Source organism: Myotis myotis, unplaced genomic scaffold (assembly GCF_014108235.1).
Source record: "Myotis myotis isolate mMyoMyo1 unplaced genomic scaffold, mMyoMyo1.p scaffold_m19_p_20, whole genome shotgun sequence".
Lineage (NCBI taxonomy): Eukaryota > Metazoa > Chordata > Mammalia > Chiroptera > Vespertilionidae > Myotis > Myotis myotis.
The window spans coordinates 21,733,820-21,853,037 of record NW_023416325.1 but is presented as its reverse complement, the minus strand read 5'-3'; the positions used below and the strand labels follow the sequence as shown (position 1 = coordinate 21,853,037).

The window sequence follows — 119,218 nt, the reverse complement described above, 5'->3', positions numbered from 1 at the left end:
ACCGGGGGAAGAGCTTTCCTGGCAGAGAAGAGACAGTTCAGAGGAGGGAACCTCTCGGCATATTCGAGGAGAAGCAGAGACAATGAGGCTGGACTGAGCAAGGGGGGAGGGGTGGGAGAGATGAAACTGGAGAGGAAAGCAAGGGCCAGAGCGCCAAGGGCTTTGTCCCCCCACCCCACCCCCCACCCCCCACCCCCGAGTCTGAAGGGAAGCCACTAGCAGGTGTGTGGCAGAGGAGTGGCATATGGTTGTTTACATTGTTAAAGGATCATTGGCTGCTTCACAGCAAGTCTGCTGCTGGATAGCAGGGTGGCAATACGGAGCCAGTCAGGTGCTGTCACATGGAACAGGTGAGAGAGTGACAGCTTGGACTAGAATGGCCGTGAGGGGGGTGGGAAGAACTGACCAGATTCAGGAGCTATGTAAAGAATTACAGTAAGACTTAGTCCCTGCTCTCAAGGAATTTGCAACAGCAACAACAAATAACAAAACCCACCATAACATAATGGGAATGACATGCTAGGTCACATGGAATCACCAATGCAGAACCTTTAGGGAAGTTGGAGAAGGCTTAGAGAAGGTGACATTTGAGCTGCATTTTGAAGAAGTGAAAGTCCGCCAGGTGAATAGGGAAGGTAAGAGGAAGGTCACTTCAGGCAGAGGGAACAGCTTAAGTGGAGGCTTGGGAGTGTGACACTGCATAATGGCCTGGGGAGGAGGGTAATAAGGGCTGAAAGTCAAGCCTAGAAAGATGGTTGGAACCAGACTGTGAAGGATCCTGAAGGTGATATTCAGGAGTTTATCCTTTTTTCTATAAACAATAGAGAGTCCTTGAAGGCTTTATGCGTATATACAGGACGTTAGCAGAACTGTGTTGTTGAAGATAATGCTGACTCATTGTGGAGTAGACTAGAAGGACGCTAAAGACAAAACCAATTAGGAAATTAGGTTCATTCATTTAACAAAACTGACTGAATACCCACCATGTGGTAGGCATTGGGAACAGGGCAGTAAATAAGTAAACACAGTGCCTTTCTTTATGGATTTTAAGTCTGGTGCAGAGGTAAGGACAATGTAGAGGCTGGCTCAGACTCAGGAAATAGTTCAGAAATACCATCATTACGACATAGAAAGTCTTGGGTATGGAAATGCAAACGGCCTCTCTGTGAGATATAATGGGAATATAGTAACTGCAAAGTGTCCTGCCACATAGAAACAATTTTTAAATAATGTTTTTGGGTTGTATATACCTTTATAGCTTTAAAAGCATTTTCACATAAAGCCTCTCACTTGCTCTAACTGGTTTGGCTCAGTGGATAGAGCGTCGGCCTGCAGACTGAAGGGTCCCAGATTCGATTCCGATCAAGGGCATGTACCTTGGTTGTGGGCACATCCCCAGTAGGGGGTGTGCAGGAGGCAGCTGATCGGTGTTTCTCTCTCATCGAGGTTTCTAACTCTCTATCCTTCTCCCTACCTCTCTGTAAAAAATCAATAAAATATATATTTATATACACACACACATATATATATAAAAGCCTCTCGCTTGCCTTTAAATGTTATACAAATTGTAATTATTAAATAATTGTCATTATTTGACTGTATAACCTTGGGTGAAAGAAGCGCTATTTTGCAGATGTTGGAAAGACATCCCATAGACAAGGGCAATAAAAGAGAGAAGATGGGCCTGGGACCACAACATCAGTCTAGAGCAGTGGTTCTCAACCTTCTGGCCCTTTAAATACAGTTCCTCATGTGACCCAACCATAAAATTGTTTTCGTTGCTACTTCATAACTGTAATGTTGCTACTGTTATGAATTGTCATGTAAATATCTGATATGCAGGATGGTCTTAGGCGACCCCTGTGAAAGGGTCGTTCTACTGCCAAAGGGGTCGCGACCCACAGGTTGAGAACCGCTGGTCTAGAGAGATCAGTGTGTTTAGCTGTCTTCATGTCTCATTTCTAAGAGAATCCATTCAGAAGGAGGAAGACAGGGTTAAGGACAAAATTCCTAAAATGTACAGGGGTCTCTCATTGAACAGGTCGCAGTTTAATAATGTCACAGCCCTGTAGCAAACTCCTTTAAAAACCGACCTTTCCTGACCAGGACTGTCTTACTCCTTCTGAATGGAAGGAGTTTAGTCTTGAAAAAGGTTGTGGAGCATTTGCACGGTGGTACTTGAATTAATTCTCTGTGACGTTTCTGGTCTAGCTGGTTCCTTTCTGCTGTTGTCAGAACCAAATTCTGCACTAATCTTTCCCTTGTTTTCAGATGACAAAATCTCTGTTAGGTTTCAGAAAGCTGGGATTACAAAATGTTCTTATGGCTTTAAGTCCTCTGTGGTGATTGGGGAACCCAGGAAAAGATTGGATAAAAATAATTTGGGGGGGGGGGCAGTCAGTAGACTGAATAGGGGATTCCTTTCCAGAAATCTGCCTTTGGGCCCAAATGTTCACCATTTAAGAGGATTCGAAGATTTTTTAAAATAAAATGCAAAGGGATGTGGATTACAAGAATATATGCATGTGTCAAAACTGAACGCTAGCCCAGCCAGTGTTGCTCAGTGGTTGAGTGTTGACCTATGAACCAGGAGGTCACGGTTTGATTCCCAGTCAGGGCACATACCCAGGTTGCATGCTAAATCCCCAGTGTGGGGCGTCGGAAGGCAGCTGATCAATGATTCTCTCTCATCATTGATGTTTCTCTTTCTCTATCCCTCTCCCTTCCTCTCTGAAATCTATATTTTTTTAAAAAACTGAACTCTACACTGAAGACTGTACATCTCAGTGTGTATAATTATAATTCAATAAAAGGAAAAATCAAGCAAGAGGACAAATAGAGCAAAAATAATTAATACTGACAATAGAGCCAACTACTCTGGACTGTCTTAGAGATATGAATTATAATTTTCAAAACAGGGTGGCCGGACTCCATGGGTAAGAAACTCTGACAGTGAGGCCAGGGTTGTCGGCAGCTGATTTCCTATGTAGGCCGTTAGCTATCCACGGTTTTGTGGGTACAGTTCATACCCCTCATCTGAGCTAGCAAGTTGTGTATTTGTTTCCTGGTTTCAAGGACAAAGGAGAGAAAAGGCATAAATGAAGGAAATTCTACTTCCTACAGATAACTGATTGGTCAGAATTTACCATCTTTCAGAACAGCATTATCTGGCCTCCAAATGTTAGAATATATAGTCGCCATGGTTCTCATTCAGAATATTTCTCCCTTTCTTTCCCTAACCCAGAGCAGTCTCAGCCTCTCTGAGATCTTGACTGGAGGTAGGACGTGATCACCCCGCCATTCCATTACTGCTTTAACACAGATGCCACACCCCTGAACTCAAACAATGTAGACACATAGGATTAGCATGCTACCCACCGGAAGTCACCATTACACCCATGCAGTTTCCATTAGTTGAAATGCAACCCTCCTTTATTATCTGTCCCCCCCACTGGACTGTACATTCCATGAAAGCAGAGGCAGGGTCTGTTTTGTTCACTCCTGGATATCCAACACCTAACACGGTGACTGACGCATAATAACATAGTAAGTGCTCAACTAATATTTGTGACGGAGTGACAAATTAAAAGGAGCAAAAGGTTACTGTTTTTATGAGATTAGTCCCCTCTGCTGAGACTCAGTGGGGGGAAATGAAACTGAAAGAAGGTTCACCCTGGTTTAGTTTGTTTTTCTCCTTCAGACAGATCGCTTCTGTTGTACAATCCGGGTGCTGAGTGGCCAGCAGCATAAAGGCACAGGTGACCTTTAAGGACCAGGCTTGTTTTTGCCACGGCAGGAAGGTTCTATGTGTTAATTGCCTGGGGGTTCCATCAAAAAACGGAGTCAGCCAGCAGTGCAGTCTGTGAGCAGGGCGGTTACATCTGTGGCACTTGGCATCGTGCCTGGCCCTACACCAAGCAGACCTCCTGGTACCACATGGCTGGAGACAAAATGGGTTCAGCAAAGGAAGCTCATGTTGCTGCCCGGAAAGGTACAACTATATTAATGAAATTACCTAAAATAAGACCCTCTCAACAGACAAATATTAGCAGAGGGATGCGAGGCACGTGGGAGCTCAAAGAAATAACTATTTTCCCACTGATGTGAAAGTATTTCAATATTTTAACAACTGAAAGGCAACACTGGAACATGTCAGCTGATTTCCGGTCCAAAGTATCAGTAGAAATATACCCACTACAGAATGTCCATGAAGCTTCAGCTTCCTTGGAAGTTGACATTTCTGGGTTTTTACTTTTTTATTTTTAAAAATATGTTTTTATTGATTTCAGAGAGGAAGAGAGAGACAGAAACATCAATGATGAGAGAGAACCATCGATTGGCTGCCTCCTGCATGCCCTGTACTAGGGATTGAGCCCACAACCCGGGCATGTGCCGGACTGGGAATGGAACTGTGACCTCCTGGTTCATAGACTGATGCCCAACCACTGAGCAACACCAGCCGGGCCATTTCTGGGTTTTTAGATGAGACATACAAGCAATGTCTTTGCCTGGACATCTAAACATTATGGTTTTGGCTGACGGCTCCTCACCGTACAGAGTTCTGAGATAACTTCCCTTTAGCAAGGGTGGCATCTCTGACCTGAAGGTGGATTCTAGACAGCCGCCCTATCTGGGGACAATCAGGTACACGTACGCAGGTATGGGATGCACTGTGGGGGAGCGGAGCTCAGAGCCCTGATCAAGCAGATCTCCAGTCTTCCAGCTCTGTCCCTGGACTGCGTGTAACCCGGCAACAGGATGTACAGGAGGGACCAGGCAGGGTGAGGAAGTCGGAGGTCTGGAGCTAAAATCTCAGAGACGCCCAGCTTTTCACGGAGGAAAAGATCTGGCTTTTAGGAAAGATCTGGCAAATTCTCTGCCCTTTCAACTTCACTGTCTGTTCTCTTCTTATCTGCGTTCAGTATTTCCAATTAATTCCGATTGAGAGCCCAAGGCAAGAAGCCAGTGGTGCCCGAGGAATGCTAAAGAGCAGACGGATCCAGGGAAACAAATGCCAGCAAGGGACCCCACAGCAGAGACAGACACTGTGAGCAACTCCCCTGCTGCCATGAGGCTTGCGAGGCGTGTGCGCGGGTCTCCGCATTGGCACCATCTGCCGATTCCTCGGGAGGACGGAACAAACTAGCGAGGCATGAAGATTAGATTATGTAACGCTCGAGGATTGCTGTTTTCAAAGAGGAAACAAATGGAACGAATTGATTTGCTTGTCAGAGTCATGTCACTAAAGGCGACTCGTTCCCCCCTCTTCCAAGAGGACCTCATTAAAAAGAATGGTCTCCCAGATTCAGAATCTGGGAGACCACCGACTCCATTCGTAAGAAAGTGAGTCCAATTTCCAGAACTGCACTGATAAATCCTATTTTGATCCTCTTGCCTCAAAAATGACTATTTAACTACTACCTAAAAGGTACCAACATGGCAAGGAACATAACTGTCAGTTGTCAGCCATAAACAAGACTCAGAACCTGGGTGTTTTACCTGAACTGAACTCTCCTGCTTTGGGGGGAAAAGCACCTGATTTTGAGACCAGTGGGATCATATTTACTAAAGGGGTGCTTTGATAGAGTGAGGATATGTTCTTTAAAAATACATCCATCAGGAAAGAGATTCATTGCATTTCTGGGAACCTTTTCTCAAAATGCCCAGCACAATACTTTTTATAGTATGTTCAGTAGATCTGAAGAGTGAACCAGTGATGACCCTGAACCTGCTGCCATAACGCCATTCCTGAAGGTTTCATTGTCTCACTAAGATAAGAAGATTTAAATGTCAAGTCTTCATTCAACATGGAAATGAAGCCTACTGTACCAGACTTTCCCCACTTGCTCCTCCAGACCCAGTGTCCACCCATCCTGCTCTCTACCCTGGGGTGCTAACCCGTCTGGACTACACCGGCCACTCCTTTGCCCTCTAGCTTCCCACTGGGCACAGCCAAGAACTGGAGGGCAGAAGGAGAATGCGGTGGAAGGATTTATTCTTCCCCAGTTCTCTCCCTGCCAGATCGCCTCAGGTTGGTTGTGTCTTTTAATAAAAGGTCACAGCTCCTTCTCAAGGAAGCCCTGTCCACACACAGCTCTCTTTCTGGGTTCTGCTATTTCTTAACCTTCAACGTTCAGATCTAGGAGTAGTGAAGACTCTGGCTGTTACCAGCCCCCGGGTCCTGTACTATCCTTATGGTTCCCCTACACCCTACCCGAATCTTTATAAACCTTTCTCTGCGATCCAACTTGAGCGTGCCATCTGTTTCCTTATGCAAACCCTGACTGATACACCTACCACATGTGTCAGTCTGTTCTCAGCCCTGCACTGCAGTTTAAAAAAAAGCAGCGAAATTAATAATACAATATGCTACTACTTTATAGTTATTCTTAATGTTCACCTTTTCCCAAGGCTATAACAACTTAAAGATAAAACCTAATCCTCTTTACAACATAATTGTGCGGTAGAGTTTGTATGAGCTAAATATAATTTGGAGAACAAGCTTTTCCATGCCATCAAAATTCATGTTAACTATAAAGAGAGAACTACAGAACTGATGCCCCTAGCTTAAGATTTTGCAGAAAACATATTCCATTATTTAAATCAATCCCACAAATATTCAAAAGCCTCCTCTGTGGCCAAAAAGAGATGATCTTACAGTGAGGGTTAACATAGAAATAGGCTTGTGGGCAAAGGACCTAAATAGACACTTTTCAAAAGAGGACATTCAGAAAGCCAAGAGACATATGAAAACATGCTCAAAGTCACTAATCATCCGAGAGATGCAAATCAAAACAACAATGAGGTACCATCTCACACCTGTCAGACTGGCTATCATCAACAAATCAACAAATGACAAGTGCTGGAGAGGATGCGGAGAAAAAGGAACACTCGTGCACTGCTGGTAGGAATGCAGACTAGTGCAGTCACTATGGAAGACAGTATGAAGTTTCCTCAAAAAGTTAAAAATGGAACTGCCATTTGACCCAGTGATCCCACTTCTAGGAATATATCCCAAGAAAACAGAAACACCAATCAGAAAGGATATATGCACCTCTATGTTCATAGCAGCACATTTTACCATAACTAAGATTTGGAAACAGCCTAAGTGCCCATCAACAGATGAATGGATTAGAAAACTGTGGTACATCTACACGATGGAATACTATGCTGCTCTAAAAAGGAAGGAACTCTTACCATTTGCCACGGCATGGATGGAACTGGAGAGCATTATGCTAAGTGAAATAAGCCAGTCAATGAAACAAAAACACCACATGATCTCACTCATTTATGGATAATAAAGACCATTATAAACTGATGAACAAAAATATATACAGAGGCAGAGCAGCATTGGACAGACTGTCAAACTACAGCAGGAAGGCCAGGGAGGGTTGGGGGGTGTGATAAGAGATCAACCGAAGGACTTGTATGCATGCATATAAGCATAACCAATGGACACAAGGCACTGGGGGGTCAGGGAGGCTGGGGGAAGGTCAAGGGGAAAAAAAAAGGAGACATATGTACTGCTCTTTGTAATACTTTAAGCAATAAAACAAAATTTTTTTAAAAATGGGCTTGTACTTTGTGAACCTTGGTCTTGTTTTATGCAATAAATGTGCTCTTTAACAGTTGAATACAGCCCTAGTGTCGGCCCTCAGACTGGAGGGTCTCAGGTTCGTTTCTGGTCAAAGACATATACCCCAGCTGACCACGGTCAGGATGCATGTGGGAAGCAACCAAACGATGTGTCTCTCTCACATCGATGTTTCTCTCTATCTCTACCCCTCCCTTCCACTTTCTCTAAAAATCAGTGAGAAAAATATCCTCAGGTGAGGATTAACAACAACAAAAAAGATGACTACAAATTGTATGTCTATATATCAATTATGTCGTATAATCGTGGGGAGCTCACTACTTGAATAATAATTATGTAAAATAATCACCATCTGATCTTTGAACCAATGCAGAGTTTTCATCCACCCAGTGCTCTTCACATGAAATGCATCCTCAGTCTGTAGGGAAGATTGGTCTCCTCCGTTGCTCCTGGAATAGCAGAAATTATGGAATTCAGAGGAAAGATAAGGGAATTACTATTTATAGGCCCCATACAGAAGCCTAGGCAATTTGCATCTGCTAGCACATTTCATCCTGGAGTAACTACATATTCTACCATTCCCTTAGTTTCTACTTATGAAAAAATTAAACAATAAAAATTAGTGAGGCAGGTGTGGAATTCAAATCCTTTTTTTTTTTTTCTTTTTTTTTTTACGAGCAAGCCAGGCAAAAATATTATTCCGTACAGGACTGTAAGGATCACAGTAGCCCGGCTTGGCTCAGTGGCTGAAGGTTGACCTATGAATCAGGGGCTTGGGGTTCGATCCCAGGTACCGGGTTGGGTTGCGGGCTCGGTCCCCAGTGGGGGGGCGTGCAGAAGGCCGCCGAGCAATGATTCTCTCTCATCATTGATGTTTCTCTCTCTCTCTCGCCCTCTCCCTTCCTCTCTGAAATCAATAAAAATGTATTTATATATATACCCCACATTATTCCCCGGCTTCAACGGCTTCCCACTGCTCTTAGGCTCAAGTCCAAGATGCTTCCCCGGCCGGTTCCGCCCGAGCGCCCTCCACATCCAGGCCTCCTCCCACCTGCGCCCTGTTCCCAGGTCCCCGCGCGCTTCCTCCCCTCGTCCCCAGAGCTCAGCTCAGCCTCCCTTCTCCTCGCTTGCACTCCGGGAAAGGCCCGGTGTCCCCGCCGAACACCTCCTGAACCAACGGGAAGGGCGGCCCAGGAGGCTGTCCTGCCGGATGGCGGCCATGTTTACCGATTCCTTGGTTGGGGTTCCTTCGCTTCCGGGGCCCAGCCAAGCCTCCCGGCAGCGGAAACGCGGAAGGAACCTGGGTGGGGATTCCAGAAGGTGTCGCATTCTCGCTCCACCTCAGGCGCATATGCAGGCGCCCCGGAGCCTGGAGCCGGAGCTCCCGGTCTCGGTGACGGGCCCACGGGTCACAGAGCGAGCGGACGGTCCTCCCACCTCGCACCTGCCGGCTGTGGCACCGGCCACGTGACTTGCAGAGGCTGCGCATGCGCGGAGGGTCACTTATCACGTGATCTCCCCACTGTAGCCTGGCTCTTGCAGCTGCTTGAGGGCCGGAGGTGGTATGGGGGTAGGAGAAGGATTCAGGAGGCCACGGGCTGGCCTGGGATATATTGAGCACCGCCTAGAGCCAGTCATTGGAATGAATTATCTCCAGAACACTCTCAACGGCTTAGTGTAGTAGGGATTGATGTGCCCATCTTACAGATGGGAAAACTGAGGCTCCTGTGGTTTTTAGGACTTGTCCGAAGGTACAGCCCTCCTCCCCCAGATGGCTCAGTGGTTGAGCGTAGACCTAGGTTAAGGCTTGATTCCAGGTCAGGGCACATGCCCAGGTTGTGAGCTTGATCCCCAGTGTGGGGCGTGCAGGAGGCAGCCAATCAATGATTCTCTCTTATCATTGATGTTTCTCTCTCTCTCTTTCCCACTCCCTTCCTCTCTGAAATCAATAAAAATATATTTTAAAAAACAACAACAAACAACAAAAATACACAAAGGTACAGGTACTGATAGCCCTGGGATTAAACCCAAGTTTCTCTGGCTCCCAAATGCCCAAGCTCTATTAGGGCCACACTCACCCTTCAAAAGTCTGTTTCCCCAAATGTGGCTGCCACTGGGAGGAGGTTCCCTCTCTCCTTCCCCAGTAGTTCCAAGCCATCTGCCTGCCCAGGTTCATGTCCTCGCTGTTTAAGTCATGTCCCCACTGAGTCTCAATTTCATCTTCTATAGAATGACAGTATTGCCTGCTGCCCATTTCTTATGAAAATTAACTCTCCTAACAAAATGTAGTGATGCCTACCAGATGCCAGGAGTAAGCGAGGTAAGCCGGGATATGCCAAAACAGAAGAGATCATGTAATTAAATTGGATAGTGTGTGAACATGATAAAAATTCCAAAAACCCAGTAATAACATATGTAATATGTTAGATGGTGGTAAGAGTCATAGAGAAAATTAAGCAGGGAAAGGAAATAAGGAGTGTATTGTATGGGTGTAAGTTTTAAGTAGAATGGCCAGGGAATGCCTCACTGAGTAGTTTGCATTTGAGCCTGGCTGGCGTGGCTCAGTGGGTGTTGACCTATGAACCAGGAGGTCACGGTTTGATTCCCAGTCAGGGTACATGCCCGGGTTTCGGGCTCGATCCCCAGTGTGGGGTGGGCAGGAGGCAGCCCATCAATGATTCTCTCTCATCAGTGATGTTTCTATGTCTCTCTACTTCTCCCTTCCTCTCTGAAATCAATAAAAAATATACATATTTTTTAAAAGAAGTTTGCATTTGAGCAATGACCTGAAGGAAGTGCTAGAGGAAGGCATGCCAGGGATTGCTATAAAACCTGGACAAGTTTGGACCGACTTCCCACTAAGAACAGATGAGATCTAAAAATGGCCCTGGCATCCCCACGGAAGCCTGCAGGTCTCCTGTGGGCTTCCCTCCTTGAAAGGTAGGCAGCTCCGCTGCGGCTTTCTCACAGCTGGCTCCTGCGGAGTGGAAACAGCCTGTTACAGGTGTGAGGACTCACAGCCAACAGGATCTCCCTTGCCTCTCCAGAGCAGTGGGTGTTCCCATCAGTTAGAGGAGGGTCTGCCCTGCCCTTGGAAATGTCTGCTTCCTGCTCCATTGCAAACAAAAAGAAGCAGGAGGACAGAAATAGAACCAGGGCTAACGTTTTGCTGAAAGTCCCATCTCAGCCAGGTTCCCACACACATGTAGAGGCTCGTTCACACAAATGCATCTGCTCACAGCCCCTGACATAGATGCAAGAGGTGGAATAGCAGCTCACAGCCCCTGACATAGATGCAAGAGGGTGGAATAGCTGCTCACAGCCCCTAACATAGATGCAAGAGGGTGGAATAGCTGCTCACAGCCCCTAACATAGATGCAAGAGTGGTGGAATAGCTGCTCACAGGCTGGAACACTCACAGAGAAGCTGAATCTGGCAGAACCATCCCAAGCCAGGCCTTGGCCAGCTCTCCCATCAGCAAATGTGGAAAAAATCCTAAAAGTTAGGCTGAAGGGAGAGAGCCCTAGGGCTGTCTGCACAGGGAGGTGGCTGAGTCTCATAGACTAGGGTCGGGAGAGGTGAAGTGAGCTGTCCAAGGTTCCGCAGCAGGTCCGTGACAATCCCAGTGAGTGCATGCAGCCCTGGTGTGTTCACTGAGCACGATCTGTGTGCCAGGCACTGTTCTAGGCACCAGGAACACAGCAGAGACCAAACCAGACAAAATGTTCTGTCCTCCCGGAGCTGGCATTCTAATAGGAGCAGACAGACATTACCGTAGTCTCCCTTTATCCACGGTTTGCTTTCCACGGTTTCAGTTACCTGTGGTCCACTGGGGTCTGAGACTATTAAGTGGAAAATTCCAGAAAAAACTCATATGTTTTAAATATATTTCTTTATTGATTTCAGAGAGGAAGGGAGAGGGAGAGAGAGACAGGAACATCAATGATGAGAATCATTGATTGGCTGCCTCCTGCACGCCCCCCACTGGGGATGGAGCCTGCAACCGGGGCATGTGCCCTTGGCCGGAATTGAACCTGGGACCCTTCAGTCTGCAGTGCTCTATCCACTGAGCCAAGCCGACTAGGGCCATATGTTTTAAATTGCTCGCTGTTCTGAGTAGTGTGATGATCTCGCCGCCCCGCTCTGGCCCGCCCCCAGGACGGGAACCATCCCCTTGTCCAGCGTGTCCATGCTCTGGCTGTTCCCCACCCATCAGTCCCGTAGTAGCCATCGCAGTGATCGGGTAGACTGTTGTGGTCCGCGATGCTTGTGTTCAGCAACCCTTATCTTACTTCACAATGGCCCCAAAGCACGAGTGGTGATGCTGACAATTCAGATATGCCGAAGAGAAGCTGTGAGCTTTCTCATAGTTCGGTGTGTGTGGGAAAAGCACAGCGTAGAGGGTTTGGTGCTATTTGTGGATTTAAGGATCCACAGGGGGCTCTTGGGATGTATCCCCTCTAGATGAAGGGGGGACTACTGTGATATGTACTATGTTAGATGATGGCAAGTGCCATGGAGAAAAATTAAGGCGGGAAAGGGTATAAGGAGTATAATGCATGAGTATAACTAGAATGGCCAGGGAAGGCCTCCTGACAAGTTGGCATTTAAGCAAAGACTGGAAGGAGGTGAGGGAGGAAGACATACCAGTATCCGGGTGGAAAGAGTCTCCCGGAGGTGGGAACGGCCCTAAGGCAGGAACATACCCTGTATGTTCCCAGAAGCAACAAGAGGCCACTGAGGTGAACAAGGAGGGGAGGGCAGAAGGGCCTGTGCGGGCTTTGTAGCCACCGTAAGGACCTTCCCTTTGACTTGCAATGAGATGGGGGATCACTGGAGAGTTTGAGGCAGAGATATGACATGATCTGGCCCAATTAAAAAACCTGACGCTACTGCCATTCATTCATTCACTCACTCATTCATGCCTCGCCGGTGCAAGGCACTGCTGACAAGCTGGACCCCTCCACCGTGAGCCACAGGGCAGTGAATTTGGTGCTGATCGGAGAGTCCAGAGCAAGGTGAAAGGGGGCTCAGGCACGGCCTTCCCCACCGCCCACCTTCCCCTCGGCGCCCAGGGAGAAGGGCCCAGGTGTCTGCGGCTTCTGGCTCAGAGGCTGCAAGAACCTGCAGGTTATAAATAGCATCTCCTGTGGCTGCTGCGTCTGAATGAGTCAGAGGCTCAGAGCCGCAGGCCCCCACCCCGCGGCTTCACTCCCCCACACACCACTCTACCCCGGACTCCCTTAATGATCTCTTTTTATTTTTTTAAATATATTTTTATTGATTTCAGAGAGGCAGGGAGAGGGAGAGATAGAAACATCAATGGTGAGAGAGAATCATTGCTCAGCTGCCTCCTGCACGCCCCCTACTGGAGATCCAGCCCGCAGTCCCGGCATGTGACCTCTGGGTTCATAGGTCAACTCTCAACCACTGAGCCACACTAGCCAGGCTCTTGCTGACTTCCTGATAGAGGCTGGGCCTCTGCTTCTCACCAGGACCCTCGCTGGCCCTGTCGCTTCCTCCTTATCCCAGGTCTACCTCCTAGAGCACAGCACGCCCTCGGCTCATGCGTTCAGAGAGGCAGGATTGTGAATATTTAAAAGCCCACGATCTGCACCTGGGCCTACCTGGACTTCGGTCCAGCTTTGTTACTTCCTGGTTGGGTGGCCTTGGACAAGTCACTTCACTCCTGGGAGCCCCATTTTCCTCATTCAGAATCATGGGGATGATGGTAATAACAGCACCTACTTCGTGTAGCATTCATACGGGGAGTCAGCGAGGTACCCCACACAGAGTGCTGGGCCCAGAGCCTGGCATACAGTAACTGTTCAGTTAACAGAGAGACAGTCCCTGTGCTCAATTCGATTACAGTCAGAGACGTGTAATATAAATAAGAAAATGACAGTGCTCACGCATTCTACTGAGTAACTACCATGTGCTCGGAGTATGGGTTCCTGACATGTAGCGCAGTACCTCTGATCTTCAGAGACCAGCAAATTTCACTGTCTCCTTTCATTTTTTCATATTTTTATTGATTTCGGAGGGGAAGGGAGAGGGAGAGAGAGATAGAAACATCAATGATGAGAATCATGGGTCAGCTGCCTCCTGCACGCCCCCTACTGGGGATTGAGCCCGCAACCTGGTCATGTGCCCGTGACCAGCATCAAAGCCGGGACCCTTCCACCCGGAGGCTGACGCTCTGTTCACTGAGCCAGACCAGCCAGGGCTGTCTCCGTCTTATGCAGGAAGAAACGGCGGAGACTTGAAGAGACCAGGCGACGTGTGCAAGGCCACACACTGCCCCGGAGGCAGGACCTCATGGCAGCAGAGAGGATCGCCGCATCCCCTGAGCCCTGGGGGAGGCACAGCCACTGCTCCTCACTCGCTCCATGCCCAACATGCCGCTGTGAGTGGACGCGAAAAACTAGAGATGGAATTGGGGAGGAGGAAATAGGGGGGCCAGGCAGGCGGGGGCACAAGGTTCCTAGAGCCACCCCCTCCAGCTCCTAAAGTGACCCCTTTGTCACCTCCCCAAAGCCTCCTTGGGTGACACTGAGTAACACTCTCACTACAGAATGGCTCCCCGAGAGAGGCTGTTTAATAAGTTTTATACAGTCCACACGTTAAGGATGAAGGTGATGGTGACAGGTTGGCTTCCTTGACCCCCTTTGGTCCTCGGGATTGTGTCTGGTCACCCCCCAGAGACCCCAGGTTCCAGAGAGACCCCCTTAGTCCCCCTCCTCCACAGGCTAGGCTGCCTCCTGGCTCATTACCAGCTGTGTGGCCTCGGGCAAGTCATGCAGTTCTCTGAGTCCCATTCGCTTCTCCGTTTGTTTAGAGCGGCAGTCGCCAACCTTTCGGACCTCCCGGACCACCAGCAGTCCGTGGACCACCCGCTGGCGACTGCCGGTTTGGGGAGTGCATATTCGGCAATGCCTGCCCTGTGCCGGCTCTGAGGCAGCCCCTGGTGCTATTGCAGTGGGTGCGAGACAAACCTCTGCCTTCGTGGGGCTTTCATTTTGGTGGAGGGAGAGGAGAGGCCTTCTAGGCAAGCAAATCATCTCAGAAGTGGTATGTCCATGAGAAGATGAAGCCAGGTGGGTGGTCATCACTAGGGTAGGATGGGGTGGGGTGGAGTGAGTTCTTCTAGAAGCAGTGGTCGGGGAGAAAGGGACGGTGACTCTGAGACCTGAATGATAAGCCTGCATATAGGCCTTGGGGAGAGAATGAGTTTGCTGGTTTGGCTCCGTGGCTAGAGCGTTGGCCTGGGGACCGAAGGGTCCGGAGTTCGATTCCAGTCAAGGGCACGTACCTCGGTTGCAGGCTCCTCCCTGGTCCGGGCCCTGGTCGGGGCTCGTGCAGGAGGCAACCAATGGATGTGTTTCTCTCACATCGATGTTTCTCTCTGTCTTTCCCTCTCTCTCCCGCTCTCTAAAAATCGATGGAAAATATCCTCGGGTGAGGATTTAAAAAAAGAAAGAGAGAGTGAGTTGGGAGTAGGGTTGGCGTGGTGGGAGTGGAGCGAGCGGAGGGAGGGAAGGAGGGGATGAGGTGAGAGAGGGAGGCAGGGGCTACCTCAGAGCACTAGTGACTGGAATCCCTACCTCATACGCTGTGGGCATTTGGTGAGAGGCATAAATCTAGCACAGGGCCTGGCATATAGAAAGTGCTCAATGCTCAGAAACTGTATGACGCTGATGAGCCTTCCTGCCCACCCCCCAGGCGCCCCCATGCCCTGCCTGCCTCTTCGCCCCTCTCTGCCCAGCGCTCTCTGGTCCCAGGAAGAAGACAGGACACCCGCAGTGTCACAGCAGGCGGAGGAGGCACGCTCCTCCCTCCCCTCCCTCCTCCACACCTTCCGCCACAGCCCATGGTTTTCCTGCCTTTAACAGGCGATTTTATTAAACATCTCAAAAAAATAGTCTCACTCCCTCTCTCTTTATTTATAAAAATCAACTTAGCACCCTGCTCCTTTGTTCTGTTTGGAAACTGGAACAGCCTGGTTTATATTTAGCCGAAATCCTGCTCCTTTCCCCGCGGATCCGGCACAGCCCAAGGCCCGGAGGGGCGAGGGGGCCGGAGGAGGGAAGGGTGTTCTGAAGGTGCTGCCTCCGGAGGCCCAGGTCTCCGCTAGGCTGAAAGGACCCAGAAGGGTAAGAGCTGAAGAGTCCTTCTCAACACTCGGTGTGTCCCGAGCCAGGGCCTGGCCCATCCTTCTGTCCCTCTCTCGTCCTGTTCAGATGTTCCCAGAAGACGGAAGACAGAATACGGAGAAGACGGAGCCCACTGGAACTAGACTTGGAAAGGCAGTGGACGGCCATCGTTAACGGTGTGGGTCTGCATTCCAATCCAAACCCCCCGCTGCCTCTCACGACTGGCTGCCCTGGGGAACGCAGTGTGCTCATTGCAGTGTATGGCTCATAGTAGGTGCTTAATGGCTGTTGCTATTAGTCACTGTGGGCTGAAGGAAACCATGCAACTTCTCAAATCCTAAGTCTCTACTCAAAAGCTGCTCCTAGGAAGACTTCTCAGGCTAAAGCTCATCTAGTCAGCTGAGAGCACTGGGCTAGACGCTGGCGCAATGGAGACAAATTAGCAGGAATACACAGGGCCCCTGGGTCAGAACTGGACAAACATAGTTGCCACAGAAGCTCCTGAGTTCAGAGGAGACTTAAGCTCCACTTGGGCAAGGGAACTTGTCCTTTGTTCCCTGCTGTATCTGTAGAGCTAAAGAGCACCCAGTACATGGGGAGATGGCATAGAATAGTGGTTATGAAGATATCTGCCTAAAAATGTGGTATGTCCACACAATGGAATATTATACAGCCATTAAAAGGAATGAAGTATTGACACGGGCTACAATGTGATCAACCTCAAAAACGTTATGCTAAGTGAAAGAAGCCAGATAGAAAAGGTCACATGTTGTATGATTCTATTTCTATGAAGTGTGCAGAATAGGCAACTCCATAGAAACAACACAAAGTGAGGGTTGCCAGGGACTATGAAGAGGGGGAATGGAAGTAACTGTTTTATGGATGAAGAGTTTCCTTTTGGGGGTGATGCCGATGTTCTGGGACAGGATAGAGGTGGTAGTTGTGCAATACCACTGACTTGTTCACTTTAAAATGAGTTAACTGTATGTTATGTGAATCTCACCTCAATTTTTTTTTAAATAATATATCTGGGTTCACTTCATAGTCATGTCATGTCAATTGATGCGGAAAAAAACATTTAATAAAATTAACACCTATTCATGATTTTTTAAAAAATTTGTTGGTACCTATTCATGGTTTTAAAAGAAAAAACCAACTCGAGCAGTGTGAAAACAGAAGGGAACGTCCTCAACATAAAATGTCATTCCCCGGCCTGGCCGGTGTGGCTCGGTGGACGGAGCGCCGGCCCGCAGACTGCAGGGTCCCGGCTCGATTCCGGCCGAGGGCATGTGCCTGGGTTGCGGGCACGTCCCCAGAAGGAGGTGTGCAGGAGGCGGCTGATCAATGTTTCTCTCCCATCAATGTTTCTAACTCTCTATCCCTCTCCCTTCCTCGCTGTAAAAAATCAATACAATATATATATATTTTTTAAAATGTCATTCCCCCCCCCCCCCCCCCCGCCATGATCTATAGATTCAGCACTATCCTGATGAAAATTCCAGGAGGTTTTTATTTTCTTTTGTAGAAATGATCAGGTAGATTCTAAAATGTATATGGAAATACAATTTTTAAAAAAACAACTAGAACAGCGAAAGCAATTTTGAAAAATAGGAACAAAGTTACAGCACTAAATCCTATTTGATTTCAAGACTTACTATAAATCTGCAGGAACCAAAACAGTGTGGTATTAGCATCCGGATAGACACGTAGGTCAATGAAACAGAGTCAAGTCCAAAAATAGATCACATACATACAATCAATTTTTCTTGCCACGGCGCCAATATGCTTCAATGAAGAAAGGAAGCTGGCACTGGAACATATCTGCACAGACAAAAAAATGAACTGTGATCCCTATCTCACACCATACACAAAAACTAACTCTGAAACTTCTAGAAAACAAGAGAACATCTTTGTGGCCCAGGGATAGGCAAAGATTTCTTAGGATACCAAAAAAAAAAAAAAAAAAAGCATGTGTATTCAAAACAATTTATAAATACAATTTCATCAAATGTTTAAACTTCTGTTCTTCAAAAGACACTGTTAAAAAATGAAACTGCAAGCCACAGACTGTCGAGTAAGACTCCCTCCACGTTCCGCGTGGAGTAGGGTTCAGTATCTGAAAGAGGAGCCGCACAAAAAATGAGAGAAAAAGACACGAGATAATTTTGCAATATTGGGGGACCAGGCGGCAAGTCCCAAAGGACTTCCTCCTTGCTCAGGCCTCACCAAGCTTTTATTGATCTGGGATGCACCCATAGCATAGCCCTTAGGCAGGTGACCCCCTAGTAACAAGCAGACTAGCCCATCAGCAAGGATTTACATAATAATAAATGGGGGAGTCGTTTCAGCTACCACTGTCTGGACAAACAGAGGTGGCGCCTAGCTCCGAGCTTTGCTAGGGCTTCAAAGGCACCCAGCCTTGCGGGGGGGGGGGGGGGGGGGGGGGGGGGGGGCGGGGCGGGTTCTCTGTCTACGCTTATCTGATAGTGAAGGCAATAAACAGTTTCCCACAACAGACTGAGAGAAAACATTCATTTTATGGGTGTATGTATGACACAGGACTTGTATTCAGAATATGTAAAGAACTCTTACAAGTTCATGGGAAGATAATAAAAACATTTTAAAAAAATAGACAAAATAATTGAACAAATACTTCCCAAAAGAAGACAGGTAAATGCTCAATATGCGTACGAAAAGATTTTTAGCTGACAGGGAGGTGCACATGGAAACCACGAGCTCCCCCTGCACACAGGTCAGAGTGGCTGAAACAACAAAATGTCAGTGAGGATGTGGAGCAACTGGAACTCGCATCCTCTCCTCGGGGACTGTCAAAGGTACAATTACGCTGAAAAAGTTTGGCAGTTTCTTATTAAGTTAAATATACACTTACTGTATGATTTAGAAATTCCACTCCTCGCTATTTACCTGAAGTAAATGAAAACATATAACCATACAACGACTTGTACATGAGGCTCAGAGCAGCTTTACTCATAACAGCCCCAACTGGAAACAACCAAATGTCACTAACGGAGAATGACATCACGGAATTGTGCTATGTCTACGCAGCAGAATACGACTAAGCAATAAAAATGAAAGAAGAGTTGCCAATCCATCTAACAATGTAGATGAACCTTGCAAACATTTTTGTTCAGCAAAAGCAGCCAGTCACAAATGCAGCATTCCGTATGGTTTCATTTCTATGAAGGTCTAGAACAGACAAAACAATCATGGCAGGAAGCAGCTCAGGAATTCCCTGGAGAGTTCTGATGGCAGAGGGGCACGAGGGGACTGGGGACGGATAAATAATGTCCTATGTCTCCACTGGAGTGGGGTTTTTCCATCTTTGTTGTTGAAAGTATTACAAATGTCCCCCCTCCCCGCCCCCAATGGCCTCTTCTCGCTCGCCTCCACCCCCTGCCCCAGGCCTTCGCCATGGAGCGGGTTTTTTTTATTGTATGTATATTATAGCCCAATAAAATTGATTTTAAAAAAAAGACCACCTGGGTTCAAAGTCTGGCTTTGCCCCTTACTAACTGTAATATTGAGTAAGTTATTTCACTTTTCTGCACCCATATTTCCTCACAGAAAAGTGAGAAGAATAATAATGCTTCCTTTAAAATTTTAAAAATAAATAAATACACAACTGTGGGGAAAATAATAACAATAATTAATAATGCTTGCCTCATTGTTTTGGTATTTTTGTTTGTTGCTGTTTTTAGATAATCTCGTAGGATTTTTTAAAGGATCAAATGAGCAAGTGTATTATTACAAAGCGCGGTAGCCAGCCTCCAAGGCCTCCTGCCTCGGGGTGTCCTGCCCGTGTGGCCCCTCCACGTGGAAGAGGCGCTCCTGGGTGCCTAGTCTATTGTCGAAGTGACGGTCTGTGGCTTGAGACTAGGCCAGGACACACACTGAGCCTGCGCCTCTTAAATCTCTCTTTCTCGGGGTGCCAGCACCACATCACGAGGACTCGCAGCAGCTGTAGGGAGAGGTCTGGGTGGCAGGGCACCGAGGCCTCCTGCCAGCAGCCAGTGCCAGCTGCCAGCCCTGGGTGAGCCAGGTGGGTCCTTCCTTCAGTCAGGCCTTTAGACGACGGAGTGACAGCCGGACTGTCGCCGCCGCCGGAGACGCGAGCCAGAACCACCTGCTCAGCTGCTCCCAGTTCTTGACCCACAGAAACTGTGGGGTGATAAACGTTCACGTGGGCAGCCGCTAAGTGGCGGGGCAATTTGTTACACAGCAGAAAGTGACGAATACGAGCGGTGAGAGCAGCAACACTCCGTGAGCGCGCTCCCTCCTGTGGCCTGTGCGGGCTGGTGGGTGTAAAGTGGGATAGCTAACCCACTCACCCCCTTTCTAACCTGCTCCGTGCCCTGGAGACTGACCTGTGAGCCTCACAGTCTTCCCTGTTTCCTGGCGCCCAGGAGGGATGGAGGGACAGGAAGAGACAGGGAGAGGGGGGGTCAGGATATTTACTCCTCTCTCCCTCTGGCAGGGCACCTTTGCACCTTTGGCAGCCTGTGTCCCTCCACAGGGCACAGCTGGCTCAGGGGTGCAACTCCTTCCGGCTGTGAAACTGCTCCGTCAGTCCCCCCCCCCCCCCCCCCCCCCGTGATAGCCCGGCTGCACCCTGCGATCTCCCCCCCCAGCCCCCGCCCTGCCCACACCTCAGTAAGTCCCTTTATCGCCCTTTCTCAAGTTACCCAGTTCGAGCAGCCATCTGTCTCCTTCGGGACTGACTGGCCACCCTAATTAACTCCTCTACTTTCCAGAAGGACGCAGAGACGCAGAGGTGACTCGGGAGCTAATGGGAAAGCAGCAGAGGCCGCCCAGAGGTGTCTGCAGGCAAAGGGCAGTAACAGATGCTCATTGGATGAATCCACGAATGAATGAATAATGAACCGGCAAGGGAATGGCTTCGCGGCCATGAACCTTCACCCTGCTTCCCTGAAGGTGGTGGGTGCAGGGAGAGGCTGTCAGTGCCTGAGCTGCTGCACCGGGCCAGCGAGCACCAGCCCCGGCCAGGGAGGACCAGCCCCAGCCAGCGAGCACCAGCCCCAGCCAGCGAGCACCAGCCCCGGCCAGGGAGGACCAGCCCCGGCCAGCGAGCACCAGCCCCGGCCAGGGAGGACCAGCTCCGGCCAGCGAGCACCAGCCCCGGCCAGCGAGCACCAGCCCCGGCCAGCGAGCACCAGCCCCGGCCAGGGAGGACCAGCCCCGGCCAGCGAGCACCAGCCCCGCCTTGGGAGGATTAGCACACAGGCCGGGACACCAGGAAGCAGCCCCCACCAACGTGAGAGATTCAAGAGTTATTTTTGAAAAGCAAGCAAGGCCCGCGGGCGGCCCTGGCAGAGCACAGAGCCGGGAGGGAGAGGAACAGGCAGCTATAGCAGAACCCACGCCCTGTCCTGTGACGTGGGCCCCACACACTGTGATATAACAGCGAGGCAGAGGGGGAGGCATCCTGCGTCCCCTCAAGGACTTTTATTGTGGCAAATATATGTACCATGAAATATCCTCGGGGATTTTTGAGCTGCTCCCAGCCCAGGCCGGATGGCACTGGGGACGAGTCCAACAGGAACAGGGGCTGGGAACACCGGCCAAAAGGATTTGTGTCTAGGGGGGATAAAATGGACACATATGTAATACCCTTTGTAATATTTTAAGCAATTAAAAAAAAAAAAAGTATTTGTGTCTAAATGGTGTGTGAGATTCTACTCAAGTCAGGAAAAATCCTGGAACTGGCAGGAGGTCATTGCTGTGAGGCACAGCTGGGGGTCAAGGGTTAGGAAGCAGTTGCCATCCCCCACTCTTGCAGAATAGGGGGAAGACAGGAGTGGCCTTGGGGCAGGGAGGAGGGGAGCGAAAGCTGGGGTCAGGCGGGGGTCTGAGCTGAGGGCTGCAGGCGCAGAAGTGAGCAGTCGGGCCAGCTGGTGTGGCTCAGTGGTTGAGCATCAACCTCTGAACCAGGAGGTCACGGTTGGATCCAGGTCGGAGCACATGTCGGGGTTGCAGGCTCGATCCCCAGTGTGGGGTGTGCAGGAGGCAGCCGATCCATGATTCTCTTTCATTTTTTTTTTTTTAAATATGTTTTATTGATTTTTTACAGAGAAGAAGGGAGAGAGATAGAGAGTTAGAAACATCGATGAGAAAGAAACATCAATCAGCCGCCTCCTGCACATCTCCCACTGGGGATGTGCCCGCAACCCAGGTACATGCCCCTGACCGGAATCGAACCTGGGACCCCTCAGTCCGCAGGCTGACGCTCTATCCACTGAGCCAAACCGGTTTCGGCTCTTTCATTTTTGATGTTTCTATTTTTCTCTCCCTCTCTCTTCCTCTCTGAAATCAATAAAATATATATTTTTTAAAAAGAGCAGTTGGGAGGCATCTGATGAACCCTGTGGTTGACTAGACAGGTGCTTGCACCTGGTGGGAGGGTCAGAGGCAGCCATTAAATCCCCCAAATAACTCCTGCTCCTGCGGGAAGACGCTGGAACCAGTCAAGGTGGGGATCATCTGAAAGTCCATCAGGGTGGAAGCTGAGAGCCTGGTGTCTCCAAGCAGGGATTGGAGGGAAGGGAAATGAACAAAAGCTGTGGTGTGCAGTGAGGGGCTGCTGTCCTAGAAGCCGGGGCCGTCATGAAGGTGAAGTCTGCCGAGGGCTTCCGTCGGGGGGCAGCAGGCGCTACCCTCTGATGAGTGCCTACTGTGTGCCCAGCCCTGGAGCATAAAATGGCTAAGAATGCGAGCTCTTAAGTCAGCCTGCCTGGATTTAAGTCCCTGCTCTAGTCCTTGCTGGCTGTGTGATCTTGGACAAGTCACTTTTCTGCCACTCTGGGCCTCAGTTTCCTTATCTGGAAAATGGGGATAAAATGCCTACCTGCCCCAGAGGGTAGTTGAAAATAAGTGTTCAGTGCATGAGAACTTTTCATAGGAATGTTCTCAGCAACCCTGAGTGAGGGAAACGTGGGTAGGCTTCCATCTCCCCATCTTCCAGGGGCGTAAACTGAGGCTCAGAAAGTCCAAGACCGCATGGTTAATACGTGGAAATGTCAGGAACCCGATTCAAGTCAGTCTATGTCGGAAGCATGTGCATTCACTAGGTCTGGTGCCCTGGCTCCTCCTCAGTTGAGCAGAATGAAGGGCAGGAGCCCACAGGCAGGGCCCTGCCCCTCACCCACCCCCTCTCTCCAGGCCCCAAGAAGGGAGGCAGATCCGGTATGGACACTGGAAACAGCCTCCAGGTGAGACTGTGGGGCCCAGTGGAGAGAACGTTGCCTGTGACTCCCTGTGTGACCCTGGCCGAGTCCTTTCCCCTCCCTGGGCCTCCGTTTCCCCAGCTGCAGAACAGCGGGGTGGTCACAGTTGGCAGTAGTCCTGGAAAGTCTAAATTCTCGCTCACTGTTCTCTTGTGGGCGCCTGGCAGGGGCGTGAGGACTGGCCGCTGCAAGGCAACCTTACCTTCATTATTCCCCTTCCGTCCTCTGGGGACCGGGTCCAGGCAAAGGGAACAGCACACACAGCGGTCAGCAGTGAGCGAGCGCGGCATGTTTGGGGAGCTGAAAACAGGATAATCTAATAGCCTGGTGTATTCATCCCTTTGATCCGTTTTTTTCTTTTTTAAAACATATTTCTATTGATTTCAGAGAGGAAGGGAGAGGGAGAGAGAGAAACATCAATAATGAGAGAATCATGGACGGCTGCCTCCAGCACACCGCCTACTGGGGATCAAGCTCATAACCCAGGAATCAAGCCGTCGACCTGGTTCATAGGACGATGCTCAACCACCAAGCCACACCAGCCTGGCCATTTGACGACTTAACCGATGTTTTATACTGTGGGCCAGGCACTGTGCTGGGACCGGGGACACAGCAGTGAACAACAGGGACAATACCACCATCTTCAGGGGCTCACGTTCTAACTGGGGAGAGGGAAAAACCAAGGAAACAAACCAACAACCTGGGTAGTTTCAGAACGGGAGGCGCGCTATGTGAATAACAGCAAATATTTATAGAGCATCTACTCTGGGCCAAGCAGCGTTAACAGATGTTCAATCATTTCATCCTTACTCCAACCCTGTGACGGGGTGATTAGCATCACCCCCATTTCACAGCTGAGGAACCTGGCACAGAGGGTTAAATAACTTGCCCGGTGCTACCCAGTTAGGAAGCAGCAGAACTGAAGCCCAGACCAGGCCATCTGGCTCACGGGGCTGCTTGTGGGAAGAGCAGTAAATAGGGCAGTTTGTTCAGGGAAGAGCACTCTCCAGAAGGTGACATTTGAACTGAGACACACAAGATGTCAGCCCGCCATGGGGAGTTCAGGAAGCAAAAGGTTCCAGGTGGAGGGAGCACTGAGTGCAAAGGCCCTGGGGCAGGTAGGAGCTTGAGATGTTGGGAGAAAAGCCAGGAGGCCAGTTCTTCCCGGAGCAGAGGGACAGAAGAGGTCAGATGCTGGAGAGCAGGCGTGGAGGCCGAGAGGAGGCTCAGGAAATGCTTCCAGGACCCTCCCAGGGACTCCCCAGGAGTCCAGTCCTAGTCCCGTGAGGAATTGGGATGTTCTTCAACCTGGTCTAACCCTATAGGCCAGAGTTAGAGTCCAGATTCCAGCCCTGGCCGGTTTGGTTCAGTGGACAGAGCGCTGGCCTGCAGACTGAAGGGTCCGGGTTTGATTCTGGTCAAGGGCACATACCTCGGTTGCAGGCTCAATCCCGGCCCTGGTCGGGGCATGTGTGGGAGGCAACCAATCGATGTGACATCGCTGTTTCTCTCTCTCTGCTTCTCCCCTCCCTTCCATTCTCTCTAAAAAGTCAATGGAAAAATATTCTCAGGTGAGGATTAACAAAAACAAAAAACAATAACGTTGTTTTAAGCCACAAAGTTTGGAGTTATTTATTATGCAACAACACGTAACCCATTCTGCCTCTGCACAAAGCTGCCGTTTCTCTCCAGTACTCTCAGCCGAGTCTTCTTCTGGGCAACAGCCTACTCACGTCACTCTAACCTCCTGAGGTTTAGCCTCCCCGGAACCTTCTAGCCCTGCCCTCATTCTCTCCGCCTTCCAGATAGTACCAAACCCTTGGTGTGGGCATCAGGACCCTGCATGGCCCAGCAGGTGTGTTCTGTGGTTAAGCATTGACCTATGATCCAGGTCAGGACACATGCCGGGATTGTGGGCTCAGTCCCCACTAGGGGGCGTGCAGAGGCAGCTGATCAACGATTCTCATCATTGACGTTTCTCTCTCTCTCCTTCCCCCTTCTTCTCTAAAATCATCAATAAAAAAAAAATGTACATATTTTTAAAGGCCCTGAGTGGCCTGTCCCTGCCTATCTCTGCAGCCCAAGCACTCCTCACCCACACCTCTGGCCCCACCTACTCACAGCTCCTGGAACTCAGCACTTCCTCTCAGCACGAGCTATCCCCCCATCTGCAACACGCTTTCCTGCCACTTCTCTCTCCTGGAAGCCTCAACAGCCATCAGCACCTCCAGGAAGCCTTCCCTGACCTTCCGAGCTGAGTTAGATCCTTCCTCCGGGAACCCTCGTGCCCCCATTTTCCCCTCATCACAGCAGCTGCCCCTAAATTGCTCTGACCACTTTAGAAACCTGTCTCTCCCAACACACTGTGAGCAATTTCAGGGCAGGGATGAAGTCTACTCTGAGTTCGCAGAGCTTAGCACAGCCTGGCACATAGTAGGTACTCAAGGAAACCCAGAGGAATGGAGGTGGGAATTTAGTAGTATGGCCTAGGGACCGCCTCGCATCTGACATGGGACTGTGTGGGGTGCTGGGGCCGTGGAGCCCTCCTCCCTGTGCCCAACACTCCCACCCAACCCCTAGACGGCAGCAAGTGAGCGACTTGTACAACTCCCCAGAAAAATGGGTGTCGTGCGCTGGTGACTTGCATGGGCTGTGCGGCAGGGAAGCCAGGGTTTCAAATCCTGGCTCTGCTACCCCCGGGCTGTGTGACCCTCTGAGCCTCACTCCCCTCATCTGTAAAATAGGCACAATAATGGCTCCCCAGAGGCTGTCATACAGAATACGCGAGATATGCAGATAAACATGCTTAGCACAGTAGCTGGCACAGGGCAGGTCCCCTGCCATGTCTCTGCTTGCCACGCTGTGAGCGACCCTGACCCAGGCCCAGCTCCGTGCCTGGCACATGGCAGGTGTCCAGCCAATGCCTTGGGAATGAATGAGTGAGGAGTCCGATAAGAAAATAATAATAATCATAACAGCACTCAGGTATTAACCCATTCACTCTCATGACTAACTACAGGAGGTGGGTGCTGTTATTGTGCCCATTTTACAGGAGTGAAATTGAGGCCTGGGAGCAGGCAGATCATAAGCAGTGGAGCCTGGATTCGAGCCCAGACAGTCCGAGTCCTGTAACCCGTTACCCACCTCCCTATCCTGCCTCTCAAAGCCCCGAGGCCTGCCCTCCCTGGAAGCGTGGCTTCTAGCGGCTTTGTGATCTCAGGCACATGCGCCTCGCTCTGGGCCTCAGTTTCCTCACCTGCCAAGAGAGGATTGTAGGAGCCAGTGTTGGAAGGCACTTCCAATGGGTCTACGAGCCCAGACCCTGGCTGGCATCTGGCCAGAGCCAGTGACCTGCTGGCCAGTAGCCCCAGCTGGGCCAACACTTTCCATGGGCTGGACTGTCAAGGGTAAGTCCCTGTATACTGATGGCTGCACTATCCGCCCCCCCTCCAACCACACTGGGGGGAGTCTGGCCGCTAGCTATTCCCAGCGCCCCCCCAGAGCCCTGAAGGAAGCTGAGGCGGCCACCCCCAGATGCCTATTCCTGTGCTTGGCCTAGCGCCGTGCTGGGGAAGCAACAGCTATTTTGAGCCCTTCTCCCTCCTAGCATGAGCGGTGGGAAGCGCTGGGAACAGCCCAAAGGGGAGGCCGCCCATCGCAGCCTCCCTCTGGATCTGGGCCACACCAGCCCTGCGGCTCTGCCCGTTTTGTTCCAGCTCTGGCGATGCGATCGGTTCTGATCACACAACCACACTGAGATAACCCAGGAGAACCGCCGCAAAGGGCTTCGCTGGGGGCTGGAGCCGAGGGCAGCCGGGCCTTGCCCTTCGGGGAGAAAATGAGTCGCCAGAGCTGGACCCCCAGCCGGGAGAAGGACCCGCTCTGAGCTTGCAGCGGGGGAAGATAATGTTAGCACAATGCTATAACAATACCTAAAGTTTCGCCCTGGCCAGTGTGGGTCAGTTGCCTGGGTATTGTCCTGTGCACCAAAGGGCTGCCGATTCCATTCTGGGCCAGGGCACATTCCTGGGGGCGTGCGGGAGGCAGTTGGTCAATGTTTTCCTCTCACATCAATGTTTCTCTCTCCCTCTCCCTTCTTCTCTCTAGAAATCAATAAAAATATATATTTTAAAAACACCTGACTTTCATTGAGCACTCAGGGTGAGACGGGCCCTGTTCTAAGCATTTGCCTTGGGGATGAGTCATTTAACCCTCGGAGGGGAGACTGAGGTCCAGAGGGGAGCTGAACCCCGGGTGACACAGCTGGAGAGTGGCTGAGCCAAACCTCGATCCCAGGCAAGCTGGCCCCAAAGTCCATGCTTTCACCGCTTTTCTCTCCTCTGCCCCTTCCCAGCCCAGGAGGCTAATATAAACCAGGGGCATGAACGCTGGCTTGAGAGTCAGCTCCCCTTTGCCGTTCCTAGCCAGCGGCTGCTTAACAACACCTGGGTGAGCTCTGCTTCCTCCCTTAAAATGAAGATGAAAATCGCGCCCACTTCCAGGATAAAGGCCAGGATTCCTAATCACATAATTTGGGGTCTGGGTCTCATATAAAATTAAAGTACACACATGGTAAAACAAAATAACCCAAACAGGACACGGTAAAAAGTGAGTCCCCGCCCTAACTGGTTTGGCTCAGTGGATAGAGCATCGGCCTGCGGACTGAAGGGTCCCAGGTTCGATTCCGGTCAAGGGCATGTACCTTGGTTGTGGGCACATCCCCAGAAGGGGGTGTGCAGGAGGCGGCTGATTGAGGTTTCTCTCTCTTTGACGTTTCTAATTCTCTACCCCTCTTCCTTCCACTCTGTAAAAAAAATCAATAAAGTATATTAAAAAAAAAAAAAAGTGAGTCCCCTCCTACTTCACACCTTGAACTCCTCTCACCAGAGGTAACCATCATCAGCATGCTTGGTATCACCGTTTGGGAATTTTCCACACACAGAGAAGCTGTACAGGAGCCGGTTAAGGACATGGGCTGCCTGTGGCTCTGCAGCTTACTGGCTGTGTGGCGCTGCCTTTTGCTCACAAACAAATGCTGCAAGACACATCCTGTTCACCTGTCATTTGGCACAAGTGCAAGCATCTCTGTGGGATAAATTCCTGGCGGAGAAATTGCTGGGTCAAACAGTAGTGCCCTTGTCATTTCAATTAATTTTTGGGTGAGCAAATCCTCGCAGCAGGTGAGGGGAGGGGAAAGAGGCCCACCTAGCAGTGAGGACGAGCGGGAGCCGACATGTGGTGTTCTGACTCTGAGGTCCAGGGAGGGCCATGTCTGCCCCAGCAACTTGGTGGATGTGGCAGCTCCCCAGGCCCCTGGCCAGGCAGATGGAGGGTTTAATTTTATCCAGATTGTCCCCATAAAGGCTTGACAGGGAATTGGTTGATGGGATAGAGGAGCAGGAGCCCCTAATGAGCAGCGGCTGCTTAACAACATGCCAAAGCAGACACGATGTTCCTTTGCCAACGTCCGCCATGGCAGCCTTGCCCCGGCTCTGATAGGGAACCCCTACGTGCCAATTGGCTTTGCCTTCTTTGAATATCCTTCTAGGCCCCAGCCATCCCAGAAGAGGTAGAGAACAAGGGGTTAAGAGCCCAGGTTTGGAGGCAAGATCAAGGTCTTTTGTCAACTGGAATTGCTGTGTGACTTGGGGCAAGTCCTTTCCCTCTCTGAGCCTCAGAGACTCATGGGACCGGAGGGCTTGGAGGTGCTGAGAGGATTAAATGAAGTCAGACACAGAGAGTGCTTGGTTCCGTGCCTGGCACATGGTCAGAGCCTAAGAAATGGCAGCCCTTTAGATGAAGACCCCACCCCAGAAGGCCCTGGACAAGGTATGTTATACCCTCCCGTTTTACGGAGCATTGCAGCAGTCGCCCCACCACCTCGTGGGATTGTCCCGGATTCCCGGTGCGAGAGATGCACTGTGTGATTTTCGTGTTCAAGTAAGTTTTAAGGCTTTGCCAGGATTAATATTCGGTTTTGTGTCTGATCCAAACGCACAAATGGAGCGTGGGAACCCTCAGATGGGAAGAAGGGGAAGCGCTCAAAGGAAGTTTCCTACGACCTCCTCCTCCCCCGCCTCTCCCCCATCATCCGATGGGGACCTTCCCCCGAGTCCCTGGGGTGGCCACGGGCAGCCCCGGGGCCGCTGGGGCGCGGGCTCGGGGTCGCTGTGGGCCTCTCCGCGCGCGAGCTCTGCCCCTCCCTCCCTCCCTGCAAACTGCGGACAATCGGGAGAGAGTGGGGGGCGCGGAGCACCCGGCCGCGCCCGCCCTGCATTCCGGGGACCCGCCCCGCCCGGGACACACACCGGTCGCCGCCACGCGAACCCCGCGGGCGGGAGGAGGCCGCCGCCCCCCACGCCTCCCGGGCGGGATCCGCGCGGCGGGGACCGGGAGCGCGCGCCGCCGGCGGCCTCCTTGCAGGCGCGTGGGCAGCGCTGGCGGAGCCGGGGCCGCGGGGCTGCCGCCGCGTCCTGGTCCTCGCGGGCGGCGGGAGGCCCGGCCGGGCCCGAGGCGCGGTCCAGGCCCGAGGAGTCTCCCTCCGGGGCTCGCCTGCGGGGCGGGGGAGACGGTTCATTCAAAACCGCGTTTACAGCCCCTCCCCGCGGGCGCTGCACCGCGTCCCCGCGCTGAGCTCTACCCGGCCTCCGGGGGAACCTGGTCGCGTCGCTCAGCCGGGGACTGAGCGCTAGGCGCGGGTCAGCGTCCCCGAGGGGACGTGGCTGGGAAATGGCCAGGAGAGGATTCGAGCCTCGTGGTCGCTCCATTTACACAAAGCGGACCAGCGAGGCCGGCACGGACATCGCCTGAACGTGAGAGCAAGGACCGGGGGTCGGTGGCTTTGGTTCGAATTCCAATCCCGCGTCTTACGGTGTGAGTTTGGTCTGAGCCCCAAGTGCATCCCATAAACTGTTGGATTAATGAGCTGAAGGCCGGACGTGTGAGGGGAGTTGTCCCGCGGGAGGGAGAAGGGGAACTGGAGTCCGTCTTTCTCCCCCACCGCGGGCCTCTGACGCCCCCTGCTGGCGGGGGGCGGGGGGCGCTGGCGAGAGGCCTTTTAGATGCTGAGGCTGCTCTTGGGTGAGGAGGGCGGAGACACCTCAGCAGGGCCACTGCTCTTCTGCCTCTTCACTCCCCACCCCTCCTCCCTCCGCATCCCTCCTTTAAGGTGGTGAAAAGTGAGAGGTGGGAAAATCGAGGACTCATTCCACATCTTGCAAGTAATCAGCTGTGAAACTGGCCTTCCTTTATGGAGCTCCCAGGGCCAGCCAAGCCCTTGACAGTTCTAACAGGAATGGGGGTAAAGAATAAAGACCTAACCACAGGCTGTGCGCTAAACACAGGAGCTGCCAGGACCCGCACTGGCCATTTACAGAGAAACGGCGCCGGGGACCTGGTGTCCACAAAGCAACACTCAGCTTCCCCCAACGGGGACACAGGTCCCACCACCACCCCCGAGTGACAGCCCACCAAATCTCAGCCAACGCTGCCAAGACCTAGTGGGTAATGATGTCACGTAGCAATGCCCAGCTTCCTCTCCCTAGCAACTAGCCTCCTTGGAGTTTCTTCAGCCCAGGAATAGGACTTGCTTTATAGCCAGGTGCAAACATTTCACACTGTAACCAAATGTCTGTGAAGCATTTTCCCGTGCCTCATTTGATCCTCACCGAAGTCCTGGAGTGGGTAGATAGGAGACTCAGTAGAATCCTATTTTCTTTCAGATTTAGAAAGCTTAGAAACTTGACCCGAAAAGAAGTAAGAAATGATGGACCTTGAAAATGACTTCCGGTTTTCTCCCTGTGCAGAATATAGTCAAACACTGCTGCAGTTAAATATTTTACCCTTTGTTCTCCCTGCATGATCTACAATAATAATCTGCTTCGTGCTGATATTTACTGCTGTGTTGCTGACAATTACCTGCAAGAAGTTGGGGTGCCTCACTGGGCCTCTAGTCTTTCATAATAGAAGTCAGAATAGAGGCTGCTTCTGGGAAGGATTTTGACTGGGAAGGGGGCATGGGAACCTTCTTGGGCCCTAGAAATGCTCCCTTAATTTGGGCAGTGGTTTCACAAGTCTATGCATTTGTAAAAACACATTGAGTTGTACACTTATATGCATTGTATGTATGTTATACCTCAATAAGACATTTTTTAAAAAATATATTTTATTGATTTTTTACAGAGAGGAAGGGAGAGAGATAGAGAGTTAGAAACATCGATGGGAGAGAAACATCAATCAGCCGCCTCCTGCACATCTCCCACTGGGGATGTGCCTGCGGCCCAGGTACATGCCCTTGACCGGAATCGAACCTGGGACCCCTCAGTCTGCAGGCCGATGCTCTATCCACTGAGCCAAACCGGTTTCGGCAAGACATTTTTAAGAAGATATTCAAGCAGGAAAAAAGAGTACTAATCAGTATGATCCTCCTCTTAAAAAGAAAATAAAAGAAAAATATAACAACATAGGGCAGCAGTTCTCATCTCAAACTTTTTTCATTGTCTCAGAACCCCTTTACACTCACATTATTGAGGATCCCAAAGAGCTTTTGTTTTTGTGGGCAATATCGATACTTATCATGGATATTAAAATAGAAATATTTAAAACTCAATTGCATTAGCCATCAAAGTGATAACGTCAGCATGTCATGTAACCTCTGGAAAACTTTACTGTCCATTGTGAGAGAGTAAAAAAGACAAATAACATCTTACTGTTATTATGAAAGTAATTTTGAGCTCGGAGCCTTGGAAAACCCTGGGGTCCCTAAATCTCACTTTGAGGACCGCTGACAGGAGGCGGGGGGCGGGGGGGGGGGGTAGGGGAGACACACCACATGATAAATTATTCTCTCTCGGTGATGGATTATAATTTATTTTTATATGCTTCTTCGTGCTTTTCAATTTAAAAAATGGAAAATAGGCCCTGGACGGTTTGGCTCAGTGGATAGAGTGTCAGCCTGGGGACTGAAGGGTCCCAGATTTGATTCCGGTCAGGGATGCAGACTCAATCCCCAGTGTGGGGCGTGCAGGAGGCAGCCAATCCATGATTCTCTCTCATCATTGATGTATCTCTCTCTCCCTCTCCCTTCCTCTCTGAAAACAATAAAAAAAAAATTTTTTTAAGGAAACTATAACGACCACTGATTGGTTTTGCAAACAAAAAACGAGACTCATCTCCGTGAGACTGTTGAAAAGCCCAAACATAGTTGGCGGTAAGGAAAAAGCAAGCCGAGCCCTAACCTGCAAGTAAGGGCCGGATTTCCGGTGTCAGTCCTGGCCTGTAGGTTGAGAGCGCCACCGTCCAGCTTTCAAGAGGGAATATGTACGTGCATGCGCGACTGTGTTGTAATGGAATAGAAAGTAAGCGTCCTGAGGGCCCACGCGCAGCAGCTGCATGCTCCGCAGGACTGCACACCCCGGCGCGGACCATAACTCCCCATCACAGCCACCAGCCGCCCAAACGCCGAGCCCAGCGCCCAAATCAGGCTGAAACTGCAAACGCGAACGGAGGCGGGGCTTGAAGGAGACTGACACTGGGCTCGGCCTCTCAGCATTACAGCTCCGCCTTTCTAGCCTACTTCCCTCTCTGAGTGGTTGAAGACTGCGGAGGTGATTTCCCATTGGCCACCAGCAGACACCAGCTTTGCGCGTCAGGACGCCGGAGCGGAAGTCGCCATGGTGCGGTTCAAACACAGGTAAGCAGCGCGTGGCTCGCCCCTCGTGCCTTTCCCTGCGCGGTGCCCGCAGCCCTGGCCTCTGCTCACCTCCCTCTCGTCCGCCCCAGGTACCTGCTCTGCGAAGTGGTGTCTGACGACCCCCGCTGCCGCCTGAGCCTGGATGACCGAGTGCTGGGCGGCCTTGTACGGGACACGGTCGCCCGCCTGCACGGGACTTTCGGCGCGGCCGCCTGCTCCATCGGCTTCGCGGGTACGAAGATGCTGGGGAACCCAGAGGGCTTGGGGGCCGGAGGAGGGAGAAGGCGCACAAGCGGCCCACGGAGCTGCCAAGTCTGGTGCACCATCCACGAAGTGTTTTTTGTTTTAATATATTTGTTATTCAGAGAGGGAGAGGGAGAAACATCGGTGATGAGAACCGGCTGCGTCCTGCACGCCCCCTACTGGGGACTGACGGGACCTCCCGGTTCGTAGGTCCAGGCTCAACCACTGAGCCAGGCGGCTGGGCCACGAAGTGGTCCTTTTCAGGCGTCTGGGACTCGGAGTCCCAGGTGTGGACAGTCCAAAGTTAGACGGAGAGCTAAGACAGAAGGCAGTGGAACTTTGGGCAAGAATCCCCTGTACCTATTTGACATGTGTATATTGGTGATTGCTACTGAATTTAATAGGATGACTAGAATTAAATGAGGGGAGGTGTGTATAGTTCCTATGAAGTTAGGTGGCTGGTTACATTAATATCACATGGGAAAAAGTCAGAATTAACCCTGAAAAACCCTTACACACAACACACAATTGTGTGTATGAAAATGAGGAAGAAGTGGTGCCTCCCAGGAGCCACACAAATCTATATTCGTTCCCTTTTACTATATGCTTAAAAATGGGATCCTGGGAAATTATATGCACACTAGGGGCCCAGTGCACGAGTTTGTGCACCTTGAAAGGAACTGTGGGCCGCGAGGCTGTGGTGGGCACAGGGGCGGGTCTCGGCCCATCCTCCGCTGCCCCCCCCCCCCCCCCCAGCAGCTGCGCTCCCACCACTGCTGCTGCTCCTACGCACTGACAGCTCCAGCCCCACTCGCACCCGCTGACTGCGTGGAGCAGTTGGGCCAGCACCAGCAGCAGATGCAAGGGGGTGCAAGCAGTGGCTGCTGCTCCAATCACCCCTCAGGAGCAGGGGGAGGTGGAAAAGCCCTCAGAGGTGATTGGGGCCCGCAGCCGCGCACGCACCCACTGATGGCGCCATGCAATTGGGACTGGCACCAGGCTCCAGCAGCGGGTACGAGCGGCAGCTCCGGTACCAGCTGCGGGTGTAAACGAGGCCAGCACCAGCAGTGGGTGCGAGCAGCGGCTGCCAGTGCTGGCAGCAGGTGCAAACACCAGGCAGGACCACAGTGCACGGGAGCGAAGAATTTTCAGTATCACCAGAGGCTCGCCCCAATGACAGCAACCAGCACCCCACCTTGGTCTGGCACCCCCACTCACCTCCTCCACCATCCCACCACGGCCGACACCCACCATGTTCCGCGTGCACCCCCTGGTGGTCAGCGCACATCCCATGCATAGTGACGGGTTATTTGGTTGTTCTGCCGTTGGATCTATTTGCATATTAGAGTTTTATATATGTATAGATAGAAGATAGGCACAATGGTACATCAGTGAAACTCAGCTGGCTACAGAGCCTAGCTGCAGAGCCTTTCTTCAGCCAAGGGTTTGAATCTCCACCTTCCCACCCCGAACTTATTAGCCAGTCAGTGAATTAGAAGAACATTCAGATTTCTAAATTCATCAGTTCTGAGTGGTGTGCAAGGCACTGGCTATTGTCTCTCCCCCTTCCATAAATGACAATCTTTTCCTTCAGGAATCTGTTCTTATTCAGTGATGTGTCCCAAGAGCCACTACTTTGAACAGTTGTTGGCACTTAGTAGACTTAGTTACCCTAAGACCTTTGACCTGCTGCTTAGAATCCAGTTTCCCAAAATTTTTTCGCTGCTGTAGTGCGATACCTCAATGCCTATACTGGAATAGTGCTACTTCGATGCCGAAAGGAATTCTATCAGCTTGTGTGGTCAGCTCTTCCCTTCATCACACACTTGGAGAGCAAAGGACACCGCTACCCGTGTTTTCTCAACACCTTGCACGTGGGAGGTAGGCTGCATGGGGTGTGGCTGATTTTCGGTGGGTGTCAGGCTCAGAGTTCAGTCATGTCTGGTGGGTGGGTCTTCCTATCCTGCCAAGAGCAAGATGCTTTCCCCTAGCTCTGCAAGTCTCTGAGGCAGACACCTGTCGCCACAAAGCTCTCTCATGTGCCAGGTACAATTAGAACATGTCAGAAGTTCCTGATTCAGTACAACAGGAGACAGCTGTTGATCTTGTTGCAGAACTGCACTGATGAAGGTAAGCAACACTAACACACTGCGTACTGAGCAGACTGGCCCCCGGCTGTCAAGAACTTTTCACCCATGCTGCCTGCCTTTCTTCAGGAGAGCGGGAAGCTATCCAGAAGTCCGTCACAAGAAGCTGTTTGCTGGAGGAGGAACCGGGTGAGGAGGAGCTTTCAGATGGTGAGGAGGCTGCTGAAGCAATGGAATGAACCTCTGCGGGCTGCACTGTGCCCAACCCTTGGGGCCCACTTATTGGAACAGGGCATTCTGGGAGGCAGCTGGATCTACATTTCTAGGATCTGCTTTCTCCATCCTAGAATGGATGTCACTCAGAGTCCCGGACACATCTGGTAGATTTGTGACTTCTGCCTCAACCTGCCCTTTCATCTCAGGCTGGAACGCCCCCATCCCCCCAGAGTTCCTGACCCTGGATTTCTGAGCGGCTTTCGGTTAAGAATGACAGGCTAAGCCCAGCTCACACTCATAGTAGTTGATACTTTTACCTATTTATAATAAGTATGTCCAGCTGACCTGACTTGAACTTTAAAAAAAAAAAAAAAGCTGCCCTGTCCAGGCAGCTCAGTTGGTTAGAGCATCGTCCCGATACGCCAAGGTGGCAGGCTCGATCTCCAGTCAAGGAACATACAGAAATCAACCAATGAATGCATAGATAAGGGGAACAAAAATCGATGTTTCTCTATTTTTCCCCTCTCTCTAAAAACTCAATGAATTAAAAAAATAAAACAGAAAGCTCACATTGCTTGTGCAGGTAATTTATTGCAACTGTTTGCCTTCACATTCTGTTAGACCTAGAGGTTACTTTATTAAGCAGCAAAAGAAGTCACATCACTCAAATTTAGCTCAAACCAAGGCATAAGGCTACTCTAGACAACAGAGGCAGTGGGCAGCCCTGCCGCTTTCAGACCTGTCCTGCTCCACCTCCAGGTGTGCTGGACGCCTGCTCCTACAACTCGGGCTACTGTCACTTTAAACAACTTTGATTTAAAGGTTGGAAGGTCCTAAGGCTACCTTTAGTGAGTTATGTCTTTCCTTGCCAAACAGAAGCCATGTGGAAGAGGCAAAACCCTCCATCATACATGCAAGTGCAGCCTAGGTCTAGCCCCAGAGCCTGGCCATGTCAGACGAAAAACTGCAATTCGAGCTGAGTATCCTAAATCCATTTTATTCCATCCCTCTGTTTCTTCAGAGGACTGGACAGACAGAAGAGATTCAACTACTTTTAAGACTCACTGAAAGGTGCTGAAACCAGGATGCCCTGGCACATGACGTCAGAGCACAATAGTGCTATTTAACACTGTTCTGGGCTGCTTTTCCAAGGGATGTTGAAGGGACTTGTTCATTTAAGGTTGAGAAAAACTAATTACACATGGTCAAAAAGACTAACCTATAACAAACTAAAAACCTTGGCAGGAAGAGATCTCATGAGTGTCAATACTTTATTTTGGTGTAAAGACGGGAAGCTGGAAAATACACTGTATTTAAAATCTTGGTTCCCCCTCATATTGTGGAAACCCCCTCCCCCCAGAACTAATCTGTTCAAACTCAGATACTTAAAAATTACAGCAGCAAAACAAAAGCACGGAAAAAAAGAAAACCAGCTGGAGAAGTAGCCTGGGCCGGTAGTGTCACTTGGTGTGGACGACTGAGGTGCTGAACAGGAGCTTCTGTTTCTGTTTTTTTCTTTTCTTTCCTCCTCTCTCTTCTAAATGGAAACAGAAAGAGAACTTAGCTTAGAATGCCACCCCTTGTCCCCTGGCCAGTTTTCATTACTGAGAGTGACAATGGCAGCTAAGTATACAGGTTCTGGAATCAGAATGCCTGTATTCAAATACCAGTCCTTGCATACTCTTTGTTTTTGGACAAGTCTCTTTATCTCCCTAGAACTGTTTGACCTGTAACAGAGTTATACCTATTTAATGTGGCTAACGGGAGAGTAAAATTGGCACAATGCCAGGCGCACACAGGAAGCACACCATAATGTCATTCTCTAATCATGAACGTCAGGGGGTGGGCTTCGAGCCCAGTTTCTGCATCTATGAGCCACCCTTTACCAGCTCAGGATTCCAAAATCTACTCTCCACTGCTGTGTCTTAGAAGCGAAATAACAGTTCCTCATAACGTCATATCCAGGCCTCAAGAATGAATCTGAGGTGGCAAAAGGTGCTATATGACACCTAATGGAATGTTAGCTGCCACGAGGAGGTGAGCCTAAGGGCTCAGGGAAAGGCCCGGCTGGTGAGTGCCATCTGCCACAGGCCCTGGGCGGGAAGGACACCCTGTGCTGAGCACCCCCAGCCTTTACCAGAGAGGGCATCTGAAGTAGCGGGCGTGTCCAGTTTCATGAAGGCTGCTTCGATAGCTTGGCTGAAGGAATTCTGGAAACTGGGCACAGGAACACGGTCCGAGTTATCACTCTCCCCATCACTGTCCACGGTGGCAGGAGGGACTAAGCTATTTTCATCTAAAAAACAACCAGTGTTACAATTCTAGGAACTCTAGAGACTTATATCTTCTGCAAAGGGAAAAACCGCCCTTCACCAGGAGGGCCATCCTCACCTTTCTTTGGAATAGTTTTGGGCCACACATCTGCTTTTGCTTTTCCAACTCTCAGCATCTGCCAAAGTGGGAAAGGGGGGGGGGGGGGGAAGAAATCTAATGATTTGCTGAATAATGAGAACACTGATTCTCCCTCAACTACTCTTAGCCTCTCTCCTTGGTACGTCTACAATAATATCTGAGACTAAATCTATGAACTTCCCTCTTAAAGCCTTCTGTGGACAGAACACAGACTCAGAACCTAGACACAGAACCTAGAGACAGAACATGGCAAAAGATCCTGGACAGAAACTGGCAACAGAACCTAGAGACAGAACCTAGCGAGAGAACCTGGCTGAAGATCCTAGAGACAGAACCTGGATAGAACATGGCAAGAGAACCTGACTAGAACCTGGTGACTGAACCTGGCTGGAGAACCTGGCAAGAGAACATGGCAAGAGAACATGGACACAGAACCTGGCTGGAGATCCTAACCAGAACTTCGCTGGAGATCCTGACTAGAACTTGGCTAGAGATCCTGGCTAGGCTGCTGATCAACCGAACGCTGTCTCCGTGTCATTCCTTCTTCGCCGACTCTGTCTACACCTTTGGGAACCCCTGGACCTGCTGGGGTTGGACCCCAGCATACAGCCAGGGTTTAGATGTGGCAGAGCCAGGTCAAGAAGCAAAACCAGCCTAGTTCCTAGGCCCCGTCTTCCTGACAGGCCCATGAATTATTCATTCTGACTTTGGACTAGAGAAACACTGATACATACATTCACATTCATGTTCAAAAACTGATGTCCTCCAGCCAAAGGCCTATTTGGCTGTTTGCGTGGACAGTTTCCCTTTGCAATGGCTCTGATCTAGAAAGTCTGCGTCAAGTGAACCACTAGGTTAGTGTTTCTGACTTGAGCAATGTGTGAAACTCTGGGATAGAAAATAGAAAATAAAAATGTGCTACTGATTTGAACTACTTTTCAAAGAATGCATCTGTAAAACCTATGAATAGACAATTTTAGTTATAACCTCTTCATACTTATAGTTTTTACATATGCAATGATAGAACCCAGAGCAAATTTTAAAATTATATTAAAACAGAACTATGAAAACCTAAAAAAAAAAAAAAAGAAAGAAAGAAAGCCTTCTGTGATTATCAGAATCAGTGCAACATTAGCCTATGAGCCCCCCCCCGCTCCCCCCAAACAGAGTGGTTTCCAGAAAGAGCAAGCAGTGGAGTTTGTGTTAAATATCCTTGGCTGCTTCCCAAGCACAGGACTTACCTGGGCAAACGAAGGGAAGGGAGAGTCTTCCTCCAGGCTCCCGATGCAGAGTGAAGGACTGCCCTGGCTCGCAGTGGGTGACACAGGGGTCAGCAGAAAGTCTGAAAGGGAACCACACACCTGATTATATGAGTCAAGTTCCAAAGAGCTAGTGTCTTAACAAGAGTGAAGAGATGAACCCTGAATCAGGTATGGATAGTTACCAATCTCAACTCAAAAAGCAAACTTTGACCCAATTTCCACTCTGCCATATTCTCAAAAAGCCAAGAACAAGGCCTTCTATCCATACCAGTGATCAGTAGAGAAATGTTTTGCGTTTACAATAACACTAGAAGGTCTGGCAGAATCTATTCCCACAGTAAAAGACCTTTCCACATCAGCTGACTCTCAAGGACTAGGTTTGGTCTGTCATGACTTGGTTTTATGTAGATGAAAACACTTCAAGGAAAAGCTATAAAATGGAATCAGGTCAGCTTTTATGTTCCAGTCAGCAGATGTCTAAGACTTGGGAATATTCAGTTAGAATCCAAACACACACATCAACAAATCCCGAATAAAGATGCCAGCTTTCTCCTGATACTCCCCCGGGAACAGTCTTCCCCATCCTTTGACCTTAGGTTGAACGTTTCCCACAGATCAGGTCTACCCGCTGCCCTGATCACTACCCGGGGAAGAAGCCTATTCACTCTCCCACTAGCAGGCCCTTCCCCCGCCAGCCAGAGCTGTTCTATTTCTAGGACCATCCAACTGCTCTTGCTCAAATACCTTCAGAAAAACTAGTATGTGAAAACACAATCTTTATATCACATATAACGTGGTTGAAAGTCTGCTGTATTCCTTTGTATAACAGCTCTCTTCTTAAATATGCTCTTCAGAGCATCATGGTCATGTAGCCCTCAAGATCAGCCCAGGTTCTAATCCCAGTCCCAGCCACTAACTAAGGCCCTGCCTTAACCTTAGGCTCCTAATCAATGATAGCCATATCATCAAAGGGTAACCAAGAGTTTTAAATATTATGATCTTGGACATTTTGTTTAAAATACCTGATAGAGAAATAAAATTTAAGTATCACAATATCTGCCAGGTGGATGAAGATCAGAAATGATAGCTCTCTGAAATGATAGCAACTCTTTCTTACGTGTTTAATTTCATAACACAGTAATACATTCTACAGGAGGGAAAAAAATATTTTTTAAAGGCTAAAGGCAATCTCTCAATCCTGGTCTCACTCCCTAGAGTGGAACACGATTACCTGTTTGGAATATAATCACCCCACTATTTTTCTATACACTTAGACATACAAACCCATAACATGTTTTGCGTGTTTTTCTTTAAACCCACAAATGGTATCATGTTCTGTTTGTTCTAAAAGTTCCTTTTATCCTACAGGTCTACCCATTACTTCATGAAGAGAGTTATTTCTTTCTTCCTTAGGTGTAAAGTACAGTGTTTCAAAGTATAAATACTATAATTTAGCCATTTACTTATCAGTACACTTTGTAAACTATTTCACCCCACAAACACACCTGCTATCTATATATATAAAAGGCTAAGATGCTAAATGTGTCTGAATGTCTGACCGGTTGCTATGGTGTGCACTAACTACCCACTAACCACCCACTAACCACCCGGGGCAGACACAGGAGCTGCCATGACCCACACTGGCCATTTACAGAGAAGCGGTACCATGGACCTGGCGCCAACAATGCGACACTTGGCTTCCCCCAAGTGGGACATAGGTCCTGCCACCACCCCAGAGTGACTGCCCATCAAATCGCAGCCAACACTGCCGAGACCCCATGGCACAAAATGAGGCCTACAGCCCAGCCCAGAAATGATTGCTGTGGGTGCCGGGTAATGACGTCACATAGCAACACCCGGCTTCCTCTCCCTAGCAACTAGCCTCCTTGGAGTTTCTTCAGCCCAGAAATAGGACTTGCTCTATAACCAGGTGTAAACATTTCACACTTTAACCAAAAATCTGTGAAGCATTTTCCCCGTATCTCATCTCATTTGATCCTCACAGAAGTCCTGGCGAAGGTAGATAGGAAACTCAGTGGAATTCTATTTTCTTTTCATTAGCCGGAAAACAGATTTAGAAAGCTTAGAAACTTGACCTGTCTGAAGAGAAGTAAGAAATGATGGACCTTGAAATGACTTCAGGTTTTCTCACTGTGCAGAATATAGTCAAACACTGCTACAGTTAAATATTTTACCCTTTGTTCTCCCTGCATGATCTACAATAATAATCTGCTTCGTGCTGATACTGCTGTGTTGCTGACAATTACCTGCAAGAAGTTGAGGTGCTTCACTGGGCTGGAAAAAGTTTAGCTACATCAGAAAGCAGGTCTAATTAAGCAAGTTTATTCTACATCTATAAAAGGCCAAGTTGACTTGCACATGTGCCATATATATAAAGCTCTCGCTGGCGCCAATGGTACACGTGTGTTTCAACCTGACTGTCGATGGTGAATTTGGTTGACACTTCTATTACAGAGAAAGGGCGAATAGCAATATTAAAATATTTCTTCTAATTAATTTCCTTTCAATGTGCACAAATTCATGCACCAGGCCACTAGTTTATTATAAACAATGCTACAGGGAAACACTTGTACCTTCATTCTTTACATCCCAACTTTATTTACCTGCTTGGGAACCTGGACTTCTGCTAAGAGGAGACATGGAGAAAGCCCCATGGCCCTCAGTGCTGGTGGGACCCAAAGCAGAATCAGAGGAGCAAGTATAGGAATTGAAGGCAGGAAACTGCTGTAGATTCTCCAGGGGAATGTGGACTTCTGGGTCTGCAAAGGAAAAGATGAGAAAGGTAGGCCCATTTACAGATTTCCTCAAAAGAATTTTTAAATATTTTTTTTTATTTCAGAGAGGAAGGGGGAGAGACAGAAACATCAATGATGAGAATTGTTGATTGGCTGCCTCCTGCATGCCCCTACTGGGGATCGAGCCCACAACCTGGCTTGTGCCCTGACCGAAATAGAACCATGACCTCCTGATTCATAGGTCAACGCTCAACTACTGAGCCACACTAGCTGGGCATATTTCCTCAAATCTTTTTCAACAGTTGAGGACTCCCCCAGGGGAGCAGGATCTAAGCATGTCAAACTCATAGCCCGCTGGCCACAAGTTTGACATGCTTGATAGATGTTTCAAAACCTACATTTATAACACTCCTTAGCGAGTCAAAGGTGAGGTCAATGATCCACCCAGAGAACACATGGGACAATTAATCCCAGCATTCAGCAGATCTCTAATTCTCTCCCACACCAGGTTTTCTCACCCACTATACCAAGGATGAATTTAATCTTACTCCTTACTATATGCTATGCACTTTGACCCAAATTAACTCATTTAATTCTCAAATAAGCCTATGAAGGAGGTACTCTCACACTTCACACTTAAGAATTGAAGAGAACAAGTGGCAGAGCTGGAATAAGAACCCAAGCAGTCTGGCTCCGGGGCTTGGGCACTGAGCCTCTGGACATGACGCACAGCTGTATTAGTCAATGATGAGAGTCAGTGAACTTACACTTGCCCTGTTTCTTGTTCTCTTCCATCTCAATCCTACGCTCTCGACGGCGCTCCTCCCGAGCCTTCTTCTGGCGTTGACGCTTCCTCTTCTCAATGTCATCTGTGGGTTGGTCAGATTATGAGGCAGATCCAAGACAACCTGGCCATTCCTTCCTCCTAGTTGACTAGTACCTAAGGCCCGACTGGATTGGATGAATAGATGGAGTGTATCAGGAGCTTCTGAGACTCTTGACACCGCTCCTGAAGTCCTCCCACACTGGGTGTCTAGTAACAGGAATCCCTGAACTTCACTATGACGAGAAGCAAAGTTGGGGCACTCTTACCTGAGAATATCTCTAGGGTTTCCTTAGAGACCACAGGGGGCTGCAGAGCCAGTTCACAGATGCTGAACTCACAGGTGAGGGGCAAGTGAGAGAGATATCTATGACGCTGTCGAACATCCTACAGTGGAAAAGGGACCAACACTCAACTAAGACCAGGCCTTACTCTGTAGACAGAAAATCCCATCCTAGACATCCAACAGTCTACACACACTCACAGTCAGCACTGGGGCTCATAGAGTAGTCCTCACAGAAAGTGTCAATTAAGCTACAGTAAGGTAGACTAAGCAACCAAGAACGGTATTTTTGGTTTGTGCTGCAAATGAATAAACGGAGCCTGGCAATAAATTATCTAAAGCTGATCGGCTGTTTCTATTTTCTGGGGTCCATGTCTCAGGGGAGAGAATAAGGAAAATAAAAAGAGTAACTTGTCAAAAATCTGGGAGCCACTGACAGAATTAATGATAAGTAGGTAGATACATAAAGCAGATTGCCCCATGGCATGAAGGTCAGCCTAAAACAGTAAAAATGAAGCCCATCAACTTAAATTTAATTTTGTTTCCTTTTTCTGCAAGTTTTATGGAAAGTTTATAGTACCCCAAGAGTCTAGGCTTATAAAAAAATTTCAGATCAATACAGAAATAACTCTCAATGGGCAAATTTCACATATGTAAATTATCAGGCAATTAACTCATAGATGTATAACCCAAAAATGCATTTTGAATTTGCATAAACTAGCTTTTCAAAAGTCCTAAAGGACTTTTCATTTTCTTGGATATTTCCCCTAAGCAATAAGGAGAAACAAAAAAACAAACTCATCTTGAATGAAAGTAGGAGACAGCTATATTCCCAAACCACAGTAAGTAACCTGTGAAGCAGAGCACTACTTGACTTAACAGAACCTAGCATCTAAATTTTTTTTTAAATAAATTTTTATTGATTTCAGAGATGAAGGGAGAGGAAAAGACAGAAACATCAATAAGAGAGAATCATCGACCGGCTGCCTCCTGCATGCCCCCTACTGGGGATCGAGCCCGCAACCCAGGCATGTGCCCTTGACTGGAATCGAACCAGGGACCCTTCAGTCCGCAGGCCGATGTTCTATCCACTGAGCCAAACCAGCTAGGGCTAGCATTTAACTTTAAAAGGTAGCACCATTGACCTGGCCACATAGCTCAGTTGATTAGAGCATCAATATGGGTTCGATCCCTGGTCAGGGCACATATAAAAATCAACCACTGAACACATAATTAAATGAAACAACAAATAGATATGTGTGTGTGTGTGTCTCTCTCCCTTCCTCTCTTAAAAAAAAAAAAAAGGTAGCACCATTTAACTTTTTAAAGATCCATGGGTACCATCACCAACGAAAACAGACTTAAAAAATACAAAAAAACCCTGGTGGATGTGGCTCAGTGGGTTGGGCATCGTCTCATGCACCAAAAGGTTGCTGGTCTGGTTCTTGTAAGGGCACGTGCCTGGGTTACAGGATTGATCCCCAGTAGGGGGAGTGCAGGAGGCAGCCAATCCATGTTTCACTATCATATTGATGTTTCTCTGTCCCTTCCTCTCTTAAAAAAAAAAAAAAGGAAATCTTGGGGACTCTTTCCTTCTCCCCACGTGGGAGTCTGTACTTGTTCTTTAATAAATTTCCACCTCTGCTATACAAAAGAAAATAAATCTAAAAAAAAAAAAAGAAAGAAAGAAAACTAAAAGGCCTTGAAGATTTGTGAACTTGGGTTGAGTGGGCCCAGCTCAAAGACATGAGGTTACTGATGCTCCCCGACCCTCCACCCCTAAGAAGACCTTACCTCAGACATGGAGTACCCAGCGATCTCCACCACCACTGCTGAGATCTTCTCGGGGCTCTGCTCCAGGCTGCCATACTCCCGCACGAGGCAGCGCACATTCACAGGGTGCAGGAACATGTACTGCCCATCCTCCGCTGAAGACAAGTGGCTCTATCACACAATGGTCTTGGCCAGTCCTCAAGATGGGTCCCTCCTTATAGCTAGGTCTGTCTCTCCCGCCCCAAGCCGGAAGGCCAAAGAGACCTAGTGGCGATGCCTCCTTCTGCTCAGTTAGGTCCTCTCTCTGAAATATGTCTGTTGCAACCCAGCCCTCCTCCTCAGGGCCCCTCACCTTGGTAAAAGTAGTAACAAGGAGAGCTGCTCAGGGGTGTGAAGCCTGAGGTGGGTTCCTGATGGCTGGACTCAGTACTAATGGTACCCTCTCCAAGATTGTCATCTGCTAACTCCAAGTCATCACAAGCCTCTGGACAACCCTTCAGATCAGGCTCCGGTTGATCTGCTTCCTCCTCTTCTACCAGAGGGAGACCAAGAGGACGAGAAGAGCCCAGAGAACAAACTTCGGTGGTTTCTTCATCAAAAGCAGACAGGTACTCTAGCACTCCCTGTTGGGACAAATTCTAGGTCAACAGAAAGTACACCTGGCAAAGGTAGGCATAGGAACCAAGTCCTCTGGATGTTTACCTTAGCTGACACATCACTGATGTAACACCCCTGGGGAAAGAACTAATAAGCATCCAGAAAAGACTCATGGTTTCTTCTTCATCCAAGAAAGCTTGGATCTCACACAGTGCCTACCAGCTCAACAGCAGGACTTGAGGAATGGCAGCCATTTAGTTGGGAGCACGGACACACTAACCTTCCTGGGTGGAAAAATAGACTCCTTCGCCAAGGGAGCCATCAGCACCAGTTGTTCCAGAGCAGCCACCACGCCAGTGACCTCCCCTCTGCTTTCAGCCAATCCTGAAAGAGCCTCTTCCCGAGTCTAGATCACCAGAGAGAAGACAGGAGAAAGCTGTTTCCAGAAACACACTTAAGATGAAGGGCAAGGGCTTTCAATGGCCTCTCTCAATAGGAAGAGAAGTTAAAAGGCAGCCCAGCTGGTTTGGCTCAGTGGATAGAGCGTTGGACTGCAGACTGGAAGGACCCAAGTTTGATTCCAGTCAAGGACACATGCACGGGTTGTGAACGCAATCCCCAATAGGGGGTGTGCAGGAAGTGGCCAATCAATGATTCTCTGTCATCACTGACATTTCTATCTCCCTCTCCCTCTCCCTTCCTCTCTGAAATCAATAAAAATGTATGTATTTTTTAAAAAGGTAACAAGACCCACGCTGGCCAGGTAGCTCAGTTGGTTAGAGTGTAGTCCCGATATGCAAAGGCTGTGGTTTGATCCCCAGTCAGGGCACACACAAGAAGTAACCAATGAATGCATAAATAAGTGGAATAATAAATCAATGTTCCTCTCTCTCTCTAATAAAATAAAATAAAAAGATAAATTAATAGCCCAAGTGTGGCTCAGTGGTTGAATGTCGACCTATGTAAACCAGGAGGTCTCCATTCCAGGTCAGAGCACATGCCAAGGTTGCAGACTCGATCCCCAGTAAGGGGCGTGCAGGAGGCAGCTAATCAATGATTCTCACTCATCACTGATGTTTCTATCTCTCTCTTCTTCCTCTTCCTTCCTCTCTAAAAGCAATAAAAATACATTTTAAAAGTTTTTTAAAAAGTTAATAAAAATCAAGCAATGAATGCATAAATAAGTGGAACAACAAATCAATGTTTCTCTCTCCCCCTTCCTCTCTAAAAATCAATAAGACCCAATGGGTCTTATTGTCTTTAAAATTTTTTTAAATTGATTTTTAGAGAGGAAAGGTTCCTAGATTCTTGGCCTTTAAGGGAAACAAAGCCAAAAGCATCTGGTACTCAAACAGGATGGTATTCTGCTTAGAGTTTCTGACAATGAAAACACTACACAAAAGCTTCCTCAACAGAAATCCAAGAACACAATACTAGTTTTTACAAACATGGCTGAGAGAGCCCCAGCACCCCCAGCACAGGAGGCAAGCAGGGTTTGGCCAACCCCTACCTCCATGTAGACAGCTCTACTTCTATGTACCTTTTCTTTACCTGAAATGCATGTGGACAAATGCTCTGTACTGTAGAAAGTAAAAATTAAGTACATGTAGTAGGATCCTGCCCAAAGACGACTTAGAAGTCAGAGAGACAGGAATTCAAATACCAGATTCACCTCTTATTAGTGAGGTATCTTCAAACAAATTACCTAATCCATGATTCCATTTCATCTGGGAAACAGGATAATTGTGTCTATCATGCCAGAATATGAAGCTTAAGTGAGATAACTTCTTTTTTAATCCTCACCTGAGAATATGTTTTTAATTGATTCTTAGGGAGAAAGAGAAAAAATTAATTGGTTGCTTCCCATATGCCCCCCAACCAGGAATCGAACTCACAACCTAGGTAAGTGCCCTGACCAGGCATTGAACTCGCAACCTTTGTGGTGCACGGGATGATGCTCCAACCAACTGAGCCACCAGGTCAGTGCTGAGATAAATTTAAGTACAGTACCTACTGAATCAGTCTCTCAGGGTATAGTAGCCCAACAACCAGTGATTCTGATGCTTGTTAAAGCTTAAGAATCCCTGTTGCAGCCCTAGCTGGTTTGGCTCAGTGGATAGAGCGTCAGCCTGCGGATGGAAGGGTCTCAGGTTCAACTCATCAAGGGGACATGCCTAGGTTGCTGGCTCGATCCCCAGTAGTGGGAGTTCATGAGGCAGCCAATCAATGGTTCTCATCATTGATGTTTCTCTCTCTCTCCCCCTCTCCCTTCCTCTTTAAAATCAATAAAGGTATTAAAAAAAAAAAAAAAAAGAATCCCTGTTGCAGAGGATACAATACATAGGAAATTCTTTATTTGGGTAATTTTCTTGCTGCTCCAAAATCCTCAGCAGATATTGCTAGGGCCTGCTGGATAGGGCATAATACTTTCTCCATAATGTCCCTCAAATAAAACATCTCTAAAAATAAATCCAAGTGTTTTTCTAGAATACAAAAAGCATACCTTGCTGAACTAAGAACATAGCTAACCTCACAAACTCCAGTGTCTCAATGAGTTATAAGGTCATTATGACAAGTTCCTTTCAGCTGCAGAGAGTGCCTAAAATCCACTTTGCCCTTCCCTTCCAGAGCCAATCAGCCTTTTTAGTCATTTCCTGCTTTATCTTAAATGTGGGGCTGAAGTAACTTACGCCCACCATCCAGTCAGTTTCCAGGGCACCTCTCACCTTGAGCTCCTGGATGGCTGCCTCAATAAAGCAGGACTCGGGACTGTGCTTCTCCTCTGCCAGCTGCTGTTCCAGCGCCACTTTCTCCTCCTGGACCACCCGGCGCAGCACCTGCTCCTTGGAGGCCAGCAGCAACTTGGAGTACTGGCTGTGCTGTTCATCTACAAGAGAGCCAGCAGGTCACAAGCCTGCACCACTCAAGCTCACAACCACACGGCTACACAGAAACTGTCACACACATCTGTCTTCTAAGGTGAAGTAATTTAGCATAATTTCCCCAAAATAATTTAATAATGACCTTAATATAAGGTTTATAACTCTGACCCCATCATATGAGAAATCTTTCCTAAGAAACTCAAAGATGCAGTAAAAATTTAGTCAAAGAGAATTTTGCAGACAGTACATGAGAAAAACGATGATGCCAGACCAGAATAAATCTTTTGGGGGTACCTCTGGGTAAAAGGATTATAAATGATTTATTGCCTTTACTTCTCCATATTTTCAGTACTTTTTTTAAAAATATTTTTTTATTGATTTTACAGAGAGGAAGGGAGATAGAGAGTTGGAAACATCAATCAGCTGCCTCCTGCACACCCCCAAGGGGATCAAGCTTGAAACCAAGGTACATACCCTTTTCCAAAATTGAGCCCAGGACCCTTCAATCCGAGGGGTCCACTGAGCCAAACAGGGTAGGGCTTTATTTTCAGTACTACTGAAAAAGTTTAAAACCATGTTATCTTTTGAGAAACTCTTAAAATGCCCCGTGTTTTCCCCTTTCCATCCTAGTACCTGCCCAGAGAAAACCATTTACAAATTTGTATATGTATCCTTCAAATCTTTTATATACATTTATATACTCATGTTCAGCCCTGGCCAGTGTGGCTCAATTGGTTGAGCGTCATCCCATGCACCGAGAAGTCACCACTTAGATTCCCAGTCATGGCACATGCCTGGGTTGCAGGCTCAATCCCCAGTAGGGGGCATATGGGAGGCAGCCTATGGAGATTTCTCTCTCTCATTGATGTTCCTCTCCTGCACCCTTTCTCCTTCTAAAAAAAAAGAAAATCAATACACACACACACACTCATATTTATAAAAAATAAATATTTTCCAAAAACAATAAATTATACATTTTGTTTTGGTTTTTCATTCAATGTCTTAAAATTTTTCAAAATATTTTCCCCCAAAATATTAACACAGAGATCTATCCCATTTTTACCTCCTGTATAGTGTTCCATAGTATTATATATTCTGACAAGTTCCTTGTGGAACATTTAGGTTATTGCCAATTTCGTGGTTACAAAATAAATTCTTATACACACTCCTTGATACAAATTATTCTTTATTATATTTAAGTATAAATGCTGGATTTGGGATTGTGCATATTTTAAATACTACTGAATCCCTACCCCCAAAGGCTGTTATTAATTTATACTCCTACCAAGAACAAGAATACCCCTGCCAATAACTGGTGTTGCCAATGTCTTTTTTTTTTTTTTTAATCACCCAAATAGGGATTTAGATTTGCATGACTCTTAGCAAAGTTAAATCTGTGTAGATATTTAGACATTACTTAAATAACATTTCCTGGGAAAAGTCTGGTCATATGCCTAGCGCATTCTTCTACCAGGTTGTTAATCTTCTTTATAGAACACCTTTCTGTTCTGGACTTTAATCTCTAGCTTTGAATGTGTAAATTTTCCTCTAGTCTATTTATCACCTGTTGACTTTGAGGAAATCTTTTCAGGTTACAAACTTACTAATCTTTTCTTTTTTATTAACTTTACTTGGGTAACACTGGTTACTAACATTATATAAATTTCAGGCGTACACTATAATTCGACATCTGTGTACTTTATTGTGTGCTCACCGCCTGAAGTCTAGTCTGTCACCATAGCTGACCCTGTTCACCCACCTCCTCCCCACCCCAATCTTTTCTTTTATAGCATCTATGGTTTCAGCCTGATTCAAAAATCCATATATATCTTAGGATTTATAAAGATATTGTCCTATATTTTCTTTTAAAGGTTTTGGATGTTTACATTTAGTTCTTTAATCCATCAGGGATTGATTTTATGAATGGTATGAGATTTACTTTTATCCTTTTTTTCCCCTTAATCCTCACCTGAGGATATTTTTCCATTGATCTGAGTGAGGGGAAAGGAGGGAGGAGAGGAGAGAGAGAAAAAAACATCAATGTGAGAGACACACATCGATTGGTAAGCTCCTACATGCGCCCGACCAGGGCCAAGGATCAAGCGTGCAACTGAGGAACATGCTCTTGACCGTGCATTGAAACCATGACCCCTCGGTCCACGGGCCGACCAGCTAGGGCTACTTTTATCCTTTTTTCCATAAAAGGAGTCAATTGTTTCAATACCATCTATTGAGAAAGCATTTTAGCCCAAAACTGAAATGCCACTTTAATGTTCATTTCTACAGGGAATATAACCCCTTAGACTTTCCCCTCCGTAAGCACTTGTCACACTCTATTATACCCCAATTGCCTGCCTACCAGTCTGTCTCGTCTCTCAGACTGGGTCCCTTGATTAACGGGTACCAAGAATGGCTAATTGGAATCCCCAAGATTGGGCACAGTGCCAGATACTATTCAACAAAGTCTTGTAAAATAAGAATTAAAGTATATATAACTGAACCAAACTTGAAACCAAGTTAAGCCACTCTCTGCAAATGCCACCCTAACCTACTAGAATCCTATGACTAATCTGGAAATGCTAGAAACTGCATACCCAAAGGCTAAATTCTGGACAGTAGAAAGATATTCACTAGCCTTAAAGAATGTACCCAAGTTAATTTGCCCCCAAAATTAACTGAACTCACCTCCTAGATGAATAGGATGGTCTACATTCATCCATTTGGATTTGGGCAAGGCCACCAACACACCTTTCTCCCTCTTCATCAGCTGCATTGTAATGGTATCACCAACAACATACTGACGAGACTCTGTGGCAACAACACTGTAATATGGACATTCAGATGTAGCAGGGCAAGGAGTTAGCAAACTGGGGTCTAATCTAGTAAATATCTCCATCTCACCTCTTGAGATCCTTCTTATGCACAGAACTGTAACAGATGGGACATTTACTCCAGGTCTTCTCGCTCAGTGAAAGATAGTGCAGGATGCATGCCCAGCAGAAGATGTGTCCACAACGGGTTATCTTGGCTGCAGTAGGTGGATATAGGCATATTGGGCAAGATGGCACTTCATGGCTACAAATACGCTGAAACAAAATGCCACAAGTTACACAAGTCGCACTGCTTTCAGAACTGACTAGGGATTATCAAAGTTAAAGCCTCTCCTCTCCCATCCCCATACATCTCTACTCAACACACCTTCATAAAATTGTAACATTTAATATAATAAAACAACTACATAACAGGTTATCTTGAGGGTTCTATAGCAAAGGGGGGGGGGGAAATGACAGAAATCAACATATGATCCCATTTACAAAAAAAGATTTATAGGTACACGTCCATACATAAAGGCACAAAAAGGGCTTAGAAGTAATGTACCAGTAATTTCCAACAGGAGTCAATGAGACTTGCATTTTCTATGAATCTCTATTTTTTAAACCAGTGCATATAAAACATGTTTCACAGGCTTCATGTCATTCTCAGATGACTTTATGAATTTGCACAGTAATGGGAGTCCAGGCTTTGGGACCTACCGTTCTGAAAGGTATTTTACATCATAAAACCTAGGAGCGGCAAGGGGATACCCAGAGCTCATTTCAATGGAAAACATATGTAGCAGCGGCTTGGACAGAAGTACATCTGTGTGGCTCATTCACTGGCCACAAGGCTGAGGCCGGACTTGATATTGGTCACTACAAACGACTACCAATGAAGCCATGTCCATGTAATGAGTCTACTCTGGGTCAGGAGGGTAACCAGAGCTCCTCACGTTAGGTAGTAGATAGGACTGCTTTTATACCTTCAGCTCAGAGCCCTCCAACTCGCCAGTCTTGCAAGTCAGTTCCAATCAGAGAGCCCAAAATGAACTCCAGGAGAAACCAGGCCTGATCTCTGGGCAATGTCTCCGTAATGCCAGAAGAAAAGGCATCAGCAGGGGACCCAGCCAACAGCTGCTATGTCACCACAGACCCAGTCCCTTTCTTTAGTTCTCTCCCCCACTAACAGCTTATAAGCTGAGTTGAGCTACTCACCACTTGTTCCACAAAGTCCCAATTGACTAAGGTATCAGGATCAGCAAAATGAACTGTGTAGTCTTGGTCTTCAGACACCACAAACTGGCAACTAGAAATAGGAAGGAAGACAAGGAAACGCAGACTGTCAGAATTCACCAACAAGCCCTCAGCAGAAATCAAATGCAGCCCATTAGCAGCCATGGTTTCTAAAGCACTGAACTCAGTTCTGAGCCCTGGCTCTGGAGAGAATCCAAAGACTCAGCAGGTAGGAGTCTAAATCCATCAACTGCTTCCAAGCCCAGCCAAGCTGCCTATTAGCCTCCCCGGACTAAAACTAATCCGTACTGTGACTCCATCAACCAGCAGGAAGCCAGAATTGCTCCCTCACCCCGAGAAAGCCGGGAACATAGCTAATCTTCCATGCAGTAGAAAAGGCTGTTCTCACTCAAATCACCTGAGCACTGTTTAGGTAAAGCACTAAATGGTTACTTCGGTCTAGACCAGTGGTTCTCAACCTTGGCTGCACATTAGAATCACCTGGGAATCTTTTTAAAATTCTGATTTCTGGGCCTCATCCTCCGGAAATTCTGCTAAAATTAAATAATGCTTTAGTATCATGATGAGTTTGTAAAAAGATTTGCTTTGGAATTGAACCCAGATTTGAATCTTGTTTTGGCCCTTGGGCTTGGGTAATTTACCTAACTACTTTGAGATTCAGCGTCTCTGTAAAGGAGTAGAGATTACTTAAGGGAGAGTTGAATGACAAGTTTGAGTGGTTGGCATATATTTGCCGATTCCTTTTCTCTTTTTGTGTGGTGTTCTAATGTAAGATTTAACCTTGGATCTAGACCAGTGGTTCTCAACCTTGGCTGCGCATTAGAATCACCTGGTAAATTACCCAAGCCCAAGGGCCAAAACAAGATTCAAATCTGGGTTCAATTCCAAAGCAAATCTTTTTACAAACTCATCATGATACTAAAGCATTATTTAATTTTAGCATTTATTTATTCACTTACTTTTAAGCACCAAGAGCATTCACTTGGAAAATGGGTTTTTTAACACTAGCCAGAAGAAGAAAAAGAAAACAGGAAAAAGAAAAAAGAAAAAAAGAACCAGATCCAGCCCCTCTCTGCCTCTCTCCCGCAAGTTTAAAAGAGGTTTCTTCTCAACACATCTGCCCAAGGCTCAATTTCACTTTCCTCCTAAGGGCAGCCATACTCACTTGGCCTGTAAAAACAGCTCCTTGTTAAAAGGCTTATGCCCCCACTTGTTCCTTCTTCCCCAGCTGCCATGTCCACTGCCTTCAAAGTGACCTGCCTGGCCACGTGGTTCAAAAGTGAAATTCAACAAGTGGTTCAGGTTGATCTTCTTTGGACCAGAGAACTGGGCAGGGCTAAACTCTGCCCGTTGAGCCTCTGCTACCTAAAGAGAATGAAAATGAATCAGAGTATTTTGATTAGAATGACGCCGATTTACAGCAGAAACCAGCACAACACCTCTTTCTATGACTTAAACAAAACATGGGCGTAAAGTACACAATCTTTCTAGGAGGTGGTAATGCAAACGTCTACCCAAAGTCTAAGTGGAGGGGAAAAAGAGCCTTTAACATGCAATTACTTAAACTGTGTAGTCTGTCCTAAGTGGCAATTAACCATTAAATGACAAAATGAATTCCTCTAGTTATCTTGAAGCACAAAGATTACTGGATTAATCTTTTGACAGTCCATAGGACTCCTACACCTTCACTCTTGTTAGTTACTTGTTCTCTGGTGTGTTCCTGGAAAAATCAAGTCTGTGGAACTACACTCTGGAAGCGGCTAGCAGGCAGCTGTTAATTACCATAGGCTTCAGGATCCTGCCAGAGACCTCCTACCTAAGACACACATTGCTATTCATGGTTAATTAAAACTAACAGAATTAGCCCTAACTGGTTTGGCTCAGTGGACAGAGCGTCAGCCTGCGGACTGAAGGGTCCCAGGTTCAATTCCAGTCAAGGTCACATGCCTGTGGTGTGGGCTCGATCCCCCAGTGTGGGGTGTGCAGGAAGCAGCTGATCAATGATTCCCGCTCATCATTGATGTTTCTATCTCTCTCTCCCTCTCCCTTCCTCTCTGAAATCAATAAAAAATAAATTTTAAAAAACCGACAGAATTAGAACATGTAGGCAGACTAGCTGTGTCTAGAAATAAACCCAATCAGCAGACTCAGAAATAGTTTAGAAAGGGGCAAGAAGCAACATAAGAAATACCACTGCACACAAAGATGGAAGAAATCTGCTATACGTCAGCTAGTTCATTTTCTAATCCCACTCTCCCATTTAATGTCATAAGTACTTTACCAGGTCACTAAATGTTACTGTGCAATCACTTTAAAGGGCTATATATCATTACATAAAGGGCTATATAATCCCCCAGTGTAGGACACAGGTTGTACATAGCTTTTCCACTGTGAAAACACAATAATGCAATAAACACACTTATGGATAGACATTCGTGCACAAATATTTGGGCACCTACCATTATTTCTTTTGAATGTATAGTAGGAATTACTGAGTCAAAGAAAATATAATTTAAGATTTTTGCTGCGTAATCATATTCAGAAATTAGTTATCAGCATTTGCACATGTAATAAAGAATCTGAAGAGTATAAAAGGGCAAAAGATACCTTCTATTTCAGAGGCATTCTCTGCATATATTCTATGTATACAGAATCATAATATATGATACAGCGACATACCATACAGTTAGACACTGTTTATGTAACAGCACAGGAAGTCCAAGACTTCCATCATCCCATCTCATCTCTTAGATAAGTGGTTCTCAACCTTCCTAATGCCTCGACCCTTTAATACAGTTCCTCATGTTGTGGTGACCCCCAACCATAAAATTATTTTCATTGCTACTTCATAACTGTAATTTTGCTACTGTTATGAATTGTAATGTAAATATCTGATATGCAGGATGTATTTTCATTGTTACACACTGAACATAATTAAAGCATAGTGATTAAGCACAAAAACAATATGTAATTATATATGTGTTTTCCGATGATCTTAGGCGACCCCTGTGAAAAGGTCGTTCAACCCCCAAAGGGGTCGCGACCCACAGGTTGAGAATCGCTGCCTTAGATGCTTATTTCCACAGGGCTGGGCTCTGCTAACCACTAACCAGGTTTTCTACTTCCAATACCCAAACTTAGGTAAGAGCTATGCTCACTCAACAAAATTCCCCCTATCTCAGCCTCATATCTTCACCTTGTTGTCCTAACTGGCCCACTGTCACTTTCCCCCATACAGCCCATCATAATTCCTGATTATCCTTCCAACATGCTGATTTCTCAGTTCCTTAACCTCTTCCTCTCCTCCAATCAGCTTGTCCTCTAACCCTCCCAAGGGCATACCATCTAGGGCTGTGCTACCCTGGATGTGGCTGCTGAGTATTTCAAATGTGATCAGTGCCATGCCATATTGAGAAATAGCATTTTAGCTGTATTGGGTTAAATATATTCAAATTCATTTCACCAGCGTTTCTTTACTTTTGTAATGTGGCAACTAGAAAATTTTAAATGACACACGTGGCTTGCATTTCTATCGAACAGCACTGCTCTACCGTCTAGATCAGTGGTTCTCAACCTTCCTAATGCCGCGACCCTTTAATACAGTTCCTCATGTTGTGGTGACCCCCAATTTCATTGTTACAAATTGAACATAATTAAACCATAGTGATTAATCACAAAAACAATATGTAATTATATATGTGTTTTCCAATGGTCTTAGGTGACCCCTGTGAAAGGGTCGTTAGACCCCCAAAGGGGTCGCAACCCACAGGTTGAGAACCGCTGGTCTAGATCCTGCGGGTATAAACTACCAGCCTCTTCCACCCTATATCCAACTAGTAACTCATTCCTATCCCGGCCTGTTCTATTCAGTCCTAACTCCAACAATTCTTCACCCCCACTGGGATCTGCAAGCCAGTGATCCAACCCCCAAAAACCTTCTTTCCTGATTTGCCTTAGATCCTACGGTCCAGTGCCTCCTTCTCATCAGTTGCACTCACCCAGCAAAAACCTTCCCCTGATTAACCCAACCCTCCACCTACTCCACACCAGCACCAGAGCAGTTAAACATGGCTACAGCACACAGCCACATCACACTGACCAGCCTCACTGAAGCAGATGCTTCTGCTGCCTGGCAGTCCTGCTACAATTATAGTTCTGTTCTCCATTAATCCCCCCAGTCACCCACACAATTCTACTCCTCTGGCTTCCAAACCTGCTCTCCCAGCTCATCTTTATCTATTTCATGGGGACAATAAGAACAATCAGAACAGAACTCCTGCACCCTCCTACCGGAAGTCTGCCTTCCTCTCTTTACTGTGGATGAACTAGCGAAGCTCCTATCTAAGCCAACGCCTCCGGAACTCAAGGACACTGTTCCAGCAGTTCTCCCCTTCCTGTGCATCAAATTTTCCCCCTCACCAGAACAATCCTGTTAGCGGAGATATGCTTTAATTTCTCCAACCTTAAAGTCTCTCTTGACCTCACATTCCCTTCAAGCTACTGCCTTACCTCTCTGCTCCCTTCAGAGCAAAGCCACTAGAAAGTGCTGTCTGAACCTGCAATGTCTCCTTCCCGTCTCCCATTCTCCCTAAATCGGGTGTTTGTCCTCACCATGCCACCAAAGCAGCTCAAGGCCAACAACCTACCTTCACATTTTCAAATCTAATGGTCAACGTTCAGATTACTCAGCCTGTCCGATCACAGAACAAAACTGATCACTTTCTACAAATAGCTTTCAATTCTCTTCCTTTTTGCTGGTTCCCTATCATTCTGACTTAGGGCTCAGTCCTTGAATCCATTCTTTTTTTTTTCCCAACACTCACTTCCTTTTACCTTACTTCTCTTCTAAAAACCCACAATAGCTCCCCGTTTCTCTGAATAAAAGCCAAAGTCCTCAAAGGCCACATAGTCCAACCCCTCTCTCTCAGTATTTGGCTTCTTTTCCAACTTCCTCCACCCGCAGTAGCTACTTGCTTTACCTCAGACACACCGAAGTCAGTACCGCCTCTGCTCCCTGGCACTAGTCATTACTTCTGGCTGAGACACTCTTCCTCAAATTGTACAGTGTGCCCCCTTGATTCACTCAGGGCTCTAGTCAAAATTCACCTCCGCAGAGAAGCTTTCCTCAGCCACCTTCTAAAACTGTATTCCTTGTTACTCTCTATCCCTTTACCTCTCAGTCTACTTTTATTTTTTAACTAGGGTCCCTAGCAGCTGTGTACTCCCTCCCTTCCCTCAGCTGCCTGCCAGCATGGAGGGCATGCGGGGGGGGGCTCCCTTCTCCTGGCTGGCCCGCCCCCTGGCCGAACTCCTGGAAGAACTCCGTTGGAGGGGACAATTTGCATACTATGCTTTTATTATACAGGATTCAATAAGCACTTACTATACAATGGTTACTTAATGTCTCCCAAACTAGAATATAAGCTCCTGAAGGACAATGTTCTACTAAATGTTGTATTCCAGACTCCTAAATGGTATGTGGTGCACAGCAGGCAAGGAGTAAATTTCTGTGAATGAATGAACTCTTCCGTGAGTGCATCCATTATATCTGTCCTATTCTATAATGGTTGCATTGCATGGGACATTCAAACAGCAGGATAATTTATTTAACCAGTCCCTTGGCGATGACGTTTGTTTCCTAAATTTTGCAACTATAAAAAATGCTGCAGCCCTAACCGGTTTGGCTCAGTGGATAGAGCATCGGCCTGCGGACTCAAGGGTCCCAGGTTTGATTCCAGTCAAGGGCATGTACCTTGGTTGCGGGCACATCCCCAGTAGGAAGTGTGCAGGAGGCAGCTGATGGATGTTTCTCTCTCATCGATGTTTCTAACTCTCTATCTCTCTCCCTTCCTCTCTGTAAAAAATCAATAAAATATATATTAAAAATAAATAAATAAAAAATAAAAAATGCTGCAGTGAACTCCCTTCAACATAAGTCTTTATGCCCTTACAGAAGGATATCTATGAAACTCCTAAAATCAGAGTGCCTATGACTAAAAATATGGAATTTTACATTTTGCTAGACACTACAGGGCAAATGTCATTAATTAATTAATGTCATTTTATCATCAAAGAGAACCCATAACTCAAGAGTGATAATGAAATGACTGTACAAATTAAGGTGCCCCAAATTTGCTATAATTTCTCACATTTCATGATTATGATATATTCTTCCCGCAAGGGAATTTTCATAATCTTCAGGGGGAAAAGGAGGTAAACCTAGTTAATCCCCAACTACTCAAGACTGCTTTGGTTACTTACAATTCCACCCCTTGCTCTACACCCCTGGCCACCTGCTTATAAACTAGAGGGGAGGGCGAAGAATCAGACCTCATGCTCACTCTCTAGAAAAAACATTTCGGAAATCCCATACCTCATCTCGTCTTCCACCATTGAAAGAAGAGCTAAAGAGTTTGCTGCTGCCGCCGCCCTTTTGAGGAGGCATCTTATTAAAAGTTTTGCTTTTCTGTGAATTGGAGCGACGGGACTGGTTGCTAAAATTTTCATTTTTGGGGCAGTAAGGTTCACGTTTTCGATTGTAACGCTTGGATCCACTTGAGTTCTTTCCATCTAAAAGCAAGAGACACAAAAGAATTAGGTGAGAAATTATATATGTACTTGGCCAATTACTCTTCTCCTCCCAACAAAATTGTGTTTAAACAAGGATAAATGGGGGCTCTGTCTATGAAATAGCCACTCTGTCTCATTACTTCACTAATGAACTCGTTCTTTTATATATATATACTAGAGGCCCGGTGCACAAAAATTTGTGCACTCGGGGGGGGAGGGGGGGTTCCTCAGCCCGGCCTGTGCCCTCTAGCAGTCTGGGACCCCTTGGGAGATAACGACCTGCTGACTTAGGCCTGCTCCCGGGTCGCAGAGGGCAGGCCCAATCCCTAGGTGCAGCCCCTGGTCGGGCTCAGAGCAGGGCCGATTGGGGGGTTGGGGCACCACCCCCTGTCACACTCAAGGCAGGGTCGATGGGGAGGTTGCGGCACGACCCCGTCACGCACAGAGCAGGGCCAATCCGGAGGTTGGGGCACTGCCCCCTGTCACACACAGAGTAGGTCTGATAGGGGAGTTGGGGCACTGTCCCCTGTCACACACAGAGCAGGGCCAATCAGGGGATTGGGGAGCTCCCTCCTGTCACCCACAGAGTAGGGCCCATCAGGGGGTTGAGGAGCTCCCCCCTGTCACTCACAGAGTAGGTCCGATAGGGGAGTTGGGGCACCGTCCCCTGTCACACACAGAGCAGGGCGGATCAGTGGGTTGGGGCGCCGCCCTCTATCACCCACAGAGCAGGGCCAATCAGGGGATTGGGGCGCCGCCACTGTCACACTCAGGGCAGGGCTGATGGGGAGGTTATTGCTCTACCCCATCACACACAGAACTGGGCCCGTGGGGGAGCGGGGGGAGGTTGGGGCACCGCCCTCTATCACCCACAGAGCAGGGCCGATCAGGGGGTTGGGGCGCCGCCACTCTCACACTCAGGGCAGGGCCAATGGGGAGGTTATGGCTCTACCCCGTCACACACAGAGCAGGGCCCGGGGGGGAGGGGTTGGGGTGCCGCACCCTGTCACACACAGAGCAGGGCCGATCAGGGTGTTTGGGCGCTGCCCCCTGCCATGCTGATCCCGGTGCCGGGAGGCCTCACGGCTCCGCTGATCCCGGTGCTGGGAGGCATATTACCCTTTTACTATATAGGGTAGAGGCCTGGTGCACGGGTGGGTGCCAGGTCGTTTGCCCTGAAGGGTATCCTGGATCAGGGTGGGGGTCCCCACTGGAGTGCCTGGCCAGCCTGGGTGAGGGGATGATGGCTGTTTGCAGCTGGTCACACACCCTTCAGGGTGGGGGTCCCCACTGGGGTGCCTGGCCAGTCTGGGTGAGGGGCTGAGGGCTGTTTTCAGGCTGGGGGTGACTGAACTCCCAAACGCTCCTTTTTTCCTTTTTTTTTTTTTATTCTGGGCCAGCTTTAGCTTGAGGCTTGGCTCCAGCTCTTAGGCCTCCGCTCCTGAAAGTAGGTTTCTGGCCTTTGCATACAATGTTGCGAATCTGCTGGCTGAAGTCCGGCGGTATTTGTTAAAATGTTTTAAACTGCAGGCTCAGAGGCCTGCAGCCGCAGGCAGGGAACGTTGGTTTCCTCCGTCACTGTGGCAAGCAAGCCTCATGTTAGTTTCAAGCTGCCTGGCTGCTGGCCGCCATCTTGGCTGACAGTTAATTTGCATATCTCGCTGATTAGCCAATGAAAAGGGTAGCGGTCGTACGTCAATTACCATGTTTCTCTTTTATTAGTGTAGATACTAGAGGCCCGATGCACGAAATTTGTGCAAGAGTAGGCCTTCCTTCCCCCGGCTGCCAGCACTGGCTTCCCTCTGGCACCCGGGACCCAGGCTTCCCTCTAGATGCCAGCAGGTACCCGGACCCAGGCTTCCCTCGCAGCCCTGGCTTCGTCCAGAAGGACTTCTGATCTAATTAGCATATTATGCTTTTATTATTATAGACTAGAGGCCCAACACATGGATTCGTGCACAGGTGGTGTCCTTCGGCCTGGCCAGCAGGGATTGGGCCAAAACCGGCTCTCTGACATCCCCCAAGGGTCCCGCATTTCAAGAGGGCGGTTCTCGGGTGACGCACCCCAGAATCGGGCTCCCTCCTCTCTGGTTCCAGGTGTGTCACTCGAGAACTGCAGCTGCCAAGTCACCGCAGCTCGGCAGTTCCTGCAATGAACATCTGCCCCCTGGTGCTCACTACACATCATAGCTACCAGTCAGATGGTCGCTTAGGCTCTTATATAGAGAGACAGTAGCCAGACTACTTTAAACTCTTTTTTTTTAATATATTTTGATTTTTTACAGAGAGGGAGAGAGAGGGATAGAGAGTTAGAAACATCGATGAGAGAGAAACATCAATCAGCTGCTTCCTTCACACCTCCTACTGGGGATGTCCCCGCAACCAAGGTACATGCCCTTGACAGGAATCAAACCTGGGACCTTTCAGTCCACAGGCCAATGCTCTGTCCATTGTGCCAAACCAGTTAGAGCTACTTTAAACTCTTATAAAAAAAAAAAAAAAAAAAAGTTAAATGGGCCCTTCCAGGAGCTCCAAGAATTCTGGGTTTGGACCAGAGCATTAGTGCTTTGGGTAAGATATCACATAGTAAGGTAGTTTTTGTGTGTGTGTGTTTTTTAATGATGAAACTTAAAAGGTCCCTCCCTCAGGATGAACATGATATAGATCAAACCACAGAGAGTCTGTTTACAGAGCTAACCACTGCCCTTGTAAAAGTCCATTCAGGCCGGGCTGGTGTGGCTTAATGGTTAAGCATTGACCCATGAACCAGAAGGTCACCGTTTGATTGCTGATCAGGACACATGCCTGGGTTTTGAGCTTGATCCGCAGTAGTGGGCATGTAGGAGGCAAGTGATCAATGACTCTCTTTCATCATTGATGCTTCTATCTCTCTCCCTCTCCCTTCCTCTCTTTGAATAAAACCATTTTTTTTTTTACGTACATTCAGACAAACTAGTAAGAAAAGGAATAGCCTACCTATGTTAGGGAAAAGTACTTTATCTGGAGGGACGATAGAAGATATTTTCTCCTTAAATTACTACAACAGCTTGGCCTAGCTAGCCCCTAGCAGATATATTCATGAGACACAAAAGCAAAACAGTATTTAAATATGTTCTAAGAGGTCAAACTGAGAATCTATTAAATTGACAAAAGAGGGTGAAATCGAAGACCATATTAGATCAGCTTGAGTTATACCCTTTAATAAAATATTTCTAGCTTTTTTTCTCCAATTGTAAGAATAATGTTCAATTTTGAAATCCCAAAGAATTTACATTTGCCAATACTCACAGAATGCTAACCTATCAACAGTGTTTAATTTCCTTTTACTCTCCATTCTATCCACATGCCACACGTCTTCCACAAAATGACAGATATACAAGATATGCTGTCTTCTACCTATTACTCCATAAGCATGTTCATGCTTCCATATTCTTCAAAAGCATGATGAATGGCTGCATTACTGCGTACCATTTATTTATAGGATATAACCAATCCCCCATTGCTTAATATTTAGGTGGATTCTCATTTTTTTGCTAGTGTAATATAGTATTGGGAGCCACTTTACAGAGAGGCCTGGGTGTATGATTACTTCAAATTCTCAAAGTAGAATAAGCAGATCAATAATAATCATTAAAGCCTTTTTACACATTCACAAGTTGATTTCTAGAACCATTATAACAACAATTTACTTATATTCTAACGATACTGTAAGAATGTCTAATTCACTATATTCTTGATAATACTGGGTTGAATAAACTTTGTTGAACTGAATGGTCAAAATAACTTCTTGTTTTAAATTTGAATTTCTCTGAGTAGCAACACTTTTTCAGTCTGTTGACCATTTGCAGTTTGTGTAAAGAGCTTGTTTGTATTCTCTGCCCCATTTTCTTCTACTGGGGAGCTGAACTGCATACATTATTTTGTCCCAAATTAACAAAGAACCCTCGCCAGATATATTTAACACTAGAGGCCCGGTGCACAAAAACTTGTGCACTGGGGGAGAGGGGTGCCCTCAGCCCGGCCTGTGCCCTCTCACAGTCTGGGACCCCTCAGGGAATGACCACCTGCTGGCTTAGGCCCACTCCCCAGGGGATTGGGCCTAAGCTGGCAGTCAGACATCCCTCTGGCAGCCCGGGAGCCCTCAGGGGATGTCCACTTGCCAGCGGGGAGCAGGTCTAAGCTGCAGTCGAACAACCTTAGCGTTGCTGAGGAGGCCGGAGAGGCTCCCACCACCACCACTATACTGGCAGCGGTCAGCCTGGCTTGTGGCTGAGCAGAGCTACCTCTGTGGGAGTGCACTGACCACCAGGGGGCAGCTCCTGCATTGAGCGTCTGCCCCCTGGTGGTCAGTGTGTGTCATAGTGACCAGTCATTCCGTCTTTCTGCTGTTAGGGTCAGTTTGCATATTACCCTTTTATTATATAGGATAGAGGCCTGGTGCATGGGTGGGGGCTGGCTGGTTTGCCCTGAAGGGTGTCCCGGATCAGGGTGGGGGTCCCACTGGGGTGCCTGGCCAGTCTGGGTGAGGGGCTGAGGGCCGTTTTCAGGCTGGCCAAGCCCCCCCCCCCCGGCGACAGAAGCTCCCAGCCTCTCCTTTTTTATTTATTTTTTTATTCTGGGATTTATTTACCTTCTATAATTGAAACTTTGTTGCTTTGAGTGGAGCTCAGAGCCGGCCACGGCAGGTGGGAAGCTTGGCTTCCTCCATCATTGGGGCAACCAAGCCTCCTGCTTGCTCCAGCTCCGTGGCTGCCGGCCGCCATCTTGGTCGGGTTAATTTGCATATAGTTGCTCTGGTTTGGTTGGTGGGCATGGCTTAAGGTATAGTGAAGGTACGGTCAATTTGCATGTTTGTCTTTTATTAGTGTAGATGTGCCAAAGTTTACCAACTTTGAAAAAAGGGGGGGGGGATAAAATATAGCCTATCTAGACAATCATTCACAACTAAATAACTAAAGGTGATAGAGGTTTCCAAATTAGTCTTTAGACGCAAAAAAACTAATTTATTAACATCCTTGTCCTTCTGCTCATTCCATATTGTCTTATTTCAACATGGAAATCTGACCAAATCAAGTCTGCACACTAATTTAATAACTTTAAAAGCAAAAACTTAAGAATAGAAGTTAAGGGTCTTTTAATGAAGAAATCCATTAGGCTTACCCTCAAACTAGAAGGGAGTGGTGGTTTACCAAGTCAAGAAGATTCTGCATGAACCTCAGAAACTATAAAGGTTTTCCCCAAAAATATATGGCTTAATCCTGTTTATGTTTAAAATATGTAAATACTAGAAATATGTCTGGAAAGGCAACACAGCAGGCTGTTAATGACAATTATCTTTAGAAAACGGAACTATCCACTTTTACCAGTTCATAGGAATCATCCAGATGAACTTTTAAGGGGTTCCTGTGCTCAGACCTCACCCTCTAAGAGTCTGACTTCAGCATATAGAATTATTGTTCTGTATACTTACTATTTGGGTAATTTTAAAAACTATTAAGTACCTAAGAAAAAGTATCTCTAGACAAGTAGGATAATCCAATTATTTTACAGCAGACTAAATAAATACAAGGTGAAGCATATCTTCAGAGAAAAGTAAACCACACTCCAAATTTTGATAGCAATCACCTCACACTCTGTCAACAACATGGGCTAAATGAAGGGTATGCCATCCTCTCTAAATCTAACCAAACTACAACTTAGGAGACAAGCTAACAGTCATGTGAGGTGGCTAAAATGCAAACAGAAAGCACCAGGTCACAGAAACACTACCAGGCTAGGTTCACTCCTACCAGTTACCTTTAAATCTGTTAGGGAAAACAACCAGAGTTTAATCTGAAGTTAGAATTTTGCATTCATTGGTTGATTCTTGTATGTGCCCTGACCAGGGGATCCAACACGCAAACTTGGCATATCAGATGACATTCTAACCAACTAAACTATCCAGCCAGGGCTGAAGTTAGAATTATTGGAACAGACTTTAACCAACTTCTTCAGTTAGCAACCGTTAATGACAAACAAGGCATCAGTGGTAACAATGAGAAAGTGAGGCTTCAGATCTCATACAAATTTTGCCTTGCCTTTTAACTAACCATTTAGTTTATAATAAGACTAGTGCCCCAGTGCACAGATTCGTGCACATTGAAAGGAAATTAATTAGAAGGTGGCTGGCTGGGCAGGACTGGGTGAGAAGGGCCGGACACGCCCTGGAGCCAACCTCCCGCAGTCCCTCCCCAGCCGGCCACACTTACGGAGGCGCTGCAGCTCAAAGGCCGTCTGTGGAGTGAGCAGGGTCCCTCCAGCAGGTGGGGTCCCTCAGCCTGGCCTGCGGGGATGGAGCCAAAACCGGCTCTCTGACATCCTGAGGGGTCCCAGATTGTGAGAAGGCGGTTTTCAGGTGACACACCCCGGAATTGGACTCCCTCCTCTCTGGTTCCGGGTGCACCACCCAAGAACCACTGCTGCCAAGTCACCACAGCTCGGCAGCTCCTGTGTTGAGCGCCTGCCCCCTGGTGGTCAGTGCACATCATAGCACTGGTCGGGTGGTTGGACGATCGCTTAGGCTTTTATATATAGACTGCAGATACATAGAAAATTCAGAGGGATACAGAACTCCAGCTAACATTACCATGAGAACAAATGAGATCTTCTGAAGAGAAGAAAACACATATTCCCCAAACCTCGTTACCCAAGACTATTTCAGATGATCCTATATTTGACCCTGATGCTTTCTAGACAAGCAACTTGCACAGATTCAGGCAAAGCCAGGTTCTATATTTTGAGGGTTCAAGAAAGTAAGCTGGAACTCAGCAAGAGGTTGTTTTCATTTCAGTCACGTATTACCACACTGGCAAGGAAACAGTTTCAAAATGCTTGCAGCACTGCTCTCTGAAGGAAAGAGAAGTGCCATTTCTAAAACAGGTTACAACAACTGACCACATATGGATTAATGATTTTAGTTGCTAAAATCAACTCCTTCATCTTCTCTCCCACTTACCTAAAGGTATGAAGTCAGACATCTAAAGTGAGAAGTTGTCTCTTATCTCTACTCCCCGGCAACAGGCAGCTAAAGACTGAGGTACAGTCAGGCCAGGGATCCCGAGATAAAATTCAGAGGACTGTTTGTGAAATGTTTTATATACAACTTGCCAGGATGCTTGGGACCCAGAGATAAAATTCAGAGTACTGTTTGTGACATGTCTTATATACAACTTGCCAGGATATACATGTGAATAACTTAGGGATAAAACTCTTCCTCTTTTCTCTCATAGGAGATAGCAATAAGATGATCTGATTTAAATTTTGGAAAGCAGACAAAAATGTCAAGTTAAGTTCCTGGGAGAAACATATTCTCTGTTCAACAGAATCTCTTTCAGAGACTTTTGAAGCTATGGATGCCAGGGCCCAAGGGCCCAGCCCAGACTGAAGAATCACTAGGGAAGGGCTCCACACATCCCTGTTTTTATAAAGGTCTTCAGGAGATTCTAATGCAGAGCCAGAGCTGAGAACTAACTGCCAAAAAGTACTGTCAAGACATATTCCAAGAGGGCCAAGACCACTAATTAAATGGCTTAAGTCCAGAAATCAGAATCTCAGAATCAACAAGAGATTTGGGAACTTAATCCAGTGTCTCAGTTATTCCACATTCCCTAACAGAAAGTTCCCTACCAAGTAAAAGTAAGCATATCTCAGTCTCTTTCCCCCATTACCAAATTAAAGGCCACAAATCTTCCATTAAATAATTTGGCATCATCAACATTTCTAGCTCTAGTGCTCACAAGTGGCACAGCATAGAGGTCAGATCAGCCAGGAAGTTTCTGCTGCTGATTCATGCTGTAAACACAAGCAAGTTGCTTACCCATCGTCCAGAGTGGTTGACAAGCACCTCCGGAGAGGCAGTATATGGCTTTACTACAGAATCAACTGACAACAAATTGAATCTAGCTCAAATTACTAATTTGGACTGAAAGGAGGAGAGAGGTAGTATCAGGAACAGTGTATGTGCCAGTAAGCTGCCTGCTTGCTAAGTGAATTTATACAAAGTGTATTTATAAATATTACCTAGGACTTCTTAAGAATTCACTTGGACAAATCACTCTAACCCCTCTAAGCCCCGGTTTTCTTGTCTGTAAAATAGGGCTAATCCTCTACCCTCCCTCCTCACAGGGTCATGAGGATTAAGAGAAAACTTCTGGCCGGGTTGGTATGGTTCAATGGTTGAGCATTGACCTATGAACCAGGTCACGGTTTGATTCCCAGTCAGGGCACCTGGCAGGGGTTGTGGGCTCAATCCCCAGTGTGGGGGCATGCAAGAGGCAGCCAATCGATGATGCTCTATCATCATTGATCTTTCTCTCTCCCTCCCCCCCTTCCTCTCTCAAAAATCAATAAAAATGTATTTTTTAAAAAGGAGAAAACTTCTGTGAAATGCCTACCACAGTGCTTGGCACACAGTTAATATTATTATTTGAAGGCCTATTATTAATAAATCTAAATCATTCCAGTCAAGAGTACCCACTAAACAAAGCCACATAAACCAAGGACTGCAGCCAACAGGCCCAGAAATTCTTATAACTTCTCTAGCTGGTGTTTTATTGAAGGCTTCAAGTCACGTCAATTTTCAAAGCCATCAAAACCCCCAGGTCTATTTGCAACTCAGAGGCATTCTTCAAGGCAGATTAACCACTAGCAACCTGGCTTCTGTTACCGGAATAAGAGGAAGAGTGCAGGACAGTGCTTCATATCACCAACCTCAAAATAACTGCCTCATAATGCCTGACCTTCCCTTAACCTCCATTGCAGTGCAGTACTATCCCTTGCCCAGGGAGATGGGGCAAGAGCCTGCTTCCGGGCTAGGGTCCACTGTTTGCCCATGAACTGCCTAACCTCTCTTCACTTTGCTTTTTCTAAATGACTTTCCCCAAACCTCTAGGATTCCTTGGAACTGCATCTTAACCCTACCAGAACACAGCTGTTGGAATATATCCAAGAAAGGGAATGTTATGTAAAATATTTGAAGCAATTAGCCAACACAGAGAAACTGTGGTATGCCACTCTGACCAGAAAGATCAAATAAATCTCAGTGGCAAGTTTACCTATTTCCTGTGTGCATGAAGGGCAAACTTAAGCCAGCCCCAGGAACAAAGACTCAAGTATATTAATCAGGTAGCTTGGAAGCAAATGCCCACTTATGACACACATGTTTTAGGGAAGAGAAACCAGAGGTTATTTCTTCACATGAGGTAGGGAAAGGAGAGAGGAAAATAAAATCAAATATTTATAAATTGACAAACTTATTTTTTAATATATTTTTATTGATTTCAGAGAGGAAGAGAGAGGGAGAGACAGAAACGATGAGAGAGAATCATTTATCAGCTGCCTCCTGCATGCCCCACATTGGGGATTGAGCCCACAACCCGGGCATATGCCCTGAACGGGAACTGAACCTGTGACCTCCTGGTTCATAGGTCGATGCTCAACCACTGAGCCACAGTGGCTGTGCTAGAAATGGAAAAACTCTTAAAGAAAAAAACAAAAAAGGCAAGTTATGTCTATCCTACCTACCCTTCCTGTTCTTCACTCAGTACTCTGAAACTCAAGAAGTCCTTTCCACAATCTCCAGCAGCATCAAGTACATTGAAAGTGGAGTCAGCTTTTCTGAAACTTTTGTATGGAATTATGCTGAATCTGAGTCTACCTTTTGCTCCAGCAACCATCCAGAAGTCTCTGTACAGGAGGTCCTGAATGCTATCTGTTGTGGCAGCACTGGTCTTAGCTAAATGTTCCGAAGGCAGCATATGTTCCCCTTCACTTCAACCTTAAAAGTTTATTCCTAAATGCAAGCAATGTGGGCTATGGATGAAGAACTGTGTATTTAGCTACAAATCTTCCATTTTGCTAAAGGAAAATACACAGCAGTAGTCAGAAAAGTAGGCCCTGGAAAAGGCAACTATGGCCAAACTTTCTAACACATTGAACAAAAACTAATGATACCAGAGGGCACACTTGTGTATTTCATATAACCTAGGAAAGTCTTTTACATGACTTTCTCAGAAGCTTTTAATTAAGATGAACAATGCCCTGGCTGGTTTGGCTCAGTGGATAGAGTGTCAGCCTGCAGACTGAAGGGTCCTGGGTTCCATTCCGGTCAAGGGCACATGCCAGGGTTGCAGGCTTGATCCCCAGGGATGGGCTTTGCAGGAGGCAGCCAATCAATGATTCTCTCATCATTGACTTTTCTATTTCTCTCTCCCTCTCCCTTCCTCTCTGAAATCAATAAAAAAAAATTTTGATTTCCATCCTTTGCAGCTGGTCACACCTCCTTCAGGGTGGGGGTCCCCACTGTGGTGCCTGGCCAGCCTGGGTGAGGGGCTGATGGCTGTTTGCAGGCTGGTCAAGCTCCCCCCCAAGAGGGGACCCTCACGCCATGGAGGTTTGAAAAAGATGAACAAGTATTTTAAGAGTGCTTCATAGTATTTGTTTAAAAAAAGAAGAAGAAAAATAATAAATCACTTCAGTAAAAATGTACCTAACAATTAATACTTATTCTATGCAAATCTGAAAAGTTGCTGACAAATATTTGCTTTGGTCACCCTACAACAGAATTCTTTATGATCCTGGCATTAGTTCTACTAATCAGCATATTCAAAGTCAGGGACAATATGAGTGAAATGCCTTAAATACCTCAGTTTAACTGTTTTATATTGTTTGAGTTGTTGCAAACTTTCACCTACTGCCTCACTAAAGAATCAACATTAAGGCATTTATTACTGCTGTCTCATTTATGTTAATGGCTTGAAAAGGAGCCCCAGAAAAATTAGTTGAGAATTCAGATAGCTGGAGAATCAAAATCTTTAACTTTATATCTGGGAATAGTGTGCAAAAGTAATCACCTACACTAAGAAATATTCAGACCTCTCTAAACCAGTTCCCAACACTGGCCAGAACTGGCTACCCTCTATCTCTAAAGAGATCTGTGATAAAGCTATACAGGTGCAAAACCCCAATATTAATCTACATAATACTGCCTGATGTGGCCTGAGAGTCTCTAATCCCTGATTAGATATTTAAAACACATTCATTATCTTGTCAACTGCATTCCACTGAGTTCCCTAAGCAGTCCTAGAAGTCCTCAGAACCCCAGGTAAGCAAGTTTACTACATCCAGCAGGTAAACTCAAATCAGCCTTACACTTGTTTTTCCTTTTAGAGTCAGCCTTACAGTTTTTTAATCTTAAAAAGTTTTAAACAACTGCACTCAAAATGTTTCCCTCTCTGACACATTTCCCCACTGAAAACATCTTCCTACCACTGCTAATATGATCATAATACAAAAGAGCAGAGACTACAACTCCAGACCTGCCAACTCCTAACTAAACTCTGGCCTCTCAACTTTTTCCTTCTTTAGATGAAAATTCCACCTTGTTGGACCGGTTAGCAACTGGCGTCTCCACAGCAGAGGTAAAAGCCTAGCCCAGTACCTGGTACCTGCTACCTGGTAAGCTCTTGATAAATGGTGGCTAGTATTATCATCATCATGGTCATAATTTAATACTGAGGCATGACTACAGAAATGACAAAATCTTCCCTGTGAAAGAACACAACCAGAGCCTAACAGAGGGAAATAGGCATGATGTGTATTTGGTGCATAACAGCTGTCAGGTACTTTCCTAAGCCCTTGGTTCATTTGTTTCCTAAGTTAATTTAATTCTCATTATCTCCATCTTTACCGGTAAGGAAAGTCAGACACTCACTCAAGGGCTGGCAAACCTAAGAAGACTGAACCCACAGCCTGTGCTCTTAAACACTGCTCCACACAAAACAAAGCCTTTCACGGATATTAAACCTAAGATCTGAGTTTGAAGAGTCTTTGGGCCGCACCCTCTCCTGTTTAAACTTGAACACTATCCAAAGCCAATTCAACATTGAGTAGAACTTCGTGTTTTTAAGAGCGTGAACTGATGAGTCAGACAACTAGGTATTAAGGCGACCTTAGCTTAGCTGACCTCAGTTTCCTCACCTGCAAAATGGGAATAAGAACAGCACCTACTTCACGAGCTGTTTCGAGTCTCGATGCCAGAATTCACGGAAAGCTCCGGGCTCATTAAGAGTTCATTGCAAGCAAGGGAAACCGGGGAAGTGGAGGGGGCGGGGGCTTAGGAACCAGAGCAGAACGCGGAGCTTGTCCCGGGTGTGACCCGCGCACCGGAGCGAGGGTCCGCCCCGCGCCCACCGTGGCCCGCGCTTACCGCTCTTGGGTTTAGACTCGCCGGCCGGCCCCGCGGACGCGGAGCGGGGCGGCTGTTGCCCTTTGCTGCTGCCCGAAGAGGCGGAGCCGCTGGGGCCGCTGTTCTTGTCCATGTCGGAGGCGGTGGCGGCGGCGCTGGGGGAGCTCTGCGGCATCAACGGGGGCCTCGGCGGCGGCGGCGGTCGGAGCGGAGCGGGCGCGGCAGGGACCCAGGCTCATGGCGTTCGGGGCCGGCGGGGGTCGGCGGCGGCAGCGGTTCTCGGCCTTCATGGCGACATTTTTCCCTGTTTCCTTACTCGGCTTCTCAAATTGGGAGGAGAAGCGGCGGGCGGGGCTGTGGAGCCCGGCGGCGGCAGTGAGCGAGGCGGCGGCGGAGGCCGGGGCTCGGAGGTCCGGGCCGGGCCTGGCGGGGCGGAGGCTGCGGGGCAGGGGGGCGAGGAGCGCGCGCAGGCCCCGCCGGCCGGCCGGAGACGCTCTCCCGCCGCGGGGCAGGGGAGAGGGCTGGCTGTCTTGGTGTCGGGGACGGGTGTCTCCGACACGGCGACCGACACTCGCCGCTGGGCCGAGGCCGAGCTGCTCCTGGAATGGCGACGAGTCGCCAAACAGCATCTCGAAGAACCCGGATGGAGTATATATATAGTGGAGAGGTGGCATGGTGCACTCTGGGAAATGCAGTTTTCAACCTTCATCCGGGTCCAGTGACTTCCGCCTCCCCTCACACCGTTGAGAGCCTACAGGATGATGGAATTTGTAGTCCAGTTTTTAGTATGAGCACGCTAATAGTGTTGCATTACATAATAACAATATACACTACTACTAATAACCCACCCAGACATTGGAATACCTGTGTAATTCCTTTACTGTTTCATTAATTTATACTTACACTAGAATTAATATTAATTTATTCATGGCTTATCCTAGTTCTTAATAATAATAGCAACGATAATGGCAAAATCTTACATTTAATATAACTTTACAGCACTTCCTCATGTAAACTTGATTTCATTGTTAATAAGTCATTTATTAATGTAATTAATTGTTAACATTTCATTTCATTAATAAACGTCGTCATTCAGTGCAATGCTGTGCAGTTTATACAGATTATCGCATTCCTCACAATAACTCAAATTTAAAGACGAGAGAATGGGTTAAAAAAGCTTAGATCAATACCCGGCCCATGTTGCCCAGTGGTTGAGAGTCCACCTATGAACCAGGAGGTCATGATTTGATTCCTGGTCAAGGCACATGCCTGGGATTGCAGGCTTGATCCCCAGGGTGGGTGTGCAGAAGGCAGCAGATCAATCATTCTCTCTCATCATTGATGTTTCTATCTGTCTTCCCCTCTCCTTTCCTCTCTGAAATCAATAAAAATATATTTAAAAATGAAAAATAGTTTAGTGGGAAGCATGTTGTCTTATTGCTCAGAGTTGCCTACGCCTACGTCAACTTGAAAAAGCCTACAAAAATAAGCAAAAGCATCCCATCTCAGGAGGTCCACAAGAATCCTGGTGAAATGGATGGCAGCCAGCTCAGAAAAATTCATTTGGATAAAGCACTACAGAACAATATGGGAGACTAGATCAAAACTTTTTCTGGTGTCTATAAGAAGCTCACAGACAAGGATGTTAATTTTGAATTCCCAGAGTTCCAGTTGGAAACAAAAATGACTAAATACAATATCATTCACATGAAGAAAAGAAAAAAGAAACTACAATGGAAGATTATGATAAGGGCTATAATAAAGTTAACACCAAATGCTGACCAGGGCAGAAGCTCCAAGGAGAGAAGTACAAACAGTTGAGAGGAATAAAAGAGGACTTCCCAGAGGTGGTGTCACTTGAGCTGAGCATAGAAGGTCGAGTGGAATTTCAGCAAATACGAACAAATAAATAGGTAGACAAAATCCTTGGATTCCTGTAATTGGGCCTTTTTTTGGCTTCTTATTAATCATCACATTATACAAAGCATTAATGAGTATATATAAGCTGATCAGTTTCTTAAAATTATCAGTTTTAACTGGGATAAAGAAAAGTAGATACTAATCTTATATATTTTTTATATTTTTATTGATTTCAGAGAGGAAGGGAGAGGGAGAGAGATAGAAACATCAATGATGAGAATCATTGACTGGCTGCCTCCTGCATGCCCCACACTGGGGATGGAGCTGGCAGCCCAGGCATACGTGCCCTTGACTGGAATCAAACCTGAGACCCTTCAGACCGTAGGCCGATGCTCCATCCACTGAGCCAAACCAGTCAGGGCTAATTTTATATTTTAAAATTTCCTTAATGTGCCCTCCACCAGTCCTTATCTTGGTTCACCTTTTCCAGTTTTTTGCCCCCACAGATCATACTGAAATGAGAGAATACCTACATAATGTTGGTCTGGAATTTAATTTAATATTTAGAAGAAACATCTCAAATCCTGAGGTGCATTCTCATGCATGACTAGATTTGGAAGACATACTAAGATTCCTTGATGAATTTTTATATTTCCTTTAACAAAGATATGAGAACTCTGATTACATGGATGAATCATTCCATCTATCACACATAAAGATAAAAGAGAAGGGACGAGAAATCCCCGTGCAGTTCTTCCAAAACAAAGTGGTAGGTGTCCATCTGTCAGGCTACATTACACCAGAAAGAAAATTTTCATTTCCGAAATAGTTTCTTAGGGTCCTTGTGGAATATTTGCAGGAAACATACACTTAAAAAGAGAATCAAACCGCCCCCATCTTCTTTTTCGCAAGACGGACTCTACATTACCCTTTCCATAAAAAGAAAAGAATGGGGAAATCTGGGTGTGAGGTAAAATACCCATGCTGTGCCAGCTGGAGCTGGAACTGTAGCTGTGCCTCAGAGGGGAGGAAGCGTGATGGTGATTTGTTCTGACTTGCTAACTAGATACCAGAGCCATCGTTTCCACTTCTTCCAATGTTTACTTTTCAGCTAGTCTAGCATATGTTTCTCAGGAGTGGTCTGTGAATTCCTTGCGTCAGAATCACGTGAAAAGTTTGGTCAAGTAAAGATTCCCAAAACCCATATCAGATTGGCTGATTCAAAATCTCTGGTACTGGGGTCTGGTACTCTGCATTGTAAACGCTCACACCAGGTGATTCTTATGCATGCCAAAGTTTGCGAGAATTGACCTGGAATCTTAGCCTCTCAGCACACCGTACCTCAGTGCGCCCTCTTCTTCACCAGAAAACAGGAGTTATTGGGTATCTTGCGAGTTGGTACTGGTACCACTGGTTGGCAAGATTCAGAGACGTGGCCGCTGAGAGGTGATGGGGGGGGGGGGGGGTGGTCTCCCTAAGGTCCGCTTAATCCTGGTGAGTTGTGTTCAATTTGGGAAGAGATAAAAAGGACTTCGGGGACTCAATAAGTAAGCAGACTCCGGATTCCAGCAATCAGGCATGACTCCAGAACTTCAGGATGCAGGACGCGTTCGACTAATTCTGACTCTGGCCGGCCGCCGTCAGCCGTCCAGTGACGCAACGTGACGTATGGTCCGGCTGCTGTCAGCCGACTGTCAAGATGGCGGCCCCCAGGAGCTGCGCTCTATGGGGCTACTGCGGCCGCGGGTGGTCGCGCGTGATGCGGGGCTGCCGGCTCCCCGGGCTTCGTAGCTCCTGGCCAGGGAGTCTGCTGAGTGCGCGGCTCTTGTCCCAAGAGAAACGGGCAACGGAAACGCACTTCGGGTTTGAGACTGTGTCGGAGGAGGAGAAGGGGGGCAAAGGTGAAGGGGCGCGGGGGCGGGGAGGGCAATGGCCGTCTGCGGGCCTGTTTCTTCTGCCCGCTAAGGGTTGGCTAAACGTCGTGCTATGTGAGCTCCGGCGCTGTAGCCCCGGGGCGGGCCCGACTCTGCAGAGCTTGAACGCCTCCTCGTTTTAAGCGGAGCAATGATCGGGACACCCCATCAAGTCAGCGTTTACACTGTGCCAGGCGCCGTGCACACATGTCCAGTTTCCATTTCGACCTCTTGGTGGTGGGCGTTGTGTTCCCCGAGTTACCCAGGAGGACACCGAGACTTGAGGTTAATCCGGAACGTGTGCAGTTTAACGCAGGAAGGGGTGGGACCATTACTCCAGTTCAGATGGTCTGACTGCAGAGCCACGTTAACCTCCTGCTAAAAGAATAGGTCACTGTTTTTATAGAAAGGAAAAAGGAAAGTATCTTCTCTGTACTTCAGCTTCCACATTTGCCAAGTGGGAAGAATAGTAGCACTTTTCTTAGAGTTCTATTGAGAATTAGATTACTTGACACATTAAAAGTATTTTGAACAATGCCTGACACTTAGTAATTGTCCAATAAATAGTAGCTATTACTGAGCAGTTTCTTGAAGTCCAGCCCGGTGACACAGGCCTGGGAAAGGACAAGAACAGTTTTTTTGTTGTTGTTGTTTGTTTGTTTTTTTAATATATTTTATTGATTTTTTACAGAGAGGAAGAGAGAGGGATAGAGAGTTAGAAACATCGATGAGAGAGAAACATCGATCAGCTGCCTCCTGCACACCTCCTACTGGGGATGTGCCCACAACAAAGGTACATGCCCTTGACCGGAATCGAACCTGGGACCCTTCAGTCCGCAGGCCGACGCTCTATCCACTGAGCCAAACCGGTCAGGGCTAAAGTTTATCTTTTAGATACAATCAGCAGGGTAAGTAATATTGGGAGGACACATGTGTTTGTAGTGTCTTTTAAGTAAGGGCATCCAGGGATTAAGCATAAGGATTCCAGTAAACACCCAGGGGTCTGCACGTGCACAGACTTGTTTGGAAAGGTCAAGGAATAATTAGGGGCGCTGCCTTCAACACCCCTAACTCTCCCGTAAGTTGGAATTCCAATAAACAGTGCAGGCGGCCTTCCACACACTTCCCTTTTCTCAGAATGTCCTCCTTACAACTTTCCAACCAAGTCTTGTGTGCTCCCCAACCATTAAGTTCTGTTATTTCTTTGTAAAAAATGCACCAATAGTTTGCTACCTTCTCAGCATTTAATTTGCAGTAGGGAGAGGGCATCTTCTCTATGCGTTGGCAAATTGCCATACTCCTTCCTAAGTTTCAGTCAGTTTCTAACATTTTATCCTTTCACTTTCAATGTCATGAAATATCTCCAAGAATTCCTCTAATGTGAATTTTTTTGCTGGCATCGTTTCCTCTGGGGCATCTTTAACGTTTTCCTCACAACCACATCCTCATTTATGTCAGTGAGTTCATCTTACAGAGATCTGGCTGCATCTGGAGTCTCTTGAAGGACGCCAGTGTCAGCATTCCACGGCCAGCCGTTTCTCCGACAACTCCGTTGACATCTATTTAAATTTCACTTCCACCATTATCACTTTTTGTTTTTGTTTTTTAGTATTTCTTACAGAGAGGAAGGGAGAGGGATAGAGAGATAGAAACATTGATCAGCTGCCTCCTGCACACTCCCTACTGGATATGTGCCCGCAACCAAGGTACAAGCCCTTGACCGTAATCGAACCCGGGACCCTTCAGTCCACAGGCCGACGCTCTATCCACTGAGCCAAACGGGTTAGGGCACTTTTTGTTTCTTTGCTGCACTTTCATTTTTGTTGGCCAGTTTCCTCTTAATTACCCAGTTTTGTAAAATGCCACATGTTTTCAACAGAGATAAGGAGATAACACAACTACCTGCTTTGCTGTCTGTGTGTGAACTGAACAACTGGTAGTGACCTACCACTTACAAACTATGAAAGAAGTTACATGACTGGTTATCGATCATGATGCACATCTGTTATTTATATAGTACTTTCTGGACTGAAGAAGTGCGAGTGAAGTTTATATTTTATGCAGTTACAGTTAGTATGCCATTGTATCTTAAATATGTTATTGGGGGACTGGTATTATTTAACTAAACCATAGTAACTGAAATTCATGCATTTTGGAACCATGCAAGGCTAGGGGTGGTTATACACAGTGGTTTGAGCCTGCGTTCCTCGACTCCTCAAAAGATGCTCAGAAAGAAAAAGCAGCCTAGCCAGTTTTGCTCAGTGGATAGAGCCTCGGCCTGAGACTGAAGGGTCCCAGATTCCATTCGAGTCAAGGGCACATACCTTGGTTGCAGGTTCCCTGACCCTGGTCGGGGTGCGTGCAGGAGGCAACCAATCGATGTGTCTCTCACACCTCGATGTTTCTCTCTATCTCTCCTTCTCCCTCCCTTCCACTTTCTCTAATAATCAATGGAAAAATATCCTCAGGTGAGGATTACAAAAAAAAAGGAAAAAGCAACCTTGGAGAGCCCAGGGTGGAGAATAGGCATTCAAGATTGAGTTCAAGGAGTAATTCTGGGGTCCGCAGACTCAGCCGAGGGCAGTCATGTTTTGGATCTGTGTGGTACATTTCATCCGAAAAACGCAAAGCATCTCCCCTCCACTCCCTAGTTCAGCCTTGTGGCAGGGAGGTCGGGAGGGACGGGCACTGACTTTCTCATCTTATGGGCAGAGAAACTGAGGGGCAAAGAAGTTACTAGTAAATGTAGCCTGTGTCTTTTTTTTTAAATATATTTTATTGATTTTTTACAGAGAGGAAGGGAGAGAGATAGAGAGCTAGAAACATCGATGAGAGAGAAACATCGATCAGCTGCCTCCTGCACATCTCCTACTGGGGATATGCCCGCAACCCAGGTACATGCCCTTGACCGGAATCGAACCTGGGACCCTTCAGTCCGCAGGCCAACTCTCTATCCACTGAGCCAAACTGGTTTCGGCTGTAGCCTGTGTCTTAAAGTAAACTCCTCTCTTTCCAGCTAGCCCAGACTCCACATTCTGCCTTGGTCCTATGGAGATGATTCACGAGGACCCTCCACAATGTAACAACCCTGATTCGCATCCTGCCATCCACCTGCCCACCAAATTATACCTGAGGTTTTGCTCGGCGTCACAGGCAGAGATGACCTGAGGCTTTCCCATCCATTAGCCGTGTGTCTTTCTAATGGGTTTTGTTGTCTCATTATAATAACCATTAGAAAAAATTCCACCTTCACCCCTATCCTCTAAGAAACAAATCTGTTTAGTACCAAGTATGTGTATGGCATGATTACAAAGTAATGGTCCTAAGATAACTAAGACAGTAGGAAAGAAGTTGATTTTTTTATATGAAGTAATACAAATCTTTTATAAAGAGGTGATGCTAAGGTGTAGGTTTGGACATGAAGCATTATGGCTTAGGTTCACTTTGGAAAGACGGGCAATTTCAGGGGGGGACGAAGCTTCCTTCTCTTTCATTTAGGACTTTTCCAAGTGAAACTTGTCAGTAGCACAATTACGTTGTATTTCTCCCATGTCAGTCTACCAGGTGTTTGAGAGTGTGGCCAAGAAGTATGATGTGATGAATGATATGATGAGTCTTGGCATCCATCGTGTGTGGAAGGACTTGCTGCTCTGGAGAATGCACCCGTTTCCTGGGACGCAGCTCCTTGATGTCGCTGGAGGCACAGGTAATGTCCACGTTAGCATCCCCAGGTACCACTGAGCACCTTTTACACAGATCGGTGTCTCCTGTTGGAATGAGCCACCTCACCTACCATTAGCCTGAAGATGGTTGTTGAAAATCAACATGCTTCTAAGAAAGGTTCACTCTTTTTTTTTCACTGAATGTCAATCAAAAGCACAGAATGTCAGCTTCGTGCCTGTCACTTTCCTAAAATGCACAGATTACAAAGTTAAAAGACCAGTTTTTTACTCCCGTGACATTTTACCATCTAAACGACTTTTACCTTTTGTTTGACCTTTGACCACCTTTAACATCTTTCCGGGGGCTGGGAGGATACCTTTTATCATATTCTGTAAGCTTTCTAGGTAGCTTCTCCTGCTTAAACCATTGTCACACCAGATATCAGCAGCGCATTTGTATCTGCATGCTCCTTTGGTGTCTGCTAGACATTCGGGAAAGTATCACGGGTTTCTAAAGTGCCTCTTGGTGATATCATTACAGGGCTAATGTACATGTTAAATGTGCATTACAATGTATAATATAATGCAATAGTGTTGTACCAACAGAAAAATGTATAATAAATTATAGTAGAATAATCTCTATGTTTGAAACAAATGTGGCTTTATTGGCACGGTCCTCTCCCCAAATGAATCTTAGAGGGCAGCAAGAAAGTCCTGCTCAGTGGAGGACAGACAATCTAGCAGAATCTATCAAAGTGTAACATGTTTATAGTAGGATCCCACAATTATAACTCTAGATAGCGAATCTAAAAACATGGCACAAAGATAACGTACAGAAGGGGTTCAGTCGGAGCTGCCTCCATCTCCGGTGTACCATGACCAGTAGCATCACTTCATGCTGACAACTGCCCATTTAGAAAATGTAATTAAAAGGTAATCCCATATATTTTAAAAGACATTTTAAGAAGATACAGCTAGCCCTAGCCAGTTTGGATCAACGGATAGAGCATCAGCCCGAGGACTGAAGGGTCCTGGGTTCGATTCCAGTCAAGGGCACGTACCTCAGTTGCAAGCTCAATCCCCAGCCCTGATGAGTCCGTGTGTGGGAGGCAACCCATCAATGTGTCTTTCTCACATCGCTGTTTCTTTCTCTGTCTCCCCGCCTCCCTTCCACTCTCTAAAATCAATAGAAAAATATCCTTGGGTAAGGATTAACAAAAACAACCAACCAAGATATAACTATAAATATGCTCACTGCATCATTTTTAGTAATACTAAAAAAATTAGAAATAACCAATTTATCCTTCAAAAAGCAGTTGCTTTAGCCCTAGCTGGTTTGGCTCAGTGGATAGAGCACCGCCTGTGGACTGAAGGGTCCCAGGTTCGATTCCAGTCAAGGGCATATGCCTGGGTTGCAGGCTTGATCCCCAGTAGGGGGTGTGCGGGAGGCAGCCTATCAGTAATTCTCTCTCATCATTGATGTTTCTCTCTCTCCCTTCCTCTCTGTAATCAATAAAAAAATATTTTAAAAAAATAAAAAAGAAAATGTGATTTCAGCAAGCACTCACTTTGCCGGAACAGTATTTACCTGGTCACATTATTTAAACACTTTGATTTTCAGCTTTTAGACTCAAACCACCAACATAGCGCAGAAAGCTCAATTATAGCTGTAAAACAAACAAAATGTTACCAGTCTTGACAGAGTAGAAGTACATAGGATGGAAGATGGAAGGGAGTCATCTGTGGTTGACGGAATAGGAAATCAAATATTGATTCATTTATTATGCTAGGTTATCCAGGTATTATGAGGAACCGTGAAAAAGGGATATGAATATATTGAGTAGAGGCAAGCAAAGATGGGGGAACAGGATATCATGATTTGCTAAGGAAAGAAACAGCTGTAACTTATAGAAGAAACAGCTAAAAGAGTTGCAAAGATGGTCTCTGGAGAACTGAACTGGGAGAGAGATGTGGGGGTGGGACAGGGAATTATTGCTTGTAACTATGTTATTTCCATAAAAATTATTAGAAAAAGACTAGAAGGCTGTACACTAAACTCTGAATACTTGTAATGTCTGGAGAAGGTATGGACAGAGAATGCAAAATTCATGTTTTATTCTAAAAATTGAGATAGTGAGTCTTTTATAGTAAGAATATGTCCATACATTATTTATGCCATTTTTAAATAAAGTTTTCTAAAGAACCTTAGAAGTTAAAAAATAACAGTTACCGTGGAGATGAGTACAAACTTCATTTTCGTACACTCCGCAACTCCTGTGCCCTGTTGTCCCTTCGGAGCCAGGAGATGCTGGGCTTTGTCTTTATGCTTCCATCTTTCCTCCCTGGCTTCCCACAGGTGACATTGCGTTCCGGTTCCTTAGTTACATTCAGGCACAGCATCGGAGAAAGCAGAAGAGGCAGTTAAGGGCCCAGCAAAATTTATCCTGGGAAGAAATCGCCCAAAAGTACCAGAGTGAAGAGGACTCCTTGAGCGGTTCCCACGTCGTGGTCTGTGACATCAACAAGGAGATGCTGAAGATTGGAAGGAAGAAAGCCTGTGCCCAAGGATACAAAACTGGCAAGTCCCACAGAAAGTGCACAGAGGAAGTGCTGATATGTGTATACAATGAGATGGGAGGGGAATGTTGACGTGCTTTACTTTCCTGCTTTAGAAACTCACCGCCAGGTAGGAGTGGAAGATCATTTGTGGGGGTGGATCCAGTGTGTGCAGTTTCATGCACATCATTTCAGCAGCCTAGAGAGTTCGATGATCAGCCCTTTGTGACCAGGGAGCTGCCCGAAGCCCAAAAGGGTCACATGTCTTCCCCATGAAACACATCTTAGGTGGCAGATCTCCAGTTGGAGCTGAGTCTTCTGATCTCAGCTCCTGGACCCTGAGACAGAAGTTGTGCTTTCGATTCCCGACACCTCCCCATGACCGGCGTCCTGTTCTTGAGCCACTCCACTTCCCTGTTAGCACTAGGATGCTTTGATCGATGTGGAAGCCGAGAAGGGGCACTGCCCTTAAAAAGGGGACTTGCCCTTCAGCCACGGGAGTGTAGTTAGCTGACAGCCCCCAGCTCTTAGCACCTGCAGGCTCCACCTCGGCTTGCCAGCCAGGCAGCACCCAGTGGACGGCTGCGCACGAGGAGGCCGAGCACTAGGAGGCTGAGCACTAGGAGGCTGAGCACGAGGAGGCCGAGCACTAGGAGGCCGAGCACGAGGAGGCCGAGCACTAGGAGGCCGAGCACGAGGAGGCTGAGCACAAGGAGGCTGAGCACTAGGAGGCTGAGCACGAGGAGGCTGGACTCTTCACAGGCAGGCTTTGTTCCAGGGCCCCCTGTCGGTAGGCTGAAGCTTTGGGTCTAACAGGCTTCCCCATTCAGTCTTGTTTCCTCTTCCTTTGATCTCTTTTATCTTTCCTAGGTGCCACCCCCCACCCCCACCCCCAAAGAAACAAAAAACCTTTTCTCATCATCAGTTTCTCAGAAGGCGCAACTGATACAGTGAGGAAGCACCTGTAAACAGTACAGTGGGTCCTAGAATAAAAATTTTTTAAATATATTTTTATTGATTTTAGAGAGGAAGGGAGAGGGAGGGAGAGATAGAAACATCAATGATAAGAATCATTGATCGTCTGCCTCCTGCACGCCTCGCACTGGGATTGAGCCCGCAGCCTGGGCATGTGCCTTCACTGGGAATCGACCTGTGACCTCCTGGTTCATAGGTTGACGCTCACCACTGAGCTATGCTGGCTGGGCTAGAATAAAACTTTTTTTTTTTTTTTTTTTGGCCCTGACCGTTTTGGCTCAGTGGATAGAGCGTCAGCCTGCGGGCTGAAGGGTCCCAGGTTCGATTCCGGTCAAGGGCATGTACCTTGGTTGCGGGCATATCCCCAGTAGGGGGTGCAGGAGGCAGCTGATCGATGTTTCTCTCTCATCGATGTTTCTAACTCTCTATCCCTCTCCCTTCCTCGCTGTAAAAAACCAATAAAATATATTTAAAAAAAACAAACAAACAAAAAAACTTTTTTTTTTTTTTTTTTTTTGGTTCAATGTTGTTTTGTTATAACAATGACGAGAGAAAAAGGTTTGATTCCTGGCCAGGGCCACCGTCTGTGTGGAGTTGGCATGTTCTCCCCATGTCTGTGTTTTCTCCAGGTACTGCAGTTTCCTCCCACATCCCAAAGCTGTGCACGGAGGTGAACTGGCCTGTGATAATTGTCCCAACCTGAGTGAGGGTATGTGATGGAGGGTGTCCTGACCAGGGTTAGTGTCACCTTCCTACCTGAGCTCCCGGGACAGGCTCCGGCCACTTGTGATCCGGAACTGGAATCATTAAATTGGAAAATCATTATCTGATTTGTTTTTAGTAATCTTTCTTAAACTTAGTATCTATGGCTCACATTTATTTCATTGTTCAGTATTAAAATGGTTATGAATCTTTCTTTAGAAGTTGGGTGATGTTTTTGTGGCCAGAAAGATGCTGTAAGGACTTAACTCTTGTTTATATCGGTTAGCCTGTGGTCAGATTGGTTTTCGTTACCCATCATTTCACTTGAAGTCATAGTTTCCAAGAACCTGTCGGTGATGTGAGTGAGCACTGACTGTCCTCCTAAGCCACAGCACTCTGGAGCAGCTAGGGGACTCTTAGCTCCGGGAAGCCACTGCAGCCACAAAATGGACAATTTGTGGCCTCGCTTAAAGATGTACACTTTAGAAGCATTTATCTCAGTCTGTTCAGAAAAAAAACACATACATTTTACATCTGGCTTTCTGTTTGTTTTGCTATTTTGAAGTTCTACTTTCCCCACAATATTTTCTGGTAGAAGTGGTGACCCGGCAGCTGCACCATGTTTGCCGAGTTTTCCAGAGCCGCCGCCTGCCCTCGCCCATGCTGGAAGCCCGGCAGGCAGCCACTGTGAGAGGCAGGCTGTACACAGAGAAAGCCAATCCCTCCGTCATCAGCACTTGTCTCCTTCCCGCCCCACAAGGAGTGTCTGTGGTTATTTTAGCTCAATTCTTTCTCCTCCTCCCCCTCAGAACAGCTGCCTACACAGGGGCAGCCCACGGGGCCCCCAAGATGAAGGGCTCTTTTGTTCACCATCAACACTGACCAGGAGGCAAACAGTCCCTAGTGTTCTTAGACAAAGCCACTATGTTTCCTTACTCCTACTGGAAAACGTGTTTCCTTTCGCTCTGGTACTCAGCCATACAGAATGGCAAACAGAGACAGAAATGATAAGTAACGTTCCATTTCTGGAATCATCTCGTCTGTAACATAGCTTGTCCTTCAGGCTCTCCTAACTGCCAAGACTAATCGACCTGCATAGGAATCATTAAATGCCGGATAGTACAGTTGGCTTGTTGCTATTAATCCTCATCTGAGGATATTTTTTCCATTAATTTTTTTAGAGAAAGTGGAAGGAAGGGGGGAGACAGAGAGAAACATCAATGTGAGAAAGATGTATCAATTGGTTGCCTCCCATACGCACCCCAGCTGGGCTGGGGATTCAGCCTGCAACTAAGGTACCAACCGGAGACCTTTCAGTCCTCAGGCCAGAACTCTATTTACTGAGCCAAACCAACTAGGGCCAGAAAGGCTATTTTCATTTGCCTTCCTGTATAGAGTGTTCCTTTTATGTCATATATTAATGTCTAATTCACTGCATATGGAATAATGTTCAAGCTGAATCAGGATCCTTAGAGGACACAGCCTCTCTGCTATGGGGCTCCCTTAGGTAATTTCTGAATTCATGACCAGACTTAGGGACTCGACACTTTGATTCTCTAAGACTCTGACAGAATCAATATAACAATGCTAAATTCTGTACTTAGAGTACTTCCAGTGACCCTCTGAAGTGGGTGTTATTGTTAACTCCATTTTACAGATGAGGAAACTGAGGCAGAGTAGTTTTTTCAAGATCACACAGCTAATAGTGAAACTTGCCCAGCCAATGTGGCTCAGTGATTGAGCATTAACCTACGAACCAGGTCACGGTTTAATTCCTGGTCAGGACACATGCCTGGGTTTCAGGCTTGAGACCCAGTAGGGGGCGTGCAGGAGGCAGCTGATAAATGATTATCTCTCATCTTTGATGTTTCTATCTCTCTCTCTCCCTCTCTCTTCCTCTCTGAAATCAATAAAAATATATTTAAATAAATGGTGAAGCTGGAATTAGAACCCAGGCAGTCTAACCCCAGGATCTGGGCTCCTAACCACAGAACACTGTACAAAACACTTAGCCACGTAAAAGCTGCTTCAGGGTGTCAGGTTTCACTTAGGGTCTTGGGCGAAGGACTTTCCCTAAACTTCAAGGACACCAGCTTCAACTCCTCAGGATTAGAGGTCACCCATGAAGACAGTAGCCAAGAATCCAAGGGAGAAGTCAGGTGTGTGATGTTTTCTGACACCAAATGTGATGTTTGCCCATCACCAAACAGTTCTTCAATTCTTCCACACCAAGGAGTTGTCTGACAGTTCAGTTCAATTCTGACACATAACTACCAAGAGTTAGCATCAGATTCAACATGTTTAAGGGCTCAGCCTCAAAACTGCCCCCACTTCAGAATCCAGCCACAAATGGGGTGTCCAGGCTGTCCAACTTCTGCCTGGGTGACCACAAATTGGGGGGTTCCCAAGCTTGCCTCCTCAGGTTTGGCAATTTCCTGGGTGCAGGAGAGACAGCTACCAGACTAAGACGAAAACTAATTTTCTCTTTCAGGACTTGCTTGGGTATTGGGAGATGCTGAAGAACTACCCTTTGATGATGACAAGTTTGATGTTTACACCATTGCCTTTGGGATCCGGAATGTCACACACATTGATCGGGTACGAAAGGCTGCATCTCAGGATATTAGTTCTCCTGGTGTGGCTCCACAGAATGAAGAAAGATGGAGAGATTCTTTTCTGGGGTTGGCTCTTGAGTGGAATGACTGTTTCAGAGTCAGGGGCCTCAATCCTTTAAGTTGCCAATATTCCTACTCTCAAAATTGATGAGGACCAAATAGAGCAGATCCCATAGAAGCCTTTGTTGCTTGGGTTGGTATTTATTTCTTTGAGACTGTCCGTCTTGCTCTGATATTTCATCTCTTTCGTTGCACTTGTGAAGCCATCCGACCCTGAGAATTTGCAGAAGCTTCGTGGCATTTCTGAGGTTGACGTAGAAAAAAGCACTCAAACGCTATTTTGGCAGAAGGTAGCTAATAGATTAGTGGTTCCTCTATAGAGAGAAGGGAATGTTCAGTTCTTAATCTGATGCAACACTTTATTTCCACTTTGTCATTTGAAGACAATGTACATGGCCTCAGTTTCGGTTCAGTAATATGGGCTCCGGTTTCCTGATTCTTCTGCTTTGCTGGGCCACCCTTTATGGTGGTCTTTAGCTTTTTAGCTTGGCTGTTGTGATCTGTCCTGTGTCTGTAGTCAGTTTATTATTTCTTTTAATTAAAAAGAAGTGGAAGAGCCCTGGCTGGTTTGGCTCAGTGGATAGGGCGTCAGCCTGCGGAATGAAGGGTCCCGGGTTCGATTCTAATCAAGGGCACATGCCCACGTTGCGGTCTCGACCCCCAGTAGGGGGCGTGTAGGAGGCAGCTGATCGATGATTCTCTCATCATTGATGTTTCTGTCTCTCTTTCCTCTCCCTTCCTCTCTGAAATCAATAAAAATATATTAAAAATATACATATCTTAGAGATTTGCCATGTCAGTGCATAAAGAACATGGCTCTTCCTTTTTTCAGTAGCTGCATGGATTCCATTTGCATAGAAGTTCCATCATTTAACCAGTCTCTCATTAACGGTTAAGATGCTTCTAATCTTGTGCTGTTCAAATAGTGCTGCATGTCATTTCCATAGTAGAAGCATTTCTATAAGATAGATTCATTAATGTAAAATTGCTTGATCAAAGAGACTATGCATTGTGATTTTGATAATCAAAAATTGACCTTGGTGGGGGTTGTACCAATCTGAATCTGTTTATATCAAGTAACCTTCTCTTTTATATGTACACTAGAGGCCTGGTGCACAAATTTGTGAACGAGTGGGGTCCCTTGGCCTGGCTGACAATTGGGACCGATCAGGGGGTGGCGGGGAGGCGCTGGCCAGCCGGGGGGAGGGACCGCGGAGTTTGGCTCACACAGGAGGTTGTTTGTAGGAGCCCACTGACCACCGGGGGGGGGGGGGGGGGGCAACTCCTACATTGAGCGTCAGCCCCCTGGTGGTCAGTGCCCATCATAGGAACCGGTCAACCAGTCATTCAGTTGTTCAGTCACTTAGGATTTTATATATATAGATATATATACACTGAGTGGCCAGATTATTATGACCACCCCATCAGTACTTCATTGACACTTCTAAAAATACTGAATATTGAAAATTTCCTAAGCAAATACTCTCAAGTTTTTATTATTATTACTAGAGGCCCGGTGCACAAAAATTTGTGCACTCGGGGGGGATGGGAGGGGGTCCCTCAGCCCGGCCTGTGCCCTCTTGCAGTCTGGGACCCCTCAGGGGATGACTACCTGCTGGCTTAGGCCCGCTCCCCGGGGATTTGGGCCTAAGATGGCAATCAGACATCCCTCTGGCAGCCCGGCAGCCCTCGGGGGATGTCCACTTGCCAGCGGGGAGCAGGCCTAAACTGCAGTCGAACATCCTTAGTGCTGCTGAGGAGGCAGGAGAGGCTCCCACCACCACCGCTGTACTGGCAGCCATCAGCCTGGCTTGTGGCTGAGCAGAGCTCCTCCCATGTGAGAGCGCCCTGACCACCAGAGGGCAGCTCCTGCATTGAGCGTCTGCCCCCTGGTGGTCAGTGTGTGTCATAGTGACCAGTCATTCCCAGTCCTTCTGCTGTTAGGGTCAGTTTGCATATTACCCTTTTACTATATAGGATAGAGGCCTGGTGCACGGGTGTGGGCTGGCTGGTTTGCCCTGAAGGGTGTCCCGGATCAGGGTGGGGGTCCTGCTTGGATGCCTGGACAGCCTGGATGAGGGGCTGATGGCTGTTTGCAGCTGGTCACACCCCCTTCATGGTGGGGGTCCCCACTGGGGTGCCTGGCCAGTCTGGGTGAGGGGCTGAGGGCCATTTTCAGGCTGGCAGGTGACTGAAGCTCCCAACCTCTTTTTTTTTCTTTCTGTTTTTATTCTGGGATTTATTTACCTTCTATGGCTGTCACTGGAGCTGAGAGCCGGCTTTAGCTCTGAGGCTTGGCTCCAGCTTGAGGCCTCGGCTGCTGAAAGCAGGTATCTGGGTTTGTTTGGCTTCTATAATTGAAACACTGTTGCAGATCCAGCTCTGAGGCCTGGCTGGCTGAAAGCAGGTTTCTGGGGTTTGTTTAGCTTCTATAATTGCAACATTGTTTCTTAGAGTGCAGCTCAGAGGCCGGCAGCGGCAGGCGGGGAACCTTGGCTTCCTCTATCACTGGAGCAAGCAAGCCTCCTGTTCGCTTCCTGGCTGCCAGCTGCCATCTTGGTTGGAAGTTAATTTGCATATCTTGCTGATCAGCCAATGGGAAGGGTAGCGAAGTTACGGTTAATTACCATGTTTGTCTATTATTAGATAGGATTATTATTATTTGCATAACTAATTCATTTTATTGTACTGATGGGGGGGTCATAATAATCTGGCTGGTCATAATAATCTGTCCACTCAGTGTATATATGCGCTAGTGGCCCGGTGCATGGGTTTGTGTACATTGAAAGGAAATTAATTAGAAGAAATATTTTAATATTGCTATTCACCCTTTCTCTATAATAGAAGTGTCAACCAAATTCATGATCGACAATGACAGATCGAAACACACACATGCAATTGGCGCCAGCAAGAGCTTTATATATATCACGCATGTGCGAGTCAACTTAGCCTTTTATATATATATATACTAGTGACCTGTAGCACGAAATCACACGAGACCCCTCCCCTCACCCCCTGTGCCATGGGACCGCTACAAGTCCTGGAGTCCCGCCCCGCATGGCCAGCGTGCCACGGGATGGCCCCGAGTCCTAGAGTGCCGCCATGATGCCCTGCCTTTAGGCTGCACGCAGCGGCCAGGAGGCCCACAAAAACACCGGCAGAAGCTGCGCAAAGTGGCCGCCGGGACCCCCGCACCCCCACGGGGCCGTAGGAACCCCAGTGGAAGCTGCACGGAGCGGCCGCCGGCCCTGCCCCCGCTGCCCTGCGCCCGCTGTGCACGCCACCATCTTGTGGCAGCGTTATGGTGTGAGGGTCAATTTGCATATTACCTCTTTATTATATAGGATAGAATAAACTTGCTTAATTAGACCTGCTTTCTGATGTAGCTAAACTCTTTCCAGCCTAGTGAAACACCCCAACTTCTCTTTCAAGTAATTGTCAGGAACACAGCAGTAAATATCAGCACGAAGCAGATTATTATTATAGATTGTCAGGGCCAGCCTGACAGGTTGAGCCGGGCTGAGGAAGGGAGGTGGGAATTGAGAAAAGAAAGAAAGACAGGAGAGCGGGATCAGGAGGACTACAGCTCTTGAGGAACTTCAGCAAATTTATTAGCCACACAATGCTATTTATACACAAGACACTGAATAGGAGGTCTGTCAAGAGGAATGTATTCTTTGTTCCTCTTAATCTCTAAGGGAGAGACAGAGCAGAAGGACAAATTCTCAGTACAGCAAATCTCAGTAAATAGTTACAGACTTCTTGGTAAGCCACGAAAGGTTGCTCTCATTCTACTGATAATCGCCAAACACGTCTGGGAAAACTGTGTGACTAAGGGTCCCAGCTTAGCTAGTCCCTTCAGGTGCAAGGACCTTGTCAGCTTACACCTGGTCTCCAACAATAGATCACGCAGGGAGAACAAAGGGACAATATTTAATTGCAGCAGTGTTTGACTATATTCTGCGCAGTGAGAAAACCTGAAGTCATTTTCAAGGTCCATCATTTCTTAGTTCTTTTCAGTAGGGTCAAGTTTCTAAGCTTTCTAAAATCTCCGTTTTCTGGCTAATGAAAAGAAAATAGGATTCCACTGAGTCTCCTATCTACCTTCTCCAGGACTTCTGTGAGGATCGAATGAGATGAGACACAGGGAAAATGCTTCACAGATTTTTGGTTAAAGTGTGAAATGTTTACACCTGGTTATAGAGCAAGTCCTATTCCTGGGCTGAAGAAACTCCAAGGAGGCTAGTTGCTAGGGAGAGGAAGCCAGGCATTGCTACGTGACATCATTACACGGTGCCCACAGCCACCATTTTCAGGCTGGGCTGGGCTGTGGGCCCCACTTTGTGCTATGGGGTCTTGGCAGCATCGGCTGCGATTTGGTGGGCTGTCGCTCCGGGCTGGTGGCAGGGCCTGTGTCCCACTTGGGAGAAGCTGAGTGTTGCTTTGTGGGCGCCAAGTTCATGGTGCCATCTCTTTGTAAATGGCCTGTGCGGGTCATGGCAGCTCCTGCATTGAGTGTCTGCCCCCTGATGGTCAGAGCGTGTTATAGCGACTGGTCGGAGGGACACTTAACATATTAGCCTTTTATACACTGTATATAGGTATTTTATTGATTTCAGAGAGGAAGGGAGAGGGAAAGGGAAACATTAATGATGAGAGAGAATCACTGATCGGCTGCCTTCCATATGTCCCCCACTGGGGATAGAGCCAGCAACCAGGGCATGTGCCCTTGACCAGAATCAAACCTGGGACACTTCAGTCCACAGGCTGACATTCTATCCACTGAGCCAAACCAGCTAGGGCTCAAGTAATCTCTTCATGAGCAACAGAAAACCTATAAAAGATAGGATATTATAGGATTATTTCTGCTGTTACATCTTCCCAACTGAGCATGAACAAAGGATCAGTGGGAAATAACTTATAATGTCCACAGAAGGTAAAGCTGTCTCAGCCTCATGGAATTGAGTGAGTCTGCTGAGGAACGTGTTCTTTTGTTCCTTTTCTCACTCAGGCACTCGAAGAAGCTCATCGGGTCCTGAAACCAGGAGGACGGTTTCTCTGTCTGGAGTTTAGCCAAGTGACCAATCCCCTTGTGTCCAGGTTGGTATTGTTAACAGGGCTTGATTCTCATTGTTTAGCCAAGGATTCCCATTCCAAAATGTATAGAAAGTAGCCAGTAAGCAAGAAGCATGAGCCTCAGAGACTGACTCTCTGGGGGATAGTGCCACCTCAGAGGGCAGATGTTGTCAGCCACTCCTGAATGACAACATCTAGGCCAGAAGAGTCTCAAACCAGCAACCAGAGGCTTCCGTCTGTCCATAGATTTTGAGTCCTGGCATTTGAATAAGTTGATTTAGATGTCCATATTTACAATTCATAAAAATTTACATAAAAATCTGGATTTCCAGCTTCACCTGAGAAATCAGAAAACATAGCAACTCTGAGTAAGCCGTATTCCCACATGTCCGTGGTCAGAGCTGAGCAGTAACTCTCCCTTCTCCACTTTCATGGTACTTCCTAACTATACCTGTCACCACATCTGTATTGCTCCCTCCTGACCTTGCACCTAGACCACTTCACTTATTTTAGGTACTTGCTTGACCCTCTAGGCATCTGAGTTTATGATCCCAGGCTTAGATCTTCTTGCTTCTCACCAAGGGGCATGTTCTAATCTTAATCTTTTGCCTTTTTGTTTAGGCTTTATGATCTCTATAGCTTCCAGGTTATTCCTGTCATGGGAGAGGTTATTGCAAAAGACTGGAAGTCCTACCAATACCTTGTAGAGAGTATTCGACAGTTCCCAGCTCAGGTACAAAACTTCTGTAACTTATGACAAAGGCTTGAAAGGTGAAATGGAGGTGATCCTTGCCGTATCTCCCTTTGTGTTTTAGGAGGAGTTCAAGGAGATGATAGAAGATGCAGGTTTTCAGAAAGTGACTTATGAAAGTCTAACATCAGGCATCGTGGCCATTCACTCTGGCTTCAAACTGTAACTCCGTCACCATCCTGGAGCATGAACCACTCCCATCCTGTCAAAAGCCTGCAACTCAAGGATAATCAGGCTGGTGCGACCAGCAACAGAACATCTCCTCTTAAAGATATGTGCCTTGGACTCATGTTCTGAGGTGACCAGTCTCAAAGTGGAAGAAACAAATTCCTGTCACTTTATTTCGCTTTCACTAGGAACTGCTTCCTGCGGGCCTTCTCCCCAAGGTATTGTGCCTGTAGTGTTCCTGCTATTTTTCCTCAGCTGTGCAGTGTGTGGCTAAGCCAGCACTGAAGCTCAGTTTGAAGTGTTTGGAGTTTCTCTGCTGGCTCTGACTTCCAGGACAATGGATCATTTGAATCTAATGATTTGAACTAGAAAGCTTCCTAACTGGACCTGAGTCAATCTTTCAGCCTAGGACTGGTTAAGGGCCAAAGCCAAGGCCCGTCAGGGCTAACGATCACAACTAGAATTATGTACTGAACCTCTAAATGAGTTTACAATTTGTATGGTATTTGTAAATTTTTTTCTTGAGGGAAATACATTTGCCATCATTCATTCAATGCTCTTCTACCAAAAGCTATTGTTCCCTTGTGCCTATCATGAAGAAAACAACAAATCCTTGAAAGAATAAATACCAGCAAACTCCAGCTTTTATGTCTTAGAAAGCTTCTTTGTCAGAATATATTTGAAGAAAGGATTTTATAGTAAAAAATGTTTGAAAAGTATTTATCTAGCCTAACCTCCTCCAGTACATGGGGGCAGAGCTGGGCAGAGCTCTTGTATCCTTAATATAGTAATTGATGTTAAAATGAGGCCCTATTTTTTATCTGGATAAAGCTTAAGGTTTTTGTGGGGCCTTGCTAAGAAATTGCAGAAACCAACCTGTGAGTTGGCTGGGAGTTTAATTGTAGATAACTTAGATCAGGGCTATTTGAACAGGCTGCCTCTTGCCCTAGCACAGTAGGGATCATTTATGTACCTTCACTGAAGATTTTGCCTGTCGCTGAAAAGCTTTCCGATATAGCTACCTATATGCAACTATCTCACAGACAGCAACTAAGCACTTAATAAAATGCTAAACCTTATACAAACTTTAACTTACTTCCCCTTCTCCCCCAAGCTGGAGCCTATGGGCCTTTGAAATTAACAAGGAGCAGGTACTAGAGGGAACTTCATAAAACATCAACGCAGTCCTATCTCCACAGCAATGTGGTTTCTTCACATCTTAATAAAAAAATAAGGTAAGCCTGGCCAGCAATGGTTGAGCATCGACCTATGAACGAGGAGGTCATGGTTCGATTCCTGTTCAGGGCACATGCCCAGGTTGCCGGCTCAATCCCCAGTGCATGCAGGAAGCAGCCAATCAACGATTCTCTCTCATCGCTGATATTTCTTCTCTTTCCCTCCCTCTCCCTTCCTCTCTGAAATCAATAAAAATATATTTTAAAAATAAGTTTAAAACTGCCAGTCCTGGCAAACAGATAAGGGCCTAATCAAGTCAGAACCCCTAATGTCCAGCTGCTTGTATTTATATGAACAGACTGAAAATGTTCTCAGTCCTAACACAGCTCAAGTTCACTAGGAATCCTAAAACTCCAAGTTCTGGTAAAGAAAAACAATCTTGCCCTAGCTGGTTTGGCTCAGTGGATAGAGCATCTGCCTGTGGACTGAAGGGTCCCAGGTTCAATTCTGGTGAAGAGCACATGCCTGGGTTGCGGGCTCGATCCCCAGTAGTGGGGGTGCAGGAGGCAGTCGATCCATGATTCTCTCTCATCACTGATGTTTCTCTCTCCCTCTCCCTTCCTCTCTGAAATCAATAAAAATATACATATGAAAAAAGAAAACGATCCTCCCAAAGATGTTACCAACCTAATACTGCTCTTAAGATGGAATCATCACCTGTCAATTAAAATCTATCACCCACTTCTTATAGCAGTAGCCTGGCTGCTCAGAAATCCCAATTGTATCTCACAGACCCAAGATCTAAAACAAAAAGCCTTCCCTCATGTGAACACTGAGCATAGGATAACTAGAAAGTCCTGACCTTCCTTGCAACTTCCCAAGAAGAATGCGTATTGTTTCAGCCTCTGGAGTATTTCCTTTCTACCTATAAGATAAGGCTGCCATGTTTGCTTTTCTTAAAAAGCTGAAGTCTTTATAGCCCTGGCTGGGCAGCTTAGTTCGAGCGCTGTCCCAATACACCAAGGTTTCGGGTTCAATCCCCACTCAGGGCACATAAAACAATCAACCAATGAATAAGTGGAACAACAAATCAATGCCTCTCTCAAATTAATAAATTTTAAAAATAAACAACTGAAGTCTTTAAGTTGTTTAACCTAATAAAACAATTTGATAGGGGGAGGAAAAAAGACTGACGTCTTCCTAAAATTGATGGCAGGAAACCTTTAATGAAGGCTGTACTGGATCTTTTAATGGAAATTTCAATTCACATTTGTTAATTGGGTTTCTGACCACAGCTAGTTTAAGCACAGCACAACAGGCTTACACATTTAAATTCCTGCATGGAGGGCTGCTGCTAAAAACTTTTTCCCTTTTAAAACCACCTTTAATCTTTTTTAAAAAATATATTTTGATTGATTTCAGATAGGAAGGAAGAGGGAGAGAGAGAAACATCAATGATGAGAATCATTGATCAACTGCCTCCTGCACACCCCTACTGGGGATGGAGCCTGCAACCCAGGCATGCACCCTTGATCGGAATTGAACCCGGACCTTCCAGTCCGAAGTCGAACACTCTACCCACTGAGCCAAACCAGCTAGGGCCCACCTTTAATCTTTTTTTTTTTTACTTTTAATTTTTATTGATTTCAGAGAGGAAGGGAGAGAGAGGGAGAGAGAGAGAAACATCATCGATGAAAGAGAATCATGGATCGGCCGCCTCCTGCATGCCCCCTAGTAGGGATCAAGCATGTGACCCAGGCATATGCCCTTGACCAGAATCGAACCCAGGACCCTTCAGTCTGCAGGCCAAACTGGTCAGGACATTAATCTTTACAGTATCCTTTTGGGGCCTGGCAGGGAGGGGGAATAGCCCAGAGACCAAATTTCTCATTAGCCCATTATCAGCTTATTTTTTTAAAAACATATTTTATTGATTTTTTAAAAATATATTTTATTGATTTTTTTACAGAGAGGAAAGGAGAGAGATAGTTAGAAACATCGATGAGAGAGAAACATCGATCAGCTGCCTCCTGCACAACCCCCCACTGGGGAAATGCCCGCAACCAAGGCACATGCCCTTGACCAGAATCGAACCCGGGACCCTTCAGTCTGCAGGCCTACACCCTATCCACTGAGCCAAACCAGTTAGGGCTACCAGCTTATTTTCACATTTTACAGCCATAGAAAGCTTATATAAAGGAGTTCTACTGCATTATCACCACCAACAGCAACACCTTTTTTTCCCCCCCAGAGAGGGAGAGGCATAGAGAGATAGAAACATCAAAGATGAGAATCAGCTGAAACCGGTTTGGCTCAATGGATAGAGCGTCGGCTTGCGAACTGAAAGGTCCCAGGTTCGATTCCGGTCAAGGGCATGTACCTGGGTTGCGGGCACGTCCCCAGTAGGAGATGTGCAGGAGGCAGCTGATCGATGTTTCTCTCATCGATGTTTCTAACTATCTCTCTCCCTTCCTCTCTGTATAAAATATATTTAAAAAAAAAACAAAACAAAGATGAGAATCACTGTTCGGCTGCATTCTACAGGCCCCGCACTGGGGATTAAGCCCACAACCCTGGCATGTGCCCCGAACGGAAATTGAACCATTACCTCCTGGTTCATGAGTCGATGCTCAACCACTGAGCCATGCCAGCCGGGCTCTATAGCAACATCTTTCAACAAAATGAGCACCTAAACACAGTATTTACCAGGTTAGGAATAAGACTTAACCCAAAAGTTTCTGACATGCACTTCTGAGTATTCTATCATGCATAACAGTTGCAGATGCATGAGTTAAACTGAATAGGCTAGCCCTGGCTGGTTTGGCTCAGTGGATAGAGCGTCAGCCTGCTGACTGAAGGGTCTTGGGTTCGATTCTGGTCAAGGGTACATGCCCAGGTTTTGAGCTTGATCCCCAGTGTGGGGTGTGCAGGAGGCAGCCGATCAATGATTCCCTCCTCATTGATGTTTCTCTCTCTCCCTTCCTCTCTGAGATCAATAAAAACATCAAAAATAAAACATAAACTGAATAGGCTAGTCTACTATATTCCACAGAAACTTACCTCTAGGACTCACCCCCAATGACCTAGATGGCCAAGGGCCACCTTTAACCCTAGATTAGTTGAACAAATTATCACACACAGTTCTCCGGCAAATTTTATTTTGGGAAAGGAATGGATTTTGAGGAGAAAAAACATGGGGCAGAGAGGTATGGAATAGAAAATAAATACAAATGTAAGCTTCTTTACTAATTGTTTTATAACCACAACAAATGAGTACAGCGAATACCCTGTACAAAACAACACAATAAAGGTTCAAGATCAAGGTGTTCCTTTAGGCAAGGCTGAAGATTTCAGTCTCTGGTATTTGGAATTTAGGCTGCAATCCTTATTTTTGGATGGATCACTGGGTGTGTAGTACAGTCCATGCTTTTAACCCGATTTGAACAGAAGAATGGCCACCTGGCCCAGGTAGAAGTAGATGAAGTGTTTGGTTTCATGTGTCACGTAACTACCGAAGTTCCTCCCCACGATGCAGTGCCAGGTGGGGTTGTACTTCTTGTCAAACTCCTGGGGAAGGGGGCGGTGGAGAAAAAGAATACTAGAATTTTAGTGCTAAATCAGAGGTCAGAGCCTGCTGGGCAGAGAGGAGGAACGTTAGCATCTGCAAATTCTTAGAATGAAAGAATGTTTCCCAGTTCCAAGTCGCCTACATAGTGCATTAATGCAAACATACTTGCAATCTGCGCTAAGCTGGCAATGGGGGCTGGGATGTAAAAGGCAGAAAGGGCAGCCTCAAAGACTGAGCATTTGTTGCGGCAAATGAACTTCCAAAATATCCACTGACAGCTGGTAACATCAACAGTTCCAGTTTACCTTGTTCTTACTTGTACACAGAAATAAACAATCCTTGTCATGCACCCCCAAACGTTAAGAAAATGGTAAATGTTTAGCTCAAAATACCCCATTATAACTCATTTCCTTAACTGCACTCCAGTATCCTTGATAAAGAAAGACTTCCAAAAGGAGAAAGTCTCAATTCGCACCACTGTGGATCAACATTTTAATTTAAAGAGACTAGACATCTGGCCACTACTCCTATAGAAAGAATGCTGGAAACAGAATCTGACAACCACCTGGTCAAATTTTATCCTTCACTGTAATTTCAAGAGCCCTCCTTTTCACGTCTATCTTGCTGCTGATGGACCACCTGGCCTACAGGATAGCAAGTTGCAGGGACACTGTTCCCCTATTTTCCCTACCCCAAGAGGTTTGGGAACTAACTAGAATGCCCTGTTAATTTCTTAACCAGGTGACTGTAAACAGGCGCCAAAATTAACCCTTATCTCCAAAATTATTATTACAAGTCTGTGGTTTGGCTACTCTTATCTTGGGTGCAGCACGAATTCTTACTGCGTTTGTCAAAAAATGGTCTTTGTTTCTATTCCATCTGAAGTCATCTTCCTATTCCCGACTGGAACCCTGTCACAGCTTAGGTTGCCCGTTTCCTTCCCTTCCAGAAATCAGAGCTGGGGACGTTGGCAGTTCTGCCAGCAGCTTTCTACAGCCCGTCCTTTGCCAAGCGCCCACCCCAGCCCCCCAACCACCACTCCCACCCACTTTCATCTGCCGACTCAACTCCCCACGGGAAGGCTGGCAAGATCTCCCTCCGGCTGGCTGGGCACACCCACGCAGCTCCCCCTCCCGAGCACCCAGATGGATCTTCCGCGCAGAAATCGTGCAGAAGGGGGGACCCGCTGCTCCCTGGTCTTAGAAACCGTTGCTAGGTGGCGCTTTCCCCCGCGGAGCTGGGTAATAAAAAAAACTTGAGGCGCCGGGGTTCTGGTCTTCCCAAGAGGAGCGCAAAATTCGCTTGCATTCTTTCTGGAAGACTCTACACCCAAGCTGCCCCGCGTGCCCTCAGGGATCTCTGCCAGGCGCTCTGGGGATGCATGACCCGGACAAGAAGTTGTGACTCTCGCCAGCTGTGCGCGATCAGCCCGAGCCCCCGCCCCGCGCCCCAGCCTCACCTTCTTAATATGGGCCGCAATGTCCTTTTCTATGTTATATTTCTCCAACGCCTGAGTAGCACATTCCACGGAGTCCTGTTGCATCTCCTCCGACATATCGGCATTTTTGATCACCGCCTTTCGGTCGCACATGGTTACCTGAGGAAGGAGGCCCAAGCAAGGGGTGAGGAGATGGGGGGCGGGGGGTGTGGACTGCGCCTGCCATGCGCCAGCTCCCCCGCCCGCTCCGTGCGCCCCACGCCATCCCGGATGACGCCCCCCACCCCACTTCTCAGGGAGGGCGGGCCGCGCCGATCCAACCACGGGAGAACTCCGGCGGGGTACAAAACCGGGCAGCGAAGCCCCCCCGGGGCCCCTGAGCCTCTCACAGTGGAGCAGCGGCTGGCCGACTGCAACAGTCTCCTGGGGGAGGGGCTGGCGAGGCTCAGACCCAGCTAGAGAGGCCGTCGCTACTGAAGCCGTGGCGCATCTAAGCAGCCCCACACCAGCTGCCGCCGCCGCCTAGAGCCTAGGCTCCGCCCTGCTCTGAAGACCCCGCCCCTAAACATTCCTATTGGCTTTTCCGCAGCCCCCAGGGCTCTCCCATTGGTCCATGGGCTCCATCGTTCCCTCAGGATCTTTCTCCAGCATTTTGTTGCAGACCACAATGCACTGCTCGTGGCGTCTGTTGCCCCGGCAATGGGCTGGCTGCACGCGTTGAGGCCCACACACCCCGAAGGTGGAGCTGGGCCGCGCCATGGAGAACCACCCAGCAACTAGACCCGTGCGAAGGGAGTTTCTGTCCAAGCCAAGGGAAGTGATTCCAAATTTACGGAGGCTGTTCCAAGATTTGTTCTTGGATAGTTGGGTCCACCCTAGGTTAGAAGGACTTACGGATTCTCACTGAGGTGGCCAATCCCTTCATTGAATGGATCTCTGAAACAGGGCCGGCAACCTAGGCAAATAGCCAATGCAGTCACAGAAGAGGGAACCCCTGGACTTGATTTAATGCTCTACTGTCTCATTCTTGAAATTGTTATTTTCTAAACAAGAGATCCCACATTTTATTTTTGCACTGGGACCCGCAAATTATGTAGCCTGTCCTTTTAAATATCGAGAGAGGTTCCTCAGGAATGGGAGAGGGATTCCTAATGATTTAAGGGATTATCCCAAGAGCTGGGTCTCCCTGCTGTGCAGTGCAGACCTCCTTTCAGGGGGTTAAGGGCCCTTTGGGTGGATTTGGGTGTGTGTGCCCAGGGTGGGGCTTCTTGCCCAAAGAGGCTCTTTCCTGTATGGTAGTTTCTTGGTTGAGGACTTTTATCTAGGGCAGAGGTGCTCTAATGATTAGAAAGGTATCCCTCAGAGGTTATTTCCTCTGGTTTAGGGAGGCTAACCGAACCATTAAGTGGTTGAAAAGCAAGGTCTTGAGAGGGTAGGGAGCATGGTCAGATCTGGATTTAAATCCCAGCAGTCATTTACTGGCTGTTTGAATCTCATTTTTCTTATCTGTAAAGGGGGATAAATATAAAAGGAATAGACTTTATAGGCATGTTGCATTAAATGAACTAATAATGCCTTTTAAGTTGTCAGCACAACGTGTGGCATTTAGTAAGTGCCTAGCGAATCTTATCAATAACTAACAGTTTATGGAACTATCCCAAGAGTCAAGGCAAGGTTTTGAACCAATCCTTAAATGCTTATAATGTATTTTTGAACTTCCATAAACAAGTCATCAGGTTAATCATGTAACCAGAAGCTTTCTGTTTACATTTTTGCATTTTCTTCTTGATCATCTACTCCCATGAACCCAGAGCCCCTTACAATTTGACCAGAGGCACACAACTCCAAAAAGAAAGAAGTGGGAATAATGAGAACGTTAGGTACAACATATGCATATCAATTAAATTAAGAGATTAAGAGGCTTTTCCTAGTTCCAGGTTTCCAATACTCAGACTATAGGTTTGAGGAGTGAAAATAGTTATATATGGTGTCATTCCTGAAGAAGCTGGGAGTGAGGTTGGGCTAGTGCTTCTACCTGACTAGGGTGAGGCTGGACCAGTGCTTCTACCTGCCTTGGGTATATGATTCAGAGCTGTGGAATCTGATGACACCAGAACATGAATCTCTCATGGGGGCCTTTTATATATATACTAATGACCCGGTGCATAGATTCATGCACATTGAAAGGAAATTAATTAGAAGGTGGCCGGCGGCAGGGTGAGAAGGGCCAGACATGCCCTGGAGCCAACCTCCTGTGGTCCCTCCCCAGCTGGCCGGCTGCACCTGGGGTGGTGCCACAGCTCGAAGGGCATCTGCGGAGTGAGCAGGGTTCCTCTGGCAGATGGGGTCCCTCCACCTGGCCTGTGGGAATTCGGCCAAAACCAGCTCTCTGACATGCCCCAAGGGCTCCCTCCTCTCTGGTTCTGGAGTGCGTCACCGGAGAACCACCGCTGCCAAGTCACTGCAGCTCGGCAGCTCCTGCGTTGAGCATCTGCTCCCTGGTGGTCAGTGCGTATCATACCTACCAGCTGGTTGGCCTGTCAGCCGATTGCTTAGCCTTTTATATATAAACTAGAGGCCCAGTGCATGAAATTCATGTACTCGGTGGGGGCGGGTGGGAGGGCGGTCCCTCAGCTCCTGTGCCCTCTTGCAGTCCAGGAGCCCTTGGGGCATGTCCATCTGACAGCTAAGGCCCGCTCCCCCACGGGCTAAGCCAACAGTTGGACATCCTTAGTGCTGCCACGGAGGCAGGAGAGCCAAGAGCCCGGCTTCTGGCTGAGTGGCACTCCCGCTGTGGGAGCGCACTGACCACCAGGGGGCAGCTCCTGCATTGAGCGTCTGCCCCCTGGTGGTCAGTGTGTGTCATAGCGACCAGTCATTCCACCGTTCGGTCAATTTGTGTGTTAGCCTTTTATTATATAGGATATGAAAAGTATATATATCCCTCTGCTCTACAGTTTGGCCAGCTTGTTTGAACAGAAGTTGCCAAGAGTAAAGTGGATGAGGTAATAAGAATAGCAGCTGTTTACTGAGTGATTGCTTACCACCAAGCGCTTTACATTCACCCAGTTATTCCTCACAGCTGTGCCTGGGACCCCTTCCCTCCTATCTCCCTCCTGGCATGGACGTCTGCTTACTGAGTTTCAGCTCAAATGCCACCTTCCCTGAACTCCCACCTCTACTTGCTCTCTACCACTGCCCTTCAGTTACTCTCTGCAACACTTTCAGTTCCTCCATTGTACTTGCCTCATTTATTCCTTCAAAGGAATTATCTCATGTATTTATTTGTTTGGTTATTGCCTATCTGCCCCTGCCTGTCTTATTCACTACTGCAGCTTCAGCATCTAATTCCTGTCTTCCACATAGTACGCATTAAATTAAAAATACCAGGTCTTTGCCTGACCGGTGGCTCAGCGGTCGAGCATCAACCTATGAGCCAGGAGGTCATAGTTTGATTCCCAGTCAGGGCACATGCCCGGGTTGCGGACTTGATCCCTGTGCAGGAAGCGGCCAAATCAATGATTCTCTCTCATTATTGATGTTTCTCTCTCTTTCTCTCTCCCTCTCTGAAATTAATTTAAAAATATTAAAAAACAAAACAAAACGCCAGGTCTTCTTGAATCACTATGCTGTTCACCTGAAACTAATATTATATTATACATCAACTATACTTTAAAAATAAATAAGTTCTAAGTTATTAAGATTTTAAAATAATAATAAAGTGAGTAGTTTGCATAGAAAAAAATTACCAGGTCTTATATGCCCATTTTACATATTAGGATATTGACTTTCACGAGGTTATGCTGTTAATAAATCAATAAGTTCCAAACCTGGATGAACCTAATATTTATTCTCTAAACCTCAGTACAGTACTACCTTTAGTTGAGTAGACGGTGTGCCTTTTTCTGATTCATGACTTTCAAGAAAAGGAGTTTGAAATGGGATAATGTTAAGATTTTCTAACATAAGATTTTGGGGCTGGGTGAAAAAGGTGAAGGGATTAAGCAAAAACAAAAACCCACAAACAAAAACCCAATTCATAGACACAGACAACATTATGGTGATTACCAGAGGGAAAGGGAGCTAGGGGAAGGTAGACGAGGTATAGGGGGGATACATGGTGATGGAAGGAGACTTGACTTAGGGTGGTGAACACAATACAATATACACATGATGGATTATAAAATTGTACACCTGAAACCTATATAATTTTATTAAGCAATGCCACCCCAATAAATTCAATAAAAAAAGATTTTGTTTGCTTAAAGCAGTGGTTCTCAACCTTGGCTGCACATTAGAATCACCTGGGAATCTTTTTAAAATCCTGATTTCTGGGCCTCATCCTCCGGAAATTCTGTTTCTTTGTTACTAATGTTGTGGCCCCACCCCATAACAAAGAAACAGAATTTCCAGAGGATGAGGCCCAGAAATCAGGATTTTAAAAAGATTCCCAGGTGATTCTAATGTGCAGCCAAGGTTGAGAACCACTGGCTTAAAGGTTTTTTCTCCATTTGTAGCACCTGCCTTCCCTAGTATTGCCTGTGTATGAACCAGCTCTTGACCCTAAATATTTTCTTTAAATGTGAAAGGAGGACACTCCCAGAAACCCATGCCTTTCAGGCCTAAGTTTCGCCCCCAAGTCCATTTGGGGACATTGTTTTTAGGAACCAAAAGTCTTTCACCCTTGCCCAGCTGGCATGGCTCAGTGGTTGAGCATCAACCTATGAACCAGGAGGTCACTGGTTTGATTCCCAGTCAGGGGCATGCCCAGGTTGTGGGCTCATTCCCCAATGTGGGGCGTGCAGGAGGCAGCCAATCAATGATTCCCTTTCATCATTGATGTTTCTATCTCTCTCTCTCCTTCTCCTTTCTTTTTGAAATCAATAAAAATATATTTGAAAAATTTTCAGCCTTTTGCATTCCTTTATCCCTTATCTCTGCAAAATAATTTCTCATTTCCTATCTATTCATCCAACAGGGAAGCAAGCAATACATATCCCCTAATTACCAGAAAAAAAGTACTATGCAGCATTTGGATGCTTGAAATATGTACCTAGAATCAGTTACAGTTTATCCTCAAGGAATTTCTAGCCAACAGTAACCTAATCCTTCCAATATCATAGTTTTGGGACATGCTGCCCTATACAGGGGCTCATAAAGGGCATCCACAGATTGATTCAAAGGTTTCACAAGCCTCCAACCCTATGCACAAAGTGTGTGTTGTACTTACAGGCATTTCTCCATGGAGAGGATCTATCACTTCCACCAGATGGATTAAGGGATTCAGAACCGAAGGAGGATAAAGAATAATTGCTCTAGAATAAATCAAACTCCTGGAAGAATGAATGTAAGATTCCCTCACCGGGTACCACTGAATTGGGCCATCTGAGGTTCCATAGCATCACATATGTGGACAACTCACTCCATTCCATTCCTAGCTGCTAAGTTTGCTAGAAAACACCTCTGAGCCTGAAAGCATGCCTATTCTTTTCTTATCACAGGAAATAAAAATTAGACGGAGGCAAAATTTCTGAGAGCACAAACTTTAGAATCAGACAGATGTGGGGAAAGCCTAAGTTGTGTGACCTCCTACAAGTGAATTAACCTCTCAGAGTGGCAGGTTCCTAATTTTTAAATAGAGATAATACCTTCATGATAGGCTGGGAGAAGAATATCTTAAATAATACATCTAAAAAACCTAGCCAAGGTCAAAAAAATATATAGCTCTTGCTATTTTATACTGACACCTTATTATACGCCAGGCTTTTAGGACATATGATCTCATTGATGTCTCACAACTCTGAGCTGTATTGCAAGAACTGAACAAGTTACCTTTGTACTTGAGCAATCAGATTTTCCCAGGGTCTTGAGAAAGTCCTTGGGGATAGTTCATAAGCAGGCTGAGGGATTCCTTGCTGGGCTTGGATCTGTCCTCTCCCGCAAACAGGCTAGGAAGGACCACAGACTGCTCCACCTCAATCCTGCCACTAGCCTAGGATTGCACTGTTCCCAGCCCTGTCCAGTAATCACTTTTCAAGATTTTCTGAGACCTCAAGCCCCATATATACATATATATAATTTCAGAGAGGAAGGGAGAGGGAGAGAGAGAAACATCAATGATGAAAGAGAATCACTGATTGGCTGCCTCCTGCACACCCCCAACTGGGAATCAAGCCCACAACCCAGGCATGTGCCCTTGACCGGAATTGAACCTGGGACCCTTCGTCCGCAGTCCGACGCTCTATCCACTGAGCCAAACCAGCCAGGGCTCAAGCCCTTTCTTGGACCATGAGTTCTGTCACCAACTTAGCAGCTCCAGCCCTCCCTTACCTGGAAGGAAGTGTGAGAGGTGACCTTGTGACCCTAGAGTTGACTCAGAGACCCTTGCCAGGAAGGAGAGGCTCCATGGAGCTCCTGGACCTGAATTCAGAAGCTTCCTCCAAGTGGAGAAGGACTGGCACTAGCCTGGGGCTGGCAGGAGAGCTGAGCTTTGGAGCCAAGCACTGCACTGCAGGACAGGGCGAGTGAGATCACACAGGCAGGGACAACCCACAGAAGAAAGTCTCCCTTCTGGCCAATAGCCAAGCCTCACCTGAGTAGATGGATACCTGTAAAGGCCCGGTACTCAGCCTCCTGTCCGTAGGGGCAGTAGGTAAATTCAGGCACATCCAAGAGAGGCCTACTAGGCCCCCCTCAGCTCCCAATCAGTGGGCAGACCAACGCAGAACAGGGACTTTGAGGCCAGGCAGACCTTGAATCAAGGTCTACAGATCTTGACTCTACCCTACTAAGGTCTATAACTTTAGATAAGTGAGCCTCAGTTTCCTCATTTGTACAATGGGTATTGCAATAGTCCTTGTTTCTCAGGGACAATTTGGAGATTGAGATGGTGCATGTAAAGTATGTAGCACAGAACCTGGCACATGGCAGAAGTCAATGATGCTAGACCAGGGGTGGGCAAACTTTTTGACTCGAGGGCCACAATGGGTTCTTAAACTGGACCGGAGGGCTGGAACAAAAGCATGGATGGAGTGTTTGTGTGAACTAATATAAATTCAAAGTAAACATCATTACATAAAAGGGTATGGTCTTTGCCCGCGGGCCGTAGTTTGCCCACGGCTGTGCTAGAATGTTACCCTAAACCGGGGTTTTTCAACCTTGGCACTAACATTTTGAACCAGAAAGTTTTTGTTGGGGGGCGGGGGGGGAGGGCATCCTGTGCATTGAAGGATGCTACCAGCATCCCTGGCCTCTACCCACCAGATGCCAATTGCATCTCATGCCCAGTTGTCACCTAAAAATATCTATAGACAACACCAAATGTGCCCTGGGAGGTGAAATCACCTGCAGGTGAGAACCACTGCTCTACATAATCTGGACTGAGTCCACATGTCAAAGTTCCCAAACTCGCCCTAGCCAACTTGGCTCAGTGGATAGAGCGTCAGCCTGAGAACTGAGGAGTCCCGGGTTCGATTCCGACCAAGGGCACATGCCTTGGTTGCGGGCTTGATCCCCAGTAGTGGGCGTGCAGGAGGCAGCCGATCAATGGTTCTCTCTCATCACTGATGTCTCCATCTCTCTCTCCTTCTCCCTTCCTCTCTGAAATCAATATATATATATATATATATATATATATATATATATTTTTTTTTTAAAGTTCCCAAACTCACAGCCCCATGCAAAGACCACAAGGCAGGCAAGCCTACTTACAAAGGCAAGGATGGGGGGAGGGGGTCCAACAATTACAGAACAAGCTGCCTTCAGCATGGACCAAGAGGTGGGATGTGAGTCTGCTCTGGGAGCCAAAGAGCCCCCTCTGACTCACTAGGTGACCTCTGTATCACTCTTTAATTATATAAAAAGTGGTCGAGTTAAATCTCAATTATTCTAGAGCCTCAGACAAAGGTATTTGGTATCTGATTTCTGGCATCTCCATTCTTATTCACTGATGGGGAGATGCCATTCTTATTCCCTGGACCTTAAGATTTTATTGAGACCTACATTCAGGATTGCAGAGAGATTTTTGAGAGAGAACTGCCCTAACTGGTTTGGCTCAGTGGATAGAGCGTCGGCCTGCGGACTGAAGGGTCCCAGGTTTGATTCTGGTCAAGGGCATGTACCTTGGTTGCGGGCACATCCCCAGTAGTGGGTGTGCAGGAGGCAGCTGATCGATGTTTCTCTCTCATTGATGTTTCTAACTCTCTATCTCTCTCCCTTCCTCTCTGTAAAAAATCAATAAAATATATTTTTTTTAAAAAGAGAGAGAACTACTCTGGGTGCTAGGGATTGTGATATTGTGATTTATAATAATAAATGCGTATTTGGTGTTCGTCCCAGTTCCTGGCTCACTACTCTCCAAACGCCTGGAATTTCCTGAGTGATATGAGCAATGGGAGCTATACACCAGCAAATCTTAGGGATGCATAAGAGAACAAAACAGGCAAAGTCCCTTCTTCATGGAACGTACATTCTATCAGGAGAAGATAAGCAAAAATGTCAAACCCCGATAAGTACAATGGACAAAAATAAAGTAGATAAGAGACCAGAGTGACAGGCAGCAGGTCTTGTTTCAAATAAAGGTTTCGGGCAGGCCTCTCTGAGAAGCTGCCATTTGAGCCAAGATGGGATGTCCTGGCTGCTGGGTAGAGGACAGAGGGTAGGGAAGCCAGTGGGAGTAGAGAGGTCAGGAAGACGCTATTGCAACCGTCCAGGCAAAAGGTGTTGGAGGCTTGGACCAGGCAGAGGAAGGGTGAGCGGTGGTTGTATTCTCGATATATTCTGAAGGTGAAGCTGATATATTTGCTGATTAATTTAATGTATGAGGGAAAAAGAGGAATCAAACATGATTCCAACACTTGCAGCCTGAACAATGACAAGAATAGACTGGCTTGGAGAAGGTTGGCCAAAACAGAAACAGAAGTTGGTCTGGGCCATGTTAAGTTGAGATGCCTATTAAGCATCCCAAGTGAGGTGGCAAATAGGCAGCTGGATATATGAGTTCTGGGAAGAGGTCCAAGCAAGAGCTATAATCTGGGGAATCATCAGCTTATAGATGAGATTTAAAGCCAGGAAACTGGATGCGATCAGCACCAAGGGAGGAGTATGTGCAGATAAAAGAGGTAATGCTTATTCAGCTAGCAACACTCTCTGAGCTGTTTGTTACCTTGGGCCAGGGCCTGAGCTAGGTACAGAGACGGACATCCCTCTGCATGTACCCAAGCGACACTTGACTACTTATTTAATTTTTCCTGCCTAAGTGCTTTGGCCAGTTAGAGGATAATCACTGAGCATTCCTGCCCTGCCTCTTACTCACTTATTTTTTCAACAGATACTGAACATCTACTGGGTACAAGACCCCATCTAGGCACTAAGGACATGAAAGAAAGTAAGTCAGATATGGCTCCTGTCCTAATGGAGTTTACATTTTGCAGGTGGAGGAGGTGGGCATTGAACAAGATGCACACAGTAATGTGATTACAGTTGGGACAAATACAATGACAGAGAAGGTAGGCTGGTATGAGGGCTATTATGGGGCTCTGCCCTGGCCTGGAGACAGGGAAGGCTTTCCTGTGAAGTCACACTTGAGCAGCAATCTAATGCAGCAGAAACTAGGCTGAGGAGAAGTATATGGAGCTTCTCAGATGAACGGAATACCATATGCAAAGACCTGAAGGCTGGCGGGAGTTTGACAATGAAGGGAGGCCAACTTGGCTACAGGTGTGGGCAGCAGCCAGGCCTTAGGGCCTGTGAACCTAAGACACCTCGATTCTGTCCTGAGGCCACCACTGACCCTGAAAGACTATAGGTGGGGGCTCATATGATCAATTGGCCACTGAGGAGAATGGGCCGGGGGGCCAGTGTGGCAGTGGGGATAACATATGAATTTGGGGAAATATACATGGAGCCCCCAAATTTGTAGTCAGCCAGGAAGAAGTGGGTAAACTAAGAACCTCATTTGGGGCCAGTGTCTGAAGTGATGGTAAGTCTTGTGGGACTAAGCCCCTTAGCCTGAGAGGGCAGTGTCAGAATCAAATTGTTGGACCCTGAGTTGGTTTTGGAAAATTGGTGTATAAAAACGACACATATGCCCTAGCCTGTGTAGCTCAGTGGATAGAGCGTCAGCCTGTGGGCTGGAGGGTCCCAGATTTGATTCTGGCCAAGGGCACATACCTCAGTTGCAGGCTCTATCCTGAGCCCTGGTGGGGCACGTGCAGGAGGCAACCAATCGATGCTTCTGTCTCTCATCATGTTTCTCTCTCTTTTCCTCTCCCTCCGCTCTAAAAATCATTGGGAAGCCCTAACCGGTTTGGCTCAGTGGATAGAGCATCGGCCTGCGGAATAAAAGGTCCCAGGTTCGATTCCGGTCAAGGGCATGTACCTTGGTTGCGAGCACATCCCCAATAGGGGGTGTGCAGGAGGCAGCTGATCGATGTTTCTCTGTCATTGATGTTTCTAACTCTCTATCCCTCTCCCCTCCTCTCTGTAAAAAAAAAATCAATAAAATATATTAAAAAAAAAATCATTGGGAAAAAATATCCTCGGGTGAGGATTAAAAAACAAAATAAAATAAAAACAATACATTTGCTGTCAGAGGTGATGTCAAAAAAGACACCACAGGAAGTCACTGAGTAGGAGCACAGTGCTAGACATACTGGCTGCAATAAATATAAAGATTATAAGCCACAAATAGAAACAAATGTGAATAAATGGAAAGTGATTCCAAGCTTCTGGATGAGAAGGCCAAATATAGCAAGAATGCAAAAAAAAAAAAAAAAAAAAGTGCCCATGTAAATGTATAGATTTAACACCATTCCAATTAAAATACCAACAAGATGCCATACAGAAGCTGATGAAAAGATTCTAGAATGTGTTTAGACAAATCAACCAACAAAAATACTGAGGGAATGAAAGGAGCAATAGGGGAGCACCTGGGCCTTACAGAGGTACAAACAGAGAGGAAAGTTCTAGATTTGGGTCGCACAGGTCTTGGCACCACTGAACACCAACTCACTAAACCAGGGACCTGGCGGCCAAGGAGGGTGTGGCCAGGCAGAAGACTGGTGAGGTAGTGGTGGAGAAATCAATGTTCCACAAAGGAGCCCCTGCAACGACTAGTACAGGCTTCAGACACAGCGGATCCTAGAGAAGCTGGCAGAGCTGTAGTGGGAGATGAGAAGCTGGTGGAGGCAAATTATGAAGGGCCAAAATTAGGGGGAGGCAGACACTTTGTCTCCTCCACTGCTCGGTCCCTAGCTTCTAGCACAGTGCACGCAGTAGGAGGTCCAGAAATCGTTGGGAGATCTCCTCATACCTGCATATATATGGCCTTGGTCTTTTTATTTTTATTTATTTATTTTTTTAAATTTAAATATATTTTATTGATTTCTTACAGAGAGGAAGGGAGAGGGATAGAGAGCCAGAAACATCCATGAGAGAGAAACATGGATCAGCTGCCTCCTGCACGCCCCCCACTGGGGATGTGCCCGCAACCAAGGCACATGCCCCTGACCGGAATCGAACCCGGGACCCTTGAGTCCGCAGGCCGAAGCTTTATCCACTGAGCTAAACCGGTTCTGGCAAGCCCTGGTCTTTTTAATAAGCATCTGCATGGTATTCAGAACTGTCCATTTTCCCATGTAACAAGTTCCCTCTACACCAGCGGTTCTCAACATGTGGGTCGCGACCCCTCTGGGGGTCGAATGACCCTTTCACAGGGGTCGCCTAAGACCATCGGAAAACACATATATAATTACATATTGTTTTTGTGATTAATCACTATGCTTTAATTATGTTCAATTTGTAACAATGAAATTGGGGGTCACCACAACATGAAGAACTGTATTAAAGGGTCGCGGCATTAGGAAGGTTGAGAACCACTGCTCTAGATGGATCTTGAGGTCCTTTCCAGTTTTAAGGGGAAGCGTAGTTATTATCAGGAAACATCCTAGCATGTTGAATACAGCGCCCCTGTGGCCCCTCCTCAGGCCTGAGAGGGATCATTGGATCTTTGCTTTAGTCCTGTTCTGCTTTCCTTCTGGCTTCCAAACAAGCACCCTTTTGCTATTCATGGCTCCCCTAGGAGACTGTGAGGCTGTACCCCCTCAGGCTCTCCCCTCCCCACAGCCTGAACATCTCATCCCCTTTACAATCATCCTATTCAGGGATATACAATACATATTTTTATGGTAAAGGCAGCTCACACTTTGAGCAGCTGAAACCCTTGGGATGACATGTATAATCTAAACCAGCCAGGCTCTGATTTACATGAGGGCGTCTCACCCTAAGACACTTGTGGCTGTAGAGTGAGAAAGAACACCCCTCACTCCCACCCCGTCCTAACTGTGCTGGGCTAGTTAGCTTCCCCCAAGCACCAAGCTTTCGCCTGTCCTCCCAGCTTTCTTCCCATGGCGTTTCCTTCTGTCTGCACTGCTTTTCTTCCCCTCTCCTCATTTGCCAAGCTATCACCAGCTGGTTGTCCAGATCTCAGCCTAGAAGCTACTCCCTCCGGGAAGTCTTCCATCAGCATCCCACTCCAGTCTGCAAGAGGAGATTCAGGGGCCCCCTGTCTTTCTCGCAGGACATAGCTCACTTTGTCGTGATTCATTCTCTCTCTCTCTCTCTCTTTTGTAATTGTCTTTTGAGTTGTCTGTGAACGATGTGAGGGCAGAGCTTGGGTCTTGTTCACTGTTGTATCTCGGGCACACAGCACAAAGCCAAGCATTCTGTAGCTCAATCAAATTCGAATGAAGGAACAGATGTTGAGTGGACAGTAGTGGGGAGGCCACCAAAGCCCAGGTGCCAGGTAAGAAACCCTGGGCTCTCAGAGCGGGGGTGGAAGCATTCAATGAGGGGAAACACCTGGGCTCCTGGAGGCCCCATCAAGGAGTGCACCATGACAAGCCACACTGGCAGCCATGAGAAGGGTGGAATAACAAAGGAAACTGGTCCCCAGCTGCCACGCTGCAGGGAATGCTCGTCAATGTGACAGTCACAGAAGCCCTGCACATGTGCAGCCGACGGGGAGAGCCAGACTCGGCCAGACAGAAGGCACCTCAGTTACTGTGCACATGTGAACCCAGAGGGAGGTGTGGCTTACAAGTTTCTTGGCTCTCTGTTCATTTTTTAAAATTTTATTATTATTTTAAATATATACTTTTATTAATTTCAGAGAGGAAGGGGGAGGGAGAGATAGAAACATCAGTGATGAGAGAGAATCATTGATTGTTTGCCTCCTGCACACCTCTTACTGGGGATCGAGCCCACAACCTGGGCATGTGCCCTTGACTGGAATGGAATCTGGGACCCTTCAGTCCGCAGGACGATGCTCTATCCACTGAGCTAAACCAGCTAAGGCCATTTGTTTTTAAATTTTTAAAAATCTCCAGATAGCCGAAACCGGTTTGGCTCAGTGGATGGAGCGTTGGCCTGCGGACTGAAAGGTCCCAGGTTCGATTCCGGTCAAGGGCATGTACCTGGGTTGCGGGCACATCCCCAGTAGGAGATGTGCAGGAGGCAGCTGATCGATGTTTCTCTCTCATCGATGTTTCTAACTCTCTATCTCTCTCCCTTCTTCTCTGTAAAAAATCAATAAAATATATTTAAAAAAAAAAAATCTCCAGATAGGAAAACCAAGATGGCGGCATAGGTAAACACCGGAGTTAGCTGCCTCGAACAACCACTTCAAAAATACAACTAAAAGACGGAATGGACATTGCCCAGAACCACAGGAAGGCTGGCTGAGGGGAAATTCTTTAGCTAGAAGGAAACAGAACAGCATACGAGACTCAGAGGAGGCGCAGTGCGGAAAATACAAAGGTGTGGAGGTTGCGTGGAGCCGGCTGCTAGCTGAGGGCGCGGTTGTCGTTTTCAATCGGGAGGGAGTCTCAGATTCTGAGCTCCAGTTCTGGGTGAGTCTCTAGGGACCCAGACTCAAACGGGAGAAGCGGGACTGTCTGGCATCAGTCGGAACGCGAGGGCAGCTTTCTTTCCGAGGTTTGCAGCGGTTGCTGGGACTCTGAGAGGCAGAGCCTCTGGGGACGGGACTGAGAGCAGCCATAACTGCTCCCTCCACCCGCCCTGTAGATCCCCGGGGACCTGCCCTGCCCAAGCCCTGCGCAGAGCCATTTGCCGGATAGCCTCAGGCAAAGGCTAGATTAGCACCTCCCTAGAGGACAGAAGTTTTCCCACTGCAGACACAGCTGACTCCCACAGCCAGTTGGCCTGGAGGTCAAATCCCCTTAGTATTAACTACAACAATCAAGGCTTAACTACAACAAGACTGCGCACAAAGACCACTAGGGGATGCATCAAGAAAGCATAAAAAATGCGGAGACAAAGAAACAGGACAAAACTGTCAATGGAGGATATTGAGTTCAGAACCACACTTTTAAGGTCTCTCAAGAACTGTCTAGAAGCCGCTGATAAACTTAATGAGATCCTCAAGAAATCTAATGAGACCCTCGATGTTATGATAAAGAACCAACTAGAAATTAAGCATACACCGACTGAAATAAAGAATATTATACAGACTCCCAACAGCAGACCAGAGGAGCACAAGAATCAAGGCAAAGATTTGAAATGCGAAGAAGCAAAAAACACCCAACCAGAAAAGCAAAATGAAAAAAGAATCCGAAAATACGAAGACAGTGTAAGGAACCTCTGGGACAGCTTCAAGCGTATCAACATCAGAATTATAGGGGTGCCAGAAGATGAGAGAGAGCAAGATATTGAAAACCTATTTGAAGAAATAATGACAGAAAACTTCCCCCACCTGGTGAAAGAAATAGACTTACAAGTCCAGGAAGCGCACAGAACCCCAAACGAAAGGAATCCAAAGAGGACCACACCAAGACACATCATAATTAAAATGCCAAGAGCAAAAGATAAAGAGAGAATCTTAAAAGCAGCAAGAGAAAGAAACTCAGTTACCTACAAGGGAGTACCCATACGACTGTCAGCTGATTTCTCAACAGAAACTTTGCAGGCCAGAAGGGAGTGGCAAGAAATATTCAAAGTGATGAATGCCAAGAACCTACAACCAAGATTACTTTATCCAGCAAAGCTATCATTCAGAATTGAAGGTCAGATAAAGAGCTTCACAGATAAGGAAAAGCTAAAAGAGTTCATCACCACCAAACCAGTATTATATGAAATGCTGAAAAGTATCCTTTAAGAAGAGGAAGAAGAAGAAAAAGGTAAAGATACTAATTATGAACAACAAATATGCATCTATCAACAAGTGAATCTAAGAATCAAGTGAATAAATAATCTGATGAACAGAATAAACTGGTGATTATAATAGAATCAGGGGCATAGAAAGGGAGTGGACTCACTATTCTTGGGGGGAAAGGGGTGTGGGAGATGCGGGAAGAGACTGGACAAAAATTGTGCACCTATGGATGAGGACAGTGTGGGGGTAAGGGCAGAGGGTGGGGTGGGAACTGGGTGGAGGGGAGCTATGGGGGAAAAAAAGAGGAACAAATGTAATAATCTGAACAATAAAGATTTAATAATAATAAAAAATTAAAAAAAAAATCTCCAGATATTTCCGGGTTTTTTTTTGCTTTTTGTTTTTTTAATCCTCACTGGAGGATATTTCTTCCATTGATTTTAAAAAGAGTAGAAGAGAGTGGGGAGGGGGAGAGGAGAGAGAGAATCATTGATGTGAGAGAACCATATCAATCGGTTGCCTTCTACACGTACCCCAACTGGGGCTGGGAACCTGCAACCTCGGTACATGCCCTTGACCAGAATTGAATCCAGGACCCTTCAGTTTACGGGCTGACACTCTAACCATTGTGCCATGCCACCCAGGGTACCATATTTGTTTTGTTTTTTACCTTTAAGAATGTGTTTATTTTTTATTTTTTTTATTTTTAAACATATTTTATTGATTTTTTTCAGAGAGGAAGGGAGAGGGATAGAGAGATAGAAACATCAATGAGAGAGAAACATCAATCAGCTGCCTCCTGCACACCCCCCACTGGGCATGTGCCCGCAACCAAGGTACATGCCCTTGACCAGAATCGAACCTGGGACCCTTCAGTCCACAGGCCGACGCTCTATCCACTGAGCCAAACTGGTCAGGGCAAGAATGTGTTTATTTTTAAGGTGACATTGCCAAATTACATTAACACAGCTCATTAAAAATCTGCTTAGTACAAAATTACTTTGAATCCAAAGACATTCTGATTCTATTAAAGTCTCCTCTTTCAAAAAAACATTATTAGCATTGTTATTAATTTTTTCACACCCCTTTAAGCCTTTGCTTATGTTTCTGGTTTACTCTGCTGTAAAGCAGGTTTCCAAGGTATGTGACAGAGTGGGAAATGTTTAGGGAAAAGATCTAGGTTGAGGGTAAGGATTTGGGGCTTAGAAAATAAAACTTGGTGCACTTACGGAGCCCATGTGTCCTTTTCTACCTCAGTTCCCCTTTTCTGGAGCCGGGGTAACTCTTCTTTAAGTACTAGTTAATAAAATCAACAGGTGTTTTTAAAGCACCTATTATGTGCCAACACAAAGAGCTGTAAAGGAAAGTGACTGGTCCCAGTGGGTTGTGGTTCACACACCTTTGAGAATGAACTGCACTGTCCTATACGCAGCCACTAGCCACATTGGGCTATTAAAATCAAAATTAATTGATTACAAATAATAGTGCAGTTTCTCAATTGCAGGAGCCACATTTTGAGTGTTTAATGGCCATAGGCAGCAAATGGCTATCATATAGAATTCAGATATAGAATGTTTCCATCATTACCCAAAGCTCTAATGGTAGCATTACATGGATATTCTCCCAGAATAAAGGCTTTCCTGCTCTCACAGGCAATATTTTGGATCCAACTTTACAACTTGTACAACTTTGCAAGGTTGGGGTGGGGACTGGCTGTTTAGGCAGCAGTTCACTGATCCTTGAACCCATGAATCCAAGAAAAGGAAGCCCTGATACAACAAGCTATATTCCACCTCAGAATGTAGCAAGTTGGCCAAAATTGAGCAATGAGCTGCTACAAACTCAGTACCCTCACTGCTTTACATGCACCGCATATAAAACCAGGCCCTTGTGTTACTACCGGTCTGGCCACATTAAAAAAACAGTTCAGCCCTAGTAGGTTTGGCTCAGTGGATACAGCGTCAGCCTACGGACTGAAGCAAGCATGTCAAACTCGCAGAATGCGGCCCGCAACTAATATTTTTGTGGCCCAGCCAATATAACGGTATATAAGAAACGTTTTAATAAAAATTTCGTAACTTAATTTTGACAATATCATGTTATACATAATTACTAATAACGAACTACAACATTCGCTAATGACTGATTATATAATCGTGTTGCATTCATTTCCCTTACGTGCCTTACGCGCAGGCGCACCATTTCTGTCCACTAATACTAGCAGCGAATACTTTAGCAGCCGATGGTCACGTCATTAGTCTTGGACTGCCTTGTGTGGTGTGTGCAACAGGAAATATTTTGCTTTCGGAGAATAAGAAAAATTGGTTTATTTGTATTACTCTTATTAATTTGTGCAGTTATTCAGTGTCTGGTAAGTTAATGTTCAAGAAAAAAATATTAATTTTTATTAAAATGTTCTATTGTTTTATGTTAACGGTTACTCATTTATTTCAGCCCTTTGTATTCAGCATGTCTCAATTGAAATAAACCTACGTTTCTATGAAAATTGAAGCTTTTGTTTTTTTGCGGCCCACATTAAATTAAACCTTGTTTATTTGGCCCTTGTTAACCTTTGAGTTTGACATGCTTGGACTGAAGGGCTTTGGGTTCGATTCCGGTCAAGGCCACATTCCCAGGTTGCGGGCTCGATCCCCAGTAGGGGGCGTGCAGGAAGCAGCCGATCTATGATTCTCTCATCACTGATGTTTCTCTCTCTCTCCCTCTCCCTTCCTCTCTGAATGCAATAAAAATATATTTTAAAAATAAATAACTAAAATAAAACAGTTCAATCTCCAAAAATAAGTTGAAAAACAATATGAAAGCTTTTCTGCAGTCTCTTACAAGACACCAAAGGGGAATGATATTCACAACACACTGTAACTCTTCTTGCGTTATCTTCCGATTTTTCTCCTCTTTTCATCTTCCCACACATGGCACTTGCTTCCCTAAAGCTCTCTGTACCCCCATTCCAAATTCTCTCCAAACCTCCCAGCTCTGCTGCTCCCCTCCTCCCTCCCCCCCCCCCCCCCCCCGCATGGCAAGTTCTTTATTAGGTCGCTCTGCAGAAGACGTTTTATTTTATCCCATCACACAAATCTAGTGGCAAAGAATGACAGACAGAGAGAGCTCCCACGGTGCTGTGCCCAGGAACACATTCCACAGCAGCCCAGCCCACAGATCTCCCTGCCAGCCTGGACTAGTTCCTCCGGGTGACTCATCTTCTCACCGAGGTCCACTCCCCATCACTTCCTCTCCTGCCCACTGCTCCCAAGGGTCAGTGTCATGACTGAGCCTGACACAGAAAAAATTGTTTGGCTGGGATGTCAGAGGAGACTGATGTCATAGGGAAAGGAAGAAAACCAGATGGGCAGGCTCAGAGAATGTTTTATCTCCACTGTTAATTGTTTTGTTTTTTTATAGGGCACTGCCCAACACCCTACTAGGAAGTAAATGGCTTGCTGTGGGAAATGCATAAATTCTTAACAGTCTGCCAAGATCAAGGCTTCTTTTTCATCTGAAGACAAGCTCAAGCCCACTGGTCCCATTCTTTGTTTTTTTGTTGTTGTTGTTGTTTTTTAAAAAATATATTTTATTGATTTTTCACAGAGAAGAAGGGAGAGGGATAGAGAGCCAGAAACATCGACGAGAGAGATCAATCAGCTGCCTCCTGCACGCCCCCCAGTGGGGACGTGCCCACAACCAAGGTATATGCCCCTGACCTGAATCGAACCTGGGACCCCTGAGTCCGCAGGCCAACGCTCTATCCACTGAGCCAAACCGGTCTGGCTCTTTTTTTTTTTTTAATCCTCACTTTAGGAAATGCTTAGAGAGAGGGAGAGAGGAGAGAGAGAGGGACATCGATGTGAGACAGTTGCCTTCCGCATGCTCCCTGACCAGGGATCAAACTAGCAACCCAGGCCGTTGCCCTGACTGGGAATTGAATCAGCAACGCTTCAGTGCCTGGGATGACACTCAACCAACTGAGCCAACTGGTCAGGCCCATTGGTGCCATTCTTATCATATTAGGAACGGTTAATTTTATTGAACTCCCTTATATACAATTTTTCATTTTATTTATTGATTTTAGAGCGGGAAAAGAGAGAGAGAGAGAGAAAGAGAGAGAGATTTGTTGTTCCACGTATTTATTGGTTGATTCTTGTATGTGCCCTGACCAGGGATCGAGCCCACAACCTTGGTATATCCGGAGGATGCTCTACCCAACTGAGCTACCCTGCCAGGGTTGAACTCCCTCATATTTTAAGAGAAAGCTTATCCCTGCAGGAAGGACAGTCCTACCCCATTTATCTGACTCAGATGTCCATTCCTCATCATTAGGTCATGCACCTGGAATTCTGTTTTCAGTGGAGAGGCACATAGAGCCTAGCGTCATCGCACTTCTTATCCTTCTTCTTTCTTTCCCCTCCTTCTATGTCCTCTACACATATCTGGACTCATCACCACCCATCCCCTGCAGGTCATTTCCATCTGCTTTATTCCCCGTCTCAGAATGCTACCACTGCCTAGCCAGGTCCCCACCACAGGAACCCGGGAATCAACCTGGTCTCCTCCTTCCTCAGCCCTCATGTCCAATCTATGTCCAGGTCCTATGACTTAATTTCCTTGAGAAATCCAATCTCTATCTCTTATCACCTTAAATCGGGTCACTGGCATCTCTTCCTTGGGTAATTGCAGTGGCCTCTTAGCTAGTCTCCTGGTACCTCCTCCCCTGCTACTTTCCCATGTAACCTGCTAGTCACTGGGGCCATCTGGGGCTATCCCTGTTCTTACCTATACTCATCTTTTAGGCTAATCTGAACACACTATATATCTTCCCAGAACAGTAAGAATCCAACTTCAAAAATTATTAATGGATAATGTAGTTATATATACATATACACATATATATTTAAATTTATTTCAGAGAGGAGAGGGAGAGGGAGATAAAGAGGGAGAGGGAGAGGGAGAAATAAAATGTCAATAATGAGAGAGAATCATCAATCAGTTGCCCTTGGCATGCCCTCCACCGGGGACCTCCTAGTTTATAGGTTGATGCTCAACCACTGAGCTACACCTTAGCTTTTAACAAAGGAATCTATGAGGCCACAGGAGGAGGCTTACACTGCAGTTTAACGAAAATACTTCCTACACTGACCTCTTTTTTTTTTTAATATATTTTATTGATTTTTTACAGAGAGGAAGGGAGAGAGATAGAGAGTTAGAAACATCAATGAGAGAGAAACATTGATCAGCTGCCTCCTGCACATCTCCTACTGGGGATATGCCCGCAACCCAGGTACATGCCCTTGACCGGAATCGAACCTGGGACCTTTCAGTCCGCAGCCCGACGCTCTATCCACTGAGCCAAGCCGGTTTCGGCCCTACACTGACCTCTTAATTAACTCTCCTTTTTCCCTAAGTTCCCCCATACTGGCAGCTACTGTCACCTCTCTCTCTCTCTCTCTCTCTCTCTCTCTCCTCCTTTCCTCTACTATCCTGCAGCTGCCCTCTAGTCAAATGAGCTCCCGGTCTCCTTCCCAACTTGCATATCTCCAATCCCCTCAGTAGCCACTTTCTACAGAGGTCTCATCCCAACATAATTCCTTAAGATCCTTCAGTGGTTACTCACTGCCCTTACAGAGTCCAAACTCCATAATATGGTCTTCTAGGCCTTGAAGCCTCCGCTCCAGCTCCTTCTCCCTCCTTTCCCCCAACTTGAACTCGCCCTAGCCATACGGAAAGGAAGTGGGGATTGCCCCTGGTCCGCCAAGCTCTCTTCTATCCAGGCAATCACTCGTGCTGTCCTTTTTGCCTGAAAAGCCCTTCCCTTCTTCCCTATGGTTAACTCCTACTGTTCTTTCAGGGCTCAATCTAAACACCTACTCCTGGAGGCCAGCTTTATAAACATCTATGGCATTAAATGGTCGTTTCACTGCAGCTGACCCTTATCACAACTGTGCTTTAAATCAGCGGCCGCCAACCTTTCCGACCTCACGGACCACCAGTGGTCCGCTAACCACCGGTTGGCGACCGCTGCTTTGAATGACTGAACAGCAACTTGAACAGACACCTTGAGGACAGAATGATATTACTGCATGCCATGGGCCTCCCACAGGGCCTCACCTATAGCATGCACTTGATGATGCTGAATAACTAGATGAGCAAATGCTCCAAAGGGCGTCCCTGCCTAGGGCTGGTGGCCTCAGCAGAGAATGGAGCCCACGGCCCCCTGAGCATGAAGCAATACTTTTGGCCTCGTTTGGGTCCTAACCTACAAAGGTTAGTACCTGGGCTCATAGGAACAAAACCCACCTTTGGGGTCCCATGGATGATCAGAAATCCGTCCTAGCAATTTAGTTGCGCGCCTTCTAACTCAGGAAGGCTGTACTTGCCGCACTGATTGCCATATCTGGGCACAACATGTTCTAGGCTAGGTGTGACCCGCTTTGGTGACTGCAGGGTGGCAAGATTTTGCATAATAGAAGCTGAATCATTACTATTCATAAGCAGTCTTCCACCTAGCGTCCTGTGAGGCCACTTAGCTGATTCCATTTATCTCTCTCCCTCGGAGATTACCTAATTGTCTCCAGTGGTTTTTTTTCTTTTCTTTCCTGCAGGTAGGCGTGGTAGAACTC

The 119,218-nt window shown here is 46.8% G+C and overlaps 4 protein-coding genes across 6 annotated transcripts; 2 read left to right on the top strand and 2 right to left on the bottom strand.

The window, feature by feature from the left end:
* The first annotated feature begins 32,297 nt into the window (after positions 1-32,297).
* POP5 (POP5 homolog, ribonuclease P/MRP subunit) lies at positions 32,298-35,701 on the top strand. Its single transcript, XM_036354467.1, has 5 exons — positions 32,298-32,700; positions 32,790-32,932; positions 34,675-34,824; positions 34,990-35,073; positions 35,160-35,701. The coding sequence occupies exons 1-5, from the start codon at positions 32,681-32,683 to the stop codon at positions 35,267-35,269; spliced, it is 507 nt and encodes a 168-aa protein (XP_036210360.1). The 5' UTR covers positions 32,298-32,680; the 3' UTR covers positions 35,270-35,701.
* A 116-nt stretch (positions 35,702-35,817) lies between these two features.
* Positions 35,818-71,108, bottom strand: RNF10 (ring finger protein 10). 2 transcript variants are annotated; one of them, XM_036354465.1, is made up of 17 exons: positions 70,919-71,108; positions 58,478-58,674; positions 53,270-53,469; positions 52,066-52,156; positions 50,936-51,120; positions 50,720-50,856; positions 47,879-48,039; positions 45,433-45,558; positions 44,908-45,178; positions 44,577-44,710; positions 42,769-42,886; positions 42,444-42,545; positions 41,545-41,700; positions 38,900-39,000; positions 37,638-37,695; positions 37,384-37,542; positions 35,818-36,783 (listed from the first exon to the last, which is right to left on the bottom strand). In XM_036354465.1, the coding sequence occupies exons 1-17, from the start codon at positions 71,070-71,072 to the stop codon at positions 36,707-36,709; spliced, it is 2,427 nt and encodes an 808-aa protein (XP_036210358.1). In that variant the 5' UTR covers positions 71,073-71,108; the 3' UTR covers positions 35,818-36,706. The 2 variants fall into 2 exon arrangements, with proteins under 2 accessions (XP_036210358.1, XP_036210359.1); XM_036354466.1 differs by lacking the exon at positions 70,919-71,108 and adding an exon at positions 65,669-65,705.
* A 3,330-nt stretch (positions 71,109-74,438) lies between these two features.
* COQ5 (coenzyme Q5, methyltransferase) lies at positions 74,439-92,512 on the top strand. 2 transcript variants are annotated; one of them, XR_004974887.1, is made up of 8 exons: positions 74,439-74,658; positions 78,227-78,376; positions 80,689-80,910; positions 85,057-85,163; positions 90,252-90,340; positions 90,938-91,049; positions 91,132-91,453; positions 92,350-92,512. XR_004974887.1 is itself a non-coding variant. In XM_036354084.1 (7 exons), the coding sequence occupies exons 1-7, from the start codon at positions 74,457-74,459 to the stop codon at positions 91,231-91,233; spliced, it is 984 nt and encodes a 327-aa protein (XP_036209977.1). In that variant the 5' UTR covers positions 74,439-74,456; the 3' UTR covers positions 91,234-91,876. The 2 variants fall into 2 exon arrangements, 1 of the variants encoding a protein (XP_036209977.1); XM_036354084.1 differs by lacking the exon at positions 92,350-92,512 and having other exon boundaries at positions 91,132-91,876.
* A 3,040-nt stretch (positions 92,513-95,552) lies between these two features.
* DYNLL1 (dynein light chain LC8-type 1) lies at positions 95,553-97,967 on the bottom strand. The gene is made up of 3 exons (XM_036354223.1): positions 97,807-97,967; positions 97,439-97,576; positions 95,553-95,978 (listed from the first exon to the last, which is right to left on the bottom strand). The coding sequence occupies exons 2-3, from the start codon at positions 97,568-97,570 to the stop codon at positions 95,841-95,843; spliced, it is 270 nt and encodes an 89-aa protein (XP_036210116.1). The 5' UTR covers positions 97,571-97,576; positions 97,807-97,967; the 3' UTR covers positions 95,553-95,840.
* Positions 97,968-119,218: the final 21,251 nt, after the last annotated feature.

Excerpts from the sequence above, each read along its gene's own strand:
- POP5 (XM_036354467.1), top strand. The coding sequence starts at position 32,681 with ATGGTGCGGTTCAAACACAG. Across the intron at positions 32,701-32,789 it reads ATGGTGCGGTTCAAACACAG|GTACCTGCTCTGCGAAGTGG; the intron begins GTAAGCAGCGCG and ends CGTCCGCCCCAG. Across the intron at positions 32,933-34,674 it reads CTGCTCCATCGGCTTCGCGG|TGCGATACCTCAATGCCTAT; the intron begins GTACGAAGATGC and ends TCGCTGCTGTAG.
- RNF10 (XM_036354465.1), bottom strand. The coding sequence starts at position 71,072 with ATGCCGCAGAGCTCCCCCAGCGCCGCCGCCACCGCCTCCGACATGGAC. Across the intron at positions 58,675-70,918 it reads CGAGTCTAAACCCAAGAGCG|ATGGAAAGAACTCAAGTGGA; the intron begins GTAAGCGCGGGC and ends TCTTGCTTTTAG. Across the intron at positions 42,546-42,768 it reads AACCCTAGAGATATTCTCAG|ATGACATTGAGAAGAGGAAG; the intron begins GTAAGAGTGCCC and ends ACCAACCCACAG.
- COQ5 (XM_036354084.1), top strand. The coding sequence starts at position 74,457 with ATGGCGGCCCCCAGGAGCTGCGCTCTATGGGGCTACTGCGGCCGCGGG. Across the intron at positions 74,659-78,226 it reads GGAGGAGAAGGGGGGCAAAG|TCTACCAGGTGTTTGAGAGT; the intron begins GTGAAGGGGCGC and ends CTCCCATGTCAG. Across the intron at positions 85,164-90,251 it reads ATGTCACACACATTGATCGG|GCACTCGAAGAAGCTCATCG; the intron begins GTACGAAAGGCT and ends TTTCTCACTCAG.
- DYNLL1 (XM_036354223.1), bottom strand. The coding sequence starts at position 97,570 with ATGTGCGACCGAAAGGCGGTGATCAAAAATGCCGATATGTCGGAGGAG. Across the intron at positions 95,979-97,438 it reads TTGCGGCCCATATTAAGAAG|GAGTTTGACAAGAAGTACAA; the intron begins GTGAGGCTGGGG and ends CCCCTTCCCCAG.